The sequence below is a fragment of the Haliotis rubra genome, unplaced genomic scaffold (genome assembly GCF_003918875.1).
Source record: "Haliotis rubra isolate DU_JTF1 unplaced genomic scaffold, ASM391887v1 Scf17, whole genome shotgun sequence".
Lineage (NCBI taxonomy): Eukaryota > Metazoa > Mollusca > Gastropoda > Lepetellida > Haliotidae > Haliotis > Haliotis rubra.
Genome location: NW_025765669.1, coordinates 1,276,763 through 1,380,196, shown reverse-complemented (window position 1 = coordinate 1,380,196; position 103,434 = coordinate 1,276,763). Strand labels below are relative to the sequence as shown.

At 38.7% G+C, this 103,434-nt stretch overlaps 1 protein-coding gene across 1 annotated transcript; it reads right to left on the bottom strand.

The window, feature by feature from the left end:
- Positions 1–8,938: 8,938 nt before the first annotated feature.
- On the bottom strand, positions 8,939–96,425 carry LOC124272456. The gene is given in 9 exon segments (XM_046707629.1): positions 8,939–11,679; positions 11,682–11,922; positions 11,924–12,216; positions 12,279–13,389; positions 15,670–15,768; positions 20,404–20,520; positions 73,038–73,125; positions 96,085–96,133; positions 96,386–96,425. Coding segments are annotated over 4 exon segments (2,283 nt in total). The 5' UTR covers positions 13,297–13,389; positions 15,670–15,768; positions 20,404–20,520; positions 73,038–73,125; positions 96,085–96,133; positions 96,386–96,425; the 3' UTR covers positions 8,939–10,948.
- Positions 96,426–103,434: the final 7,009 nt, after the last annotated feature.

The following is a 103,434-nucleotide window of genomic DNA, read 5'->3' as shown; positions in this document are numbered from 1 at the left end:
AGTCATCAGAAGATGACATATCCCCCAGTCCCCACATATTTGAAACAACAAATCATCTGACAGTTAAAGTCCAGCTTGATTTTCTTTTAGACTAAGTCCAAATCGTTTCCATGGAAACTGGGAAAAATAAAAATGCCAAAAAGCTGCAAATAGCAAAAGGCTCCACTTTAGGATCTGCAAAGTTTTGCTGAAAGATATTAAGAAGTTTTCGAGTTGTGCTCGGGAAACGAAACCCACCCCTCCCTTTTGAGACTAAGTCCGAATTGTTTCCATGGAAACCGAGAAAAATAAAAATGACACCAATCTGTAAATATCAAAGGCACCACTTTAGGTTCTGTTTGATATATATACCAATTTTTGTTGAAAAATATTGAACGCTTTTTTTTACTTATGCTCCAGAAACAAAATTATGACAGACGGACGAGGCATCGACTATATCCCCTGCATTACATGCCAGGGGGGATAAAAAGAAACATACAGTCCTTCGTTTGTGTTTGTTGCTCAACGCCAAACTCAGAAATATTAGTCCTATATGACAGCAGTCTGTATGGACAAGACAATCCAGTGACTGATGTAATGACCATTGATCCACACAACTGGGATATGTATCAGTCAAGTCAGCAAGCCAGACAACCGATTCCACTGGAGTCACCTCTTACGATAAGAGTTGTAGAGAACCAATTCCTAACCTGAACCTTCACCGAGTGCCTTGAGATGTTGTTGGTTGGTTGTTGTTTAACACCACACTCAGCAATATTCCAGCTGTATGGAGGAGGTCTGTAAATAATCAAATCTGGACCAGACAATCCAGTGATCAACAGCGAGCCTTGGTTGACATGTCATCGTATCTCAATTGTGTAGATCGCACCAGTATTTCAGAAATAAGAAATAAGAACAAAGCCCATGTCATATTTAAGCGTCATTTTACTCACGCTTGTGAGTTCCAAAAACTCCACAAAAAACAACTTGAGGTACAAACAAACAATATTTCCCGCCTTTCAGCTCAGGAAATGTACAGCCAAACAAATAATCATGTACAAAATACAAAATACAAGTGCATGTGTCACAAAGATGGACTCCATGTGTTTTGATCACAATACAAAACACAGGGGCAATGGTACAATGAGTGAGTCACGTGACGCTGAGACATACGAAATGCCGCTGAAAATGATACAGGAAATACCTCCAAAGGATATGATCTCACTTTATTCTTACCAATATTCCAAGAAGAAAATGTCTAGCCAATAAGTTTTTAATCTATTAGACAAAAATTTGTGTTTTGTTCTACAGAGATTATAATCATAATTTTGTGTTTTTCATAAACAGATTATATCTGAAACACGACATACAGACGAATTTCAAACATTTCTATTAGTTATGGATTTGATTAAATCTTTGACAAAAAGACAATTTTATGGTATAAATTTTTGGCTTAATCTTTGCAAGGCTGTATGGATGGTGCGCAGTGAAAGTGATGAACGAGTGAGACTGGATGGTACATGAGTAATATTGACATGTAAAAACACCATGAGGTATGACAAGCAGATAGAGTGAGGTATTCACTAGACTGGGTAATGCTAGGATACAGTATTGCCGACAGCCAGGCCTTGTATACACCTTTAACAAGCTCATGTTTGAACATGGGAAAACATTGCGGGTAATGTACACATGTTCTCTTACAATCTCCAGTTTAAGAAAAAGCTGTACTGAATTTCCATTGGTATGTATTTCATTCACAAACTTTGACAATCTAGCTGATTATTATTTCACTCTAAACTCTAGGATGGCCCTATTTCACAAAGCTACCTTAGCACTAAGACAGCCTTAACTCTCATACATAAACTCTGACATGGGTTGTTGCACTAAAGTCTCTTTGGGAGATGGGGCCTCATTTTGTGATTTGCAAATGATTTAGAACATATTTGCCTCATACTTTAAATTTCTTTGTGAACATCAAAGAGGTTTCTCCTATAAACGTATGAAACTTAAGCGTTTACACTTGACAAGTCACAGTGGTTGAGGACCAAGTCTAGACTATACGATAGGCATCTGTCTATAAGCATCTAACATAATCTTACAGACTAGTCCGGTTTATCTACCAAAATCGTTTTACAAATGTCTGATCTTGAGATGAGTAGCCTCATTGATTCATAACAACCCCAAACCCAGCTGTGAATTAACTTTCCTGTCTTCCAAATACATATTTTAACCTTTATGAAACTACTTGAAAATGTTTCTATCATCAATATATCAAAATTGTGAGAAAGAGTTAGACGAAAATAATGCATGTAAAATACTGTGATTTGTTACAGGCTGTAAAGACCTGCACCAGTTGTACATACATTTCTAAAGGCACTTTTTCTAATCAAACATGTTGCAGAAACTACTTGTAAACTCTCCCATTAAGCCATCATCATCAGAACAGATGTTCTCCACAGCAAAATAACAGTAATCTCAAAACAACAGCTTAAAAATAATCAAATTATCAAAATACTTTCTAGCTTTTTAAGTGTTACTTTTTTTAAAAAAGCTCACAAATTATATTAGTGCTGTATATCTATTTACACTTTCACCGGATTGATTAAACAAGCAAACACCAGGTTGACCTTCAAGTTCCCACAGACAAGACAATAGAAATATAGGAATCGGTACCAAGAAATTAGCCAGGTTTAGATTTAAAAGCTTCTGCACACTTTGTAAAGTGTAACTAAATAACTATTACTAACTCACTCGACATTGCTGGGTCCCGATCCACAAAGCGTTCGTAATGTTAAGAGCTATCGTAACTCTATACTTTATCGTGGGCTTACGAATTGCATTGTGCTACGAACGTTTTGTGGATCAGGCCTTTGATCCTCGTAATCTATGAACAGTATGTTAGAAACCTTTCATTTTAGTTTCAAATCAAATTGTGTAAGTTTAATCCTGTATGTCCATAAAACAAACAATACCATGTACTTGGGATAAAACAGTGAATCTTTTCACAGAAAAAAGAAATTCCTGCACTTTTGATGTTACCAGGATTTTAACACTATTCCTAATTAAATGCCCTCCTAAGAAATTCTGGAATAGTATGATAATTTGTTAAAAATGGGATTTTGAACTTGTGTTCTATGCAATCTTTTACATTTTAGCAATAAAGGCTCTTACTCTTTTACACATTAAACTGGGGCACTAAAATTCCAATCTGATAATTTTTACTGACAATTGTTGCAGTTTGGCAGTACCAATAATCCCTGGTTATTGATATGTATTACCTCTCAAATTATTATAATTTTAAGTTAATTATCATTATTCTTTAAGTACCTGGTTGAAATGGTTTAGCTTAGGAATAAGACATTTTGGGGAATATCAAAATAGAAAATGCTAATATTTACAAAGATTTTACAAAGATTTCAAATTGTCTTAACCTGTTTGTAATCACAATGTGGAAATGAGCATTTAATAGCTTGATATTAGAGTGAGTGGCACAAACTTAAAAAATATATCGTGTCAACACTACATCTTAGTAAATTGTTAAGTATCGAAAACTATGATTGCAATACATCAACCTTCTGACAAAATGTCATCATACACCGGGACTGAGCCAGAGACAGGTGCTCTTGTGGCTGCTCTTGAAAGAGCATTGTCAGAATACAAGTTTTGACAGCTGAAGTTAATGTCACATTGAAAACTCATCACACGTACAATATTTCTTTTACAATATTAAAAAAGTCAGTTCTCTCACCCTAAGATGGCACTGCCCGTTTTGTTTACAAGTTAATTTGATCGTAAAAAATCTTTAGTCAAACAAAACAGAAAAATAAGAATAAGATTTTTTTCTATATTTCTCCTGATTGGTTTCAAGAACAAGGCAGGCATAACATTGCATATCTCACATCTGTTGAATATGAAAAATAACATCTTTCAAATAGATAAACCTGATTGAGGCATGAATTTGGGCGCATTCTGAGATGAAAATCAGGAGCACTTTGTATGTCGAATAACATGATGGTGATACTACAAAGGATATCTATGGTGACCATCATCTCCTTGTGACGATGTTAAAACATAAACAAGTATGACTTTGCCTCCAAACTGTCCTGCAGTTTCCTCAAGAACTGGATGAAATTAAGAATATGATTCTGATATCACAATTGAGATCATACATGTCGTTGTCGTCTAAAAAAATGGTATCAAAACTCTACATAAAACTGCTCTGACATTCCGTTTTTTAAATGTATTAAAAAGAGACACACTATATATTACAATGTGGTTGGTTACAGAACATCATAAATATTACAAATAAAACAAACATCATATTTTATATTTTCTTCTCATGATTTCATTTCTTCCAATGCACAAAAGTGAAATGTATCCTGTCATGTGAACAGTATAATCTTAGAAAAAAATATTTCCTTTAATTTGTCACAAATGTTGATAGCACTTTGGTGATATTTTTTTTTTAAAGATTTGTACTAATTGTAACTCCAAAACAATTTAATACATGAAATCTCAATTGCCAGAGGTAACAGCACTTTCATAATATGGCAGTAATTACATTACTTTTAAACTGCTGCAACCAACTAACGACAACAGCCCCATCACCAGGTTGAAGGAACTATATGGTGATGATGAACAGCTGCCAATTCATCGCTACTACTTGATAATATACTGAGGGAAACAAATAAGGGGACACCACTTCACGGCAGTATTCCTATATTTATTCTCAGATTTCCTCCCACGGCGCTATTCAAAGCTGGTGATGAAAACTGAAAAATATTAAAGGAACACTTGGATATTCCTGTTCCTTTATTTGTTACTCTCAGTATAATTTAACTATCAATTCTTGCAGCCATTGAATGACATCCCTGTGCTGAGACAAATATTAATAACAGTTTGGAAATATTTCAACAACAAAATCATTCAACTTCTTAAAAAGTTAATGAATATACAAGCATATCTTTAAAAATTAATGTTGAGACTTCTTTAGTAATTAGTCATACCTGAAACAACATTGCAGTAATGTATCTGTTGATGTTGATAACATGAGTATGGAATACCGTATTCAATGTAATAAGCATCTTGTAAATTGTAAGGGATCACCCCTTTACAAAAGAGACATTTGACCAATTCAACTCCCAATGAAACCTCCTGTTTAGTGCACATGCACTAAGTCATAGCTGTTTAAGCCAATCCGCCTATGTCCCTTGCCATGCAATGAATAAGTGTTTTAATAACACATTTCTTAATGATACAAGTGCTTATTGGGTTGAATACGGTAATGATTGGTTTGAAATCATTTATTCATAAATCAAATTTCTTACGATCTCCATTTTGCTGACACAGGGATTTACCCAGAATTTTCAATTTAAGTGCTCATGGCTGCAAAATTGGCAAAAACAATAGGATTTCTCCTAAAATATATATCTATCTAAATTCAGAGATATTTTACCATTGCACTCTGTACAAAAATGTAAAGCTAAATATTAAAGCCTGACCTATCTCTTGGTCCTTTTATCATTGGAAAACACTGATTGTCTGTCTGTTAAGGCTTCAGGAAGCTGTATGACTGTGGTAAATAAATAATGAGTCCAGACAATCCAGTGATGGACTTCACAAGCATCGATCCACTCCACTTGACACGAGGACACCAAGTCAGCAAGTGGTGGCCTTGTGTGACAAGCATGGGTAGCTTGGTCAGTGAAAAACAGTTAGCCATGCAATGTAAAACTCTTTTTCAAAATTACGGCATTGGTCGGGAAATCTTAATATTTTTTATTACAGTTATCTGCCCCTGAGCACCTAGGTAAATCCCTGCAAAGTGTCATACTGTCCAATATAACAGAAGTCGCAAGTATATTACTGACATTACTGTCTTCTCAACAAAAACAGTAATATCTTTCTCATGATTAAACCACTGTTCTCCATGGATTGTGATAGTCCGACAAAGCTTGATCCCCATCTTTGGACGATAAGGGCACAGCTGACTGAGATGACATGAACTAACTGCATCAACTTGAGTGGGTGAGGCATGCATGAATGAGTATAGACGAGATCTCTGGGAAGATTATCATGATTCTACATATCTGTGAGTCGTTAACCAATGACAACCAAAATGGTCCAGATTCCATCACGTCTCTGTTCCCTCCTTATATTTTTTTCAGAGGATTTCATTTCATATGGTTTACGCATGAATGTGTAAATTTTACAGTCATCTGTTTGATCATGATCAAAAGAATTTCTTTCCTCAATGTTTCCTTTTTGGACTCAAAAAACTCCATAACAGGCTTCCTTGAACTCAGCATCATCTTAAACATACACTTTAAGTGATATTGGCAGGAATATTTCTAATTCCATTTTTGAAACCAATTTGGCACTCTCTTTTTACCAGAATGAGTGTTTTATCATCAACTACACATTGTGAATGAGAACACCTTCCAATATTTTTTTGATCATTTCTAATTTAGATTTACAAACTCAAAGTAGAAACAATCAATATTTCTGTTAGAGTTATTTCTTTGTTAATCCTCATCAATTCTAAACTTGCTTTCAACAGAAATGTCCCTGGAATCCAGACCACATGGAATGGATGAAAACTTTCATTGCATTTTCATATGCAAAATTTGTCACGAGGAATTCTATATACAATCAACCACATGGCATACATTCTACCGTTACCATTGGCAACTTTAATTGTACAAAGTTATTAAAAGTGGAAAAATATAATTATTTACGTGTACAAAAATGACACTAGATATTCAACACACCTACATTTGTAAGCCACCAAGAGTATGCATACAAATTAACAATATTTGTCTCCGAGATATATATGTACAAACAGCCTACCTAAAGGCCTGACCAGCTTTAACTCATATATGGACCAAGCTTAAACTACCAGGAACATCAAAATATTTTCTGAACATTTCATCCTGTCAAGGTAGAAAATGAACATTGACACAGCATATAAATGCAGATAGATTTACCAAATATTGACAAGCAGGAAAATGTAAAGATTTGATCATTATTTGACACTTATAAGATATTATCATCGACGTCCTTGAGTTAAGAAATCCTCGTCTAAATCTTGGTCCTCATGGTCACTCGGTTGAGTGTGATATTCATCCTGATCCCTCCCCTTGCAGGGCTCCAAGCCTCCCCTCCCACATCAGCGTCCCCTCACCTGTAGAGGATCCTCCGACCAGGGCCCGCCCACTATTAGGTGGTGTACGGCAGACACAGCATGAGGGGGTGTGGCACATTATCAACCATACTATTGCATTCATGGAACTGTCAAATTCACTTTCCCATTGTAACACTTCTCTCACAGCTTTCTACTAAGTGCCTAACTATGAGCCTTGACTACATAGTCAATCCAATGTTATCAGCTTGTATTTTTTAGTACTACTCTTTTTGATTCCACACTGCTAAAACACATTTCTAACAATATCCTTTCTTGTCCCTGGCACACAGTGGACTGCCATTAATTTTTTTAATCCCGAATTTTAATATAATTAAATAAATATATTCAGCGTTTTGACACAAAATGTCAGAGTCAATTCACACAATGCAATAGTATGATGACTTACACTGACTATCATGTGTTACAATGTAGCACAGTTTCTCTCATTATGCCCCAAGCTATAACATAGGTAGCACATACTGATCTATCCACACCCTGAATACATCAAATTCATCACATCTATATTCTGCAACAAACCTCTTTTTTTTAACAATCTCTTTAAAATATTATTAGTTTCATGTGAAATCAAAAAGAATGTGTAATTTGATTTTTTCCATATAAAGACAATTTGTTACCATGGAAACTTCCCTGCAATTTTCACTCACTTCAAATTTTTATCCTAAATGAAACCCTCAGTTAAAAATTAGGTCACCAAATGATAATTTGGGTGTTTTTTTCACAATTTTGATTTGTCAGTCAAAGTATAAATATACAATACATCTTAATATATTTTAAACAATAACCCTTATAATTTCTCTTATTTCAACCTCTGTATTTGTGTATTGTCAATCCAAATTTCATACACCACATCATTAAGTATTTTCAGATGCAAGTTGGAACACAATGTTTTCCTCTGTACCTAAAGACCCCCTGTTATAGCTGAAGCAGTAATTGGAGAAAATGTGGTACTACTGTCAACACAACTGAGTATCAGTAGAATATCCAATATAAACAACATGACTTGACTATTACATAAACTACAATTAGTTATATTTGGGACAGTGAAAGACATGGATTCTGATGAAACAACCACCCGTATGGCAGCATCTCACTCACTGGGACATAATTTAACACCTCAAATATGTGTAAAATGTTTAAGTTGATTATAAAATTCAATCTCTAAATCATGCCATATATATGTAATTCTATCAAACAATGTTACGTTTTCACCAATTTCAAATTGTATTTCCTCCCGCTAAATATAACTGATAGATTTAACAGTACAGAGTTCATAAAATAAATAATACATTCACAACTTAAGGCAGATCTACATTTCTTGAAAGTCAGCAATACAACATAGCTGAATTAAAATACTCAACAACCAAAGTTTCAGAATCAAATTCAAAATTACATGAAACCTTAATTGGCACAAACAAATAACTTGTATTCAACAAACAAAATCAAACTATAACAAACAAGTAGTACATCCGCCATTGATAAAACAAGAATTACTTTTTCAAGAACCACTGTAACATTAAACCAATCGTAAACTGACTTAACTACAACATACATTAAATGCCATTCAAAAGCTGATCACAAGAAATACTTGATACTATCACTGGGGAATGCATAAAACATGGACCTTCCAACTAAAATCTTTGGTCCTGAAGTAGTGAGTGAGTGAGTATAGTTTTACGCCGCTTTTAGCATTATTCCAGCAATATCACGGCGGGGGATACCAGAAATGGGCTTCACACAATTACCCATACGGGGAATCGAACCCGGGTCCTTGGCATGGCAAGCAAACGCTTTAACCACTAGGCTACCCCACCGCCCCTTGGTCCTCAAGTAGCATCAGATATGTGTACCAGAAGTTCACACCTTAAAATGGTACATTTGTAACTGTAATAATAAGGTGGGTGAGCTGGAATTTATGTCGCTTTTTACCAGAAGGATCAAGGAGTGAAAAACTGAAAAATGTGATTCAGACATTGTACTTAAGTAATAAGTCACAGAATCTGATTGTCAAATCAAAAATTTCAAATATATAGAAACTGTTCAACTTCACTCATATTTAAACCTACATGAAGAGAGAAATGAGCTAAACAAGCGGCAGAGTTTGCCTCTTAGTCCCCTTACTGTCTTATATATGATAATAAATAATTGTGGTTGTTTCAATACAATATGTCCATTAGGACAGTCGAAAACGATCAGATTTCCATGTTTTATGCTTTCAAACAAGAATTGAGAAAATTAACATGATTGAAGCAAACACACACAGACCTGGGTGGTTACCCATTAATACTGCACAAGGTATCCAGAGAGAAAAAGTGTCAGTTTAGAGTTATCTCCCCTTGGCTGCAGATTTTATTTCCATGTGACTGCTATCAATTTCTGGATGAAAACAGTCAGAATTAATTAGGAATCTATTGTAAAAAATGACATTGTCCAGACTTATCATATCCTTTCTCAAGGTGTATCTTGTAGATACTGATTTGGAAGCTTGAGCTTTGGGGCGGACCTCATCCGGAACCGACAATACCTGTTTTCTATTAAATCTGTTCACATTAGACACATCAATAGTACACTGACATTGGGAAACACTGTTGATGGTCATTAAATAGCAGACCAATATACCCATCTTGACACTTTTGCAAGGTATGAAATTTGAGTGCATTTGTCCATCAGATTTGACAACAATGTGTAGAATTATTCTTGGCAATTGGTTCAAAATGTCCGTCAGCTCTAGACAGTCTGCTGTGAGATATACCTGAAATAACTTTGGTTACAGTGAGTGATGTGAATGCTGTTTGCTGTATTCCTTTAGACATGTAAATCTTTCACCAACATACAAAAGATGGTGTTCAGAAACCTGTTTTCAAATACATGTTTCAAATCCTGATAACAAAGGGGAGATAACAAACAGACATTGCTGACAATCAAAACAGTACATATTCAACAAAGTGAAAACAAATGTTTACTTTGAAATTTGTGTTTACCTGTGACTGAATTAATCAATGAATTCAAATATTATAATAATGATTACAAATATTGTCCAAGCAACGATTGTCAACGATTCTATCACGAGTCTCTGGAAGACATAGTGGGTAAAAAATTGTCATGAAGTTCAAAATTGGGATTTGTTAAAAGTGACATTTTTCTTAAATTCAAGTGAACCTACAGCTCTCCCTTTATAGAAAGTTTCGGAACAAATAAAAAGAACATGATCGTCTGCAAACCGATATAAATATCCACAGAAGTATTTTCCATATTCATGTCTTTACTCCCAAACAGGGAAAAGTGTTTTCAATTTAGGAATTTTCAAATATTGGAAATTGTGGCCATGATACTGAATACAGACAACAAACTCAGCATAAACATGTTTGGAAAAATATTTCACATTTAAGTTGAAGAATTAATTTAATCACAGGTATTCACAAACTTCATGTTACTCAACAAAAAAACACATCAGCAAATGTTACCATGTATACAACGTACCAACTACGCAATATGCACCAAATAAGACTATAATGTGAAAAATATACCCTTAACCAATGGCATATACATCAAATGATCACAAACAGATTCCACATGCGTAGCGGACACAAACAATAACAAGTAAATTTTGATTTTAGGACAAAATCCAAAACAGGCCAAAAGAGCCCATGTGGGAATGCTAGGTAACAGAACTAGTCTAACACTTTGGCCCCTAAAATATTCAAATGATCACGTCACCATTTGTTGCAGACAATTCCATTTGAATTAGAGGGGATAGATTGCACCTAGCTACATATTTACACTAGGACTATCGGAGCTTATAGTACACTTCTGTAGACTAACTGTATCAATAAGGGGGCTTCCTTGACCACCACTGCGTGACGTTGTGGCTGGGCGTTCAGGCTCTAAAAATGGATCATCAGCAACAGAATCTCTCCTAGAGTCTTCCGAGTCTATACTTTCGTAACTCGTAGACGACCAGTTCCGGGCTTTTCGGTAACCCATGAAAGGATCGAAAGATGATTCTGTAGGCACAGACAGTGTATTCTGGTCAATTTCTTCAAAGTCTGGTGCTTCCTTTCTCCCGCACGCCCACTGCAACGTCTGTGTCACATCCTTGTCAGCCTGAGCTCCTTCCGGACTTGCGTATTTACGATGGCTTGTGTCCGATTCCAAACTATCAACGCTGGACACTGAACAGGTTCGTGTTGAGTCTGTTGTATCTGTGCTTGAAACTGAGCTCTTACGTACTTCATTAGTCTCCAATTCAGGCACAGCCAGAAAGCGTCCTCCTTTGCGTGATGATCTCTTGTTGTGGGTACGCATGTGTCGCGTGATCATGTCTCGCCGACAAGCTGCGTAGGGACACTGCGGACAGCGGTATGGTTTCTCACCAGTGTGTGTTCGTTTGTGAGTGTTCAGGTGGTCACTACGGCTAAACACCTGGCCACAATCTGTACACTCATAAGGCTTAAGTCCCGTATGGAGCCGCATGTGGCGAGTGAGCATGTCACTACGGAGAAGGACCGATTGCACACTTTACAGTAATGTATTTTGTTATTGTCAGCTGCACGTACTGTCTCAGTTGGTAGATGCTTGGCCATGTGTTTAGCAAGATTATCATAGGATGGAAACACCTGTCCACAAACCGGACAGAGGTATGTCACATCAGACTCTGATAGGGAACGTTTCTCATAAAAAGCCTTTAGTATGTTCCTGCTTGACAGGCCCATATTGCTTGGATGGGTAGTTGGAGAACTGAGTAGGCGATGATGGGTACAGAGCTCGAGGAGAGACAGCCAAGCGATTCACCTCCGCTAGTGGACTCAACATTGACGCATGAGGAGGGAATGTGAAGAATCTCGGTGACATGGGACTAGGGGACAGAAGATCAGAGTCCGAGTGAGGACCTTCAAATGGACTTGGCATGCTGAAGTTGAAGATACGCCCACCTTCAGGCACTGAACACAGAGGTGATTGTGGAGAGATAAGACCGTGGGGTGAGTATGGCAGGCGATGTGTTGACCGGAAAGTGACAGGGGAGAACTGTTTGGCTGCTGTGGAGACAGCTCTGGCTCCTGGGGACCCTGGCCCATCCCTACACCCAGATTTGGAGAACCTAAGGAAGGGGACCCTAATGCTGGAGACCCAATAGAGGGTGATCCTAGCCCTGGCGACAAATTAGGACTTGTGCTCTTTGAAAGGTCTAGAGGTTCATTTTGCTGCAAGGAGGGAGGTTTTGAACGTTTGTGAGAAGTAACAGAAGGGGTAGGTTCCATGAAGACATCATCTGGTGTGTCCGACCGAACATCACTGGTCCTCTTGAGATCACGTTCCGACTCTGACACTGATTCACAAGACACCCATACTCCTCCCTGCCCCAAATCCGGACCCCTGCCCTTCATATCCTCTAGTTCTGGAGGATAGAAGTACACTGGCCCTTCCTTTAAGCTCTGCTCTAAGGATGAAGAGTCTGACTGAAGACTCATCACATATCGTTGATGGAGCATTTTCTTGAATTTTCCATGTTGATAGCTCTGACGTTCACTCTCTGAATGAAAATCTCCCTCCTCACATTTTTGAGAAGTCTCCCCAACCCTCCTTATTCCGAAATCCTCCTGCTCCGAGCTCCCTTGGTACTGAAGTCTAGGAACATCTTCTGATCCAGTGAAGGGGGACTGTTCTCGACTGCTACCACTGTCAATGTTGCTGGAACTTGACTCAGATATTGTCTCTACTAACGTGTTGTCATCAGCTTCACCACTCCATAGCCGAGGTCGTTCTGTTTTTATCAACGGGGGTCCTCGAAACCATCCATACCTAGAATCGTCAAACACCTCCCCTTCCTCTCCTGTTCGGGGCGGCATACTGAGTATCTCGTTACTTTCAAATCCAGGGTGACACTTCTGCAGATTGGGATTCTGGAATGATCCAGCATGGCTGGGGTTGTCGGTTGAATACGGAACGAAATTTAACGCTTTGTTCACGCCTTTATCCAACATACTTGGAGGTTGAAACTCAGACTTAATATGAAATTCAGCAGGACTGATAGGTGCGGCAGTCACTTCCAAGGACTGTGATTGGCTGGCTTGAATTTTATGTTGCTCCGTGGAGCTTTGTGACGGATGACCCATCATAGTCAAATAAACTCACAAGATGGAGATGGGGGAAGGGGAGAAGGCAGGCACTGGGTGGGGAACAAATGAGGATCCTTAGAATTCATGTTGACTCTGCAACGAAAACAAAGAACAATCTTAGGTGCATTTTTCTCCCCAAAATAAGCAGAATTACAGAAACAGAGATGCCAACCCTAACTTAGCCCAATTAACATTTGGCTAAAAACTGATGCAAAAATTAGCATTTTTTGGCCAAAATTAGTATCAACTTTTCTAAAGAATTTTCATACTTAATAAAATATATAGATATTCTAAGAACTTGTTACTAACATTGTACTCACCTAAACCAGTAGTAAGTATCCACATATAGCTTGATACTGAATAAAATCTGGTTGAAATTTATTGTGCATGGTACGTATGCTATTTGATAATTTAATTTAATGTATTTTCTTATTAAATTGGTATATTTTTACTGTCACATTTTATTCGCATATTTTGTGTTGGTTTTTTTTCATTATGAATATGATAAAATCGTATGGGTTGGCATCTCTGCAGAAATTTACATTTCTCACCAGACAAAAAGCAGAATTACATTTTACCCAGATCTCAAAATAAATTATAACTTTCAAGTTAAGATGCTGAGAAATATTATAACATATGTTATACTTGGTATTACACTGTATCGGCAACATACAGATTCTCGTACTGTAGTGGGTGGAGTCCTATTTAGGATTCGAACCCACACTCTCAAGTAAGTGACCTAATAGCCAGGACATAGTGAATGATAGGCAACCTCTCCCCAACCCCAACCTGACCAATTGATCAGATCATCTTCATGATACTCAAAAAAGCCAGGCCTAAAATATAGATTTATGATTAAACCAGAAACTGCAAAACATTAGTGTAAAGTGAATTTGGTTTGATACTGCATTCAACACTATTTCAGTTAAGAATGTTATCATAATGTGGTACAAAAGCCATGATAGATGCATGTCTTGAACTTCTACATGATAAGGGGGTGGTGGGGTAGCCTAGTGGTTAAAGTGTTGCCTCATCACGCCGAAGACCTGAGTTTGATTCCCCACATGGGTACAAAGTGTGAAGCCCATTTCTGGTGTCCCCCTGCTGTGATATTGCTGGAATATTGCTAAAAGCAGCATAAAACTAAACCAACTCACTCACTCTGCACAATGAAACCCACAAAGACAGGTATGGTGTAAACAACCTTAGGAACATAATCAGGACACTTTAGGGATTAAAACGCATGGCATGCCTAATTGACACAACCCAGTAAATCAGTGTACCTACAATTCAACATGCTTCAAAACGAGGAAAATATACTCGGTTACATATTTGAGTATAGTATTTGTTATATAGAAATTGAGTGAGTGAGTGAGTTAGTTTTATGCTGCACTCAGCAATATTCCAGCTATATGGCGGCAGTCTGTAAACAATCAAGTCTGGACCAGACAATCCAGTGATCAACAGCATGAGCATAAATTGGGAACCGATGACATGTGTCAACCAAGTCAGCCTAGGACTGAAAATTAAGCCTGTTACGACAAGCATGAGTTACAGAAGATCAATAATCTTTCACAGGAGTAAATGGAAAGTAGCCTATATCAGATAATCACAGCAAGTATTCAAATGCCAATTTGGTCACCATGTAGATATATTTATTTACAAAATAGAATAACAAAATGAATGAAAATATTGAATATATAAGACAAATATATGGATGGCAACTTCTTATTTATTGTATAACACAAAGTTTCTGGGCCACTTCTTACCCCTTCTTCTGGTGATTAAAGGCAGGTGTAGAAAACATGTTATATATACCAGATTTACAGGAAGCCAGAGATGTACATGTATAAACAATCAATATTAAAAAGATTGAAGTTGAACAAAGTTTCTAACTTCTCTTCAGTGATGATTAAGGTAAATGCTTCAATTTTCACTTAGTCAACAGTATTTTATAATATCTAAAATTTCAATTAAAACACTTTTACTCAATAACAAGGAAAACAATGCAATCCTACAAAATTGATAAGTTTAAATAACTTACATGAAGTCACATTTTCAATGTGGAAACCGCAGTGGCTGAGCGGGTTAGGCGTCTGACTATGTGTGCTGGCGACTAGGTTCCTTACTCTGAGGGTGTGGGTTGGCAACCCAACAAAAGTACTAGAATCTGTACTTTACTAAGAAAGTGTAATCCCAAATATAACATATGTTACATTTTCAACCAGTTTCCTAAGTAACTGCACAAGTCTCACATCAAAATGACCCACGCTGAATCCCATCCCTTCAAATGACAAATGACAGTGAAGAACTCTCAAATTCTCTTCTATACAAGTGTGTATCACACCACAAGAAAAAAACAAAGATATTTACGTGGTAATTAGTATATAGAGGCCTCCCAAGGCTGGATATTCACGAGAGTGTTGTCTGTGCAAAGTGAAGTCTCCTTATCACCCCTTCCTCTGGAAACACCTGTGGAAACAACAATCAATACTCCAGCACTAATTACAACCCTTGTTCCCCAATATCGGGGATTACCAACTAAACACAGTAAAACAAAGGGCTGGCAAAAAGGATAGACAATTATAACTATTGACGATAGGAAGAAACAATCAAGTTGAGTCATCGATGATATCAAAGTTTACATATACCAAAACATATCTGTTATTGTGAACTGTCACAGAGAGAAAGCAGCTGTTTTTGTTGAATATCACAGTGGGGACACCAGAAATGGTTTCACATATTGTACCCATGTGAGGAATCGAACCCAGTGATGTGAAATATGTTGTTTTCTTTTGGGGCTTTTTGCATATTTGCTTAAAGTTACTTAAACAATATTTATCACAAATTGTTCCATATTTAGTTAACGCATATAACACTAGAAAGACCATTTCAACAAATCAGTACTGAACAATGCAAGTTAATCCTGATATTACACTATCTGGTAATGAAAAATGATCAATGTACATCTGTACTAATAAATATATAGGGACCAATGGTTGAACCAGTCGCTCGTCATGCCAAAGACCTGGGTTCGATTCCCCACATGGGTACAATGTATGAAGCCCATTTCTGGTGGCCCCACCGTGATATTGTTGGAATATTGCTAAAAGCAACTCACTCACTCACTAATATATATTTGTATTTTATTAGTTTGATTAAATATTTAATTCAGTATTGATTACCGTTTTAATTTCCTTGGAAATGTGAGTGTAATGGTCGCTGATGCCTTGTGAGTAAGTATGGTTTTACGCTGCTTTTAGCAATATTCAAGCAATATCACAACAGGGGACACCTGAAATGGGCTTCACACATTGTACCCATTTGGGAAACGAACCCTATCTTTAGCTTGACAAGCAATCACCTTAACCACTATGCTACCCATCCCAAAAAGTTATTAAAGATTGATTCAGTAAATTTTCAGATATTGATCCAGTAATTCGATGACTTTTTCAATTCTCCAACCCTTCACATTCTACCACAACAGTATTGCAGACTAACAATACATTCCTATAGGATCTAAAAAACATTGCTGCTCAAAACCTATATCGGAAACCTGTACAACACGTGTGTGTATTCCCAGAAGACAGCATATACATTTGTTCCACGTGGAACATCACAAACAAATGTCGTCCATGTTGACTATGACGTGATAAAAACTTGACAACACTTCTCTCACAACGTAACCCCCAGTCCCTTTCATCCTCACCCCCTAGCCTATACAAATAGGATCTGCGAGACACTAGGTAAAATATAACCATTGATTTACATGGCACTGAGGCCATCCTGTTCACTTGTATAACATGAAGCAGCTTTATACGTTTCTTCGGCTAGCTGGCGTGGGAATTGTATTCCGCCTTGTTTGGCAAATCTGTCTCAAGTCTGTCACATCACCTACAAGTCTTGAATGATAAACTTTATTTTTCAGGATATTCTTGTCAATATGCTAAAACGCAAGAAACAGAAATCAAATGTTAACAGGTTTAACTCAACTTATATCTGCAAAGTGAAATATTCAAAAAAGATATTTTAAAAATAATAATAAACCCAATTGTATCATTGCATAATTATCACATGTATCTTTTCCAACAATGTACCTGTATTCATTGTTTGAAATAAGGCTCGTCAAATGTCCAAGACAGGCTAGATTTCCGACGGACAGTCTAAATTTACAGCTAGCCAGCCAAATGGTCTGGAAATTTCTTTAGATAACATGTTCCATACATCTGATTAAATTCACCATATCTTAAAATCTGTTTTTCAAGGGAGGAGCTCATCGACAACAAGAGGGTGTTTATAATTTCCATACCTGATGGTATGCATGGATCAAACATAGTGAGTGAGTGAGTTTAGTTTTACCCCCGCTTTTTAGCAATATTCCAGCAATATCACGGCGGGGGACACGAAATGGGCTTCACACACTTGAACCCGGGTCTTCGGCATGACGAGCGAACGCTTTAACCGACCCGGATCAAACATAAAAGAAACACAGTAATAAATAATAAACATTCAGCGATCTGGAAAATGAGAAATATATCCCCAACAAGCGCAAATACCTAGATGATATACACACAATTCACAACTTACAGTATTTATTTCCATTTCCCAAAATTCATGGAAAGTGTGTTTGATACATAAAAAATTTAACAAATGTGGATTTTGCTTTCAGTTGATAAGTTTAAAAACACATCGACTGGATGTTTTAGTACTTTTAAAACCCTAATCTGTGGGATTTCAGCCCTGTGGTTTTAGCCATCAGATGCAAGTTTACAATCTCAAAAATTCCCACGAAAGTGTTTTAATGGACTTAGATCTAGGGAAGAATTTCTTAAAATATTGCAAAGTATGATACCTGTGTGTGTTAGGTACAAGTAATCCTCAACACATATTACTTTTCTGAGTAAAGTTTTTAGTAAGAGAGAAGGGGATTAACTCCAGTAGGTCTCATGCAGAAATACAATTTTTAAACCATTAGTCATTTTACTGGTGCTTCAATATTCTACCGAAGATACAGACCTACCAAAGGTATTGTCCCAATTGTTCTAGCAAACCCTGAACCATATTATATCAACCCACCTATGAAGCAAACACCATAAACGAAGCAAGTCAAGAATTTCCTGAATCTCAATACAAATGTAGTTATTTGTTTCTATCAAAATTACATGTTAAGCATTTGTCCATCACTGCCCCATCAGTTTTGAAAAGATATAAACTCTTTACCCATCCAGTGGAGTGAGTGAGTCAGTAGTGTTTGATGCCGCTTCCACCAATATTCCAGCAGAAGCATCACCAGATATCACCGTTGGACCAAACAAACACTGAACTTACGTTACCTCCTGTCACCCCCTTCCTGTTCTCATGTGTTGCTTAAAGCGACACTCAATGTGATCAAGAGCAGGAAGATGTAGATCAGGAACAAGCCCCCACCCGTACATAAATCTCAATTGTATAGGCCATCTGTTATTCTTTACATAAGTCATAATACATTGGCTATTTTACAAAAGTCATACCATGTTTATTATTCTAAATATGTCATAACACTGGTAGCCCAGTGGTTAAAGTGTTCGTTCATCACGCTAAAGACCCGGGTTCGATTCCCCACGTGGGTATAAGGCCCATTTCTGGTGTCCCCCGCCAAGATATTGCTGGAATGTTGCTAAAAGCGGCGTAAAACTAAACTCACTCACTCACTAATATATACACTGCCATTTGTCAGTTATTCTATATATATATATATATATATATATATATATATATGTATGTCATAACATGTCAGATAGAGATCATTTTGATGACAGATACATCATATTTCATTCGACACAAGATATTCTATTTACTATATGCTTCCAATTATTGTTTAATGAAATCTAAACATTAACCCAATACATTTGATAAAGGAAATCTCAGTTCTCCAAACTTCAAACTAAAGATTGCACAGGTCTTTGTTCAGGCACACAGATAACACATAGTTCAGTAAAGAAAATAAATTATTATTGAGACAACACATATCTGTGTCAGTTGCTATCTGTTCAATTATCACCTCTGTTTGAATAAGATCAGCACTTATAATAACATTCATCAAACGATCATTTTCATCTTGGCATAAATGTCAAAACTCAGTGTCAATAAACATAAATACAGGTAATGACAGCTGATCGAGAGAAATAAAGTCACTTGTTCATAAAATGTCGGTTTTGAATACTGCCAACATGTAACTCAAGTGTTCTAACCTGAGATAACTCACATGAAGCAACGCTAGGACTCGACACAACAAAGGACAGTTACTCAGTGGCACTCACTCAGTAACAATGCATTGAATGACTCAGCAATCAGCTGATCGGTGCGAGTTATCTTCACTGGAGCTTGGACACTTGATGCCCAGGCTTGGTGCCCAAAAGCAGACTAACAATACATTCCTATAGGATCTAAAAAACATTGCTGCTCAAAACCTACATCGGAAACCTGTACAACATGTTGAAATGTTGAAATGTGTATGTTGACATGCCCATAAATTGTGTTGTTGAACTTTGGTGAACCACAAAGTTGTTAGGCAAACTGATAGTTTTGCTGTAGTGAAAATATCACTTTTCTCAAACTGAGAAATCTTAGTGTTTCACATGTCAGTACTATCGTATATACTCATAGAAACGAATCAGGGAACACATGAAAGTACAAGTGTTCCTTTGTTTATTTCCAGAATTTCACCCAGAGTGCAATATATACCTTGTGAAGAAACCTGGAAAAGAATAAGGAACACTTATACTTTCATGTGTTCCCTTATTTGTTTCCATGAGTATATTAGCCAGCTCTCATTATTTTATATACATGGCATAACATGTCCCTATAATATGCATAAACCATATTCTATATTAAGAAAAATATTCAGTTATAATAATTATGTAATAATATGTTTAGCAGTATTTAGGGAAAAGGCGACCATAAGTGGTGCATTTGTGCCTAATCTCGTTGTCTTTTGGACAATAAAATATGTTTAAACCAAACTAAACCAAGAAAAATAACAAAACTGAGGGAAACTAAAGTAAATAGTTCCCTAAATATACATTCCTCTAGTTAAATCACTACTTCAATTAGAAATTGTATACTCACACGAAATGTAAAAGGTAAAAGCTAAAGGTGTACAAGAGAGTTGTCTAGCCCTGAGTGAGCCTGCTGCTGAATCAAACCCAAGCTTCACTGTCATGGTGGGTTGTGGGCATCCAAAACCTGGAACAACAAAATCAGTTGTAACATGAGGTGGTTACTTACGATCATGAAGAATATTTTAGTCAGATACATCATACCTGTCCCTTGCATCTGCTAACATGGTTAAAAAGGGTTCTAATTCATTCATTGATTTGAGAGTAACTCAGCTTTTTTAACAATTTATCAGTTACTACTGTCCTAAGTGCACATACACAACTCAACAAACAAATGAATAAGGTATAATAAAGACAAATCAAGGGTAAGATTTTTTAATTCTTGCTACTCCAATGTGAGACAACTCTACCAACAATATTGCAGTTGAAACAACTTGCCATGATACTTCTCCAATGAAAGAAAAGGCTGCAAAAACAAACCTCACTAACTCTTTTGTCTGATACAAAAATTAATTCCAAACAGAGATCAAGAATAGCCTGAGTGTAAGCTCTTCAACAGGGAAAAAGTGCAGCAAAATAGTCAAGTTCACAGAAGCACTCATAAAATGATCATACATGACTACTGGTGGTTGACTGTTGGCCTCAACTGACACGAAATCACTGCACCTCTTCCCAGTGGGAAACCAGAATCTGACTGTTAGCCTGACCTGGAGCATTAGTGTTGTTTTATAGGAAACAAACTGATGCCGAACACTGTGGATTTGTTATGAATGGAAAACATAGAAGAATAAAAAACAATTGCTATGTAGCCATATTTGGTAATGGCTGTTTATGACGTTAAGACCTTGCTTATACAAGTGAGGGAGTATCGCATGTTTACAATTACAGAGATTTTATGACAAATATGAGGATTCTGAATAACTGTACGACATAACAACAGTAAGTCTTTGTTTGAAATTCACGTAAGAGCTGAAACTAAAGAAGAGATCTGTTGCACTGTAGCTCACCTGGGAAGATTATTGAAGTGAATAAGTGAGTGAGTGAGTTGGGTTTAATGCCAGTTTAAGCAATATTCCAGCAATATCATGGCAGGGGACACCAGAATTTGGCTCGCACATTGTACCCATGTGGGGAAGCGAACCCAGGGCTTAAATTTGGGAATTCTCTCATAGCCCTGACATACTGTGTACAGTGAATAGTATTGCTTGTTTTTCTAAATTTGTTTAATGAATAATGTTTGTATCTTTTGGTTTGTTGAAGTTCCCAATCGAACCACTTTGGTTACATGTGTGTTAGCTGATGTGTACATGGCCTTGTGGGCCATATTTGAAATACTATATACTTTACACAGCAATACAATACTGTAATGCAATATGAGGCTAACAATAAAAGACATCATCAGTCACAATATATATGACACATTACAAGCAATAACACGATTAAAAGCTATAAAAACATGAATATCAACTGTTCAAGAACCAACTTATACAGATTCTCTTGTGAGTGAGTTTAGTTTTACGCCACACTTAGCAATATTCCAGCTATATGGCGGCGGTCTGTAAATAATCAAGTCTGGACCAGACAATCCAGTGATCAACAGCATGAGCATTGATATATGCAATTGGGATATGATGACATGTGTCAACCAAGTCAGCGAGCCTGACCACCCAATCCCGTTAGTCGCCTCTTACGACAAGCATGGGTTACTGAAGATCAATTTTAACCCGTATCTTCACGGGTCCAGATTCTCTAATATACCCCAGTTGGCTATAAATAGAAGACTCCCAAAGCCCTTAAGTTTTTGCCCTACAATACAGGGGAGGATGGGATGCAGCTTTTTTAGAAAGGGTGGGGGGTGGGGTGCACACTATTGAGAAAAGGAGGGGTGCACACTTCATTTTCACCCGAGTTTCAATGGTCATTTAACAAACTTTCACCACAAAAGGGGGGTGCGCACCCCCCCTCTGGATCCGCCTATGCAATATCATATAGTTGCTCCCTGAAATTCATCAACAAAGAGTTCTGATTCACCTGCATCAAGTGAAAGTACAACAAAGTACTGAATCAGGATATGAATATTAAAGGCACAATGTCATGCTTTTTCGACAATATTTTGGCCTATATTTTATACATGCACACACTTTAGCTTCCTATTGATACAATAAAAGAGTTAGTATCCCTTACGACTTCACTGAAATCGATAATTGAAACTTCAGGGCGAATAACTCTATGGGATTTGCTTGAAATAATGTTTGGCCGGGAGAGGGCACGAGAATGCAACATTGCATTAATTCATACAAAATTTTTTGGGGTGTGATATAGTGCCTTTAACACACATACATAATATGGCGTTACGTTTCGTATCACAGCCCCACTGTGTCATTACAGCTCTATTAGTCACTACCACAGCTTTGTAAGGAAGGCTGTAGAGTCATGACCCATCACTGAAGCTACAGTAATGAATGGGTCCAAGTTGCATCTCGTAACAGGACAGAGATAAAATACAATGAATAATTTTGGGTGTGATGCACTAATATCATATTCAATGAGCCTGAAATCATAAAAATCTCATAGGAATTCCACATCAAACTTTTGTTTTTATGAAGTTCAATCTGTTGGTTACAATTTTTTATGACATTAATGGTTAACCCTTTCTGAGTTAACCTGACACAGGTGGTTAATGGCAACAATGTGGTCCACTTTGTCTATTACGAAAGAGGGGAACCCTTTAGCAAGCTGAAACATAGAGTTCATCTCCCCCTTGTTGTTTCTGAGCACAATGGGGGGATATTTCCTTTGTTAACATGGATTGACTGACTGAGTTTGGTTGTACGCCGCTTTTAGCAATATTCCAGCAACATCACGGCGGGGGACACCAGAAATGGGCTTCACACATTGTGCCCATGTGGGGATTCGAACCCAGGTCTTCGGCGTGACGAGCCAACGCTTTAACCATTAGGCTACCCCACGGCCCCTGTTAACATGGAACATTTGACAGATCATGTTCAGTGAAGATTAGTATGTTTTCAGTCACTAACATGTTTCCTCCAAACAGGATTATCTACACTTCTGCGATGTTGTTGAAACATTGGTGGCTAAGGCTTCAAAGTAACTCTCACTCAATCATAATGCCATGAGTCTCGCTGAAAAATATTTCAATTTGCAGCTGCATCTTATCAAAATCTGAAGACCAAACAATTGATAATAATAGTGAGGGTAATTGCTGGAATAAAGCCTTAACATTCAGGTCACTTCACTGAAGCTACCATTCAGCTTTCCGACTCAGGGAACATTGATCAGAAACATTAAAAATATAAAAGAAAGTTTCCACATAACGGTTTCATGTTCCCATTCATTTTTTTATGTATAACCTTGGCCTTTGCAAGTAGTGTTGCAAAACAATGATGAAATAAAGTCAAGGTGAAACTGTATGTAACATTAAGCATGGTTAAATGGAACCGTAAGCAATAAGCCAGTCATATTTTGCAAGGTGTAAGTGGGCTCCATAGGAACCAAACCCCAGTCCTCACATGAAGTATCTGACAATATATATTATGGCTGCGCATAATATAAACAGTATTTACCAGTTCAGACATGAAAACGATATGTATTGCGATATGGTGATCGGAAACTGGTATTTTGACTTTCATTCAGAAACTTCGTAACACTCGGAAATCTTCAGATATTTCCTTATTTCATTTCATGTAAATATTATTTACATTTTTATTTTGTCATGATTAAAAGGTTTTATTAAAGCTTAATCAAGCATAGTGATTTTGTTGTGTTCATGCTTTATAAATCAAGCATTAACTCGATTATACGTGTTTTAAGTTATACTTCTTGCAACATATTGCAATACATATCGCAATATATTGCAATACGAAAATTCTCTGCACCCCTAATATACCCACCCCTAATATATATGTCATGTTCCAGATATGTTCGCCTTCACAGCATGCATGCCTGAGTGTGGGTGACTGCTTGTACTAGACAACTGCCTGTTTTGTTATATATTTCCACCATCTTTTACACCCATTGGAATCTTTCAGTGGATAATCAATTACTGATCATATCTTGGAGTTGATATTTGATAGTCCAAGTTCTATCCTTTCAAGCAGACAAAAGCTTAGTCTCTGAACATATAGTGAGTAAGTGAGTGAGTATGGTTTTACACTGCTTTTAGCAATATTCCAGCAACATCACGGAAGAAGTAATCCCAGATCTGAACCACTAATCCAAGACATTACATTTCTTTTAGCAATATTCCAGCAACATCACGGCGGGGGATACCAGAAATGGGCTTTACACATTGTACCCATGTGGGGAATTGAACCCGTGTCTTCAGCGTGACGAAGCGAACGCTTTAACAACTAGGCTACCCTACCGCCCCCTGAATATATAAAATTTTGATAGAAACCAATAAATCCTTTTAAATTGAAAAGGAGCCCCACTGAGAAGGGAAATTCTCAACCTGAGAAAAACTAAATTTGCTTTATTTACAGCTTTAGCATTGCAGAAAAGGCTAGGCCACAGGGAAAATAATGTATTTCAGGGACTTTCAAGATGCAAGATGTAGTATAACACAGATACCTACTCAGACAACTAATACTGACTCCAGCTGGTCAGTTTCTTTTTGTTTCCTAAGTGCCAGGCAATGTAAAAACAAGCACCATTTTTTACACCTTTTTTTAACAAAAGGATCAAACTGCCAAGCTTCTTCTTTGAGCAAACGCTCTACCTCAACAAAAAGGCCTGAACATAAAAGACTGAGTGAATGAGTGAGTGAGTTTAGTTTTACTGCACTTTTAGCAATATTCAAGCAATATCACGGCAGGGGACACCAGAAATGGGCTTCACATATTGTACCCATGTGGGAATCGAACCCAGGTCTTCAGTGTGAGGAATGAACGCTTTAACCACTCGGCAACCCAACTGCCCCTTGAACATAAAAGAACTCCATGCAATGTCTATGAACCTATACACTCGGTTCCTTTTCGCCTACCTACACGCCACCTACACTAATAAGGACAATGCCAAGTATACGTCAATGGAAACGCGATCCCAACAAACATGCATCTCATATTACCAACAAGACTAATGACAAAAACAAAAACACAATACTACTTCACGTTCAAAACAAACCCACATTCCATCACCACGTTCACAAACAGCGATCCAATTACCATCAGCCAACGATCAATATGAAATGAAACCAAAGGTATCACCAAAGTTAGATACATGTATGAAAGAAGGTTGAAGCAAAACACTGATGAGGAATGCTCGGGCGGGAATCAAGAAAGAAGCACCGTGAGTTATGTGTAGTTAGACCTTGTGGTTGTACAGGGTAGTTAGGTCTGCCACACTCTGCAGTTGTATGACCAGCGAAAGTGGGACAATCAATACCGCTCACTTCCTTCTATGGCGTGTATCTGCACTGAGCGTAAAAGGCCAGTGTGTCGGCCAATCAACATCATTGATCAGTACTTACAACATCTTGGGAGGCGAGGGTCAGTGTAAAGCTGGAGTCTGTGTATGTATTGCCATTTATGGAATTAATAAACTTGAAAACACATATCACAGATTACTGTTTCCTGTGATAGGTAGAAATCTGAAAAATGATTCAAGTGAAATATGAAGACTTCGATGATCTGAAGATACCCGAGATATACTATTAGCAACGTAAGACAGTGACATTTTCTTTTTCCTAAAGACCTCAGAGAAAAGTTGTAAATTGGGCTGAGATGAATTTTTTTTTAAACGTGACAGTGAAGGCAAACAGTTAACCTTGAATTCTAAAGTTAACATTGATGACTAGCAGTGAGATGATTGGCTAACCAGTTGTTTTGGTACATGGACAGAAAAGTGAGCATGAAGGCCAAGGGTCCTTGTCACGGATTAATTCCATACATGGTTACACAATATGAAGCCCATTTCTGGTGTCCCCAAAAGTGATATTGCTGGATATTGCTAAACGCGGAATACTTATATTATGTTGAAACTTCAAGATTTAACGGGGACGTGGGTTAGGCTGCAGTTCAGCCTGCATTTAGAGGCCATATCAAAGACTGGGGTTCAATTCCAAACACGTATACAATGTGTAAAGCCAATTTCTGGTGTCCCCCACGGTGATATTGTTGGATATTGCCAAAAGTGACATAAACCCTCACTCACCCAAGATTTAAGTGGTCCCTACAACCACTGAATCAGCTAACCACAAGGATCCCAGTGTACCCCTTAATTTTGAATTAATGACATTCCCAGAATCAATGATTCAATTATTAAGGACAAGTAAGACGAACTGGCTTCAGTGGGAAATACTGCTTGGATGAAATCAAGCATATGGCAGCAAAAGATCATTGTGACTTCATCAGTTACTAATCTTTCTGCCACTTAAGTAGGTTATGTCCCTTGGGTTATTCTATGACAACAGGGTCAAATCCCAATTCGAACTGATTTCGTTTCCAAATGCATTTGTCTATTTACACTGCGTGCAGCAACTTCCTAGACCAGACAATCCAGTGACTACCATCATCATCTATCTACACAACTGGGATGCGAGGACATTTATGAAATAGCCAGCATAACAGACCACCACAGTCTCCTCTTACGACAAGCATGGGCTGCTGAAGACCAATTCAATGTGATCTGCACACATCCGCCATGTCAGTCATATCCTAAACATTTAAGACTGTCACCACTAAACCTTACTCCCACACTATTTCGTAATAATAGGGACTGATGGGTAAAAAAACAAAACAATAGCTATGGATTGTAAATTTCAAAAAGGTACACCTACAAATATTTGAAATACCACGTTTTCATAATTACCCTATTTTGCACAAAGGCAACCATGTACACCGTTTTCCTTATGCTGTCCCATATCCAGAACTACAACAGCAACAACATCACCTCTCTTCTCAACAGAGTCAATGACCTCATTACATTCGGACTATTGATTTTTTACTTAACCTAATTTTCAGTCTGCGGCAGATTTTGATTGTTCGTAGATACAAAAGGGGTGAATGCACTAAGAAATCTACAACATTCAATCCAAAACAACAGCCAAATCAGATCAAAACAACAAACAGTCACAAACTGAAAAATATTTCATAACATCAGTGTGTTTATCCGGAATACAGCCATGTCAATTGACCGCCCCTGTCATTTACCCCTTTCCTAGTATTTACAAGATCTCCAGACCATTGACGTAAATTGTGACTTACAAGGGAGCATCATTGGATGACCCTATGATTCCCTGATCAATACTGGAGGAAGCTGGCCATACCGTCGATGCTACTACGTCATCAAGCGGAGGGAACGATCCGCAAACGGTCTTGTTTACTACATCGTACAAACCAATGTGTTTGTAGCGTGGTGTTTTTATGGACCTCCACAACAGTGCAGACAAACAAGGGGGTGGATACTTAAGTTAGCGCTAACAACATGTAATTAATTACCTGCTGTATGTCAATATGTTTGGGGTAGTTTAGTGCTAATTGCTATCATTGTAGGTGAAAAGTAAATACAAATACACAGACAAAACAAGAAGTGTCTTGTTACCGTATTAAGTCTATCAGATTGATCTTATTGATGGAAGGTAACTATGTATTTATTAGTCTGAGTGAGTGAGTGAGTGTGAGTTTTGGGTTCAAACCCACTGCAATCACCTATATCACAGCTTGTCAGATAAATAGGAACAAAGACTGAAGTGACTTGTATGTTAAATAACCACCCCGTCATACAGCTAGTAAAATTAATGTCTCAAATGTCTCAGGTCCATTGTGAATATTAAACAGACTGATTTGTTCCTAGATCCTTGCCATATACGTATCAGTCAACTTCAATCTCCAACAAGTGAGGGGGGTGGGGTAGCCTAATAGTTAAAGCATCTGCTCATCACGTCGAAAACCCGGGTTTAATTCCCCACATGAGTACAATGTGTGAAGCTCAATAATGGTGTCCCCGCCATGATATTGCGGGAATATTGCCAATAGCGACGTAAAACCATACCCACTCACTGACTCACTTCAACTAGTGACATTTGATGTTGGCTATTAACTTTCAACGCCAACTAGCCTCCCTAGCCAGTTAAATTTTGCAATTATTTAACACACTGCAAGTGATGTAGAAAAACAACCTATGTATCATGTATCTACTTTGTCTTGATATCACAGCTGAAGCTGCTCAAGGCTAACCTCGTGTTCCTCAAAGCCGACGCCCACATTAGACAATCCGTAACAAAGAACATCATACCAAGTGGGTGATCAGTGATCGTAATTATTCGGTTTCTCCACATGAACTCCTTCCATTACTGAAACTTCCAACACAGAGACATATCATTCTCATAAACAAGTTGCCAAGAATAGCATTAAGATTTGCACCAAGATCATGCACCATTGTGATTGTAGGCATACAGCTGGACCTGAAACATTGTTCTATGGAGCTGCACTACACTGAGTGAGTGAGTGAGTGAGTGAGTGAACGAGTGAGTGAACGGATGAGTAAACGCCACTTTTAGCATATTCTAGCAATATCATGGCAGGGGTACACCAGAAAAGGGCTTCACACATTGTACCCATGTGGGGAATCGAACCCAGGTCTTCAGCGTGACGAGTGAACGCTTTAACCACTAGGCTACCCTACCGCCCCTACATTGATTAGACAGACTGACTGAGTTTGGTTTTACGCCGCTTTTAGCAATATTCCAGCTACATCACAGCGGGGAATACCAGAAATGGGCTTCACACATTGTACCCATGTGGGGATTCAACCGGTCTTTGGTGTGACGAGCCAACGCTTTAACCACTAGGCTACCCCACCGCCCCTCCATTGATTAGAAATAGTAGCAGATTAATCACTGTTTTGACTAACCACACCCACTGGCTGACTGATAAACCAATTAATCACTTCACCATAATAATAAATCAATTCGTATCTTATCTTCTCTGCATGCTGTGATGAATCAAATTCATCTCAAAACATCAATAATTACTTGAAATCATTACGAAAACAGGAAGTATTAGATGCCATAAAACAATTCATGACTCTGAAATAATCTCGGATTGAGTTCAGTTTTGATTACATTTCATACAGTCCTCCTCGGCATCAAAAATCAATACAGGTATCTTTCTCACCTGCCCCAGTTAACAAGCACTCCGGGATGACAATCCGCTATAAGGAAGTATAAATACGAGACACTACAACACGAGAAGTTACAGTTACAATACCTTGGATCAATATATATACAAGCTTCGAGTAGAACCATGTACTTCTACACAGGAACTATCATCATACTCTTATGTACACAATCAACACATGAATGCAAAACCATGAAGACAACACCCTGAGTTTATTATTTTGATGTATTACTCTGCGTTTTAATCCAACGACATAACAGCTGCTGATTAAAATTCTGATCCACTTCCTATTCATTACGGTATGATGGCTCACAACTTTGGCCTTTAAGGTAAGAAGTCACCAAGCTTGACAATTCAAACCATTCCATTACCTTGTATGACAGAAAGTTCGAAGAGTGAGTATGGTTTTACACCACTTTTAGCAAAACTCCAAAGACCCGGGTTTGATTCCCCACATGGGCACAATGTGTGAAGCCCATTTTTGATGTCTGATATTGCTGGAATATTGCTAAAAGCAAAGTAAAATTAAACTCACTCACTTACTTTAGTGAAACCCTCAAGTTTGTGTATAATGCCAGACAAGTATTGCAACACAGTCCTGGCATGCCAAAGGGAAGCAACTCTGCACAGCAAACTATCACGTCTTCCACAACAGAGTCCCCATTCCCCTTGATATAGATGGAATATTGCTAACGTCTACCTGACAAATAATATGAGACATTTTGCAATCTGAAACACAAGACAACAGTACACTAGGAGTGAGTGAGTGAGTCACTTTAGTTTTACACCACTTTTAGCAACATTCAGAAATATCACGGCCGGGGACACCAGAAATGGGCTTCACACATTGTACCCATGTGGGGAATTGAACCCGGATCTTCATCATGACAAGCGAACGCTTTAACTAATAGGCTACCCCACCGCCCACTGCACACCAGGAACAAAGCAGATAAAATGTATTCAACATGAGTCACTACATCGCTCCAATAAGCAGCAAGTGAAAGTCCTGTGACAGCTTTTCCCTCAATGATTAGTTTCAGGTGTCAGCTACAGTAGCTGGTCCATGGCCATTATCAACACACATGTAGGACACTGTTACCTACCTGGAGCCTGTCGTCACAATCGTCACACAACCACTGTTGGTCTTACAGTTCGAGATATACAACCATTTAGCATATATGTAAAGCGGCAACCTATCCTGAAGTTTATCAACTCTGGGCCAGGGAGCCGTTGTACAAAACAACCTAAGTGCTAAGACTACCTTAAATCTATGTCTATTTCTGGGCCTACATTTTCAAACCTCTCTTAGTGCTAAGATAGTCTAAGTGCCATACATTAACATTAACTTATGACTATCTTAGTACTAAGAGAGCTTCGAAAATCTAGGCCCTGGTGTCCAACGTTGTTATATTGCTGGAATATTTCTAAAAGCGACATAAAACTAAACTCACTCACTCATTAAATTTATGACAAGGTATGGGAGTTACGGTCACCTTAGCACTAAGATCGCTTTGTACAATGGCACCATGGAAACAGTGGCTGACAGCATGAGTACCAACCCATCCAATGATGATTAGCTTGTATTATTGCTATATTGCATTGGGGTTCTGGGAGCCCATTTTAACCTGTCTGTTCTGGAACTTCAAAACAACCCAGATTTAGGGTTCTATGAGCCTATTTTAACCTGCAGAAAATGTGTCTGTTCTCGCACTTTAGAGTGAGTGAGTGAGTTTAGTTTTACGCCGCACTCAGCAATATTCCAGCTATATGCAGCGGTCTGTAAATAATCAAGTCTGGACCAAACAATCTAGTGATCAACAGCATAAGCATTGATCTGCGCAATTGCTCGCACTTTAGAACAACCCAGACTTGGGTTGTCTGACTCTATACTAAATCTGCAATAACAATTCAGTTCCAATACTTCACAACAACCACACGTTTTGGTTCTGAGCACTTATTTTAACATGCAGACATTGACTGTTTAAAAGCATCAAAACAACCCACACAAGCTTATCAATTCAAGATCTGGACTGTATTATACATTCATATTTTGTCCCCCAAAACAGAGAGAAGAAATGCAGTCGCATCAATAAGAATTTCTGAAGATACCACTTCTGATAGAAAGTCTTTGCTGTCAATAAACCCACCTTTATGCTGCCGGATAATGCACATTCACAGACCATCAAATTGTATATTTGAATACCCTAAATCAATTATTTACACAAAACTTCCATGCCACAAAGACTGAATACAAGGTAAAAGCACTTGCATCAATAGTTCTCTACTCATTTACCAGTCACTAGTCTTCACTGCGGACAGTCAATAAGCTTATAGGGCAAGTTATTACCATCAGAGGATTCAGAGCAAAACAAATGTTCCCTTAATTAGTATCACACCCACAGAGGATTACTTACACATCGCACATGACTTGGCAAGAAGCGGAGTCATCAGACCATGTGCTTCTATACTTAAACATGCACACAATCCACGCTGTCCTGTATCAACTATGCACTGCACTACCCCATGAATCAGATACAGTCTTTATCGGACGCCCATCCTCTTTCTCCGAACCCAAGCTCATGGTGGTTGAGGGGAGGGGAGGGTGGTTGTTAGGGCAGGGAAACTGTTTTTATTGGTGCATATCCCTTTGTGCTGCTTCAGAGGGTGTGGTTTCATGTGAATAATTATATCAACTTTTCTGCTTATGGGAACCTTTTTAGAAACTAATAGCGATTTCTTTACTGAGAAAGTGTAATAGTGAGTGAGTGAGTTAGGTATTTACCCCACTTTAGCAATATTTCAGGAATATCACGGCAGGGGAGACCAGAAATGGGCTTCACACATTGTACCCATGTGGGGAATCGAACCCGGGTCTTCAGCATGACGAGCAAACACTTTATCCACTAGGCTACCCCACCGCCACAAGAAAGTGTAATAACATATATATATGACATAGGTTACATAAGATAACACAGTTAGAATTTCCTGGAATACTGTAGCACCAATTCATTCCTCACATTGCCATTGGGAATGGAAACCAGGCCTATGCAATCCCTCTAACAACTAGGTTACCTTTCAGCCTCCTGAAGGTTGAGTGAGTCTTGACAGCTTATTCAGAGTATGATGAAACAGAGTACCTGTTCTATTCAAGTCTGCTGTCCTTGTGCTAACATTTCAATTGACATACATTACTGCTCTTCCCTCGAGGTGTGACAAAATTAAGAGTTGAGTTGTTCAACAATATTCCAGCTACATGAAGCAGTGTGTAATAATCAAGTCTGGACCAGACAATCCAGTGATCAACATCATGAGCATCGATCTGTGCAATTGGGATTCGATGACATGTGTCAACCAAGTCAGAAAGCCTGACACCCTGATCCCATTAGCTGCTTCTTACAACAAGCATGGGTTGCTAAAGAATTTCAACCTGGATCTTCACAGGTCAGTTATTATGAGGGAAAGTAAAATGATCTCTTAAAAGTACAATCACAACTCTACAAACTCAGTGATGTATCTGGAATTTCTGTTTAATACACCTGCACTAATGAAAGAACATGTATTAGTCACCTGCTCTAGTCACCTGTACTAGTCGCCTGCTCTAGTCACCTGTACTAGTTGCCTGCTCTAGTCACCTGTACTAGTCACCTGTACTAGTCACCTGCTCTAGTCACCTGCTCTAGTCACCTGTACTAGTCGCCTGCTCTAGTCACCTGTACTAGTCTAGTCTAAAATCTAATGCTAATTACCTGCACAAACTAAGCCCAACAATGTCTTATCCCTTCTGCGCAAAACCATATTCTAAACCTGTACTAACCTTGTCTAAATCCTTTGATAAAATACCTGTACTGACCTTGTCTAAATTCTTTGATAAAATACCTGTACTAACCTTGTCTAAATCCATTGATAAAACACCTGTACAAACCTTGTTTTAATCGTTTGATAAAATACCTCTACTAGCCTTGTCTAAATCCTTTCACTAATCACCTGCACTAGCCTCGTCTAACTCCTTTGACTTATCACCTGCAATAACCTCGTCTGGCCACAACACTGATCATCTGAACACATCAGAGCAAATCTTTGTCATACCTCTACACTGAACTCTAAATCCTTTTACTAATCACCAAATCAGGCCTCATATGAATCCTTTCACTATTCACCTGTACTAACCTCGTCTAAATCCTTACACTTATCACCTGCCCTAATCAAGTCAAAACCCTTACACTAATGATTTAACCACACCTAATGATGTCTTCGCCATACCCTCCACTACACCCTACACAACAGATCTATGCCCTTACCCCAAGACAAAAAAAACCATTCCTCTCTCCACGATTGTGACCCCCCAACCACCCAGTATTTCACCCTCTGACCAGCCCCGCCCATGACTTATCCCCATTGATTCCCTTCCCAGCCAGCTCCCTCCCTCCACCTTGACCCACATCTCATGACAATTCCCTAGTACTGATAGATATATTGATCTCCCACCGCCGCCACCACCACCCTACCAAGCTGTACATCACTCAGTGTTCCACGCCCGACCTCCTTACAAACATCAGCACCTACATCTAGTAACAAACAAGCGGCCTAGTCTCACCTAATCAATATCACCACTTCCTTGAGACCTGTACGCTAGTTTTCAGCACACTTCACATTATGCCACCCCCCACATTCCCCTGCTACAATACCATGGCCCCAAAATTTATCACCACTGCTACAGACCCCCCCCCCTCCAAAAGTCAATGACTTGCACTAGCGCTGTACTCCCTGCTACTCAAGCACCTTCTGTGCCATTGACCCACAAGCCTTGCATATCAACCACAGAGAAAAATCAATTAACACATGAGTGCAACATAATTCTTATCTACTTTGCTCTAGCTGTGACTAATATAACATCAACAGTTAATGAGAAAACTAATACAAAGAGTCTGGAGCCAAACATTGTCTGGCTGAAACAGTAACATTCACAATCATCTACCACTCTTTAATGTATTCATTTGTATATATTCGCTTATTATCACCTTATTCTCTTATTATCACCCTTATCAAACAGCTGTAAGTTTGATACACTGATACCCATTCTATTAAAATAATAACCATGCAACATTCATTATTCAGAATTATAATGACCTATTATTCAACAGAGAGTAGTTTTCCAAAGTAACAGCAAGCACATTAAATTCACATAAACCCATCATAAACACACAGATTTAAGTGCCAGTTCTTTAAAATGAAAACGAAATAGCTTTGTAAGTCGAGTACAGAGTGCAGGTGTTAACACAACCTGATTTGTACCTGTTAAAAAATATTTGACCTAATTACAAGCAAAACATCTAGACCAGGAAGAGGATACAATTGAGGCTAAACCTCTTCGCTTACCCTCAAGAAACTGTCATTCTCTAGTGTCGGAGACACACAGACTTTCTACAGCAACTTATTTTTTGTTAATTAACTTTTCTTTTACATCTGTCAATTAATACTGTATCAATTCATCATTTGAAAAGAATTTTCTCATATCAATGTTATGCAAGTCAAAAAGTTTTAATATAAACATGACTAATGACTCATTATTATCTACACAAAATGAATATGGTGTTACTGAAATATCAATATTGTTTCACACATAAAAGTTATAGCAGAATAGTTCCTGAACAAAATTCCTCTTAAAATCATAAAGTTCTTACAAATGTTACCAACTGAAAGAAAACAAATTACTTCGTACAAAAATATTCAGAGAATATTCAAAAAGTTAATAAATATAAACCAGTTGTCGTCTAATAGAAACTTATGACACGAAGAAAACACTATGTGTGAAGCCTTACCTTAGACCTGCAAAACACTCCATCTTATTCCCTCAGTCGAACTCACACCCTCTCTCTCACATGCACACACGCCAAATACGTTTCTATTGTAAAGGATCCTCGTCTCACCAGCACATCGTAAATGAATCAATACCGTTCATTGATCAGCCTGCGCTGTATTGACCAATCACAAGCTGACCGACATATCCTCGCTGTACCTAGCCGGGTCACTACGGCCCAAGGCTTGTCCTTTAATGAGACTGGCTTGCTGCCATCACGGCTCTTCCTTCAAGTCCAGCCTGTCAGTGTAAACAATCGCAAGGTCTTCGATCTGCCCACATGGGCCCTGCCCTTGGAGCTATGCAACACTGGACCATCATGGTGGTGACTGTATACTACACAGTGTGTGTATACTATGTGCGGGTGGCACTACAGAGGGGGCCATGTTTACACTAGCAGTCAGCGGGGTCAAGCCGTACAACCAGCCACCATAGATGTGTATTCACAGAAGCAATTTCAACTTTGACCTCCTTCCCCACGTTTAGCTTCTCCAAAGACGGAGGTTCCAGGCACTGGTTATAACCAGGTTCTCGTTTCACTTATTTAGCATACATATGTAGTTTGAGTCCGTACACGGGCACACAACCTACATGCTTCCTCCCCCTATTATCCTGTGTCATTAACAAACCACATAACTATGTTAGAGTGACTGTTGCGTTATGTAGGTCAGTTCGGAAATCAGCTCAATGGAAGGATTGATTAGTTAGAGACGTTTCTCACCTGAGCCCCACACACATATCCTCCCCCACCACCTGCCCCGAGTTGAGGGAACACATTAAGGTGTTAACACATGCTCTGATGCCTTGGTGCTGGTCAGGGGTGGGGTATATCTGTGCTCTCAATTATACCAGGCAACCTGATATTGGAGTCAGTGACACAGATCAGTAGTATGTAATATATGCACAAGTTTTTACACCAGCTGTAGAGCATACTGTATCATTACACAAGATATCATCAGGTTTTGTGTGGAATAATTGTTATTTCTCAGTTAAATAGTCATTGCAACATTTAGTGAGTGAGTGAGTGAGTTTAGTTTTACGCTGCACTCAGTAATATTCCAGCTATATGGCGGCGGCGGTCTGTAAATAATCAAGTCTGGACCAGACAATCCAGTGATCAACAGCATGAGCATCGATCTGCAATTGGGAACCGATGTCAACCAGGTCAGCGAGCCTGACCACCCGATCCTGTTAGTCACCTCTTATGTGCAACATGTAGAATAATTATCATTTCTTAGCTAAATACTCACTGCAACTTGACGCATGGAACAATTGTTATTTCTCAGTTAAAAAGTCGCTGCAACTTCATGTGTGAAACAATTGTTATTTCTCAGTAAAATAGTCGCTGCAACTTCATGTGTGGAACAATTGTTATTTCTCAGTTAAATAGTCGTTTCAACGTGTAGAATAATTATCATTTCTTAGCTAAATAGTCCCAGCAACTTGACGTATGGAATATGTTCTTCATTTCTTCAATTTACAGAAGACATTTCCTTAAATATATAACAAGAAGAATGCTAGCCTGGGCTAATCAGCTTCTAGGATATCGAGATAAGAAGTCTTTTTATATTCTTAAGTCTTGCTCTAATGTCACATGACAGATACGACATTGTTTCTCATAAAAAGCAAAGAATGTGATTAACATGTTCATCAACATACATAAGTACTTCCACTTAAGCATAGCCTATGAAATATTTTATACTAAAAAACATTTCTTGCATTTAAAACTTTAAAGAAAGCCATATTGCTGATGCTAATTTGCATACATGAAAAAGAGCAGACTAGGCTTGCTTTTATATAAAAACAAGATTTGTTTTGTATCATAAACCTACATACATTTCACAGTCATGATGCAAGGTTCATAAGTATCGTTGTTCAATAAAAATCTGTGGTAGGGATTTCAGGACAGAATAGTGAGTGAGTGAGTTTGATTTTACGCCGCTTTTAGCAATATTCCAGCAATATCACGGTGGGGGACACCAGAAATGGGCTTCACACATGTTACCCATGTGGGGAATCGAACCCGAGCCTTCGGCATGACGAGCCAACGCTTTACCCACTAGGCTACCCCACCGCCCCTCAGGACAGAATAACTTACCACATTCAGATGCAGCTAGTGAGCAAGGTTTGATTTATTCAGGTTATATCACAATGTCGGATGTTGGAAGAAATACTGAGGTGATGAAGGTCTCGGATATTTACGAAAACATACACGCATAGTGATGGCAAACATAGAAGCAGTTGTGGTGAACTATGTGAGGTGAGGTGAGGTGAGGTGAGGTGAGGTGAGGTGAGGTGAGGTGAGGTGAGGTGAGGTGAGGTGAGGTGAGGTGAGGTGAGGTGAGGTGAGGTGAGGAATATTCCAGCTACATGGACCAGACAATCCAGCGGGTGACTTTAGTTTTACACCACACTCAACAATATTGCAGCTATATGGTGGCAGTCTGTTAATAATCAAGTCTGGACCAGATAATCCAGTGATTGACATCATGAACATTGATTTATGCAATTGGATATAATGACACGTGTCAACCAAGTCAGCAAGCCTGACCACCCGATCCCGTTAGTCGCCTCTTACAAGCATGGGTTGCTGAAGACCAAACTGAAGTGGGACTCAAACCCTCTCTGTACAACCAATCGCAGTGCCTAAGACAACTGTGCCATCAGGCTCATAGGACAACAAATTCAGGATGAGATGGTGACAATATGACCTCACTGTCCACAACACCATGCTCATTCTATTGACCACTGGTTTGTACAGCCCTGACTCAATTCCATGTGAATATTGCTCCAGGAGTGTAAAACCATATTTACTCACTCTCTTGAAGCTGTTTCAAATTACCGCTGCTCGACATCCGTCCCTGACACCCTAATTAGCAGTCACGATCATTTCCTCCTGTACGCTTATCCAAAGTGATGACCAATCCTGCACTGATATGTAGGTCAATATAACCGACACAGTTCAAATGTACTGTATAACATTGTAAATGTTATTGACCGTTTATTGACCGTGGGGTCGCATGGCATGGTGGAACGTACCATTACAGCTAATCAATACTAGACACGAACTGGGTCAGACAGTAAGTAATGTTAACAACTTAAAGTGGAGCTTCAACAACTCCCCTGTCGGAACAGGTCTGCCTGTTATAAGACTGCACCTTCAGTTCAGAATAAGGGATACCCCTTTAATGCATATTGGGGAACAGTCTTTTTGAAGAATTGGAATGTCAGTTGAGGGAATTCCGTTTTAACGGAATTGTCTGGTCGAGACTATTATTTATAGACTGCCGACATATAGCTGGAATATTGTGGAATATAAGAGTGCAGCCCCAAACACCAACCACCCATCAACCTTTTAAAGCATGATCAGTAGGTCACCTTAGACAGTCCATTTCATAACAGCACTGTCAGACAAACATCTGGAGTGAGTGAGTAAAGTTTTACACCACATTTAGCAATATTCCAGCAATATCACAGTGGGGGACACCAGAAATAGGCTTCACATATTGTACCCATGTGGGGAATTCTTCAGCGTGGCCGATTTAACCTACAGGTCAGCATGGCACCAGGAACACCTGTTTACTGACGACTGAGTGCTTTTAGCAATATTCCAGCAACATCACGGCAGGGGACACCAGAAATGGGCTTCACACATTGTACCCATGTGGGGATTCGAACCCGGGTCTTCAGTGTGACGAGCCAACGCTTTAACCACTAGGCTACCTCACCGCCCCTGGAACACCTGTTTAAAAGTGCACTGCTAGCGGACACTGACAATATTAAAAGAAGAAGTTTCATTCAACATCTTCCCTATTGAAATAAGACCCATATCACATTCTAAAACCTTAGCCATGAAAAAAACAACCCTTTTCACATTTTAAAGCAATGAAAGGTGACGAACTCCTCCTAAAATTCTGCATTCCAGGTGATAAAATGACAATGATGCTGATAAACTGCATGAATCATAGCTCGGGGGTCAGTTGGCGTTCAGCTGACACAATACAGCAATCCACAGCTGCTTATGTCAGCCATTGATTCAGAAAGGCGGCATTATGATGTGAACAATCTATACATTCCAAAATTGTTCACAGCATAAATAGGTCGAATGTGTGATCATAATCTAATAACATGATTCACAGCACTTGACTGTGTGGTGGGGTAGCCTAGTGGTTAAAGCGTTCGCTCACTATGCCAAAGACTCTGGTTTTATTCCCCACATGGGTACAATGTGTGAAGCGAAAGCGGCGTAAAAACTCACTCACTTACAGCACTTGAAAACACATCTGTCAAGTTCCTATATGCAAGAAGTCAGCCATCATTGTTATTCCAGAAGCAGAATAAGAGTGAGTGAATGAGTTTGGTTTTACACCGCACTTAGCAATATTCCAGCTATATGGCGGCAGTCTGTAAATAATCGAGTCTGGACCAGACAATCCAGTGATCAACAGCATGAGCATTGATCTGCGCAATTGGGAACCGATGACATGTGTCAACCAAGTCAGCGAGCCTGACCACCCGATCCCATTAGTCGCCTCTTTCGACAAGCATGGGTTACTGAAGATCAATATTCTAACCCGGACCTTCAAGGGTTCCTCCCAGTAAGAATAAAATGACCATAAACAGTCATAAAAGACAATGCAGATACGGAGTCCTAAAAATATCACTTTGTTTCCAACATCAAATTTACTTTTTCTCTAAAAACATCCCACATATAATGACACAGAATCTTTCTTTTGCCAAATCTTGTTGGTGTTTTACTTATATCAGTAGTAAGAGCCATGATAAGGCACAAATTAAGAAACAAATACTCAACCATGTTCATATGTAATAACAGCAATTCAGTATTTCTAAAGAATTATATAGTGAGGTAGAAATATCACAGAGGTACAAGTTACAAAATGTTTGACCGTTTATAAAACAAATCTATATAGTCTACAAGGATTTGAGAAAGCTCCGATAAAATGCTTTTAAGGCAGAGGGTAATTTAGCTTGTCAACATGCCTTAATAGAGAGGACCTTTGCTCCTAATATCCACAAGGGCTCAGTCATGACTGGAGTATTTCAGCATATTATTTACCTATCAAAACAGAAAAAGCCCTTTGTTTACAAACACACATGTACACACACACATGCACACACCCACTCAGACATTTCCTCAAAACTAATATCCTCCGCCAGCCAACAAGCTCCACAAACCACATGACTCCCATGATAACAGACTGAAATTGAAAACAAGGAAGAGGCAACAAAATATCTTGTTGACACCAAAATTCCATTTTTCCTAAACTTAACGATAACAATACTTTAAAGCACACCAGAAAGTCAACAATATCTACAAGCTGCAAAACACTATGCAAAGTTCAAAGCCAGAGACAAGCAGCTCCATGGGCTAGCAATCATTTCAGTACAACAGCACAGCCTGTTATTATGCTGCTACACACCCAGCTTTGTGAATGTACTGCCCTGTAGCCATAGATTAGTGATAAACAGAGCAGGCTAAACAGGGCCATGCTCTGAGAAGGGCTGGTTTACGTTTGATATGTGAACAAGCTGACTGAAAGCTTGATGGAACTATTTACATTAAATTTTCTTATGTCAATATCTTTTTATGTAGTTTTTTTTCATTTTTGTACATTTAATCTGAACAAGATAAGCATGTGATGTGTTTTGTCAAAAGCTTGCGGGTAAGGATCAGAAAACAACCTATAGGAAGCTGGTGGGATTTAACGTAGGATCACTACAATTAGAGGGCGGTGGGTTAGCCTAGTGGTTAAAGTGTTCACCCGGAGACCCGGGTTCGATTCCCAATATGGGTAAAATGTGTGAAGCCAATTTCTGGTGCCCCCGACATAATAATTCTGGAATATTGCTAACAATTGTGTAAAATTAACTCACTCATTAATATTGTCAGTGTCCGCTAGCAGGGCACTTTTAAACAGGTGTTCCTGGCGCCATGCTAACACTGTATTCATTTAAACGGTTAAAGCTTCGCTCGTCACACTTATTGCTAAAAACTACATGAAACTAGACTCACTCACTCGCCGACTCACTAATGCAGTTGTATCACAGCATTTCAGCTTGTCAAGGAAGTGTTGTATTTTATTTATTTACCATATCAATGATATCAATGAGCGTGTGGATGATTTTGTGCTGTTATTATCATATAGTGCCACACACAGCAACATTCCAATGAAGTAATCACCAGACAACCCAGTGATTGATATTATGAGCAAACATCAACATGAGTGAGTGAGCGAGTCTAGTTTTATGAAGTTTTTAGCAATATTCTGGCAATATCACGGCAGGGGATACCAGAAATGGGCTTCACACATTGTATCCATGTAGGGAATCGAACCCGGGTCTTCAGTGTGACGAGCGAACGTGTTAACCACTAGGCTACCCTACATCCACACGAAAAATGTAGTGTGTGTGTGGGCATCTGTGTGTGCATGCATACACATGTGCATGTTTGACCTGTCCTTTAAAACAGTGAGAGTGGGACCTGTTCTTTCAAACCCTGACTAATGAAAGATAAACTTGGGGTTTGTTTATGTTTCACTTCTTCAATCTTTTCTTCCTAATGTGTAAACGATTACACTAACATCAAATATCAGAGGTTGGGAAAATGTGATACATGTTCTTTTAACATTTTATAGATAGGAAAAAAACATTAAAAAATGAAGAAAAAATAAATATCAAATACAGGTGTCAGTATCTCATTTTCCATTCCAATCACACATCTCACTTCTATCTTTTCTTCCAAACATGTGAATGAATACACCAACTCAAAATATCACAGGTTGTGATAATGTGGTATTTTCATATGAGTATAGATACGAAAGAAGCATTAAAAAATGATAAAAATGACAATATCAAATACAGATGTATCTCAGTTTCCAGTCGAACCACACATCTAACAGAGCTGCATATTTTAGCATGACCTCATGTCAATCACATAACATAAAATGGTAATTTAAGAGGTTCCAATTTACATATAGATAGTGTAATTAGTGACTTGTGTAGAGCAGACACATTTTTTATACACAATAAAGGTAATCAGTGTCCGTTTCCTTGACAGGTGGGCTGTGGGGTAGCCCAGTGGTTAAAGTGTTCGCTCGTCACACGTCGGTTCGATTCCCTACATGGGTACAATGTGTGAAGCCCATTTCTAGCGTCCCCTGCCATGATATTGCTGGAATATTGCTAAAAGCGGCGTAAAACCAAATTCAGTCAGTCAGTCAGACCTGAATGCTACACTGAATGAAGATTTGTTTCTTGTCTTGAGGTCCCCTCAGCAGTATTCCAGGTATATGATTAACTGTTAATGACAGAGTGTGGACCAGACAATTTCTGTGAAGCCCATTTCTAGCGTCCCCTGCCATGATATTGCTGGAATATTTCTATAACCCCAACTCACTCACTCACTCACTCACTCACTCCTTGAAGTAGAGTAAATGAGAGTATTATTCATACAACCATGAGTCTGTCTTTTTATTTCAATTTTGCTGACTTATGAGGGATGATCAAAAAGTATGTAGAGTCACCAAGAAAACGATGCAAATGCAGTTATTTTTATGTTATTTTTCTACATATTATCTGTCAAGCTCAAGCAATTTGGTTTTGCTATGCTCCAGTCTCACGATCCCCGTTTTGTTTGACCTTTTATCTTGGTACCCTCAAAAGATGCAAAATCTCAATAAATGCATCAAAAACTTCAAGAAACAAAATATGCAAGAAATATTTTGTGTGTTTGAGATTGATAGAAGTCCCCTAGAATCACACTTAGATATTAAAGTTCATAAAAAAGCAATTTGAAATTACAATCATTTGTTAAAGTGATTCCCCCCTTCATGTTGGCTGAAAGAGCTTGTTTTGGAGACACTACCCATCCCCTTTCAGATGACGTAATCATAAGGACATAACTTATTCTCATGTTTTCACTTATTCATACATGATGCCAGGGGTTCAAACTAAACACTGAATGGTCACACAAGTGTCAGCTCACAATATATTGTAAACAGTACCAGCTTGAATATCTGGACACAATGTTTTAGGAAGATTGAAATGGGGGTGTCCTTAAAAAACAGCCCTCAACTAAATATAAATTAAGCAATCCAAATCTTTGACTGTTGATTATGACGGGAAGACATCCAATACTATACTGAACATATTTTATATGATATACTCTGAGGGCATACCATTATCCAAGAGGTACCAAATGACAGATCGTATTTCATTTTCTGCAGTTTTGTTAGAAATATTACACCCCAATGTGTTGTGATGACTAATATCTCGTTAACCACATTACCCACATATGTGAAATTTTGGATATGACTTTGCTAAAGATTCCTTCACAATAAAATGGAAGCTTTTCAACCATTGGACATCGAGAATACAGTCAGTCTATGTACATTTTGATCGACCCACGTAATTGTCCTTTGTCCTGATCTTCAATCACAGTCTTTTCAATTTTCAAAATAAAAGGAAATAAGGAATATTATACAATAATGTGTGTATTAATGATTTTAATAAATAAGTATCAGGATTCTTTATTTCCCAAGCAAGAATAATCTATGAATTCTTACATCAGTTTCATAAAGTAAGTATGACATCCACGCAAGTGTAATGATTTCTTTATTACCAAGGATTTCTGACACATACTGAACTTCCCTTTAGAAAATTGCTCTGATCACAATCACTGTCGATTGGCATCTACAGTCTTCAGCAATGAGGTTGTTTCTATAGTGACATCATTCTGACCATATTCAAATCACATCGTCCAAGCCGTTAATAATACACAGATGCTCGTGAAATGATATTTGCACTAGTTAACATATATTTATGAACCTGAATACTCCTAACCCTGTGAGTAATGCATTTTACAATTTAAATTTAAAAAAACTTTAACAAAAAATTATACAAATCCTTTGTCACTTTATAGTTTATTCTCTGCACATATTAGTTCCGATGACTTACTTAATAATGTCATCATTTAACTGCAGAAACGCTTCACATCAACACTCGGAACAGATGTACACACAATCTGCATTACATGAAATAATCAATATTATTACTCCTCGGCATAGACAAGACGCATCATTTAGAGGAGGCTTCACACAATAATCACAAATATCGGTTTGACTTTTATCTGAAAAAGGAGGCAGTGGGGTATCCTTGTGATTAAAACGGGTTAAAGTGTTCGCTTATCATGATGAAGACCCAGGTTCGATTCCCCACATGGGTACTATGTGTGAAGCCCATTTCTGGTGTCCCCAGTGATGATATTGCTGGAATATTTCTTAAAAGCAGTGCAAAGCTAAACAAACTTACTCATTGAAAAAGACAACCTCAATGGATTGAAGCCCATTTCTGGTGCAGGGTAGAAGGTTAAATCCAAAGCAAAACCATGTCAAAAGACAACAGATTGCTATGGTTATAGACAGTTGGATACATCGAAGTTGGTTAGTGCTTGGAAATAGAGATACAAATTACTTGTACAGGGCTTCTGGTTTCCAAAACGGCACAAGGTATTTTGAATTTGTGTATGGTGGACATGTTCTAGTGGACAAAGTGTACATGATTGAAAATTTGATTCTTGGTCAAGTATTATGAACAGATCGTATTTGTTATTAACCTGTCTGGTACCCGGCGCTCAGGGGATATAACATGCGTTAGATGGCTGTGAGTTGGGAATTCAAGTTAAAAACACTAATGCATTATGTCTTATTGGCTTAGCACCATAAAACCAGTAGTATTTCAGACTAGTTAGTGCAAGCAGACCCCAAAAATAACGCATTTTATTATGCAAGCATATTTTTCCGGCTACCTGATTGTTCTAGAGGCGGTCAAGTGACCGTCGACAGAAAAGCATATTGACTCCAACACAGGTCCGACCAAAAGTCATATTGACCTGAGTTACTATGACGTCATTCTATTGTTTACATGTCACAGTATTGTTGACATAACGTTATTGGTTTGTAGTGAAAATAAAATTACTTTTCTTGACTAAATGGACATGTTTTGGATTTTAGAAGCTTTTTTCGGTAATTACATAATAAAACAATTCGTCCTCGGTCAATATTGCTTTTCGCGGGTCCATAAAAACAGGTATTGACCTCAGCACCAGTCTATAATTGTATAATGTCTTATTGGCCTAGCAGCATATAAAATTAACAGTAGTTCAGACTAGTTAGTGCAAGCAGACACCAAAACGTAATAATGCATTGGCCTAGCACCATAATATCGGCATTAGTTCAGACTAGTTAGTGCAAGGAGACCCAAAAACGTAACGTATTGTAGCATAGTTGGCTGACACTATAAAAACAGCTAGTTTGCAAAAAAGTAATTAGTTCAGACAAGTTGGTGCAAGAAGACGAGTTTCATACCACACAGATCCTTCCATAAGGTTGCATCTTATGACAAGCAGAGGTTGCTGACCAAGCCAAACCCAGAATCCCCGTACTCACTAGTAATTAACCTTGTTATAGGACACTAACAAGCCACCACTCCCACAATATAACCTCGAAGAAACCAGCTGACCTCTTCGACTATCAGGGCTCAGGGCGGATTGTACAGTAATTTTATAAAAGCAACCACCAGGTTCAACTAGGAATTAGAAGAAGAGTATTGTACAGGGGCATATATTACCTTTCAAACCTGAGCCCAAATTTTGACCCACTATCAAGGGAATGTCTACAGCCTGTCTTGTAAACATTGGAGTGCAGTTAGGTAAGTCCGAGAAGAAAGGTGCCCCACCCCCAACTCAGATACCACACACATAGTTAACCCCGCCATCACACAACGCAGCCTTGCACAAGTGTTAACAGTCACCCCAGGCCAACCTGGTTACTCTTAATAGCACAGACGCTCACACTACTCTCCTGACAACTCACATTAGCTGAATTTCATTTCAGGTGACAATGAATGGCCATGTTCATGGTTGATGATTTTTCCAGAATGTGAAACAAACTGAGACTTTGGTCTCATAAGTAAGTAGTCTGTCTCCCATACTGTAGAGATTATAACAAACAGGAGTACAACGGAGGCAAATCTCAGCACTGAAATTAAGGATTGAACTTGGCTCCAACAGAAATTTTTCATTTTGTAAATATGTTTTAGGCCAGACCAATTTTATTTCTTGTTTTACAGATTTTTGTCCTCAGAAACCTAAAGGCAGGAGGAAAAATAAAATTAAAAATAAATAAATACTAAAAGTATTTTACTTTTGGCAATTTATGAAGTGTATATGGGGCAAAGCACAATCTAAAATTTTTGTTGTTGTAAATTTACACGTTCGATCAATAAAACATTAGGATTTTATTTCTTGAGCGGGGAAAATTAACTTTTATTCTTTTTCTTATTTGTGAAAAAATATGACAGGCGGATCCATAAAACAAGAAATAGAATTGGTCTGGCCTTAGTAAATATAATAAATTTATTTCTGGGACCAAATATTTACTTAAACGGTTAGAAATCTAATAGGTTAGAAGCTCAGTTGTTAAAGCATTGAGCACTGAGAAATGACAGAATGATATGACCAGAATTTGATAGGTTATGACAGAATGGTTATGACAGTGAGCTTTGATAGAAAGAAACACAATGGTTGAACAGAAATGGCTGAATGATAAGATTTCATATGCCTATTTTCATTTTCTCTTTCTTTCTCTCAACAGAAGACAGACAGACAAGGTGTGTTTGACTGTCCTTATTATAACAATTGATATGGGAAGTCCAGTCTCTAATAAGGTGCTATGGTGTCAAGGTGTGCAATCATCACTGATCTCACACATACTAGGTGAGGTGAGGTGAAATTGGGTTTAACGTCATGCTTGAGAATATTTCGCTCATATGACGATGTGCATGCGTGTGTATGTGTGGCTGCTTTTACTAGCCCAGACTTAAGCTGGTTTTATAGTGCTAGCTCAGTTAGCGCAGTTAAGCATGAATACCCACTCAGACGCATTATGCCGACTCCAAGCCAACCAGTCCTTGTTGTACCATTAATGCCGAGCACCAGGCAGGGACCAACAAGTACCATATTTTAACGTCTTTTGGTATGACGCGGTCAGGGATCAAACACGCGACCTCATACTATGCAGTGATACATAAACAACGTCTTTTGGTATGAAGCGGTCGGATATCAAACACGCGACCTCATACTATACAGTGATACATAAACAACGAAGACTGTGGGGCTACTGAACTATTTATCAAATAAATGAAATTTTGCAGTGGTCTTCAGCTGAATTCCCTTTTAGTGTCCAGCAAAAACATTTGCAACTACACTGAGCCTAATTTGAAATACATGTGATTAGACTGGCTATGGCTGTGGAAAATCAATGCATGACTTGCCCAACTTGTTACACTAGATCGTTACACAAATAAAAACTTTTGTATGAGGGACAGCAATAAAACTTTATTGGACTTTTAGTAAATTTTAATCAAATATTTTTAACTATTACTAAACAGGATGCTGAAGATCAATTCTAACCTTACTCGTGAAGATCTGCATTAGAATTGATCTTCATTAACCGCAGCTTCAGGGGTGGATTCCAAGCTTTAAGGCAAGCTCCCTGATTGGCTGTTCAGATTGCCATGTAACCAATGGCATAACATATCCTGGCTATTCAAAACTGATGTTTATAATGTTTTTCATTTCATTATGCCCCAGCATTGGTCAAATTAATTATTCATGGTTGGAAAGGCCATGTTTCAAAAAGGATTATAACTAAATTTGTCAATAATCTGAACAAGTATCCTTTTCTGTTTACGTGACATCACTTCCCAATTTAGATACACCCTGGGAACCACACACTCTAGTCGACTTATATAAACTAATGCTGTAACCACCAGCCATATCGATAGCACCATTTGGGGGTTTTGCTGTGTAATATCACTATTCAGGCTGGTAGACGTTCTTGGTTGAGAAAATGAACAGATTTTCCAGGTATTCAACACACAAAAATAAAAATAAATAAAAATAAAATATACTTAAATACTTTAAAAACTGTGTTTATTTCCGAGTCTTAATGTTAGTGCTGATGACCATCAAGAACCCCCAACCCCCACCCCTCAAGACCCTCACTTTGTATTTGGTGTGGGTGTGCTACACAACATTCTTGTAATACATATCCTGGTTAAAGCCTAAATCATTCCAAACACTATGAATGTAGTCAGGGTTGTCACTCAAATCACAAAGCTCCAAATGTGAAGGGGGCTAACAGGAAGCTGGCTCACAATACACTCTCTGCTGGGCTACACCTATCCAATACTGGCCCTTATCATGCATATAAGTATGGTGTTTAGAATGGTGCTGAAAGATGCATGCATTAAAAAGATGTAATCATTTGGTCAAACATTGAAAAATAGTGCAACATTCAATAATAAACAAAGACGTCTTCTCATTTTAGTACGGATAGATAAGAACAATGATTACAGTAGAAACATATCCTTCTAAATAATTACACTTGAATTTGTAAATGCAGGTATGAAAAAATAAGACACCCACTCACCCAACCAGGTACTACAAATGTATTCATCATTGTTGTCAGTTGACAAGTTGCAATATTTTGACAAATCAACTTGTTGCAGAGCAATATCTTAAAGAACTTGGTAATAAGGGGGCTGAACTTAAAAAGTATTTATATGTGATATTCAAGGTGTGCAGTCTGGTGAATAATTTACAGCATTGTGAGAAACAAGCACCTGGATGCTGTTTCACAAAGCAATCTTAGCGCAACTAAGTGCTAAGTGTATGTTAGAGTAATGGAGTTAGGATCATCTTAGCGCATCTCACACATTGTACCCATGTGGGGAATAGAACCCGTGTCTTTGGCGTGATGAGCAACAACTAGGCTTCCCTACCACCTGAATGCTGGGGCGGTGGGGTAGTCTAGTGGTTAAAGCGTTGGTTCCTCACCGCCCGAAGACCGGTTCGAATCCCCACATGAGTACAATGAGTGAACCCCATTTCTGGTGTCCCCCGCCATGATATTGCTGGAATATTGCTAAAAGCGGCGTAAAACCAAATTCAGTCAGTCAGTCAGACCTGAATGCTACACTGAATGAAGATTTGTTTCTTGTCTTGAGGTCCCCTCAGTAGTATTCCAGGTATATGATTAACTGTTAATGACGGAGTGTGGACCAGACAATCCAGTGAATGAGGTTATGAGCAAAGATCCACACCATCATGATGGAGTAGTTGAAAACCCATTGTACATCTTGACAGCAGGCTCTACCTAGAATCATGATGACTAACATCAAACTATTAACAAACAAATAGATCACCAGTCTGTGTAAACTTATTGCATTCCCTTGAAAAATCCAGTCTGTTAAAAATTTACCTGTTGTCCAATAGATTGTGACAGGTACTGCCTGTAAAGCGGACAGACGTAGGTGACAGAGCTGAGACTGGGTATTAGAAGACTTGATTTTCAAAATTTTTTTGCAATTTTCATGGGAGAGTTGAGTGAGTGAGTGAGTTTAGTTTTATGCCGCTTTTAGCAATATTCCAGCAACATCACAGCGGTTTCACACCATGTACCAGTGGGGAATCAAACCCGGGTCTTCGGCGTGACGAGTGCACACCTTAACCACTAGGCTACCCCACCGCCCCTTCATGGGAGAAGATCATACAACCATAGACACAAAATTCCCAAACATTGGACCACGATTAATCACATTAACCATAACACAGCCCATGTGTTTCATTAGACTCTTAGAGGCAACTAACAGGATTGAGTGGTCAGGTTCGCTGACTATGCCAATGCATTTCATGGTATCCTAACTGCCTAGATTGATGCTTTTGATGCTGATCACTGGACTGTCTGGTTCAGACTCGAATATCTACTATATCAGACTGCTGTCATACAGCTGGTAAATTGCTGAGTGCAGCATTAAAACACATGCCTAGTGGCTGCAAGAGTTGTATACTCCCAAGGGAGTTGAGATTGATAATGGTATGTGCCGTTGAGATTGACATCCAATGATCGAGGGAAAAAATACCAGCGCCTTGAGCATGCACTAGTGCATGGATATGTGCGCTATATAAATATCCTCTAATAATAATTAAAAAACACGCAAACATGCAAACAATCTAATTTCACATGGATTCACTACACAAGTTAAGTGAGTGAGTGAATATTGTTTAAAGCCGCTTTTAAGAATATTCGTGCAATATCACGGCAGAAATGGGCTTCACGCTTTGTACCCATGTGGGGAATCGAACCTGGGTTGTGACAACTACTAGGCTACCCGAACGCCCCACACAAGTTAAGGTGAGCTTACATAAGAGCCATGACCAGGGAACAAATTGCACCAATACATAATAGGCTTTTATGATATACATGTATTAAAGGGGAAATTATTTAATTTCAAATTGTACATATGCTGCAAATGACATTTCAAAGCACCAATATAATAAGCAAGGACTTTCAAACTGACATTTAATCCTTGCATTATGCATACTTATTCACCAAATTGACATTTCAAATTATTTGATACGTGCACCATCACATGACCAATCCTAGGTGATGGTAAATGTGTCTCGTGGTGGCTTACTGACCAATCACCTGAAATTATATCTATAATGCAATATTGATGTGACTTCTCTCATCTTTAATCCCTGGGATGGCAAACTGAACTTACATCAACCTTGATTTAGGCCTGTCCAATAATCTACCAGTGAGTGAGTGAGTGAGTGAGTGAGTGAAGGAATGAGTCATGGAGTGAATGAAACTACATGACACTTTTGAGCAGTATTCCAGCAGGGGACACCAGAAATGGTCTTCACAGATTGTACCAATTATTGTATCAATGAAAGAATCCGAGTTAAAGTTTTCACCCATCCTCACAATAAAGATCAAATTTTGCTTTACTTCGCCCTCTGCTTTAGGCCCAATGGAATCTTGTTTCAGTGGATACTCACGACTCCTTATTTGCTAACATTGACAAACATATATGAAATAACTTCTGACAATTAAAAGGTAGTAAATAAGGGTGGTAAATATTTTGAATAAAATATTGAAAATCTTGTTGAAGTATGTCATTGGCTACAATTTGGGCCTTTTGTCAGATCACATTACATTGCATAACTGGCAAAAATCTAATCTTTCAAATATCTAATATTACACAACATGTCACAAAATCTATAAAATACACAAGCAGCAGCAAAAAAAATCTATAATTCATTGGCTACAATTTGGGCCTTTTGTCAGATCACATTACATTGCATAACTGGCAAAAATCTAATATTTCAAAAATCTAATATTACACAACATGTCACAAAATCTATAAAATACACAAGTAGCAGCAACAAAATCTATAATTCATTGTCTACAATTTGGGCCTTTTGTCAGATCACATTACATTGCAATAACTGACAAAAATCTAATATTTCAGATATCTAATATTACATAACATGTCACAAAATCTATAAAATACACAAACAGCAGCAACAAAAATCAACAATTCTACTATCAGGACAACACTGAGTTGTGGGGCGGTGAGGTAGCCTAGTGGTTTAAGCGTTCGCTCGACACACCGGGGTTCGATTCCCACATTCCCCTGCCATGATATTTATTGCTGTAATGTTGCTAAAAGTGGCATAAAACTAAACTCGCTCACTCACACTATATATATATATGTAAATATGAGGTCTGGGTTAGAATATTGGCCTTCAGTAACCCATGCTTGTCGTAAGAGGCGACTAACGAGATCGGGTGGTCAGACTCGCTGACTTGGTTGACACATCATCGGTTCCCAATTACGCAGATCAATGCTCATGCTTTTGATCACAGGATTGTCTGGTCCAGACTCGATTATTTACAGACCGCCGCCATATGGCTGGAATATTGCTGAGTGTGGCGTAAAACTCAACTCACTCACTGGCCTGTCAGTAGCCCTTTCTTGTATTAGTATCTATATAGGCCAGGAAAGGGTCTCACTGATGCTCAAATTTAACTTGTGCAAAGTTCATATCAGATTAAACATCGTTCTAGTCTAAACACAAGGTTACCCCACCGCACCTACGTGGCTTAGAACTTAAAACGGAAGATTGATTGCTACAATTTGAAAACTTTCAAGCATGCATCAATTAACCCTGAAAATGAGGGCAGTGATAATATTAAAGATTCCCTTAAGTGATTGGCCATATATAAGAATCCATGGCCGAGTTAACCACTTAACAAACACCTGTCACTAAGAAAGGGGACATCAATCGATAAGGTGGTCAGGTACAGTTATTCATTGTGTCGGTGTGGTTCATTGTGTAAGCTACATGGTGTGACTTTACCACTGATGTCATACTTCACCTCCTAGGACACTCAGGGGAGGTGGGTAGCCTAGTGGTTAAAGTGTTTGCTCGTCACACCGTAGACCCAAGTTCGATTCCCCACAAGGGTACAATGTGTAAAGCCTGTTTCTGGTGTCCCTAGTGATATTGTTGGAATATTGCTAAAACCTGCGTAAAACCATACTCCCACTCTCCTTGGACACTGCTGACGCAAAACAACATTCACTCGCAAGTGTGGGCTGGTGGAAATTAATTGCTTATATCATTACTCAGACAATTCCCCAAAACAGGCCCTTTACTCATGATGGAACTGGCTTCTATTGTCTGGGGACCTTCGTCACTAAAAAATGGAAAAACAATGACATGAACCTGTTGCAATCTGAAGCATATTAGAAATCAGATCTGAAGGACAAAATGGCCAAAAGACCTTCTGTCTGGTTGCCCAGACTTAATTCATATCTTCTAAAAAAATTCTAAGCATCTGAGCAAAGAATCACAAATTATCGTCTGTGGTTTTAACACCGTTAATCTGTCCAAACCAGCCTTTCTACATGACACACTTCAGACAAACATACAGCCATTTATAATGCTTACATTGCTATTTATACCCCGCTTGTTTTAACATTCTAGCATCACCACAGGGGGTGAACCTGGCCGTGATGGTCTATATTTGCCATATACCATTATATCATATACCTGTCATTTCACAGCACATGGCATGTTTACAGTTGAAACATGCAAATGTTTGCAACCATCAGCCATCACTTTTTTGCCATAAATACAGCTGACAAACAGTCTAGAATCATAAGACAAACAGCAGAGTCTATATCACTATAATAGCCTTACATGACATGGCCAAGGTGAGCTGTCTTGCTGGTAGCCTTGGTGTTAACTTGCTTTCAAAAGACGGTATTTCACAATTCCAGTTTTTATAAATTCCAGCTTGTGTGTTGTTATAAGTACACATTGTTCATTGGGATAATTCTAGAAGACGCTGATGGGAGACGCTGGGAGATGAGGTCAGGGACAGTGAAATAATTACATCCCACGAGTCATGTCATGTACAAATACTGACTTCTTGGGTTACGGACTATTTTAAATTTTAACTAACATCAAAATGACTCATACATCCATTTATACACTTCTTACATATTTTTAGACTCTCTCACTTTTTCTGCCACTTTAAAGTTCAAATGTTGCTGTCAAACGCTAAGACCGACTGACTGAGTTTTGGTTTTACGCCGCTTTTAGCAATATTCCAGCAACATCCCGGCGGGGGACACCAGAAATGGGTTTCACACATTGTACCCATGTGGGGCAAACGCTAAGAGACATTGACATGAGAAAAACATAATTCTATACAATATCACAGAATAGTTACTTCGCTATCAGGTATTATAAATTTCTGGGTTTCTACAAATATACAAAAATCGCTTCACCCAATGTACTTTCATTGCTTTTTTCCCAAACATCATCTCTCAAATTCCTTCAGTCAAACCTTTTCTCTTCTTTTCCACATTCCTTCAATCAAACCCTTTTCTCTTCCTTGCCAGAATTCCTTCAGTCAATAACTTTTTCCATTTTTCCCACCTTCCTTCAAAACCTTTTCTCTTCCTTTTCCTCACCTTCGCTTCAAAACATTTCTTCCTTTTCCTCCTTCCTTCAAAACATTTCTTCCTTTTCCCTCCTTCCTTCAAAACATTTCTTCCTTTTTCCCTCCTTCCTTCAAAACATTTCTTCCTTTTCCCTCCTTCCTTCAAAACATTTCTTCCTTTTCCCTCCTTCCTTCAAAACATTTTCTTCCTTTTTTCCTCTCCTTTTCTTCCTTCAAAACATTTTCTTCCTTTTCCCTCCTTCCTTCAAAACATTTCTTCCTTTTCCCCTCCTTCCTTCAAAACATTTTTTCTTCCTTTTCCCTCCTTCCTTCAAAACATTTTCTTTCTTTTCCCCTCCTTCCTTCAAACCCTTTTCTTTTTCTTCCTTCCTTCAAACCCTTTTCTCTTCCTTTTCCCCTCCTTCCTTCAAATATTTTCTCTTCCTTTTTCCCTCCTTCCTTAAAACATTTTCTACTTTCTCTTTCCCTCCTTCCTTCAAAACATTTTCTACTTTCTTTTCCCCTCCTTCCTTCAAAACATTTTCTACTTTCTTTTCCCCTCCTTCCTTCAAAATTTTTTCTACTTTCTTTTCCCCTCCTTCCTTCAAAACATTTTCTACTTTCTTTTCCCCTCCTTCCTTCAAAACATTTTTCTACTTTCTTTTCCCCTCCTTCCTTCAAAACATTTTCTACTTTCTTTTTCCTCCTTCAAAACATTTTCTACTTTCTTTTCCCCTCCTTCCTTCAAAACATTTTCTACTTTCTTTTTCCCTCCTTCCTTCAAAACATTTTCTACTTTCTTTTCCCTCCCTCCTTCCTTCAAAAATTTTTCTACTTTCTTTTCCCCTCCTTCCTTCAAAACATTTTTCTTCTTCCTTTTCCCTGCTTCCTTCAAAACATTTTCTCTTTCTTTTCCCCTCCTTCCTTCAAACCCTTTTCTCTTCCTTTTCCCCTCCTTCCTTCAAACCCTTTTCTCTTCCTTTTCCCCTCCTTAAAACCATCAAACCTTTTTCTCTTCCTGTTCACTTTCCTTCTAACACTTTCTTCTTCCTTCCTTCTGTCAAACCCATCCACCATCTTGCTTTCTTCTTTTATCCCAACCGTGTCACCGTTACACAAACTCTCTTCCTTGACACTTCTACTTTGATCAAATCCTTTCTCTTGCATAAATCCTTTATTTACCATTGCATCGTTACAGCATGTGATTTTGCTCCCACTATCAACCATTGATCTGCCTGGCTTACAGACCTATATTGTGTTTACAGTTGATAAACGACATGCTCTCTCATCTCCACACCCTTCTCCAACTCTTCACAGTATCTAAATCAATACCTTCACTTCTTTTCTTCCATATGTCTTCTGGGCATAAATAGAAAATCTCACCCTTGTGTCTTTTGATATCAATATGTCAACTCGATTCAAATAAAGTCTAAAACCTCCAAGCTTGAAGAAGTGCATTAAACTTCTTTCGACAAGCATTGTTGACATGACTGATATGAAGCGACATGGGGAGGAGATTCTATTTGCCATCCCAAATTATTCTTCCAATATTTTCAGTTTGTAAACAGTAATAATGTCAAGATGAAGTTAACTAACTTCAGAGGCAGATTAGTGATGTCAATTGATTGTGACATCATGCTAACTGATGATGTCATCACAGCCTACAAAGCATTGTGATGTAATTCACAGTAGCATCCAAGGTGGTATCATTTCATCTGGCCGAAACGAATTCCTGAAGAAACCAGGTTTGTAAGACAAAACAGAGTCCTAGCAACCTTAGACTAACGCCAAGTCTCTGAATATATATAATTTTGATAGTAACAAATAAACCCATTAAATTGAAAAGGAGCCCCACCTGAACTTGGTGAAATCTAGACTTGCTTCATTTAGGGATTTAGCATTGCAGAGAGGGCTAGACAAATAGGAAAATAATGTGGTTCAGGGACTGTGAGACAGACTATAGCAACCTATGCTTGTTGTACAGGGTGATGAAATAAGTAAGGTTGTAAGTCACATGGATGATGCATGTCATTGTCCCCTAACGCCATGTGATGTTCATAACACAAAATCACGGGTTTCTATGACCCAGATATGGCTGGAATATTGCTGAAAACAGCACAAAACATCCCCTACTTACCTGGGTTTTACCCTTCATTCACACCAGCACACCTGTCTTGCATCCTCTTCCTTGTTCCCTCACATGTCTCTCTCATTTCTAACCAACTGACACAGAAGCATAGATAAACTGGCAAAGGTACCACACTACCTCAATTAAATACTAGACCTAAAAAAAACACCCGGATCTCCAATAAATGTAAGGCCTCTATTTAACAGTATAACCGTTTGATGACACGATAGTGTTTCGTACAGAATATTCCCCTGTATTACCTTTCTGCTAAAATGCAGGGGGTTACAAATGTGTGAAAGAAATATATAAACCTAGTTGATTAATTGAGGATATACGGTAAGCTCTATTTGCTTTCTAATTCCATCACTGTTATTCACAGACCAGCATAGATATTAATCCAAAACCTTGCTATCCTGACAAAAGATACCACAAAAGCTCATAAGCCCTGAGTTTAAACAATAGACCCTTGCTCTGGCACAGGTGCTAATTTCAACCTATACATAGACTGGAAGCTATTCTTTCACAACATGTATAGCAGATCAGCAACACCGAAGAACTGTTATCAAAACAAAAGGAAATTCAAGTCAAACAATTGGTCAAAAAGAATGTCAAAGGAACTGACATTAGTCAGTTAAAATATCAGTTAAAATTAAAAATATTTTCCTTGATGAAAATCCTGGAAAGCATCTGTACAGATTGTGTCATCTGCTATAAAAATGTTTAAATTTAAAGCAGACCTTAAAACATTACGTTTTTTGTGTAATTGAATCTGAGGACCCTGGAACTGTTTGAATTGTAAAATCAAGCCCTGATAGTCTCTCGCATGGTTATGGGCTCTGTCCAACAAAGTGATCTAAGTTCAAAGGTGATCGTAATTCCCATCCCTTAACACAGGCTTAAGTCCATCGTAGAACTAACATTGCTTTATGGAATGGGCCCGGACAGCACAGTTGATGATAAAACATTACCCCTGTCCTTTCCAATACTCTCCTCAATGAGTGAGTGATTATTGCCTAACCCCACATTGCGTTTTTCTTTCATTTCACAATTTTTTTCATAAATGTTCAATTTCAAGAGGAGTTATGAATACAAGGGCATTTCAAAATTGTGAAATTATCTATCATGATGACCTTTAAATGATATGCACCACTCAAAACAAGTTAAGGACCAAGCACTTCTTCCATACAACAACCGCAGATAATCTGCCAGCCATGATAGATGACTTAGTGATATGGTGTGAGTGAGTTGAGTTTTATGCCGCTTTTAGCAATATTACAGCAATATCACGGCGGGAACACCAGAAATGAGTGAGTGATTATTGTTTAACACCATATCATATCAAATCTGGGTCTTCAGCATGAAGAGAGGCCATTTTAACCACGAGGATATCACCCCAGCTCAATGAGTGAGTGAGTGATTATTGCTCATCTCCTCATCAACAATCTTGCAGATATTTGAGGTAAGCCTCATGAAGAAGAGTGAATGAGTGAGTGAACTTAGTTTTACGCTGTTTTTAGCAATATTCCAGCAATATCACGTGGGGACACCAGATATGGGCTTCACACATTGTACCCATGTGGGGAATCGAACCCAGGTCTTCGGTGTGACGAGCGAACCTTAACCACTAAGCTATCCCACCGCCCCCACAAGAATGAGAGTTCCTCTATAAGTTTCCTTTAAACAATTACATTTGTTTAACATTACACTTAACTTTATTATGAATATTACAAGTAAGTTTTGCATCATGACAAGGACTCTTTCACGCTTAATTTCGAACAGGGTCTAACTGTACCTTAGTGTTATCAAAGCAGTGCTTGGAAGAATTACCTTGTTTCCTATCCATCCATCATGTGACCACTAGCTCCCCAGTGTTGAGAACACAAGCCTGTACCTACCATGTGTATTTTTGACAGGTGGCAAACAGCTGTGACATTCGGTGTATATATAACACTGTGAGAGACGATCTGCCTCTTTCAACAACCTGCTCACGCAATGTAAAAAACAGACGATCTTATTTTATTCCTTGTATCTTAAAATAGTTTCCAGCTATAGCAACTTTACAGGACATCTTTAGTTTGGGGGTTTAGAGATGAGCTATTAATATTGTTTACTTTTTTCAAGGATACCTAAATAATACATATTTGATTATGTTTTGTGTTTTTCTTTCATTTCACAATTTCTTTTCATAAATGTTCAATTTCAAGAGAAGGTGTTATGAATACAAGGGCATTTCCAAATTGTGAAATTATCTATCGTGATCATCCTTTAAATGATATGCACCACTCAAAACAAGTTAAGGACCAAGCACTTTTTCCATACAACAACCGCAGATAATCTGCCAGCCATGATAGATGACTTAGTGATAAGGAGTGAGTGAGTGAGTTGAGTTTTATGCCGCTTTTAGTAATCTCACAGCAATATCAAGGCGGGAACACCAGAAATGGGCTTCACACATTGTACTTATGTGGGGAATCGAACCCGGGTGTTCAGCGTGAGGAGTGAACGCTTTAACCACTAGGCTACCCCACAGCTCAGTGTTGTCCTGATAGTAAAATTATGGAGTTTTGTTGTTGCTGCTGCTTCTTTGTTTCATAGATTTTCTGACATGTATCGAGGATATTATATTCGTGCCCATGTCATACTATGTTTACGACACCAGTGCCTAATTGTTGGTATTTCCCGTGCGACAGCCATGGATATACCGATATTTAGGCACGAGTGTCGTAAACATAGTATGATATGGGTACGAATATAATATTCTGTTTATTACCGAAGTCGTCAAATTGAGGAAAATAAACCCAAATCTACTTTCAAACATAGGCTGGCTAACCACCTTTGAAATGTCAGAAACAAGTTATTTCATATATATTTGTCAATGTTAGTGAATAAGGAGTCTAATTTATCCACTGAAACAAAGTTCCATTGGGTCTAATAGGCTAACCCTCCGCCCCAGTAGTATGGAAGAATCAAGTGGTTGTCAACATTTTGTAAAGAGCATGAAGCTAAAAATCAATTTTTCAACAAAGAAAATGAAATAATTTTTTCTGTTACCCACTTTAAAAAAAGGGCTAACATTGGTAATACATGAACCTATTGTTAACAGAGATATTTTGCAAGTAAGTAAATGCTATGCAGTTAAAACAGAATCATTAAATATTTTATACAATTCAGAAATAAGTCAATGCCAAATGAAATGTACAAATATTTAGCTACACATACTTATTTGTATGCTTAGCTAAACCAGCATATTAGTCATTCAAACTATCAGTAAACCATAAAACACAGTAAACAATTTTAGTAACACAAGTCACGTATCTGTGAAGTGAATCAACCTTGGAAAATGGATGGGTGACCAGCAACTTCACTATGCATTTCTTGGGCTTCTGTTTCATGACTACACTGAAGCACATGTAACTCATATGATGTCTCCTCAAGCAAGTGATCTTTTGAAGTATTTCTCAGTTTACCCAGCAGTAAATGGGTACCCAGTAGGATGATTGGGTGGTTGATTGTTGTTTAATGCTACACTCCATAATGTTCCAGCTATATGGTGGCGGTCGATAAATAATAAATATGAACCAGACAATCCAGTGAGTATCGATCTACGCAATTGGGATATGAAGACAACTTTCATCCAAGTCAGCAAGTCTGACCATCCGATCCCATTAGTCGCCACTTATGACATAAACAATCGAGTCTGGACCAGACAATCCAGTGATCACAGCATGAGCATCAATCTACACAATAGGGATACGATGACATGTGTCAACCAAGTCAGCGAGGATGACCATCCAATGCCTCTTACAACAAGCATGGGTTGCTGAAGACCAATTCTAAATCGTACTTCACGGATGGAAGCTGAAACAAGACTCATAAGCCTCACAAACTGTTTGGAACGAATAGAGATGAGAATGAGATTTGAGTGCAAATTGATACTGACTTGGCACTCTCCTTCCCAGAGTTCCATGCGGCAAGCCAGCATAGTACCTCTGCCACAGGCCAGAAATATGTGACGATTCGTCACATCTTGCACCGTCCATTCAATATAACATACACATTTCTTAATGCTTTTATTTTTGACGAGTCTACACATCTAATTCAACATCTTTGATAGAATGGTTTAATTTCACTGAGAAAATATACTAAAACATGTGACACTATTTCGGTTTGCGTAGCGATCCTTTGTTTACATAGGTTGTACGGCTCCACGTTCTGTCATCAAAGCCGACGGAGAGCAAACGATGCAACCAGTTTGATATATAAATATGTACTGTCATAAATGTTACTGTCGCAGTTGTGGAAGAATATATATGTAACAATGTAAAACATTGTGAAGAGCGCACCGAAAAGCTTGCTTGAGACCAGTCTCTTCTTATTATGAATATGCGCGTTTGTTTACAAACAAGAGAAAAGTCCGGTCACGCAATATGCAAATTAGCCTGTGGCAGTGATGTTATGTTAAGTCATCACTGCGCCAGAGTGTGACTGACTTGGGTAAAAGTAATGTAGGACCATGAGTCTTCGGTGAAGGAATTTGGTGTACTGTAAATACACAAACTATCATACACCACTCCCAAAAATCACCCGTGAAGGTCCAGTTAGAATATTGATCTTCAGGAACCCATGCTTGTCGTAAGAGGCGACCAGCGGGATCGGGTGGTCAGGCTCGCTGACTTGCAGAGGAGGAAATAACTTTAAAATTGCTAGTGTACTCCGGTACAGTAGCACATGTAAAATCACTTGCCCTGATAATTTTTCAGCTATACCGGCCAATTTTCTCGGTGATTTTTTAAATAAACACATAATTGACATTGGAATGTCAACTGAACACCAGTTCAACGTGATATACAAATGTGCTTGCCCGACAGAAAAAAACACTGGACTCGGACATCGGGCAATGGGTTATTTCCACCCCTGACTTGGTTGACACATGTCATTGGTTCCCAATTGTGTAGATCGATGCTCGATGTTGTTGATCACTGGATTGTCAGGTCCAGACTCGATTATTTACAGATCGCCGCCATAGCTGGAATATTGCTGAGTGCGGCATGAAATTTTACTCACTCACTCCCCCAAACGAGCTGCACACTAGTTGAGCATGACCAAAGGTGTCTGCCCAGTAATACACTAAATGGAGTATTTTGTTTCAAATCAACTGAAATTGTCATACATGATTTCTTTTTTTTTCTTTTTTTTTTTTTGCTTAATATTTTGGCAGAAACAATATTTTGTACAAAACAGGACAGGAAGTGAATTTTTTCCCAGCTAACTAATACACATTGATTATCCTTTACTTCAGACAATGTACCATGACGGATGAAAGAACCGCACTCATAACAAGTTATGAAGTTGGTCTCCCATCAGGAAATGAAAAAAGCCATGCACAAATGCCTGGTAGCGAAATTGCAGGAACAAGTGGGTTCACCTAAGTGGAGGCTAAGTCACTGAACGCTCTAACTGCTAGAACTTCGCCTCGGGCTCCCAACTTTGACAAGGGCATACAGTTGATGATTAATTTGCATCCGTTTGAGATGAAACACAATAGATTCTTATCAAGGGCATGACGACACCTCATGTATACGAACAGTTAACATTGGGGATAAACAGTCTTAAAGGCACATTTCATATAGCACTAATCACGTGATCAGTTTGTGACAGTAATAGCCATCATAGGTGATAATCGTATATCATACATATACCAACACAAATTGACATGAATTATGTGTTCATGCATCAGTTGTTTGGGGATTTTTTTTGTAGTTTAGTGCCAAACTAGGCAATATTCCAGCTCTATGGCAGCAGTCTGTATATAATCGAGAAATTCCAGTGAGCATCAATCTACGCAGTTGGGATACGAAGACAAGTGTCAACCAAGTCAGCAAGCCTGACCACCCAATCCTATTAGTCACCTCTTACGACAAAAGTGGGCTGCTGAAGACTACAGCATTGGACAAGTTGTGATGCTGCACCAAAGACAACCACAAAACACATCAAGATTCAAACCTGAATGCATCATGTCCAAGGAACAGGCGAGCTCTTCTCGAAACGTTCGTAGCCCTACGGACTTCTTAAGCCCATTCTTAACATATTGGCTACGATCAAAGTTAAGAATTCTTAGGGCTACAAACTTTTCGAGAATAAGGACCCTGGTTATTTATTTAAGAGTAGCAGAAGGATCAGAAGTTTTGAAGCACTAATGAGCTAAAAATAATTAAATTTCCCTAATGCATATTTTTGTAGGAACATTCCCATGTTCCTACAAATATTCTTTGAGGACCTACACAAAGACAGATTGCTAAATCACTTTCGATTTAAGTATAAAATGTTTATCCTTTCAAAACCATCAACAAATATGCATCTTATCATTTATAGACACAAGACTGCCCTTTCTTTGAGATTGTCTACATTTTGTGGTGAACCCAGATTCCCTCTGACTCAGTCTTCCCTACAGTAAGTAACAAGTTCCCTAACTACACAGCAGGGTTTTACTTTGACTCACAAACTAGGTCCCCCAATTATTAGTTTTAGGGGTTCTAGCAGGGAAATGTGACGGTCCTGTGAAGTACTGACTGACTGACTGAGTTTAACGCTTTAACCACTAGGCTACCCCACCGCCCCTCCTGTGAAGTAACAGTGTAGAGAACTGTACGCTTTGATAATACTGGAGCCTGGAATGAATCATTGATCATGTGGACTGGTGGATGAAATAATGTACGTAAATTATCTGAAAGAAACAACCAAACACTTAGCAAAGTCATAGGTGTGTTATGATAAAATTGTGTACCCTCAGGACAAAGTGAATATTTTTCTGCATATAGTCTCTACATTTGTGCATTTTGACATTTGCATGTCGCGTAAAACCCTGTACACAGATCAATTTCATCATAGTTTCGTGACCATTTTGCCAATTGTTATACAGACGGAAACATCACACGCCATTGCTTCCTTATATGAAACAAGTTGAGTTTATAAAAACACAATGTGGAAAGGTCTAGAGATGATTTCCAGTCAGGGTACGAGACAACCCACATGTCAATCTAATCTCTGGTTGAAGGGGAACTGGTGGCCCACTCATTTAGGGAGACAATTCACTGTGGGCTGACCTTTGGGCATGCCTGAAATGTGTGCCAAGTTCCCCTTTAAAGTTTAAACACTGCTTAAAACAGTATATATGGTAACATTTTACCTGGACAACTGAAATAAAATAAGGTTATAGAAGTCAACCACTTCTTTAAAGCCCATGATAAAAATTTAACTGACAAACCAATGATCATAATGAGGGTGATTTGGACCACGATCTACAAACACCTCTGAATAGCAATGTCTCAGTCTCTTGTGCCCCCTTTGTCCACAACAGCTCACTGAAGAATCAGTCTTTCTGTATTGAAGGTGAGGTGAAATTGGGTTTAATGTCGTGCTTGAGAATATTTAGCTCATATGATGATGTGCATGCATGTGTATGTGTATGTGCGGCTGCTTGTACTAGCCCAGACTGAAGCTGGTTTTATAGTGCTAGCCCACTGAGATACCATGCCACAGTGAAGCATGAATACCCCACTCAGACACATTATACTGACTCCGAGCCGACCAGTCCTTGTTGTACCCATTAATGCCGAGTGCCAGGCAGGGACCAACAAGTACCATATTTTAACGTCTTTTGGTATGACGCGGTCGGGAATCAAACCCGCGACCTTCCGCTCTCCGGGCGGACGCTCTAACCACAACACCACGGAGGCGGTCCTTTCTGTATTGAAAACTGAGTGACAATGATGGACAGGCACCCAGATGATTTGGATCTTGAACCCACAATCTACATACACTACAGAATTGCAGTGTCAACTATTGGGCTACCCCTCAACGCAGAAGATGTGCTTTCAAATCCCAGCGCTATAAGGCAGCTCTCAAACTTTACAGAAGTGAAATCTGTTAAATATGACTTGATCCCTTCAATTTCAAGGTTTGAAAAAGGCAGTTTAACAGATCAGACAGCATCGACAGCATGGATGTTTTTCAAGATGTTGTTGTAAGCTAATGTCCAAATGAGTGAAACAGTATAAGGGTACCTAAGGTCAGTGGCATGAAGCAATGCTTCACCCACAATGTATACAGTCAAATAAATGGAATTGGATATTGCTAAACCATATTGAGTGAAATGAGTTGGGTTTCCACATCAATAGTATTTCAGTAATAACATGGCATGTCAGTCTAATCTGAAAACAAAGGCTGAAGAGACTGAAGCCTGTTGAACCCAGAAGCTCAGTTACTGTTGTACTGACGAACATGGAACGAAATTTTGACACACAAACCATCATTGGTGTCTGGTGTGTCTAAGGGACACAACTCTGCAGAGCAAATTGTAGACCTTAAATTAAGACACAACCAAACAAAAGTTTAGATTTCTTTTGAGTGAGTGAGTGAGTGAGTGAGTGAGTGAGTGAGTGAGTGAGTGAGTGAGTGAGTGAGTGAGTGAGTGAGTGAGTGAGTGAGTGAGTGAGTGAGTGAGTGAGTGAGCGAGCGAGCAAGTGAGCGAGCGAGTGAGGTTTGACACCAAGTTGAGAAATCACATAAGGTGAAAACCACAAAATTGTACCCCCATAGGTAACAAAACCCAGGTATCTGTGGTGAACCAAAATTTGAACCAGTACCCACTGACTACCCAAACTTTACACACCAGCAAGACCAACCAAGAAATGAGTCAATTCTTTGTCGACCTCATGATAAGCAAATACCTAGATAAGAGAAGTGTGATGGTCTTCCTGGTTGCGTGAGCCTGTAGAGGGTGATTATTGGTTTATACCCCACCCGCCTGTGTCACGACAGACTATGCTTCATTCATATCCGGTAGGATAATAAAGGCATGACTTCACTGCAGGGTGTGGTGTAATAAGCCTAATGTACATGGCTACACAGGAGAACGTACCTGTCTTTCATCAAAGCCTGCGTTTCCCCGGGCGTAGCTGTCATACACGGTTTAATATAACGGGTCAAGCTATGGGGCATATTCAGTTTGAATTCCCAGCCTGATAGATGTCCTTATGTCGTTTACTTAAACAATAACTCAGGGTGGAATTGCAATGCTATACATTTGTTGATTTTTTACCGTCATTTATATTTCTGCTTATAGTGCACGACAAGTTATTCAGTGAACTAATCATCACAAGTGATCACTTTTTAACAAATAGCAAATATCAGTGTTGCTCATTCATGTATTAAATGACACAATCCTCTATTCTAAACAGTAAAAAAATATGCATTCAAAATCTACCTTTAACTCGAAATGTATTTTGTTGTATTGAAATTATGAATTCGAAAAGAGAACATGGTTCATGAAACTTTGTTAAAAATCAGAGTAAGGTCCACTGTACTTTTAGTAGGCCATTCTTTAACACAGCACATTTCCATCAAAATGAAACCAGTCTTAACCTAACTGAGTCTGAAAAAAACATTAAATGAACCAGTGATCAACATTTTATATATTTTCTAATACAGAATCTTAGTTCAAAGAAATTCCTGATTTATGATGATGAGTATGGTTTTATGTCGCTTTTAGCAATATTCCAGCAATATCGAATGACTGACCAAAGAAAACATTAGAAATGGGCTTCACACATTGCTTACGCTTTTAATATGAATGAACTGACCAAAAATGGGCTTAAATAAATGATGAAGGAAAATCCTTCTCCCCTGCCTTTGGCAAAGAGATCTACATACTTTACCTTCATTCCTTAGTTAACTCTATTCCATTCTCGACATAATTGTAATCCAGCAATCAAGTCTACACATATCAGCTTCCAGCAAACCTCCAATGACACATATCATGCTAATTTCTCAGTTGTTAGTTACCATGGTTACTGAGAAAAGGTGATTGTGTTTTTCACAAAAGCTACATCTATTAATTTTACAGGCGATTTCAGCACACTTGGCCATTGTTACTAACCATATGTGCGTTATGATGAATCGAAATAATAAAAGATTGATCAGGTTTGAAAGACCTCGAAAACTCTGTTTTCCATAACCAGTCATAACTGATGAAATCCAGAAATTCTTGTGTTACCTGAGAAATAAACACAAAAGTAAGTAAAGGTGAGGCAAGTCTCCTTTTTGTAAATAATGACTGAATGAAGCAAGTATTTTTGTTAAAAGAAATTGAATTTTACTGGTTTCTACACTCCAAAACTGCAAAATGACACTGAATGAAGAATTTCAAAGATCAATCAGGATGATCAAATCAACAAATCATGATTTTAGTACCAATTCCAAACACTACTGGTCATCGTATCCCTATTGGGTTGATCAATGCTCATGCTGTTACATTTCATCCTACTTGTGAAGATCTGGGTTTGAATTGGCCCACAGCAACCCATGCTTGTCTTAAGAGGCTTCGGATGGTCAGGCTTGCTGACTTGGTTGACACAGGTCATTGTATCCCAATTCCGTAAATCGATGCCCTTGCTGTTGAACACTACAGGACTGTAACCTTCACGTCGGTCTATGATAATGTGCAACCTTCATGTGTAACTTTGATGTGCAACCATGTTGACTTATCACCACAAATGTAACATCTGTAACCTTCATGTCGGTCTATGATAATGTGCAACCTTCATGTGTAACTTTGATGCTCAACCATGTTGACTTATCACCACAAATGTAACATCTGTAACCTTCACGTCGGTCTATGATAATGTGCAACCTTCATGTGTAACTTTGATGTGCAACCATGTTGACTTATCACCACAAATGTAACATCTGTAACCTTCACATCGGTCTATGATAATGTGCAACCTTCATATGTAACTTTGATGTGCAACCATGTTGACTTATCACCATAAATATAACAGGTCTGTAACATCTGTAACCTTCACGTCGGTCTATGATAATGTGCAACCTTCATGTGTAACTTTGATGTGCAACCATGTTGACTTATCACCACAAATGTAACAGGAATGTAACATCTGTAACCTTCACGTCAGTCTATGATAATGTGCAACCTTCATGTGTAACTTTGATGTGCAACCATGTTGACTTATCACCACAAATGTAACAGGTAACATGTAACCTTCACGTCGGTCTATGATAATGTGTAACCTTCATGTGTAACTTTGATGTGCAACCATGTTGACATATAACCATGATGACAAGTGATCCACTAGAAACTAGTACATAAACTATTGGCAACCAATAATAAGAGATTGATCAGTTGTAAAAACTGATTATATGTAATGACAGACAAGGAAAAACAATTCCTAACACAAACATCACATGGACCTGAAAGTATAGAAGCCCTACCACAACATTAGAATTATTTTAGTTCAACAATGTAACAACCCCAAACCTCATGGTCAGTCATATCAGAAAAAAGATCTTCCCAAACAGTACCTGTCAGTGTCACTGATATGGATGAGTGAGTGAGTTGGATTTTACACTGCTTTTAGCAATATTCCAGCAATATCACAGTGGGGGACACCAGAAATGGGCTTCACACGTTGTACCAATGTGGGGTCAGTGATATGATAGTCACTGAGTATCTTACCTCTTGGAATGACCATCTGCTACAATAACAGGAGAGCTGGAGTGGACCTGAACCTGACTTTATCAGAGGCTCCAGAGATAAGACCCCTGCCCACTTATATTCCACCCACTTATACCACGCCAATTGTTTATCAAGGCAATCATAATTTTTGTTATCTAGAACCACACTTAGCACATAACACAGACACATTTTTCCTTGTTTTAACCTAAACCATGCGGTCAGAAAAAGAATTGACCTATTTTTCATTCAACGGGTATAATTTATACCACTGAATTTTTAAATCGTTAACATTTGATATAAAGTCACATGCAATGCTAATTGGTCCCGCTGTGACTCTACGGACACTTATTACATTCATGTGACACTGATATGTTTATCCTGTAACGCTATATCCTTTATCATGATGCATGAGAACAGATTCAGGAAGTCAGTGGTGACGGACTACTTTCACCACAGCTCAACCAGGAATGTTTGTGGTTTCATGCAAGTCAGCATTATCACGAAGTGATTTAGTTCCATTGTAGGACAAACACAGAGATTGTGGGGGTGCTACTCTAACCAACTCCATACAGGGTCTGTCTTTCTTGACAGCATTTGACTCATTTCAGTTAGTGAGTTTAGATTTACGCCGCTTTCAGCAATATTCCAGCAATAGGGCACACCAGAATGGGGCTTCGCACATTGTACCCATCTAGGGAATCAAACCAGAGTCTTCGGCCTGACAAGCCAACGCTTTAACCACAAGGTTATGCCAGCACCCCTGCCTCATTTCAGATTGACTGGGTTTGTTGTGGAAGCCGTGCGATGTCAAAAAGACATGGAGAATAACAAAAACAATTCTAACCCAGATCTTCACAGGTTTACAAACAAGAGAATTATATATGAATGTTTGTCTCATTTGTGATAAACAGTATTTTTGTCAGTATGTCAGGATAGATTACCAGGTAAGCAGTAATGGATACAGGTTGTAGAAATTCACATTTTTTGCTGAAACCTAAAAGCTAACAAACCAAGGTGAATATTTATTTGTTACTGTTTACACCATAAGCTATAATCTAACTATGTGGTGGCGGTCTGTAAATAAGCACGTCTAGACAGACAATCCAATGACTGATATCAGGAGCATCAATCTATGCAAATAGGATAAAAATAATATCAACCACGTCAGCAGGTTTGACAATCTGATCCCATTAGTCACTTCTTACAACAAGCATGGGTTGTTGAAGACATATGGAGTATATCTAGATTTACTGGGAGTAACCAAGCCTCTCTCTCTCCATCAGGGACTGAGTAAGGTATTACAATGTGAGTAAGCATAATGATCCATTGGCTGGTGTAATGACATTATGTATACATAGTGACATTAGAGTTGCGTATCACCTGAGATCTTGTGATATACGATACGTATCACTATACAAAGTGACAAAACCATTGGTGTCATGAGATACCACTGCAAATACTAATTATTTTTTTATCAAAACACTGAAATAAAACTCTTAAACTTCTTCCTTCATACATTTCACAACTTTTTTTCAGTTCAAGGACTTTTCAAATTCACAATTGGTCCAACTGAAGACTATATATTCAACAAGTGCTGCCAGTATTGTGACAACATCAATGCTGTCATTTGGTGGTGTTATGCTGTGGGACGTCGCCCTATCACTTCCTGGTCTATTTATAGCATATGCCATCTCACAAACTCACGATCTATTCATCGTCTGTATCAATGAGTGAATGAGTTTAGTTTTACACCACACTCAGCAATATTCAAGCTATATGGCGCATATAATCGAGTCTGGACCAGACAATCCAGTGATCAACAGCATGAGCATCGATCTATGCAATTGGGATATGATGACACATGTCAACCAAGTCAGCAAGCCTGACTACCCGATCCCGTTAGTCAGCTTTTACAACAAGAATGGGCTACTGAAGATCAATTCTAACCTGGATCTTCACGGGTCCTGTATCAATGACATGGCAGGTATCGCAGTAAATCACTATGATCTGAATGTTGAAAACCATGTATCCTGTGCAGAATTATAATTACAAATTGCCTATTATTGCTATGTCTCAATAAGCCTGTTTCATCTATCAATACATTATCTTGAGTCAAATATGATAATTTTTTGTCATTTCCACCTCAAGTTGTCTCCATATTTTCCACTTTCCAGCTTATAAGACCTAGAAGATCATGAGAAGTTGGCGGTTTTTTTCCATCATATGATATATTTAGGCTTCCTCTATTCATGTTATGCAATCAGATCTAGCATTTTGTTTTGGTGATAAAGTAAGAAATGTAGCTAATGTGAGTAGTTATGCTAATTTTTTTAAACATTTCATGTATATTTCTTCATATGTTCATGTAAATCGATACATACTCGATGCATCAAAATTAAGAGTCCTGAAATGGCCACTGAGCTGGTCCGTCCCTCCCTAAATCCCTCACAGTAGCCTTGCTCCAAGGCTGTACTGAATGCTGAACCTACGTATAGTAATTCTTTCCTTTCAAGAGGCAAGTCTAGATAGGCAGATAGTGCAGTCTAATGACCCCAGTCTGTTATTTATTATTTTTTTAAATTATCATTTAAATTATTAATTGTTGCCTTAGAGACCAGTGCAACTGTACCCTCTCAGCAACAGGTTTAATGTATCCCAGAAGAAAAACACACCAACTGATCAAGCTTCGTATTCTTAAATATACCTTATATTTTTACACTTTTAAAATAAATTGTCCATAATATTCACGGAATTACACTATAAAATTTCATTGGATGACATTTGTAAACAAATTTAATCAAATACATATCTGGCTTAATACTTCATGAAGATCTAATTCCACATAAAAACACAGCAGTATGTCATAATGACATTTACAATATATTCCAAGTAGGTCCAGAGAACAGTTAGCATTTAAGACCACTAACATTATCCACACTATGTCACAAGATGACTCAATGTTCAGATTATTGGGGGGTAGCACGTTGGTAAAAGTGTTCAAATGTTACAGTTAAGACCGAAGAACCGGTTCAATTCCCCAAATGGTAACAATGTGTGAAGCCTATTTCTGGTGTCCATACGAAAATATGCCTAAATGCTAATCCTCTAACCCTCAATCACTCACAGAGGCGGTGGGGTAGCCTAGTGGTTAAAGCTTTCGCTCATCACGCTGAAGACCCGGGTTCATTCCCCACATGGGCACAATGTGTGAAGCCCATTTCTGGTGTCCCCCGCCGTGATATTGCTGGAATATTGCTAAAAGCGGCGTAAAACCAAACTCACTCACTCACTCAATCACTCACAATGGTTTACGTGGCCCATAGTTGATGCTGTATGTTATAGCTGCATTACCTGGAAGTCTGTTGCTTAAAGGAACATTAGTTTCATGTGTTTAAAACTAAGCATTATAGTCATGGTTCCATGACCTTGTCTTAGCCCCAATGTAAAAGTTAAAGATCTAAGGGATTGACAGAAAAGACCTGACTTTGGCACAAGCAAGAAAATGACCGATCTAATCTTCAAACAGGTTCAAACAAAATGGGAAAATCGGAGGTACAATCACAATCACTGTCGAACTATTTAATCGAAATATATCGCATATAGCAATTTAGATACCTTTAACACAATATATATGTGGTAAAGGGTGTGGGTGTCGTTGTGGGATGTGGGTGCATGGGTGGAGGAGGTGGAGGTGAGGGTGGGTGGTGACGAAGAAGGGAAAGTGACATATGTACTGTTTTATCAACCTCCCACCATTACTGCTTATCTACCTTCCACCCACACCATCACGTACAGTTCCTTATCAACAGAGTATTATCAGCGAGATTGTTGACGCTAACATGTACAATTAAAAAACTGACAACATGAGATAAAACAAAAGCAAGACTTTCCATGAAAACCAAATGGGCACAAAACATTAAATACGATAGTGGCAATATTTCAGTGCACTGGACACTGAGAAAGAAACTCGCAAGCCTACAGACTTAATATCAGGCACACAGGAATAATATCAGGCACACAGGAATAATATCAGGCCCACAGGAATAATACCAACCCCACAGGAATATCAAATCAACAGGAATAATACCAAACCCACAGGCATAATACCAAACCCACAGGAATGATACCAAACCCAAAGGAATAATACCAAGCCCAAAGAAATGATACCAAACCTCAGGAATAATACCAAGCCCATGGGAATAATACCAAACCTACAGGAATAATACCAAACCCACAGGAATAATACCCCGGCCACAGGAAAAATATCAAACCCACAGGAATAATACCAAGCCCATTGGAATAATACCAAGCCCATGGGAATAATACCAAACCCACAGGAATAATACCAAACCCACAGGAATAATACCCCGGCCACAAGAATAATACCAAACCCAAAGGAATACCAAACCCACAGGAATAATATCAAGCCCACAGGAATAATACCAACCCCACAGGAATAATATCAAATCCACAGGAATAATACCAAACCCACAGGCATAATACCAAACCCAAAGGAATAATATCAAATCCAAAGGAATAATACCAACCACACAGGAATAATATCAAATCCACAGGAATAATACCAAACCCACAGGAATAATATCAAACCCACAGGAATAATACAAACCCAAAGGAATAATACCAAGCCCACAGGAATAATACCAAACCCAAAGGAATAATACCAAGCCCACAGTGTGGATCTTTGTTCATGATATTAACCACTGATTTGCTTTAAAAATCGGCGGCAAATATCTGTGACATTGTTGACCGTGGCATAAAACAACATCCACTTACTGCGCGAGTCCAAAAAGTCCTTGTCTTCTCAAATTTGTTGGTACCCATGGTAACATGAAATGGCTACTGATACCTATGGGATAAAGGTCACAAGGACAAGCAATATTGATTGCTGAGTATTGCCCAATAAAAACTTTTTCATCATATAGAGGACACTTCACCTACATAAGCATTACAATGGTCAGGGTTCACACAGAATAACAGCAATGCCAAGAGTGGCCGTAGTCCCAGTGGCAAATGACAAAACAAGCACCTGTTGACCTGCAGACTAGTGTTCCATGGAACTAATTTTTAAACGCAAGTGAAGTACTCACCATGATTAATTAAAACACAACATGCAGCAACAGCGTCCACCGGCTGAGTAGTTTCCACTTATTCCTCCCTCACAAAGCGATCAGAAACCTACAACAGCAAAATAAAGAAATCTTTTTCTGGAAACACTGGCTAAAATGAGATCAGTAGGTGCAAAGCAATCATAAGGCTAGGCATGAATAATGTTTGGTCATTGTGATGGAACTGTGTGACTCTTGGCTGGGGGTTCACAGCCTATTGCAGTTTAGACTTGGGTGATGCTGGACTAGAGGTTCCCAGCCTCAACTCTTTAGCTCGTAGTACAAATCAACCACATGAGTGATGTTGCACACATAGCACCTGCTCCATAAAGGGTGTGGCTTGGGTCAAGGTTACAAGTTCCATGATAGTCAACAGCTGCCGACTCTTGCATAAACAGCAATAAAGGTAAAAGATTAACATCACATTTGACAAATCTGCATCTATTTATCTATCAAAGGAAGACTATGAACAGGTGTCTCAAACTAAAAATCCACACATGCCCTCAACCACCCCACCCCAACCTCCTGCCACCCATGTCACTACTACCATCCCCCAACCATTATTTGACCACACCACAAAGAAACATGAGAAATCAATGAAAATTCATCAAGAGTCATAACCTACTATTTATGCATCACTAACGTTAATTATTTGACACTGCAGAGCCAATTCAATATGTTCAAGTACTTGTAAAACAGTATCAAGTTACGTCATTAATTACCAAAAAAGTGCAAGTAATTCTATGGCATGTGATTGGATAACTAGGCAATTTATTCTGCCTTATGTTACCATAACCCTAAAAACATGAGGACATGGCTACTAACAGTCTGCTGCTTTCCGGATTGGATGATAACAGGAATGGCATGGCGGGTGTTGTGTTACGCACTGGATGATAACACATATTTCATATTACTGTCTACAGTTTTTTTGTGTTAAACAATAAATTAGCAGACTGTGAAGTTATTATTGATAACTAGGTTTTTTTTACACTGTATATAACATATTGACTACAACATATATTTGTGTTAATGGCAGCATAAACGAGAACATTTTGCCAGGCACTGTAGCTCACCTGACATGTAGTTGCCAGTTATTATTGTCAACAAAGACACACATAGTTGCTGTCAGATTGTTAATCAGTTACTTTCTGTATAGTGAGTGAGTGAGGGTAGCTTTACACCGCACTCAGCAATTTTCCAGCGGTCTGTAAATAATCGAGTCTGGACAAGACAATTCAGTGATCAACAGCATGAGCATCGATCTACGCAATTGGGATATGATGACATGTGTCAACCAAATCAGGGATCCTGACCACCCGATACTATTAGTTGCCTTTTTACAGGCATGGGTTCCTGAATATCAATTATAACCCGGACCTTCATGGGTTACTTTCTGTATAAATATTGAGTGCAAATTATTAACAAATACCAAACTAACTCTCATTGTTTCTAGTTCTGCCGATCGGAATTGTCAAGCTTTCTGACTTGGTTCACACGTCACTGTATCCATATTGCGCAGATCGATGCTCATGCTGTTGATCACTGGATTGCCTGGTGCTGACTCGATTATTTATGTACTGCCACCATATAGCTGGAATGTTGCTGAGTGCTGTCTCAACAACGCACAAACAAACAAATCTAATTCTGCAAGAACACTCTATAACACTGTTGCAATGCACGGACTAAGCTACATAAAAAATTACCCTGCACAACGTTTCATTCCATTCCACAAAGTGAGTGAGTGAGTATGGTTTTACGCTACTTTTAGCAATATTCCAGCAATATCAGCGGGGAACACCAGAAATGGGATTCACACATTGTACCCATGTGGGGAATCGAACCCAGGTCTTCAGCATGACGAGCGGAATCAATAACCACTTAGCTACCCCACTGCCCTTATTCCACAAAGGGATCTTAGCACTAAGATAATCACAACTGCCATGCTTTAACATAGACTTACAATCATCTTAGGCTAAGATAGTTTTGAATAATAAGAACCAGATGAGCTAAAAACCAGGGTGACAATTTGTGTAAACCCATTAAGTGGACTTGTCTTCACAGTACAGAAAACAAGTGTTTAATGCAAAAAACATTTACCACATTGACTGTCAAGTGCCACATTGGCTGTCCCTTTCTCTGCACTCCTCCCTCGTAAGAAATAGTGAACTGTGTCAATATTTGATATCTCAAACAACTTTTTTGGTGGAGTCCAGGAAATTTTCAAATATAAGAAAGCTGTTGGGTATTAGTAAATGATAAACATGTGTACTATTTATATTTATGTGGCAATTTTGTACAATGATAAAATTTGCAATTCATTGGTCCGTTTCTGACTCAAACGGACTGTAATCTAGACTTGCCTCTTTAAAGGATAGAATTATAATACATCCATGGGCTTAGCATTCAGTACAGCCCTGGAGCAAGGCTAGCCTTAGCACTAAGATTGCTTTGTGGAGTGGGGCCTTGACTTAAGAAGACATGTTTAAAATTAATAACACAGTCTTAGTCATAGTGTGGGGGTTAACACCTACCAACAATTCATGCGAGGCTTAGCGACAGTTCTTGAAAGTAAATAGCTATGACTGATGCACCAAACATGTCATCAGAGGCCATTCTTAATTTTTAATTGAAGGGAGTGACGAATACCGGTATGCCTGTTGACATTACTTAGGGACACTTACTACAGTTATGGATGGAAGCTCTTTTCAATATTTTTTTAAGGACCATTTACCCTATCATTACACAACTGTTCAATGAGCCCTTGCATTAGAAGTGATAGTACTGATACCATATATAACTTAAAAATTGCGCCATAGCACTGTAGTACACCTTGACATGGTGTCTAAAGTTAAAACAACAGTTAAAGACACCATTGAGACTTATTTGTTTTCATTTATACTGAGGACGGAAATGATATCAAATATGAAAATGTAACAATAAGTTACACAATGTTGTTAAATCTGCAACAAGGTATGTACTGTTGTGTTACCGACTGACTGACTGAGTTTGGTTTTACGCCGCTTTTAGCAATATTCCAGCGATATCACGGCGGGGGGACACCAGAAATGGGCTTCACTCATTGTAGCCATGTGGGGATTCGAACCCGGGTCTTCGGCGTGACGAGCCAACGCTTTAACCACTAGACTACCCCACCGCCCCCTGTTGTGTTACACTGTTATATACCTAAGAATGAAAAAAAAATTCTGATGTGGTGCAACTGTCCCATTACTTTCACACAATCCACCAGTACATTATGACAGTTGAACAAATTCTCATGTCATCTCACAGAGAAGTTCTTCAGTATGATAAGGAAATATCTACATGGTCCAAAAACAAATATGGAAAGGAATTTAAGATAATTGTGTTTTGAACAAAAATTGTTTAGCATCTATTATAAATAACTCTTCAAATAGCTGCCATAATGAAAATTTAATTCAACCTCTCGACTGGGTGTCACCTTGGTGGAATTTTAGCTTAATGGTCTGGTGGTTTCTGAAGAATACAGTTTATAGACACTCACTACAGATGCCAGGAAAACCTCACTCAGACTTTCGATCAGCTGAGTATGGCAAGATCACAATAATTATTCAGGCATATACAACACCTCTCTCTCAAAACTTAGAAACAGATATTTGTTCAGAGGAACCAACAGTTACATGCATAACCAATAGCTATTGATATTGACTGAAACTTATCTCAAGGTTATAAATGTGAAGAAATTTAGGATAGCAATTGCAAGGCTAAGATCATCCCATGATCTCTTTGTGGAAACAGGAAGGTACACAAATATCTCTAGGGAAAATAGATATTGTAAACTTTGTAATATGAATATCAAAGAAGACGAATATCATCTACTTCTTATATGTCTAATTTATTCAACAATAAGAGAAAAATATCTGTCTAATTATTATATTAGACACCCAAACACTCACAAATTTATTGCCCTACTGAGTTCAAACAATTCTCAAATTCTACGACATGTATCAACATTTATATTCAATGCTTTAAACTATAGAAAGACTGTCATGTCTTAATTGTGTCATGTAATATCCACGTTAATGATTGCTTATATTCTACCATATGCATATTGTAATTGTACTACAGGCCTGTGGCCTCTTCAGTACTGAATAAACAGATTTGACAACACTGATATTGATCACTGAGATCAATAATCAGTAACTAAATATCTATCAATTATTGATTAATATCGGAGAATAACTTTGAGCCAAAATACCAAAAGGGTATAAAAAGAAACTAAAATATTTCGCATGAATTTTTCCAATTAGGCCAGACCAATCTTATTTCTTGTTTTACGGATCCGCCAGTCACATTTTTTCAAGAATGAGAAAAACATTAAAATTAGTTATCCCTGCTCAAAAAATAAAATCCTCATGTTGTTTATTGACCAAAAATATAAACTTACAACAACAACAAAATTTGATTGTTTTTGGCCCCTTATACACTTCATTAATTGCTAAAAATAAAATACTTTTAGTATTTAAAAGGAATATTACTTTGACTAGTGATTTTCATTTTTTATTTCTTTCTCTCCTGCGTTTAGGTGTTTTGAGGACAAAAATCTGTAAAACAAGAAATAAAATTGGTCTGGCCTTATCCCAAATATAAATACAATAAATTTTACCATTGACAACATTTCTGATTATCGATCCTTTTCGTCAGCCCTTACCAAAACTTGATCTCTATTTGCTTGATGAGAATAATTAGGATGACAAAAGGATTAACATATCATTCCACTAAGTATATCATTCCACTAAAGTACAGCATTCATAAACCCTTTAGATATATTTCCAATGAATAATTCACTTGAACATGATAAACATTTGTACTGACTGAAACATTCATTAAAACGTAATTAAACTAATATAGAAAAACTTGGTGAAAATCCCAATATATGGTATATTACAGGTATATTGTTGAAATGTGATATTACTAAATGTGATCCTAATAACTACATGAACATTGCTCTACTTGATATACTGAGTAAAATATTCATGACAATATTAGAAACCTGCACATAATTCCGGCTAACACAGCAGCTGTTTTCTGAATCTGAAGTTGGTATTAGAGAAAACTATGGAACTACAGATCAAACAAGTAAAAAATGTGAGCAAGGCCCCCCTAATACTCCCTACTGTGATACCCAACTTCAGCCATGAACAATAAATAATGATTATTCTTGACAAAAATACAAGACCTGAACCTTTCCTATCAACAAGTAAGCCATTACCAAAATCAGAAACCAATAAATTATATGACTGCAAAGTTACTGGTTGAACAAATTTGATGTGCGATTTCCCCACACCAACCCCGAAATCAAGAGTTGTAATCTATGATCAGGGCTCCAGATAAGGGCCGTATCGGCGTATGTACGAAAAAAAATATGCACGATACGGTAGGAAATAAATTTAGAAAACGTAGCAGATACACACCACAGCAATGGTGTACGGTCTTAAAATCATTTACAGACGTATTTATCTGAGAAAGTATTGTTTTATTGTTTATTGACCTGTTTACACAAGAGCAGCAATGTTGTGGTGCTTATGAAACGAAACACAAGATTACTGATACGCCTTTAAATTCAATTCAGTACTCTAAATGTACTCTTAAGTTTTTTTCCAGTACTCCTATATTGAAAACATAAGGAGTACGTACTCCTGATGTTGAAAAATTATCTGGAGCCCTGTATGATAATTCTCAATAAATTAAAAATATCAGTATATAACTCCTATCAATATGGATTGTGATCCCCCAAATTTGAAAACAAAATCCATTCAAATGTGTTCTCGCTACTAGCTGAACAAAAATTCCCTTGAGTTTTCAAGTTCAAAATCAAAATATGTAAATTCATATAACTCTAAAATCGGAACCAAATTTGCACTGCAGCACTCTTCTTGACAAAGAAGCTGTTTTCCAATTTTGAAACATTCTGACCAACAGTTTTCAAATTAATGGTTCAACAAACATTTCTAAGTTTAAATTTTTAAATTCCTGTAATTCTTGAAAGAATTAAAATACCATAATCAAAAATTGCTCTGCATCTCTCCTTGAGCCAACAAACAATCCAACCAATAGTTTTCAAGCTATTGACTGAACAAACCTCTTTACGCTCCATTTCGTACAATTGCTGCAATTCTTTAAAAATTTAAAAATATTATTCGTATTGAACTAAAACATTCAGTGATATCAGTGAAACAAAGAGCAAATTTTATTGCATCTTTGTCAATTTTAGAAAAGCTTCTCTGTGTTCTTCTTAATAATGGTATACATGCATGGCTCGATTTAAGAGATGTTAACCTACTTGCACCAGGTGCAACCTGAGATAAAAACCTAGTTGCACCAGCCAAATTCCAGTTGCACTGCTTTTATGGTAATATGTAATGAATGGAATATGCTATTGAATTATTTAGATGTTTTATTCAGAAGTTTACCACTCAAAATTGACCCTGCACCTGGTGCAAGTTAGACTAATAACTATGTGCACTTTGTAATATTGGCTAGCATCAGTGCAAGTAACAAAGCACTAAATCGAGCCCTGACATGCCAAAATCAACGCACTTCTTCATAAAATGTACCATAACGAAAATGCAGCTCTTCGAAGTAGTAAGTAATCTTTAATTCAAAAGATGGGGTTAGACAATGCTGCATCCTGTAGCCTTAACTCTCTTAACTATGCATAGATGAACTTGTAAATGATACTGTACACAGTGAGTATAGTTTTTAGAGTTTTTATCGATGAAGCCATAAATGCATTATGCATACTTTTATCTTCTGAAGATGTCGCCATTTTGCAGATAGTGTTATTAATTTATTGAAAAAATGGATATCTTGGAATAATACTGTACAAAATGGAGATTTACAATAAACACAGTTAAGACTAAAGTGGTAGGATTCCAGAAAGTTTGCAAACTTGCAAATTGTAAAAAATGGTTAATGAATCCGAAAAGTTTGAACCTGTCCCTTAACCTTTTTCATGCAGAAATATATTGTACAAAACATGTGATGTACTTTATAGACAAGGAGAAAAGGCTACATATCGTATAAAGAAATTTATTCAATGATTTAAAAGTTAACGCATATTCCAATTGCCACATATTTGTTTCAGGGTCTGTATGAAAGACTATGGCACCTCCAGATACACTAAGATAAATGATGGTAAAATTCAACCAATTTTTACTTTATGGCTCATAAAATATGGGAACAGTTTGCGAATCAGCATAAAAAAAATACACACTCACTCCTAAGCTTTGCATTTCTCAAGAAACCAGGAAACCAAGAAACCAGAAACTCTTTTTATCCCTTTATAAACGAACCTTGTAAAGACACTATCACGAATAGTCACCTCACACTGCAAACTCTAATGATTCTACCCTGCCTATAAATGTAATATTGCTCATCTGCATGTTCTATCAACTCAACAACTATGAATGAGTGAGTGAGTTTATTTTTTAGCAATAGTCCAGCAATATCAAGGTGGGGCACACCAGAAATGGCCTTCACACACTGTACCCATTGGGGGGATTTATAAAACCCCGGGTCTTCAGTGTGACGAGCGAACGCTTTAACCACTAGGCTACCCCACCACCCCCAAACAAAGCAGAGCAGCACATGGCAAATATACAACTATACTATCATATACTGTCGACATCGATATTCATTTCTTTTCAATGTTGATAAAGAATTGATACAAATATATGAACATATATACAAATTACACAATATCACTGCACCAGAAATGCTATGATTAAGCTAGATCTACTCAGGAGCCCATATTCATTCAGCTTTGAATTTAAATATTCCAATTCCAAAAATGTAAAACCCAAAACACATTATAAAAAATCCTAATTGGATTAATTTCCCCATTTTGTGTGCCAAAGGCACTGAAGCATGGGTAATTTGGACAAAGAGAGAGCAAAAGATTCAATTTTATACATTTAGGGAGTGAGTAAGATTTAGCAATATTCCAGCAGTATTCCAATGACTAGGGCCTAGTAGTGTTGAAATAATCAAAGATTGGTCGCAGTGACCAAACGACCAAACAATCGATCACATTTTCTCATAATCGAACACAAACGATTTTGGAACTACTGGCTTAGTATTATAAACACTTGATGATGGAACATATCTTAGAAGTTGTCAGGGCCTGAAAACGTGTTTAATTCTTAGAAAACTCACTTCACTTACTGAAAAGTCAAGATTGAATATTTCTTGAAGACTCAAGGAAGTTTATGTTCATGATATATTAGTCATCACTTTAGCGTGGTGGTGGTGGAATTGGGTTTAATGTCGTGCTTGAGAATATTTCGCTCATATGACGACGTCTTTAACGTGGTAAGCTGCATCATTTTACATTGGATGTGAAATTTGCAAATGCAATTTGCTAGATTTCTAAATAAAACAAAAAACAACAGAGAACTGTGTTATACTCATCTGCAATAACAACCTGAATAGGAAAATCTAAAAAAGTGACACTGACCATTTTTTTCAATGATTGTTTATTGGCAGTGAACCAATTATCAATTGCGAGATTTCAACCAATTCCCAACACTACTAGGGCCACAAGAAAAGGGCTTCATACATTGTACCTATGTCGGGGAATGAAACCCAGAACACTGGCTTGACCAGCAAATACATTATAGTAACACAAATATACTAACATATGCATACAACCTTAAGTTTTTTATCATACCGCAGTTCAGGAAAGTAAATGATCTCAAACATTAAAGTCTAAAGTGTAAAACTAAAATTAAAATAAATAGATAGCTCTCTTAAGTTCAAAAAGCTTCTGATATAGCAGCCACACACCAGAGTGTTTAATGTGATTACCTATCTTGAAACTTATATCTTTTTCAATGAGGTATCGTGGAAAGACTTCCTTTTTATAAATTTGGCATTAAGTGGATTAAGTGCAGGTAGATACAAAATATTACCTGTACTATACAAAGCAACTTGCTTTGTTATCAGTCAGTAGATCAACATATCATGAATATATGTCAATACATCGAGTACTATACTTCCTAGTCAATGACAGCTCAATAGATATGTATCGTAGTCAGTTACCTGTTCCTTGTTCAGAGAGAAAGAATCATGTATTGTAAAGATGAAATCCTTCTACCTACTGTAGTAATATTCAGTAGCTTTAAGATATAAATTATAGTACCTTGACATAAAATGTACACAAGTTATCTGTAGACGTAGGATCAGAGTGACGTCAACAGAGTGAGTAGGCAATTCTCACTGACTGACAAAGAAATGGTCAGACAAATAATGTCAAATATAGACACAAACTTGCTGTTAATAGCAATGATTGTTTCACAATAGCAACATTCACCTGATGATGACAGTATGTGGGTATTGATAGGAATTGATTTATGGTGAAACACACCCCCCCTCACATGTTGTGAACTATTATTATTTAGAGGTCAGATTGAAACATGAGTAAGTGAGTTTAGCTTTACGATGCTTTTAGCAATATTCCAGCAATATCATGGCAGGAGACACCAGAAATGGGTTTCACACATTGTACCCATGTGGGGAATTGAACCCGGGGTCTTCAGGAAGATGAGCGAATGCTTTAACCACTGGGCTACCCATTGCCCCTATTGAAACATGAAGTGTTCTAAGTTAAGATGGCTAGTACAAGGGAAGAAACACTTGGTTATATTTAATTGCGTAACGGCACACTTTGAAAAAACATATTTAATTTTGTTGGCTTCAATTGGTGAAACAGCAACAAAGTTCTAATTAAGCTATAATGTATACTTATGCAAGAGATAACCTCACAGAAAAATGCTGTCATTTGAGATTTAATCTCATTTGATTCAACAACCAACCAACCAACCAATTCTAACCTAGATCTTCAAGGATCATCTGTTGCTTGAGTGAGTGAGTGAGTTTAGTTTTACGCCGCACTCAGCAATATTCCAGCTATATGGCGGCGGTCTGTAAATAATCGAGTCTGGACCAGACAATCCAGTCATCAACAGCATGAGCATCGATCTGCGCAATTGGGAACCGATGACATGTGTCAACCAAGTCAGCGAAACTGACCACCCAATCCCGTTAGTCGCCTCTTACGACAAGATAGTCGCCTTTTTTATGGCAAGCACATGGGTTGCTGAAGACCTATTCTACCCCGGATCTTCACGGGTCTCTGTTGCTTGAAAACAGGATTATGCGGTTTCAAAGTGTATCAGTATGTATGTGAAGAAGAAAAAAACATTCCTGTAGAAAACAAGAGTTTTTCGCAAATTTCATAAATATGACTCACAGCCATGTTTTACATTGACTATCATATTTCTCAAATAATATTTTAAAACTGAAACCTGCTTTGAGTGTTACAATTCTGGGATACTTGAGTGATTCACAATAATTTGTACCATGATGGAAATATTGCATACTGAAAAACTACACATATTTGAGTGAGTGAGTGAGTGAGTGAGCGAGCAAGCAAGCAAGCAACATTTGCTTAATAAATATTCAAAAGACGAATAAAAACCAAAAATTGGGGCATTGGATAGCCTAGTGGTAAAAGCCTTTGCTCTTCATGCACAAAGGCCAGGGTTCGATTCCCCATATGGATAAAAAGTAAGAAATCCATATCTGGTGTCACAATCCCTCCCCCACCCCCTACTCGTGACTGTCTTGGAACAATGTTAATAGCACAATTACTCAATCAAGGGACAATCATATAGTACTACTTAAGAGTGAGTGAGTGAGTATGGTTTTATACTGCTTTTAGCAATATTTCAGCAATATCACGGCAGGGAACAACAGAAATGGGCTTCACACATTTGGGGAATCTAGCCTGGGACTTCAGTGTGACGTACGTATGCTCAAACCCAGTGTGCGAAATAGTCACTGGCCTGCTAGCCCGTGGTTAGCAAAAATCCGACTGCCTAGTGAATTTCCATGGGGTCATCTAGAAAATATATTACTCTCTCTGACTTGTTAAGTTATAATACACTTCTAAATCATGCAGCTTAACTTTGTGCAATCTTTTGCTTAGTTTCTACATTCAGATTTCGGGCTAGTGAATTATTTTGTTGGCTAGTAACTTCCAGGCATACTTAGCCCAACTGGCTATCAAAATTTGGAAACTGTTTCGCACACTGCTTTAACCATTTGGCTACCCCACGCTAAGTCCACCCAAAGTAAGGATCTGAGTTCACTCCAGTAAGGGTGTAAGTCCATCCAAAGTAAAGATCTGAGTTCACTCCAGTAAGGGTGTAAGTCCGCCTAAAGTAAGGATCTGAGTTCACTCCAGTAAGGTTGTAAGTCCATCCAATGTAAGGGTCTGAGTTCACTCCTGTAAGGGTGTAAGTCCGCCTAAAGTAAGGATCTGAGTTCACTCCAGTAAGGGTGTAAGTCCATCCAATGTAAGGATCTGAGTTCACTCCAGTAAGGTTGTAAGTCCATCCAATGTAAGGATCTGAGTTCACTCCAGTAAGGGTGTAAGTCCATCCAAAGTAAGGATCTGAGTTCACTCCAGTAAGGTTGTAAGTCCATCCAATGTAAGGATCTGAGTTCACTCCAGTAAGGGTGTAAGTCCGCCTAAAGTAAGGATCTGAGTTCACTCCAGTAAGGGTGTAAGTCCATCCAATGTAAGGGTCTGCGTTCACTCCAGTAAGGGTGTAAGTCCACCCAAAGTAAGGATCTGAGTTCACTCCAGTAAGGGTGTAAGTCCATCCAAAGTAAGGATCTGAGTTCACTCCAGTAAGGTTGTAAGTCCATCCAATGTAAGGGTCTGCGTTCACTCCAGTAAGGGTGTAAGTCCGCCTAAAGTAAGGATCTGAGTTCACTCCAGTAAGGGTGTAAGTCCATCCAATGTAAGGGTCTGAGTTCACTCCAGTAAGGGTGTAAGTCCACCCAAAGTAAGGATGTGAGTTCACTCCAGTAAGGGTGTAAGTCCACCCAAAGTAAGGATCTGAGTTCACTCCAGTAAGGGTGTAAGTCCATCCAATGTAAGGATCTGAGTTCACTCCAGTAAGGGTGTAAGTCTGCCTAAAGTAAGGATCTGAGTTCACTCCAGTAAGGGTGTAAGTCCATCCAATGTAAGGATCTGAGTTCACTCCAGTAAGGTTGTAAGTCCGCCAAAGTAAGGATCTGAGTTCACTCCAGTAAGGTTGTAAGTCCATCCTAAAGTAAGGATCTGAGTTCACTCCAGTAAGGGTGTAAGTCCATCCAATGTAAGGATCTGAGTTCACTCCAGTAAGGGTGTAAGTCCATCCAATGTAAGGATCTGAGTTCACTCCAGTAAGGTTGTAAGTCCATCCAATGTAAGGATCTGAGTTCACTCCAGTAAGGGTGTAAGTCCGCCTAAAGTAAGGATCTGAGTTCACTCCAGTAAGGGTGTAAGTCCGCCTAAAGTAAGGATCTGAGTTCACTCCAGTAAGGGTGTAAGTCCGCCCAAAGTAAGGATCTGAGTTCACTCCAGTAAGGGTGTAAGTCCATCCAATGTAAGGGTCTGCGTTCACTCCAGTAAGGGTGTAAGTCCGCCTAAAGTAAGGATCTGAGTTCACTCCAGTAAGGGTGTAAGTCCATCCAAAGTAAGGATCTGAGTTCACTCCAGTAAGGGTGTAAGTCCATCCAAAGTAAGGATCTGAGTTCACTCCAGTAAGGGTGTAAGTCCACCCAAAGTAAGGATCTGAGTTCACTCCAGTAAGGTTGTAAGTCCGCCCAAAGTAAGGATCTGAGTTCACTCCAGTAAGGGTGTAAGTCCGCCTAAAGTAAGGATCTGAGTTCACTCCAGTAAGGCTGTAAGTCCATCCAATGTAAGGATCTGAGTTCACTCCAGTAAGGGTGTAAGTCCGCCTAAAGTAAGGATCTGAGTTCACTCCAGTAAGGGTGTAAGTCCATCCAATGTAAGGATCTGAGTTCACTCCAGTAAGGGTGTAAGTCCATCCAATGTAAGGGTCTGCGTTCACTCCAGTAAGGGTGTAAGTCCATCCAATGTAAGGGTCTGCGTTCACTCCAGTAAGGTTGTAAGTCCATCCAATGTAAGGGTCTGGCGTTCACTCCAGTAAGGGTGTAAGTCCATCCAATGTAGGGATCTGAGTTCACTCCAGTAAGGGTGTAAGTCCATCCAAAGTAAGGATCTGAGTTCACTCCAGTAAGGTTGTAAGTCCATCCAATGTAAGGATCTGAGTTCACTCCAGTAAGGTGTAAGTCCATCCAAAGTCTGGAGTTCACTCCAGTAAGGGTGTAAGTCCACCCAAAGTAAGGATCTGAGTTCACTCCAGTAAGGGTGTAAGTCCACCCAAAGTAAGGATCTGAGTTCACTCCAGTAAGGGTGTAAGTCCGCCTAAAGTAAGGATCTGAGTTCACTCCAGTAAGGGTGTGTAAGTCCACTCCAAAGTAAAGGATCTGAGTTCAAGGTGTAAGTCCATCCAAAGTAAGGATCTGAGTTCAAGTAAGGTGTAAGTCCATCCAAAGTAAGTCTGAGTTCACTCCAGTAAGGGTGTAAGTCAAAGTAAGGATCTGAGTTCACTCCAGTAAGGGTGTAAAGTCCATCCAAAGTAAGGAGTCTGAGTTCACTCCAGTAAGGGTGTAAGTCCATCCAATGTAAGGATCTGAGTTCACTCCAGTAAGGGTGTAAGTCCACCCAAAGTAAGGATCTGAGTTCACTCCAGTAAGGGTGTAAGTCCATCCAATGTAAGGATCTCCAGTAAGGTGTAGTCCGCCTTTCACTCCAGTAAGGTTCGTAAGTCCGCCTAAAGTAAAGATCTGAGTTCACTCCAGTAAGGGTGTAAGTCCATCCAAAGTAAGGATCTGAGTTCACTCCAGTAAGGGTGTAAGTCCACCCAAAGTAAGGATCCATGAAAGTTCTGAGTCACAGTAAGGAAGTCCATCCAATGTAAGGATCTCACTAAAGTAAGTCCATCCAATGTAAGGATCTGGAGTTCACTCCAGTAAGGGTCCATCCAATGTAAGGATCTGAGTTCACTCCAGTAAGGGGTGTAAGTCCATCCAATGTAAGGGTCTGAGTTCACTCCAGTAAGGGTGTAAGTCCACCTACAGTAAGGATCTGAGTTCACTCCAGTAAGGTTGTAAGTCCGCCTACAGTAAGGATCTGAGTTCACTCCAGTAAGGGTGTAAGTCCACCCAAAGTAAGGATCTGAGTTCACTCCAGTAAGGTTGTAAGTCCAGTAAGGATCTGGTTCACTCCAGTAAGGGTGTAAGTCCACCCAAAGTAAGGATCTGAGTTCACTCCAGTAAGGTTGTAAGTCCATCCAATGTAAGGATCTGAGTTCACTCCAGTAAGGGTGTAAGTCCACCCAAAGTAAGGATCTGAGTTCACTCCAGTAAGGGTGTAAGTCCACCCAAAGTAAGGATCTGAGTTCACTCCAGTAAGGGTGTAAGTCCATCCAATGTAAGGATCTGAGTTCACTCCAGTAAGGGTGTAAGTCCAAAGTAAGGATCTGTAAGGATCTGAGTTCACTCCAGTAAGGGTGTAAGTCCACCAAAAGTAAGGATCTGAGTTCACTCCAGTAAGGGTTGTAAGTCCGCCTAAAGTAAGGATCTGGAGTTCACTCCAAGTAAGGGTAAAGATCTGAGTGTAAGTCCACCCAAAGTAAGGATCTGAGTCCTCCAGTAAGGTTGTGTCCAGAATGATCTGAGTTCACTAGTAAGGGATCTGAGTTCAAAGTGTAAGGTAAGGATCTGAGTTCACTCCAGTAAGGGTGTAAGTCCGCCCAAAGTAAGGATCTGAGTTCACTCCAGTAAGGGTGTAAGTCCGCCTAAAGTGTAAGTCCACCCAAAGTAAGGATCTGAGTTCACTCCAGTAAGGGTGTAAGTCCATCCAAAGTAAGGATCTGAGTTCACTCCAGTAAGGGTGTAAGTCCATCCAAAGTAAGGATCTGAGTTCACTCCAGTAAGGGTGTAAGTCCATCCAAAGTAAGGATCTGAGTTCACTCCAGTAAGGGTGTAAGTCCATCCAAAGTAAGGATCTGAGTTCACTCCAGTAAGGGTGTAAGTCCGCCTAAAGTAAGGATCTGAGCTCACTCCAGTTAGGTGCCGTTGTACAAAACAAGCTTAGCTCTAAGACTACCTTAAGTCTATGTTAAGGTGTGGGAGTTAAGATCACTTTAGCGCAAGATCGCTTTGTACAATGGCACCCTGATTAAGGCTTGTATTCACATGAAAAATAGTTTCGTTTCACCTGTGTTGGAGTTGTCGAGGTAATTCAAGACTTTTTCAGTGTTCTGGGACAAACATTATCAAAACAATCCAAATCAATATATAACATTAAAGTTGACTGCCACACACTGCCTGAACTGATGACACTCTGGCCTTGATGATGATCAGCTAAAGTGTGTTGATTTTTACAAAGTTTATTGATCACATCAACACCTGTGGACTCAAATATTTCAAACATGGCCATCAGCAATTTCTTTCCGAGAAAGTATACAGCCTGAATTGTGTAAAATATCAAGCCAGAAATTATATTCTGCATCATGCATAATGATATACATAATGCATATATACATTTAGGGATGGTTATCAATACAGAGCACAGCAATCAATAACTATTTATAATTTTGTTTCGTTATCAATAAATATAAGTGAGGTAACTTTAACTAAGCAAAATTTAAGAAATACCAGAAAATAGAAATGTAAGAATTTCACATCACTGGTGAGTGGTGACACACTAATGCACTGAATTACTAACAAAAAAGGCATTATGACCATAATTTGAATTTGAAAGCAGCCCACAAACAAGGACATAACTATATCTTTTGTGTGCGTAAATTAAAACTATACTTCATTACAATAGTTTAAGAAGATATTGTCAATGACACAATTTTCACCTTGATAATCATTAATATTTCCAATTATTGATCTTTTTAGCCAGCCAACATACTGTATTTCCTCACATAAGCACCCCCAGCTTCTATTTGTTTCAGGCAACGTTTGCCCAAAGTATTTAATCAGAAAGATAAAAATGAGGAGAATTCTGTGCATTAAAACCACCAGTTCTTCAATCAACACCCAGTGTTTACTCAAGGCCTAGTGCTAAACCAAGGAAGTATGGTAGCTAAAACTACTAATAGCTAAAAAAATCAATTGTTAAACCATTCTTTTCAATATTACATATCCCTCTGGGGCTCAAATAACATACCATGACTCTGTCAATTCCAATCACAAAAATGTTCAATTTTGAGTTGAGACGTTTCAGCACAACATATCTTTGTTATTATGCTGTGTATCACGCAGTCCACAGTTGAAAAGTAAGAGCGACAAAGCTAAATAGTTCAGCAGCATTTTTTAGGAATAATGGCCACATTATACATTAAAGGTCATACGATAACAACAATATCCAAAGATAAGTAACTGAAGGTTTACCAAAATAAATATGCATGCATATTTCATAATGATACATGTAGACAAGGGGAAAATGACTTTCAACATGACCGATTCATCTAAGATCAGATTGGAAGTCTGGACATTTTGCGAGACATCACAGTTTCAAACAAAGATGACCAGCGAAAATAATGCCATACCTAGAATTGAAACAAGGATTAAGAAGTGACCACGGGAAGAAAATTTGAAAAAAATATTAAAGATTTTATTCAGCATATTTATTTTCTAAATACAAAGGAGTTTCTGCATTAATTTTTAACATTGAATTCAATGGATGAATGTAACACAACACAATAAGTCTTCCTCTTTTCTGGTCTTGTTATCAGAGACAAACAACCTTGCAAGACCATAACAGGCGCGTAGCAAGCCAATTCTTTCGTGTAATCCCGATAGGCTGCAAAGCTTTATATTTAGATAGTATTGAGGGCTTGACCCAACTTTCATAGCAAAAATCATGTGTAAGCCCAGGCTTTTTTTCACAATGGTAGCTATGCCCCTGCATAACATTAGTAATAACTATACTTAAACAAGAATTGGGCTGGGTAGCCTAGATATAGAGAATCTCACCCGAGTGTCTCTTGATACAAATATATCACCATGAGTTGATAAAGTTACAAATTGTCAGGGCATTGTACAAAATCTACTGTAAAAATCTGCTTGATCTCATGCAAGCAATATCTCCCATGGAACACAGTTTGGATGATAAATAAAAGTGTTCGCTCATCACACCAATGACCCCGGTTCTTTTTCTCACATGGGCACAATTGTGAAACCCATTTCTGGTGTGACCACCATGATATTGCTGGAATATTTGCAAGAGGCATTAGAAAATAAGTCAGTCTTAGTTCACATGAAACTGGAGAGAAAAAACTACAATAACAGAATTTGTTACAGATACTGCCTACAAACTTGGACCAGAACATCATCCTTTGAGTGTGTCAAGCAAGACAGAAACAGCCAACAGTGCTTTAATAGTGCTTCTAATTGAGCGAAAATGTAAAAACTATTTGTTTTTTTCCCAACATATACTATAGATTTGTTACATAAACCAGAGATTTACCTTAACTTTTAGACCAAGCACCTATGGCAGGCAAAACATTATATTTTTTAATGAAACATTTGGACTTTTTTTTAAAAAACATTTTCCTAAAGTCTGAGGTATTATAACATTGAAATGATGTAAAAATATGAACTAAAGCATCCCCCTCTTTACTCATCATGTTATCAGTGATAAAATCACTATTTAAAAGCCTCAATATTAGTCACAACAACTGAAATAAATTGTAAAATTTTCTTTATTTTAAAGTCCAAAATGAGCTACAGTGTTTTTGGCAATGGTGTTCTCTCCTTTCCTGGGCCCCGATTTTCTACATTAACATTAACTTACGACTATCGTAGCGCTAAGAGAGCTTCGAAAATCTAGGCCCTGTATGATTGAGTGATTGGGTTTACGTTACACTGTTTTTTTTGCAATATTCCAGCAATATCATAGCAGGACACACACATTTAGTTCAGGCGATGAATCGAACCTCAACCTTAGGCATGTCAAGTGAACGCTTTGACCACTAGGCTACCCCAAAGCCCCATTCTTGTCCAGAACAATTCCTCACACCATAAGGTCACTTGAATCAAAAATTATTATTTCAAGCTTCAACTCTATTACTCAAGATGAAATCCTTGCTGGTTTATGAAAAAGGGATATTGAAATTGGTATCTAACATAGTAATCTATTAAAGGAAATCACTATTCCCTTGGCAGAGAGAAATAACCTAAATGAGTCTGCTGGCCTTAATAGGAACGACAGACAACTGGTTTGGAGAACTGCTCAAACGTTCAAGGTTGATCATTGCCCGTGTCACACTGGTTGATCAAACATTGGTTGAAAATATAACGATTCTCCATTCATTATTTCTATGTATGCTTCATGCAAACAATAATTATAATCACAAATCTTGCTGTTGTGAGTGAGTGAGTGAGTGTGAGTGAGTGAGTGAGTGAGTGAGTGAGTTGCTATGGTGTTACATACTTCCATTACACCTGAACATGCCTGGTTTACAGAATACTGAAGAAAAGCAAATCAAACTGAAAAATATCTCACTGATAAATATTGAGTAATGTGGGATCCATTTGGCACAGCATATATATGAGTGAGTGAGTGAAAGCCCTGGGGGAACAATATTCCACCCAGCGTGTCAGCTTCACCAGGGAGGAAAGCCCAAGCGATGCAGGTCTACTCTGGGGAACCCATGAGCACTGATATGGCGCTGAAAAACCTAGAAACACAATCAGGGCGGAACCAGAATTCCAGAATCATAAGTTTCTGCTTGGACCTGCAACCGCCAGACAACATATGCCCACTTGGAGTTCACATGAGAATCCACTGTACACTCTACATGGAAACACTTCACTAGCATCAAGTCCTGTCTGATATCAGAATGTTGATGCTTTACACAGGTTATACTCTATTTCAAAGTCAGAATATCAGATTCCCCAATGAATCTGGTAGCTTAACTGAAAAATAATCAATAACTGATTCATCAGTTGAAATTAGCTACAAACCATTTATCAATGAAAAATTATTAGCATGTGAATAGCATTATAACCACATCTGTTAAGTAGCCACAATTTAACTGAGGTCACTCCTTAACACAAGGATAACACGAAGAATCAGGTCAGTTCGCGATGACAAACAACAAACAAACAAATGAAACACAAGACCATCCAGGCAAATCGACATGTTCAGGCCTAACGAAATATTCTTAGATTTCTACTCTCACAGAGTTTCAGTAATGTCGGTTGTTTTTTCAGGTAAACACAGGGGTGGAAATAACTTTAAAATTGACAGTGTACTCCGGTACAGTGGCACATGTAAAGTCACTTGCCCTGATAATTTGTCCACTATACCGACCATTTTCTTGCTGATTTTTAAATAAACAACATAATTAACATTGGAAAGTCAACTGGACACCGGTATAGTGTGATATACAAATTTGCTTGCCCGACAGAAAAAAACACTGGACTCGGACGTCGGGCAATGGGTTATTTCCACCCCTGAAACATTATTATGTACAATTTAGAAAACATACATCGGTCAGTCGTGTGTAGAACTAGTTCTAGTGACTAATATCATGAGCAATAATCCATGCCCTCGGGCTATTAGTCATATCAGCAAACCTGACCAACCGATAACAGACTACAACAAGCATAGGTTGCTGGGGACGAATTCTAACCGGGGCTACAATTATCTGTTCAAGCATGTGAAGTACTGGGAAATATTGATCAACTTAGATCATCAAATATATTTTTAGTTTTTCAATGAGTGCATAAGTGAATGCTGTTTCATGCCAGGGTCAACAGTATTTCAATTGTGTCAAAGTGGTCTGTAAATAATGAAGATTGTGCTATATAAACAGGGGATGATTTACATGAGAAGCGTCTACAAGCCTGGGGAATACTGGCTGACAACAAAGCATGTGGCACTTTAAGACTAACCAACAAGAAACGACAAACTATCTGCCCTGAGGGTATGACTGGTACCAATCCTAAGACTTCGGAGAGGCAATTACATCACAATGGACAGGCAATGCGTAATTCCATGTTTTGAGTAGGTTATTCAAAATATTACTAATTGACATTTTTAAAAAGAGAATGAAGAAAAATATTTGATGTGTCAACCCTATTGATACATTTTACTGAACACAGCCTATTGTTCAAATGATGTCATGAAATCACTTTATGACATCACTAACAATGAATGACATCATATCTTCTCAACAATGAGACACTGTGATGTCATATGTCTTCAACTGACCAATCAGCACTGAAAATCACTAGAACTAGAAAAGTGTTTCACATCATCAATTTATCCTTACAGGCAAAGGTTGTAAATGTAACCACCAGATTGAAAGTCAGTTCGTACAAAAATGCACAGGTTCCTGGGATCAATTCTGTTCCCAACTACCAAAGGTCTGTCTTTGATATAAGACCCATGAAGATCTGGGTTAGAATGTGGTCTTCAGTAACCCAAGCTAGTCATTAGTGGGGACTAACAGGATCGGTTGGTCAGGCCAGTTGACTTGCTTGACACATGTCATCGTATCCCAATAGCGGAAAACGATGCTCATGCTGTTGATCACTGGACTGTCTGGTCCATGCTGATTATTTACAGACTGCTGCCATACAGCTGGAACATTGCTGAGTGCAGCGTTAAACAACAATCAATAAGTCTTTGAAATAATACTGTTTATCATAGCCGTCAAATATGAACAGCTTTCAAGTATGAACTGATATGGCCCTTAAAACAATTCTCTTTGTAAATAAAGACACAGTTCAGATACAAAAACAACTATGGTGCCATAGATATAGAGAGGCTCAGCTATACCAGTTCGATATAAGAAGAGAGCATACGAAGTGGAAAACATGTTAAATTAGCTGTTCACTTCTAATAAAATTAAACAAATCTCATTAACATTGGTGATAAGCACACACAAAATAAATGATTTCTTGTCCATTTCTCAGTCCTGTAAAATCTCATTAAACATTTTTTATACCTTCAGAGGCAAGCTTTTTTAAACATTTTAAGTGAGTGATGGTAATATCAAGACTGGGGAAACAACAGAATTGGGCTTCACACATTGTACCCATGTGGAGAATTGAACCCGGGTCTTTGCCATGACAAACAAACACTTTAACCACTACGCTACCCCACTGCCCCTCAAACAGTTTTAAGATCAGTATTAGGTGGATAGAGATGTAAGACAAAAGACTGGTCTTATGTCAAGCATATAGATTATCACAACAAAGGTATTACATGTTTGTGGTAAATGTAAAATAGCCACTTGTTTAATGTTCTAAATGCAAAAAGCTTTAAGAACGTCAATAAATTGCAGCATTCTGAAGCTAATGCATAAAAATTGAAAATCACAAGTATAGCCTGAAAAAAGTACCTTTTATGCCATAATTAAATGACTGTCCACCTGATTTATCTACTAAATAAAATAGAATATATACCATTTTCAATATATTACCCACTTTCAATTTCGAAACTTGAGCATTAGTATAGTAGCACTATATATCCTTTCAGGTCCAGCATATTCACACAATTTTTCTGTTCTTGTGATAAAATGTTCCTCAATATATTTTTACCACTCTGTTACCAAAATGCCAATTAAGAAACTTATATAATAAAAAAGAAGAAGAAGATTTTGTGGAAATAAAACAGGTATCATGTAATCATTTGAATCAAAAAGGGACGTATACAATTAGATCCTGATTTCACATCTCATTAACATAATTTATACTTTTATAAAAAAAATCGAACTCTGGTATGTTCTCTGATTTAGGTATGTTTCCATCAAGTTTCCCCAAAAAAACACTTACGGTTGAATATTGCTAACTAACATAAGGTCAATATCAAAATTAAAATTTAAACAAACGATTTCATATTAAAAATATAAGATTGCTATGAATTTGAGTAATTCCTTTCGTTAACAACAGATACATGCATTAGATACATACTAGGTCATCACATTCCTGGATGGAACATATTTTGAAATTGACAATTTTGTATGTAAAGTGAAACTCTGTCATTCCACAAAACTCCACATTCCAGACAATAACTGTTTGGAAAATCAATGCACACAGACAAGAGCAACATCAGTGATAACCAACAACTTTCTACCTCAGTATTCATTATTAATATACATATATAATTTTAGTATAAATAGTACTGTCCGGATTAGCGAGGTTTGAATGCATCGCTGTCATTTCAGGTTGAATTTCTGAATTTTGACAAAACCCAAAAATCACAAGCTAAAATAGATCCTTCCTACACTTATCAAGTTTACATTCCATTTCAAATTCAGTTATGGAAAATGATAAATGCACAACAAACATGCTAACCAAACTTATTAGCTATTGAAATTTCTGCATTACTTAGGAACAGAAAACCTTTTAGCTCATCATATACTTTGTTGCTAAACTATAGTTTCTAAAGAATAAGAAATGTTCTAAAAGTGTTGTTTAATTAGGAAATGGTGCACTATCCATACTTCAGTTTCGGCAGGTTCTAACATAAATGTCACTTAGTTCTCTGTCCAGAATGAATGTCAGTCATCCCCTGTTATGAGTCACAGAGTAATCTTCACACAGTTCACTCCTGCCAATATATGGGTTGGGCCACTGCATAGAGAACAGTTCATTTTTCTCCGCAGTTGCTGAAATACGTTTAAAATGGAGGCAGTTGTTTCAAAAAGTTGCCAACCTGCTGGAAAATTACTTAAAAAATTAAATGTTATTTTAGGCGTTTAATAATTTGTATTTTCTCCACCACTACGGCCCAATTTACGAGACTGCGTAACTTCCACTTTATTCCCCCATATAATATCCCACTTCTGTGCTTCAGGTGCCGAAACGAAAAAATGACAGCATATGGATATTTTTCTCACTGGAATATATAAATGAGTTGGACATACACATGCTGTAACGAATAGATTTGGAAGCCGTGGCACGGAACCTATTTTCTAAGGTAGGGACGGACTGTCGTGGAGGTGCCGTCTGCAAGTCTCATACAACACTCAGCAAACTAGACGCAAAACGATTCACACATAAAACAAGTCACACACTCTATGACATTATGGTGACAACTGACCTGAACATGAGATTCCTCTTCAAAAGCTGTCCGTTGATATAAACGTCATCTGTAAACAACAAAAGGAGTCAGCTGTCATTGGGAAACGTTGGGGGAACTACAAAATAAGCCAGGAAAACCGCAGCGTTGAATCGTTCACTTCGGATGCACTGTCCAGCAAAGTGAAAGTTTGAATTGACAAACTTTCTGCAATAACAATAAATTCAAACCATCTTGCAACCGCGAAGCATTATATAAAACCGTATTCTTCCACTTCGCGTGTACTTTTTAGTGTTTCAAATTTCGCCCCCCACCCACGCACCTGCAGCCATTTTGGATTATAGGCAGACATTGGCAGACTAGGTCATGCAGCCGCAGTTTCGCACATATGATATGGCGTAGTAAAATTTACATCTGTAACCAATCTGGTCATATTTACAGCAGTTGGGTAGCTTTATTATAATTATGCATAAAATATTGACCTAAGGTTTCTGTTTGGCTTCCAGTAATTCATAATTCAATCAATAAACCGTAGCTAGGCAATCTATTTGCGTAAGAGGTGACGTCACGAAGGCATTTTTCCCTGGGCTGCCCAGTTCAAGTCTACAGACTTTTTTCAAGAGCATCATGACTGGAATAGCTTCCCTGGTACTTTCGTTGTGTGCCATATCTCACGCACAGTGCGGGCCTCTTTTCACCTGAGTGTCTACGCGTGGCGTATTGAGCGGCACCCGTAAATCTCGTGCAGTGAGGTGCGGGGGAGGGTGACCCGTCTGGTTCAGGTCACGAATCTAGGTCAGGTCACGAGTTCTCGCGCTCGTGCTGGCAAATAATCAAGACTAATGCCCCCAGTGTGAATAGAACAACTGAGTACACGTGCGCTCAGTTGAAATCTTTGTTTATATACTGAAACGAATATGAAGGGAGGCACAATATTTACCTAGGCGGTGTTTGGTGGCATATCCACTTTGTATTTTAGATACTTTTTTTAAAAGTAGGTCAATAAAGCAAAGAGATTTAACGCAACTTTTAAAGGTTTTAGAGGAGTATGTTTTTATAATCAGAAAATCGGCAATTGTTTTCTGAAGGTCATGGAAGGCTAAGTACATGTTTGCCAGATTTTTCAAATACTTTTGAACCTGTTGTGTATTGAAATTAGAAAATATAACGCGTGCTTATGCCATTCAAAAACTTTACATTGACCCATTAACAAGCCAAGGTCGGGGGTGTACACGAACATTGAGCTGGTAAAATCTCGCGCACCCCCCGGTGTTTTGTCATGTAAATATGGTTAAAGCCACATTTAAGAAAAACAGTGTTGAATATGGTGTGGCTTAACCGGCAATGGACATGGCTGAGTGATCGTGTGAATGTGGCTCTCCCGGCATTAGCTAATCTATGTTACCGTAAATAATGTGAAATATTCAGTATGTAAAATCAAGAAATCCAGTTGAATTGTTCTAGGAGAAACGTCAAGATCACGCAAACTAGCTGCCTCACGTAGACCTGTATACTCAAACCCCTTTTAAGAATTATGTATGATTATACAACCAATTGTTTCTTTGAAGCATTTTAACTTATGGGGGGGTCAATTCAATGTTTTATCCTTTTCTGATAACTGTTTGAGCTATGGTTGCCTCCGTTATTATGTTAACATTCATGCTAAAAACTCAACAACAAAATAAATAAATAAATAATTTAGAAGAATGACCATTTATTGCACATATATACTTATCAACAGCGCCTAACGCCTAACTCTTTCGATTTCATAGCTTCCATTGCATGAAGACATAAAAAAGATACAAATAAAGTTTTTTAAGAGCATAAGCTGAAATTGCCTTTTTCCATAGAATGACCCATTAGCATGTATCATTTTATATCAGAACATATGTTATCATATGTTAACTAAAAACGTCAGCTTGATTAAAGAAGCCGCCCATCATGTGTTAACTAAACAAACAAAGGACAAGTCACTAAAACAATTTTAAATTAACCTTTCCCACCTGCCGAGCGCCCGAGAAACCATGAAGTATATTTACGGTGTTCGCCCGGGAAAGCCACATTTGAAAATACCAATTGCCGCTAAAGCCACATTTCAAGTACAAACCTCGGTGCCGCAAATCGCCGCGAAAACCACATTGAGTAAGGGAATCAATACCGTTTTTTCAAATAAGCGTCACCCATTGATCACCTTTGCTCGCCGTGCTCAAGGCACAGGTTCGATTCCGCACATGGGTGTTGTCCATAAAGCTGGTGAGTGAGTATGGTTTTACGCCGCTTTTAGCAATATTCCAGCAATATCACGACGGGGCACATCAGAAATGGGCTTCACACATTGTACCCATGTGGAGAATCGAACCCGGGTCTTCGGCGTGACGAGCGGACGATTTAACCACTAGGCTACCCCACCGCCCCCATAAATCTGGTGTTCCCTGGCGTAATATTGCTGTAATAATTCTAAATGCAACATAAAACGATACTCACTCATTCCACGGCATTTCACAAAATTATTATTATTAATATAATGTTTATAACATAGACACTGTAACAGTTTAATAAATATCATTCAATAACATGTGCCCGAGGGAACGTTCTAAACAAAATGTCGACAGAGTTAATTTACATGAATGAAATTGCCGGTACAGGGACCAACAAGAGTGATCTTTTACAAATCCAATTAAATTGATTCTTTGAAATGCATATTTTTAATAAAATATATATGATTTCGAATTCGAGGTTGTTTATATTTTTGTTTTGATATCTTGATATTTGTGTCGATTAAATCTGTAAATGAAAGTAAGTACACTTAAAATATTTGTTAGACGACACTTTTCAGGTTAGGTTCAGACATGCGCAATCATGGCCGCAGGGAACATGAGAATTACATCAACATCAGAACGATAATTTTTTGTAACAAAATATTATGAAAACATATAAACTGGAGTGTAGGAAAGCAAAAGCGGACGTGAAAAAATAAGACACACTTGAACGTTGTTACAATTATGCAATTACGAGTGAGTGAGTGAGTATGGTTTTAGGCCGCTTTAGAATGAACCGAATTTTATTTTTATTCTGTTCTGCTTTAGAATGGGCGTCATACATTGTACCCACGTGGGGAATCGAACCGGATCTTCGGCGTGACGAGCGAACGCTTACACAACACTTACTAAAATTGTTATGGCGTTATCAATAGTGGTGATATGAAGGAGATAAAATATAATGACAATATATTTATTATTTCTTGACTTTCTCGTGTTACTTTGAATTGTCTTGGCCATTTTTGTATTTGATTATGTCAGTAATCAAAAGCATGCAAATGCAAGAAAGCAACAAGGCTAGCGCTGTGATACACTTTTGATACTTGGGTATAGGGGCACATAAAGTTGCAATTCTCAGAGGCAGGAAGGTGAGTTCGAGATAACCGAGAATTCGACACATCCAGATACATACGGAAGGAACTTTGAGGGACAGGAAGGTTAGTTCGAGACATCCGGAATTCGACATATCCAGTTCCGTGCAATGAGGGTCGACTGATTTGAACGACAACTACGTTTAAATCTTTACATTTCCAACCCCAAAAGGACCCTTATCCTTCTTCGTCCTTTTGAGGCAGTGGGGGTAGCCCAGTGGTTAAAGCGCTGAAGACCTGGGTTCGATTCTCCACATGGGTACATTGTGTGGATCCCATTTCTGGTGTCCCCCGCCGTGATGTTGATGGAATATTGCTGAAAGCGGCGTAAAACCATACTCACTCTTCGTTCTTTCAGTGCCAACATACTGTATTTCTACCCACCCATGGATAAGTATGATACGAAAGTCAAACTGGTTCATGTTGTACTTAAAGACGTCACAAGCCATTAAAACTAAAATGCGTTACGGCTAACTTTCAGGTTGTCGTCATATACTTCGAACCACCCGTAAAATCCTGAGGCGTTTTTAATTAATTTAATAAACATAGCCGACGCGTTATCCTGGCGTGAAAGTTTAGATCTAGTGTGACATCGCGAGTGATGAGAGTGATTGTAATTCGTTTATTAAAATATGAATTCACAATTAATAGGTAAAGTTATCGTTCCGCACCACCACCCCTAAAAACGACCCCTGGATACGTTTTTCTCTATGTTTGTACCAGTGAGCGAGTGAGTTTAGTTTTACACCGCTGTTAGCAATATTCCAGAATTATTACGTCGAGGGCACCACAAATGGGTTCACCCATTGTACCCATATGGGGAATCGAACCCGGGCCTCCGGGCGAACACGTCAACCACTAGGCTACCCAACCGCCGCTCTTTTGTACCAGTAGCACACCAGTCTTTCCTTCATACTCATTTCTACACGAGTATGTAGTAATGGTTGAGATGTCACACACCTGTCCTATCCCTGTAATGGGAGATAGCTGGTAAGTGTTGAATACACTTCGGTAAAAGATGTTCAGTTCATACTGTAAATACATTAATTATCCTTGCGTGATGTGGTGGCATGTTGAGACGTGACGTTTTTCTCTCTATTCCCAAAAGTGGTTTGGTTGTGGAGTCACGCGTCATGGCCGTAACTTACGTCCATCCGAGAATAATCGCATGTTGTTACTATGTGGAAACGTCTTGGACAGGGTCTTGGACACTGTAGACTGCCTCTTGTTGCCACGGTCTTGGACATCGTAGACTGCCTCTTGTTGCCAGGGTCTTGGACACCGTAGACTGCCTCTTGTTGCCACGGTCTTGGACATCGTAGACTGCCTCTTGTTGCCAGGGTCTTGGACATCGTAGACTGCCTCTTGTTACACTATCGTAGACTGCCTCTTGTTGCCAGGGTCTTGTTACACATCGTAGACTGCCTCTTGTTGCCAGGGTCTTGGACATCGTAGACTGCCTCTTGTTGCCAGGGTCTTGGACACTGTAGACTGCCTCTTGTTGCCAGGGTCTTGTTGCCAGGGTCTTGGTAGACTGCCTCTTGTTGCCAGGGTCTTGGACACCGTAGACTGCCTCTTGTTGCCAGGGTCTTGGACACTTCGTAGACTGCCTCTTGTTACACTATCGTAGACTGCCTCTTGTTGCCAGGGTCTTGGACATCGTAGACTGCCTCTTGTTGTTACACTATCGTAGACTGCCTCTTGTTGCCAGTGGTCTTGGACATCGTAGACTGCCTCTTGTTGCCAGGGTCTTGGACATCGTAGACTTTGCTCTTGTTGCCAGGGTCTTAGACAGCCTGCCTCTGTTGCCAGGGTCTTGCATCGTAGACTGCCTCTTGGACATCGTAGACTGCCTCTTGTTGCCAGGGTCTTGGACATCGTAGACTGCCTCTTGTTACCACGGTCTTGGACATCGTAGACTGCCTCTTGTTGCCAGGGTCTTGGACATCGTAGACTGCCTCTTGTTACACTATCGTAGACTGCCTCTTGTTGCCAGGGTCTTGGACATCGTAGACTGCCTCTTGTTGCCAGGGTCTTGGACATCGTAGACTGCCTCTTGTTACACTATCGTAGACTGCCTCTTGTTGCCAGGGTCTTGGACATCGTAGACTGCCTCTTGTTACACTATCGTAGACTGCCTCTTGTTGCCAGGGTCTTGGACATCGTAGACTGCCTCTTGTTACACTATCGTAGACTGCCTCTTGTTGCCAGGGTCTTGGACACCGTAGACTGCCTCTTGTTGCCAGGGTCTTGGACATCGTAGACTGCCTCTTGTTGCCAGGGTCTTGGACATCGTAGACTGCCTCTTGTTGCCAGGGTCTTGGACAGCGTAGACTGCCTCTTGTTGCCAGGGTCTTGGACATCGTAGACTGCCTCTTGTTGCCAGGGTCTTGGACACTGTAGACTGCCTCTTGTTACACTATCGTAGACTGCTTCTTGTTGCCAGGGTCTTGGACATCGTAGACTGCCTCTTGTTACACTATCGTAGACTGCCTCTTGTTGCCAGGGTCTTGGACATCGTAGACTGCCTCTTGTTACACTATCGTAGACTGCCTCTTGTTGCCAGTGTCTTGGACACTGTAGACTGCCTCTTGTTACACTATCGTAGACTGCCTCTTGTTGCCAGGGTCTTGGACATCGTAGACTGCCTCTTGTTACACTATCGTAGACTGCCTCTTGTTGCCAGAGTCTTGGACATCGTAGCCTGCCTCTTGTTGCCAGGGTCTTGGACATCGTAGACTGCCTCTTGTTGCCAGGGTCTTGGACATCGTAGACTGCCTCTTGTTGCCAGGGTCTTGGACATCGTAGTCTGCCTCTTGTTGCCACGGTCTTGGACATCGTGGACTGCCTCTTGTTGCCAGGGTCTTGGACAGCGTAGACTGCCTCTTGTTGCCAGGGTTTTGGACATCGTAGACTGCCTCTTGTTGCCAGGGTCTTGGACACCGTAAACTGCCTCTTGTTGCCAGGGTCTTGGACACCGTAGACTGCCTCTTGTTGCCAGGGTCTTGAACACCGTATAGTGCCTCTTGTTACACACTGTAGACGGCCTCTTGTTACACTATCGTAGACAGCCACTTGTTGCCGGGGTCTTGGACATCGTAGACTGCCTCTTGTTGCCAGGGTCTTGGACACCGTATATTGCCTCTTGTTACACACTGTGGACTGCCTCTTGTTACACTATCGTAGACAGCCACCTGTTGCCAAGGTCTTGGACATCGTAGACTGCCCCTTGTTGCCAGGGTCTTGGATACCGTAAACTGCCTCTTGTTGCCAGGGTCTTGAACACCGTAGACTGCCTCTTGTTACACACTGTAGACTGCCTCTTGTTACACTATCGTAGACAGCCACTTGTTGCCAAGGTATTGGACATCGTAGACTGCCTCTTGTTGCCAGGGTCTTGGACACCGTAGACTGCCTCTTGTTGACAGGGTCTTGATCACCGTAGACTGCCTCTTGTTGCCAGGGTTTTGGACACTGTAAACTATCTCTTGTTGCCAGGGTCTTGGACATCGTAGACTGCCTCTTGTTGCCAGGGTCTTGGACACTGTAGACTGCCTCTTGTTGACAGGGTCTTGAACACCGTAGACTGCCTCTTGTTGCCAGGGTCTTGGACACCGTAGATTTCCTCTTGTTGCCAGGGTCTTGGACACTCTAGATTGCCTCTTGTGGCCAGGGTCTTGGACACCGTAGACTGCCTCTTTTTGCCAGGGTCTTGAACACCGTAGACTGCCTCTTGTTGCCAGGGTCTTGGACACCGTAGACTGCCTCTTGTTGCCAGGGTCCTGGAAACCGTAGATTGCCTCTTGTTGCCAGGATCTTAGACACCGTAGATTGCCTCTTGTTGACAGGGTCTTGAACACCGTAGACTGCGTCTTGTTGCCAGGGTCTTGGACACCGTAGACTACCTCTTGTTGCCAGGGTCTTGGACATCGTAGACTGCCTCTTGTTGCCAGGGTCTTGGG